Source organism: Bos indicus, chromosome 22 (genome assembly GCF_029378745.1).
Source record: "Bos indicus isolate NIAB-ARS_2022 breed Sahiwal x Tharparkar chromosome 22, NIAB-ARS_B.indTharparkar_mat_pri_1.0, whole genome shotgun sequence".
Lineage (NCBI taxonomy): Eukaryota > Metazoa > Chordata > Mammalia > Artiodactyla > Bovidae > Bos > Bos indicus.
The window spans coordinates 56419622-56563224 of NC_091781.1; the positions used below are offsets into that span (position 1 = coordinate 56419622).

The 143603-nt window shown below is 45.2% G+C and overlaps 3 protein-coding genes across 7 annotated transcripts; 2 read left to right on the forward strand and 1 right to left on the reverse strand.

Annotated features, from left to right (window-relative positions):
* Positions 1 to 5358: 5358 nt before the first annotated feature.
* Positions 5359 to 81269, forward strand: RAF1 (Raf-1 proto-oncogene, serine/threonine kinase). Of its 4 annotated transcripts, XM_070776922.1 has the most exons (19): positions 5359 to 5712; positions 46855 to 46980; positions 50962 to 51194; positions 61267 to 61379; positions 63241 to 63343; positions 63644 to 63801; positions 65886 to 65984; positions 68042 to 68195; positions 68788 to 68847; positions 71415 to 71442; positions 71551 to 71678; positions 72011 to 72128; positions 76197 to 76281; positions 76915 to 77091; positions 78167 to 78213; positions 79304 to 79422; positions 79763 to 79894; positions 80004 to 80138; positions 80301 to 81269. In XM_070776922.1, the coding sequence occupies exons 3-19, from the start codon at positions 50988 to 50990 to the stop codon at positions 80442 to 80444; spliced, it is 2007 nt and encodes a 668-aa protein (XP_070633023.1). In that variant the 5' UTR covers positions 5359 to 5712; positions 46855 to 46980; positions 50962 to 50987; the 3' UTR covers positions 80445 to 81269. The 4 variants fall into 4 exon arrangements, with proteins under 4 accessions (XP_070633023.1, XP_070633022.1, XP_019839917.2 ...); XM_070776921.1 differs by lacking the exon at positions 46855 to 46980; XM_070776923.1 differs by lacking the exons at positions 5359 to 5712; positions 46855 to 46980 and adding an exon at positions 25020 to 25041.
* Positions 81176 to 119291, reverse strand: MKRN2 (makorin ring finger protein 2). 2 transcript variants are annotated; one of them, XM_070776924.1, is made up of 8 exons: positions 119254 to 119291; positions 100168 to 100296; positions 99094 to 99275; positions 97769 to 98073; positions 96742 to 96956; positions 94146 to 94256; positions 82638 to 82782; positions 81176 to 82487 (listed from the first exon to the last, which is right to left on the reverse strand). In XM_070776924.1, exons 1-8 carry the CDS (start codon positions 119274 to 119276, stop codon positions 82350 to 82352), a joined length of 1248 nt encoding a protein of 415 aa, XP_070633025.1. In that variant the 5' UTR covers positions 119277 to 119291; the 3' UTR covers positions 81176 to 82349. The 2 variants fall into 2 exon arrangements, with proteins under 2 accessions (XP_070633025.1, XP_019839918.1); XM_019984359.2 differs by lacking the exon at positions 119254 to 119291 and adding an exon at positions 118708 to 118861.
* A 12933-nt stretch (positions 119292 to 132224) lies between these two features.
* MKRN2OS (MKRN2 opposite strand) lies at positions 132225 to 138634 on the forward strand. The gene is made up of 4 exons (XM_019985149.2): positions 132225 to 132534; positions 136106 to 136155; positions 136914 to 137076; positions 138276 to 138634. The coding sequence occupies exons 1-4, from the start codon at positions 132263 to 132265 to the stop codon at positions 138481 to 138483; spliced, it is 693 nt and encodes a 230-aa protein (XP_019840708.2). The 5' UTR covers positions 132225 to 132262; the 3' UTR covers positions 138484 to 138634.
* The last annotated feature ends 4969 nt before the right edge of the window (positions 138635 to 143603 follow it).

The following is a 143603-nucleotide window of genomic DNA, read 5'->3' on the forward strand; positions in this document are numbered from 1 at the left end:
TTGCGACACGCGAGATCTTCAGTTGCAGCATGAAAACTCTTAGTTGTGGCATATGGGATCTAGTCCCCAGCCAGGGATTGAACCCAGGCCCCCTGCATTGGGAGCAGGGAGTCTTAGCCCCTGGGCCACAAGGCAAGTCTCTCAGACTGACTTCCATGGAGATCGTTCCAGGTTATAAGCCCCAAGTCATTGCACAGGCCTTAATAGTTGCTGGTTTCCAAGATCACTGAACTAGGTTTTCCTGCCTGTGACTCCACAGCGTGCACTGTGGACCCCCCAGGAGGCAGCCCCGCACCCCTCGTTACAGGCTGCCCAATTTGGCTTGAGGGAGGTTTGGCCCTCCTTCACCGTTCTCTGCAGCGCTCTGCCCCAGGGAGGTCATCTCCCACCCCAGAGCTGCTTGCTAGTCCCCGAACACGTCACACCCCTATGCTTTGCCCGTACTGTTCCCACCTCCTGCCCTGCCCCGCCACCCTTCTCAGCCTGGAAAATTCTGACTCCTCCTTTAAGCCTCTGCTGAAAGGTTGCCTCTGCAGAGGCCTCCCTGACCCTCCCAGGCAGAAACGGTCAATCCCCCGCCTCCCCAGGGTGCCCTCCCACAGAAAGAGGCCAGCTCCTGCCCTTAGAGCATGCCGGGACCAGGTGGTGGGGTAACTGTTTACATGGCTCTGTCTCTCCAGCACGCAGCCCAGGCTGGGCCCACACTTCAGACTCATCTGGGACTAAAATTAAACTCACTGGAGAGGCAGGATGGCATGGAGAGGGCACGGGCGTGGGAGTCGGGCTGGCGTGACTCCATCCTCTGTCATCTCCCCACCGCGCCAGCCCCAGCTCCCCGCTTCCCTCCTTCTCTGAGCTCTGACCGCACCGGTCTGCACGTCTTCCCACTCATGGCCCTTCAAGTGCAGTTCCAACTGCCTGGGGCTCTCCTTTCTTCTCTGCCCAGCTTAACTAGCACCTCCCGAGTCTAAAGACACCTAGCCCCCCATTCCTTTGTTCTGTGGTCATTCCTTTCATGTATGTACTGCAATCCTGAGTCTCACGTTGATGTGTTGGTTTGCTTGTTCACTGCTTGTCTTCCCCGCTGTGACCCCAAAGTCCTTGAGGGTAGAGACCATGGTTTGTTGGCTCCTGGGACCCAGGGCTAACACGGGGCCTGGCACACAGTAGGCACAGCAGAAGTCTTCAGCAACTGGATGAGGAATAAACAGAAGAAATGGTCCAGACCCAGCCCCACCACGGCCCACTTTGCCCCTGTATTAACTACCCTCTCGGAGGGGCTCCTCATTCGAACAGCACGTTTCTCAAGTTGTGATGTGTTATATGTTTTTAAGAATTTTTTTTTTTTTGATGTGGACCACTTTTGAAGTCTTTATTGAATTTGTTATGATATTGCTTCTGTTTCATATTTTGGTTTTTTGGCTGACAGACATGTGGGATCTTAGCTCTGGGACCAGGGATAGATCGCAACCTCTCTGCATTGGAAGATGAAATCTTAACCACTGGACTGCCAGGGAAGTCCCTGTGATGTGTATCAAAGATTATGAAAACTGCCTAGTTACAATAGGTGCCATAAATGGTAGCTACTATTTGTGAAATTTTACTTTCTTTCATCTGAAAAATGCACCCTTTTTGGCCAGGTTTAAAGACCTTAGGTGGCTCAGATGGTAAAGAATCTGCCTGCGGTGAGGGAGATCCAGGTTCAATCCCTGGGCCAGAAATGTCCAGAATAGATAAATCCGTAGTGATAAATCCATATATTGGTGATTGTCAAGGGCTGAGTGAGGAGAGGATAGGAGGGGCAGAAACTGCTTAAAGGGTAAGGTCTTTACTTTGCAGTGATGGAAATGTTTTGGAAGTAGAAGTGGTGGTTGCATAACACAGAGAATGCACTAAGTGCCACTTTAAAATGAGCTTTAAATCATTCACTTTCAAATGGCTGATTTCACGTTATGTGTACTTCACCTCAATATTTTTTTTATAATTTAAGTTGATACATCATATTTTTGTTTTTATTTAGTCCAAGAAATTTTTTTTTTCTTGACTTGGGCTCTTAGTTCCCTGACCAGGGATCAAACCCGTGCCCACTGCAGTGGAAGCATGAATTCAAGCCCCTCAATAAATTATTTTTGGAACAATGAAGTAGCCACTTTAGCTGGTCAGCTGAGAGGTTTGAATGAGGTACAGGTTCCTTCAACTTTCATGCTGGGCAAATACCAGCTAGGGGTGGTCGAGGAAAGGAATGGCCTAGGGGTCAGCAAGTGCAGCTTTGGTGCCGTGCCCTACTCAGTAATGACAGGATGATAAGAGAAACTGTCATGATTACAGTTAACACTTCTACAGTGTTTGATGTGAGCCTGGCACTCTTCCAAGTGCTTTACACACTAGACTCACTGAATCCTTACAACTCTGAGCTGGGTACCATCACTTTTTCATTACAGATGACAAACTGAGGAACTGAGGTTTAAATGACTTGTCCAAGTCACAGGTGAGGAAGTGGCAGAGTTCAAATGTGAACCTTGGCGGTCAGCCTCAACTCCCAGGCTCTGTGCTAAGTGTTTCCCATGTTTTATCTCATTTAATCCTGTGAGTCACATATTGTTGACTCAGGCTGGGACCTGGGACCCTTCACTGCAATTCCTATACCTTATCCACCCTTTGATCAATTTCTATTGAATAAGGAGGCCAAGAACCTTCACAGGAAATGACGTTGTGAAATTCGCTCAGTAGTGTCCGACTCTTTGTGACCCCATGGACTATACAGTTCATGGAATTCTCCAGGCCAGAATACTGGAGTGGGTGCTATTTCCCTTCTCCAGGGGATCTTCCCAACCCAGGGATTGAACCTAGGTCTCCCACATTGCGGGCAGATTCTTTACCAGCTGAGCCACAGGGGAAGCCCAAGAATACTGGAGTGGGTAGCCTATCCCTTCTCCAGCGGATCTTCCCAACCCAGGAACCAAACCGGGGTCTCCTGCACTGCAGGTGGATTCTTTACCAACTGAGCTAACAGGGAAGCCCAAACATCATTATTATAGGAAATGTCATTATTCCAAATTAAAAAATATCCCCTCACGGTCCTCCCTATTCAATGTCTTCCAGTCTTTCCCCTGCATGGATTCCCTTTCCATACTTATGTGTATTTGTATACTTATGTCTTTGTTTTTACATATTACTTTATGTTTATATAGGGACTTCCCTGGTGGCTCAGATGATAAAGCGTCTGTCTACAATGCAGGAGACCCGGGTTCAATCCCTGGGTCAGGAAGATCCCCTGGAGAAGGAAATGGCAATCCACTCCAGTACTATTGCCTGGAAAATCCCATGGACAGAGGAGCCTGGTAGGCTCCAGTCCATGGGGTTGCAAAGAGTCAGATATAACTGAGCGACTTCACTTTCACTTTATATTTATATATAGGTCCATATACTCTTTTTTAAAAAATAGTTTTATTTATTTAGGCTCTTCTCTAGTTGCAGCAAGTGGAGGGGCTACTCTCTAGTTGAGGTGTGCGGGCCTCTCATTGCAGTGGCTCTTGCTGCTGTCGAGCGTGGCCCCAGGGCTTGCAGGCTTCACTAGCTGCAGTCCATGGGCCTGGTAGTTGTGGATCCCGGGTTCCAGAGCACAGGCTCAATAGTTAAGGCAGTTAAGGCACGTGAGCTTAGCTGCTTCTCGGCATGTGGGGTCTTCCCGGATCAGGAATGGAACCCCTGCCTCTTGTATTGGCAAGTGGATTCTTTTCCACTGAGCCACCGAGGAAGCTGAGTCCACATAGTCTTGTTATCTCTTCTTGCTTCATCTTCATTTCCCTTTATACCGTACATAGGACTAACTATATTTTCTTTGGCTTTCTCTTCACAAGACAGAGCTTTTGATTATTGCTGACTTCTCAATACGGAGAACAACGTGTGGTACTGACAGGCTTTCAATAAAAATTTAAAGTAAAAAATGTACATGGTATTGGGTAGCATTGTGTGCCTGTGTTAGAATGAATAGTCAGAAGGAGATCAGCCCTGGGATTTCTTTGGAAGGAACGATGCTAAAGCTGAAACTCCAGTACTTTGGCCACCTCATGTGAAGAGCTGACTCCCACTCTGATGCTGGGAGAGATTGGGGGCAGGAGGAGAAGGGGACGACAGAGGATGAGATGGCTGGATGGCATCACTGACTGGATGGACATGAGTCTGGGTGAACTCCGGGAGTTGGTGATAGACAGGGAGGCCTGGCGTGCTGCGATTCATGGGGTCACAAAGAGTCGGACACGACTCAGCGACTGAACTGAACTGAACTGAACTGAACATGTTCTACTTTTTAAAATGTAATGTCTTTGATGAAAAAAAAATCAGTACATAGAACTGATTCTTTTTAACAGATGGATACCCTGTACTGTGGAGATAGCACCCTTTATTTGAACAGTTTCCTTTTTAACTAAGTAACATTTTTTTCCAGTGTCATCTCTAATGCAAACAACATGGCAATGAACATTTTAGCGAGTGCTTTTTTGTGCTTGCTGCTGCTGCTGCTAAGTCCCTTCAGTCGTGTCCGACTCTGTGCGACCCCATAGACGGCAGCCCACCAGGCTCCCCCGTCCCTGGGATTCTCCAGGCGAGAACACTGGAGTGGGTGGCCATTCGTGTACCTATTCCTCTAGAATTAGTGTCCAGAAGTGGACTTGCTGGGGCGATGGGTATATGCATTAAAATATTCATGTGTTTGTTCCTGTTTAGTAGCTACATTGTGTCTCTTTTGCAACCCTATGGACTGTAGCCGCCAGGCTCCTCTGTCCATGGGGTTTCCCAAGCAAGAATACTGGAGTGGGTAGCCATTCCCTTCTTCAGCGGTCTTTCCGACCCGGGGATCCAACCTGGGTCTCCTGCACTGCAGGCAGACTCTTTCCCATCTTTCCCGTCTGAGCCACCAAAGAACTGAGACTCAAAAGATTACGGACTTTCCCACATGATGGGTAAATGACAGAGTCGCGATGTGTCACCTGATGCGTCGGACTCCAGGGAGGAGACGCCAAAGCTGGACATTGTTCTCTACACTGAGTCCTCGGGCTCATTTGGTTATCTCTGGACCTTGAGATGTCACCAGGCTGGCCTTCTTCTCCCTTTTAAGTCTCAGACTCCTTCGGGGCAGCTAAACTCTGACCCTCCTCGACAGCCACTCCGTTGGCCAGTCAGCACCCGCCCTAGAGCCTTCACGGCTCGGAAATGGCGACCAGCGCGATCTCTAGGCCACGCCCACTAGGAGGTGGGACCAGGGTTCAGGCCAGAGCGATGGATGCCCGAGCCAAGTTTGAAGTCGGCCCCTAGGCGGGCTCGCGCAGAAGCAGAGCTGGTGGCGGCGCAGGTCGGGAGGAGGAGCACCGAGTGTAGGGCTCGCCTGCCGGGGCCGCCCGAGAGTCTCTCAAGTGCGGGCGCTGGGGCCGCCATCTTAGATGGCGGGATTAAGGCGAGAACGAGAGTGAGACGGGAAGGCTTTCCTGCCGCTCTTGGGGCCCGGAGAGGGACAGGTGGCCGGGCTTTGGGGTGTGTGCCCTGAGGCCGCGGAGCGCGAGTGGGACAATGCGAGAGCTGCCCGGGGCCCCGTCCCCTGGGTTGGGGACGCGCCGAATGTGATCGCCTCCCGCTCCCTCACCCGCCGCGGGGAGGAGGAGCGGACCAGACGCCGCCGCCGGACGACTGGACGCGGAGGCGGCCGGGCTCCCTCAGGTAGGCTGCAGGGCCGGGCCCTGGGAGCGGGGCGGCGGGGCTGAGTGGGCCGGGTTCCCGGGCGGCCCGGCTAGGGCGTAGCTGACGGAACGGCCCCGCGGCGGTCGGGCGGAGGGCCGGGCCAGGCCGCTGTCACCCCGGGTGGCGCTGGGCGGGCGGGGGCCCCGGGGCTCGGTGTCATGGCCGGCGAGCCGAGTCCCCACATTCCCCACTCGAGATTTCCTTGTGTTTCGGGGAAACGTGCGGGCGCCACCCCAGTTCCCGTTGCACAGTCCTTGTATTTCGGCCACGGGAAAATCCGCCCAGACGCCTCGAATCCGTGTTGTCACTGAGGTGGACCACCGTCGTTTCTTTCTGGCCGCGGAGTGGGGGGACCCGGGCTTGCATCTTCTCTCAAGTGACACCCTTTTCGGGAAGGTGAGAGCAGTCGGGGACAAGAGGAGGAAATAGGTCGGTGTTCCACCACAAAGGAAGGGATCGGGGCCTCCCCTTGGGGCTCAGGATTCTGCGGGTTACTGATGATACCATTGGGATGCTTATACTGACGGTCGGCCCCAGGATGCTTGGGAAAAAAGATCCAGGGCTCCTTTGTGTGAAGTGAGAGCCGCCTGGACGCTTCAGCTGTGCAGCTGCAGAGGCTCTGCAGAGCTAGTCGATGCCCCGAGAGAGGCGTTTGGACAGGAGGAGAGGCGAGGCGACTGTGTTCATTCATTGTTCTCGCTCAGGGGCCCAGGGTGTGCCCCTTTCTCTGGTGGGAGGAAGGTTAGGGTCTGCTGTGCCTCCTCTAGGTGTGACGGGGTTCTGAAAAGTCTTAAGGAGGGAATGGATTCAGCCCGCGTTCATTATTTCTGCCTGCTTCGTCCTCTAGGGTCTGAGTGGAGGTACGCGGCCCCTCTGTTCGCTCCCAAGTGTGAAAACAATACGCTGTGATTAGGATGGGTTTACCCAGGGTCGTGGTAGTTTGGAACAACTCGTTTTGCCTGGGGCAGTTGAGGGAGCTCGTAGACTGGAGGGGACTTTTCGTGCTGAGCAAATGCTCTTCAGGTGGGGAGGGCGGAGCAGGCTAAGTTGAGGAAACAGCTGGTACAGAGGCCCCGAGATGTGCAGGAGTTGGGATGAATTTGGGGAGCAGCAAGCCGTCTGGGGTGCAGGAAGGAAGTGGTGAGAGATGAGGGTCTGAAACAAAGGTTGCCTAGCTTGCGAAGGATCTTTCTTTGTTGAAAATAGTGAGCTAGTTGGTTTAATTGGAGTTATTTTAGACGAGTGTTGTTAATTTTCTTGCTGATAATCGATTTTCCCCCTTCTCTTGATGATGTTAAAGCTGTTAGTAATTGCACAGATTTACTTTGTTAAGTTCCGTCAAGAACATTTTGATAAATGCTTTTTGTCAGATATTTTGCTTTGCACTGTGGTGAATGAACAGAATTCGTATTTCTCGGGGTTCTTGCAAAAGGTTCTTCTGAAGTTGTGCTTGCTCACAAAAGTGTTGTCTTTATAAGTGTAAGACAGTCTACTAATACTGCATTTTAAATGGTTGTTGACAACATAAATTGTGCTCCCCAATTGCTTAGAAATAGGCAGATTATATGAAACAGCTGAAAACTTGTAGAATGCAACTGAGGATTTTTAGTTTAGTAAATGTTTTATATAGTACACTGTTTGGATTGATTCTGTGGATTCCAGTTCTGTTTTAAAGTCTTTAGCTCTATGAACATAATTTTCCCCAAAGAGCTGTGTTGTTGTGGTTAATGTTTGTGCTAAAGTGACTATTATGATATTAACAGACTTCATCTAAAAGTTCCTGAATCTTTTTTGGGTTGTGATGCTTATATACCACTCAAGAACATTAAGATTAAAATTCTTTTGGCTTGTTTTCACCCTTATCACTTTAAGGGCTGTGCTGTTTAAAATGCAACACCAACATTTGGCCCAGTTGAACACAGGATACTTGGGAAAATTAACCTGTTACTATTTCTGTGTAAAAGTTTATTATCTTTTAGATACACAGTGTTTGTGATTATAAGTTGTAGTGAAAGTGCTTAGTTTTCTAAAACTCTTATTTAACAAGAATTAAAAGATGTGTATGCCTTCAAAGGAGAAGGCTTGAGTGAAATACAGGAGAACATATTTTATAGGTTTTGGTTTTGCAGGAGAAAACAGTGAGAAGCAGATTAAGCTCGTCACTTATGATGAAAAGTATCTAAAAGATGAAATAGAGAATGGTTAAACATTAAGTATTATATTACAACTGCTCGGAGACTAGTTGCTTTTAGTTTAGAACAGACCATTTGTGAAATCCAAAGAAGTTTGCTCTGAGAATTAAACAACAACTTCTTGGAAGTTAAATTTGACTTCTCCAGAAGCACTAGGCTACTTATTAAATGGAAAATATAATTAATAACTTCAAATTACTATTTCAAGTAACCTGTTTGTAGTAGGTGCATGATTCTATCACATTTTAATTCCAGATAAAGCTTTGTTAATAACCTGTTGCCTAAAAATAGAAAAATGTTACATGGGGAGTGCTTTTGTTTGCATGTTAACATAATAGCCCATACATAATAATCCTGGTCTTGGGAGGAGCTTGTTAGATGAACAGCATGCCTTAATGTTGACTTGCAGAAGAGAATTTTAACTAGTGCCTTTGAAAGGCGGTGGACTATGTGACAGTGGGGGGTTTATGAAACCATAAAGTCAAGCTTTGACTTAAAAGATCTTTTGTTTTTTTAAATCATGTGTGTTGTGAAAATCAGTTCTCCGAAAGAAATGACTGTAGTTGGAAACTTGTTCACCTTGACTAAATTAATTGGGACATCAAGGGACACTTGGGTTCATTTAGGATGAGGTTGTTTAGGGTTTTGGTTGTGTGTGTGTGTGTGTGTATCTTTGTGTGTGGATGTCTAAGAATTCTTATTTGCTAAACTGCCCAGGTTGCAAATGTGATACTAGTTATTTGTGTTATAATTCAGTTAGTATTTTTGGTACAGGGCTTAACTACCTTGCTGTAATCCTTAGAATACTAATGGCTGTTTTTTTTTTTGTTTTTTTGGTTTTTTTTTTGCCTTAAAGTTGTGAGTAAGAATTCCTTAATTACATATCATAGTTTTCATCTTTAATTTTATAGTGGTTGCGTCATTCTGTCCCTCCTTTTCTCCCGGGATACTTGTGAAGCTCACAATGACTTTAGTAGGTAACTTCAGATCTGTTCGCCTTTCTCCTAAAATTAGTCCTAGAATGTCAGTTTAACCAAGGAAAACGTCAAGTGGGTGTTGTTCCTTTGTTACTGGTTTTGGCCCAGGCTATCTCAAGTCTCTCTGGCAACTCACTCAAGAAGTGTGTTAATTGCTTCACATTCCAATCAGTGTAGATAGTTTTTCTTGAGGAACACTTGACACATAGTTTTATTTTTAGATCAGATTCTAAGGGATTTTACTGGGTGGGGATTAACAATCGTAAAACTGATTTGGAATTAAAACCTTTGTGATTTAGAAATTGTTTACATTTTTGATTAATGAATGGGAAGTCACAGGCAGTGAAAATGTTTTAGGGGAACCAGATATGTCTAATGGCTTCTGAGGATCCTGGTGGACTATATGGGTGACATCTTCTTTCTGCCTGTTGGGTTTCATGTACTGTCATCCAGTAGCAAGAGTAAATAATACATCTTTACTGTTTTAGTCAAGACTTATCTCCTGTTTATTTTCTTTCATCCTGCTCGGGAAGGGAAAGGTGGTCTGATTTCTTTGAAGCTACTTAATACTAGGCATCACATTTGGACAGAGTATTTACGTTCTTCATCCGTAAACATTTCTGATGGAAGAATCCGGCTAGTAATGGTTAACTATGTTACTGTGTCTTTAAAATTATGAGTTTTCATTCTTAATCTGGGTTTTATGGGGACATACTTTTTTTTTCTCTTTTCAAAATTAAAAAAAATTATAGTGTGATTGCTTTACAATGTTGTGTCACCTTCTGCTGTATAACAGTGGGAATCAGCTGTATGTATACGTATATCCCCTCCTCCTTAGGCCTCCCCCAGCCCCCTCCCCACATCTCTGGGTCATCACAGAGCACCCAGCTGAGCTCTGCGTTACACAGCAGCTTCCTCAGAGCTCTCTGTTCTACACGCGGTGGTGTATACATGTCAGTGCTTACTCTCCGAATTCACCCCATCCCATACTTTTCCATGTTAGATGGCTTTTAACATCTATCCTTTACCTAGGTTTCAGTTCAGTTCAGTCGCTCAGTCGTGTCCGACTCTCTGCGATCCCGTGAATTGCAGCACGCCAGGCCTCCGTGCCCATCACCAACTCCCGGAGTTCACTCAAACTCACGTCCATCGAGTCGGTGATACCATCCAGCCATCTCATCCTCTGTCGTCCCTTCTCCTCCTGCCCCCAATCCCTCCCAGCATCAGGGTCTTTTCCAGTGAGTCAATTCTTCACATGAGGTGGCCAAAGTATTGGAGTTTCAGCTTTAACATCAGTCCTTCCAATGAACACCCAGGACTGATCTCCTTTAGGATGGACTGGTTGGACCTCCTTGCAGTCCAAGGGACTCTGAAGAGTCTTCTCCAACACCACAGTTCAAAAGCATCAATTCTTTGGTGCTCAGCTTTCCTCACAGTCCCAACTCTCACATCCATACATGACCACTGGAAAAACCATAGCCTTGACTTAGACCAACCTTTGTTGGCAAAGTAATATCTCTGTTTTTGAATATGCTATCTAGGTTGGTCATAACTTTCCTTCCAAGGAGTAAGCGTCTTTTATTTCATGGCTGCAATCACCATCTGCAGGGATTTTGGAGCCCAGAAAAATAAAGTCTAACACTGTTTCCACTGTTTCCCCATCTATTTCCCAGGAAGTGATGGGACCAGATGCCATGATCTTAGTTTTTGAATGTTGAGCTTTAAGCCAACTTTTCCACTCTCCTCTTTCACTTTCATCAAGAGGCTTTTTAGTTCCTCTTCACTTTCTGCCATAAGGGTGGTGTCATCTGCATATCTGAGGTTATTGATATTTCTCCTGGCAATCTTGATTCCAGCTTGTGCTTCTTCCAGCCCAGCGTTCTCTTGATGTACTTTGCATATAAGTTAAATAAGCAGGGTGACAATATACAGCCTTGACGAACTCCTTTTCCTATTTGGAACCAGTCTGTTGTTCCATGTCCAATTCTAACTGTTGCATCCTGACTTTAGGGTAGATGAAATCCTGAGTTTTCCTTAGAAGAACATGACTTTTGTTCTCTGGCAAATCTGATTAGGAAGCTCAGTTTCTGGGAGAGGCATTTCCCTGGATCTAGATAGATTATTTTGAAAGGAGTTTCCATTTGCATTTTAAAAAGTTTGTTTATAGTAGAAAACTATATAGTAGAAAACTGACTCGATGGACGTGAACTCCGGGAGATGGTGATGGACAGGGAGGCCTGGCGTGCTGCAATTCATGGGGTCACAAAGAGTCAGACACGACTGAGCGACTGAACTGAACTGATAGTAGAAAAAACTGGAAAAACTTGAGATGTTCAATGATAAGTAAACTGAGGGACAGCCCACTATGGGGCACAGCGCTTTTCTTGAACTGTGGCGTATATGAAGCATTTATGACACAAGAAATGCTGTATCTGAATGATTGTAGTTCTGTTAAAACACAACATTTAGTACAATGGAATGGTATTCTGTAGTGAAAAGGAATTCATCTGAGCAAACTCCAGGAGATAGTCAAGAGCAGGGAAGCCTGGCATGCTACAGTTTGGGGCGGTCTCAGAGTTGGACATGACTCAGCAACAGAACAACAACAAAACTTACACATTCTCCAGTATGTATCAACCTTGCAAACATCGTGTTAAATAAAAGCAGTCAGTCAGAAAACCCCACATATTCTGTGATTCTTTTTGCATGAATTGCCCAGAACAGGCAAATCTGCAGAGGCAGAAAGTAGATTTGTGGTTGCCAGTGGCTGGAGGGAGAGGGGAATGGCAGTGAACAGTGATAGCGGTTTCTTTTTGAAGTATTGAAAATGTTCTGAAATTGATTGTGGAGCTAAATGTACCACTCTGTGAGTCTAATAAAAGCCATTGAGTTGTACACCTTAAGTGGGTGACTTGTATGGGATGTAAGTTATATCTCACGCTTTAAAAACAAAAACTCAGAGGCTACACATAGGAAGAAAGCACATGTAGATGTTACTAGTGGTTGTTAAACAGAAATTATTTATTATTACTTTATATTACTTTTCATTGTCTCTGAATATATTGTTTTATAATATAAAAAAATTAGGTTTTATTAATCTTTTATATAGATTATACACTCACATGCTCCAGCATTCAAAGGATACAGAAAGTTACACTGTTTAGAGTAACTCTACTTTCTCCTTTGTTTCCCATACCCAGCTTTCTTTCCTGGAGGGAAGTGCTTTATGAGGTTCTTAGGTATCTGCCTGTTTTGTGATGATACAAGAATATTCACGTGTCGGTGAGCTGCCCTTACTTCCTGCCAAATTGTCCAAGAGTCTCCTTTGCTTTTCAGACTAAGGATACAGTTCTTGCTTTTATATCTTGGTAGTGTGGATTTCTCTTACTATCTTCAGTGGAATTCAGAAGGCTTTTTTTTTTTTAAGCACCTGAGTGAGTGCAGCAGGCTAGTGGTGGAGGGTGAATTAGGCAAGTTCCTGCCTCAGTGACCTTATCTACTGAGAGAGTCACACGATTTCCTCACTTTTATCTGTTCCTCTTTTAAGAGCCATTTTGAACACCATCTTCTAAATACCATTTCCTCTCCTTTTTCTCATTATGTTTTCTTCCTTGAACCCTATCTTAAGACCCTTGCATTTATTTTTCTTACGGCCTTTATCATATAGTCATTTGTGAGTTTATCATCCCATTAGATCATAAATTCAAGTTAATGCTTTCTAGTCAGTGTGCAAGTCCTTCTTTGTTGACATTTGTGAAAAAATTTGAGAAATTGAGGGACCAGGTCTGTGTACTTCGGTGAAATTATTAAATCAAAACACTACATTTAATGCTAGACTTTATAATAAGACCTTTTATTTAAACTTCGATGGTTTGTGTATGTATTTTTTGGTACTGTACACTGTAGACTTGATATGTATTTATTGTGACATGTATTTTATTTAAATATTTGTTCACCTCTCATCTTTTCTCACAAGACTGTATCTTAATCACCTTTGAATACCCAGAGTTTAGCACAGTGTTGATGCCCCTGATTTCAGTTCAGGTCGTTGAGTGTAAGGTGCTAAATGATGTTGATTGAGCTGAATTTTTTATATAGATGTCTTACATCTCTGGCTAGACATAAGCTCCTTAGAACTGAGACATGTCTAATTTGTAAATCTCTAGTTCTTGAAACTTTGTCTTGATTATGTAGTAAACATTATTTGCATAAGTAGAGATTCACAGGTTCATCACCTGTGGATTGTTCCTACTGCCCATCACACACTAATGTTTACAATTAAGATTGTAAGGTGCTACTTCCTAAACTCATACTCGGAGCTTTGTAACATAGGATTTCTATGGAAGGAATCAACCTTGCTCAGCTTCCCCTTCTATTTTGCATTATCAGTAGAGTGCTCTGGGTGCTCAGTGCCAGCTCCCTGAGGACGTTTGTCTGCTTTAGTAGCTCTGATGCATTGGTTCAAGTGGCTCTTGCCACACTGGCTGTTCTCTTCTGCATTCATAGGCTTTCTACATGGAAGGTATAAATGATACTCTAATACCTTCCTTGGTCTTAGTCTGGCTTGGAATTAGAGAAATGTGAATGTGAGAATAACCATCATAAATACTCCGTGCCTAGTATTTATCTAGCTGTCTGACAATTCACAAATGGGCCCCTTAGGCTTTTTTGGAGGGAGTGGTGGTGGTAAACTATACGTAACATAAAATTTACTATTTTAACCACATTTGAGTGTATTATTCCGTGGCATTAAATGCATTCATAGTGTTGTGCAAACATGACTGCTAATCTGTTTCTAGAAATTTTTCATCATACCAGATAGAACCTTGTAACAATTATATTGATACAATAATTCCCAATTCCTCCCTACCTCCAGCCCCTGGTAAACTCTGCTTTCTCTCTGAGTTTGCTAGTCCAAGTATCTCATATAAAGGGAATCATCGTTAGTCAGTTGTGTCCCACTCTTTGCAGCCCCATGGACTGCAGCATGCCAGGCTTCCCTGTCCTTCACCATCTCCCCGAGCTTGCTCAAACTCATGTCCATGGAGTCGGTGATGCCATCCAACCATCTCACCCTTTGTCATGCCCTTCTCCTCCTGCCTTCAGTCTTGCCCAGCATCAGGGTCTTTTCCAGTGAGTCAGCTCTTTGCATCAGGTGGCCAGAATATCGGAGCTTCAGTTTCAGCATCAGCCCTTCCAGTGAATATTCAAGGTTGATCTCCTTTAGGATGGACTGGTTTGATCTCCTTGCAGTCCAAAGGACTCTCAAGAGTCTTCTCCAGCACCACAGTTCAAAAGCATCAATTCTTTGGCTCTCAGCCTTTTTATGGTCCGACTCTCACACCCATACATGACTACTGGAAAAACCATAGCTTTGACTTTTGGACCTTTGGGGAATCATACAATATTTATAATTTTGTATCTGGCTTATTTTACTTACTGTGTTTTCAGGATTCATCCATATTATACTGTGTGTCAAAATTTTATTCCTTTTCATGGTTGAATAATATTCCAGTGTCACACACAAAATATTTTATCCTTTCAACAGTTGATGGGCTCTTAGGTTCCACATTTTGGCTTTTATGAATAATGATGCTGTGAACATTGATTTGTAAGTGTCTGTTTGAGTCTCTGCTTTTGTTCCCAGGAGTGGAATTGCTGGAACTGATGGTAATTCTGTTTAACTTTTGAGGAATTGCCAAATTATTTTCCACAGCAGCTGCATCATTTTATATTCCCACCAGCAATGCATGAGAGTTCCAGTTTATCTGCATCCTTGCTAATACTTGTTATATTCTGCTTTTTTGATAATAACTGTCCTAATGGATGTGAAGTGGCTCTAGGCTTTTCTCTTAACTGCTAATTAGATTGACTGAGCAAACCAGAAGTTTAGGAAGTTGGCTGTATTTGCATCTATGGAATTTTTCCTCCTTTATAAATGTATTTGTATATAATGTTCTTCAAAGAGATAAATTAATTACACAATTAATGACTCCTTTTTTGGAAAAAAAAAGGGTTTTTATTAAGCTGGTACATGTAGTTGTTGCTTTTACCTTCCTTATACCTTTCATCCCCTTTTAATCTAAAATATATTCAGTTAACTTATAAATAATTATTTCAATTAATCTTGAGTGGTAAGATACACTAAGTGAAAAAAGTGGGGTACTAAAATATGTACATTAAAATTCTATTTTTTATAAAGAAAAACATTTACAGGCACCTATTAAAATGCCTCCCCTTCAATTTCAGATGCTACAGTGAAATCATCCTTCATTGTCTGCCTCTTCCTCTGCTCAGGCAGGAAGTGATTGTTCCATGCTCCACATTCTTATAGCTTTCTTAAGAAGTTACTCCTTTTTCCCCATCACCACACACACACAAAGCTGTCAGTTCTTGTTGTTGTAGGCCTGTTTGTCATCCTGAAAGCTCTTAGCACATGTCAGTCTTTGGTAAGTCATGGTTTTTTGTTTTTTTCTACTTTAACAAGGCAAGGGCTATTTTTCTGAACTTTATAGTCTTCAAAGCCACTGGCAGTTGAAATAGATTATTAGAAATTGTCAAATGATGTGCTCCTTACACTTTTCCACTCAGTTCTGTGCCACGTTGCAGTATACAGAGGCATTCTGGTTTTTTGGATTCTATGTATCAGTACTTTCATGTGGTAGGTAGTGATTCAATATCCATGAGAAAGTTTAGTATAAATAGTGTAATTACGTCATTTCTCCATTAATAGTTTATTCAGCTATTTAAACATTAATTTTGTGCAAGGTGCTGTACTGGCATGTGTGCTAAGTCACTTTAGTCATGTCTGACTCTCTGCGACCCTGTGGACTGTAGTCCACCAGGCTCCTCTGTCCATGGGGATTCTCCAGGAAAGAATACTGGAGTGGGTTGCCATGCCCTCCTCCAGGGGATTGTCCCAACCCAGGGATCGAACTTGCGTCTCCGTTGACTCCTGCATTGCAGGTGGATTCTTTACCACTGAGCCATCAGGGAAGCCCTACTGTACTGGATGACGGAGTATATAACAAAATGTAGGAAATACATACAGTTATTTTCCTTAAGGCGTTCAGACTTTGATGTGTAAATTACATGGGTTACATTTTCATATTTAGTTTTTTTTTTTTTTTTTTTTACTCCTGTGGCAAAGTAGCTGGGTATAACTTAGAGTTTTAATGAATTAATGGTCCAGTTTACAGTGGAAACCTCTGAACATGTCCTTGGTTTAAGAAAAATATTCTTGAAGAGTTGATTTAAAGTATTTTCTGGGAAACAAATGGTTTTACAGATATACCTTATTGTAATTCTTACAAGTTCTCAAGACAAGCAAGATGCTTACCTTTGTTGGTATCGTTGAAGACCAGGGGATTTTTCTGTATGAAAGCCATTGACTCCACAAGGAATCATTGGAAAAATGACTGAATCAGATGGTTACTTCTTGAAATAGCTTTGGCAACGTTGTAAACCTGGAGGAGTACTTATCTTGAGGGTAAATCTCAATGTCTGCCCAAGTGAGAGATGCCAGTGTGCAGAATAGTGGATTCACTTATTTTATATTTAATGTCTTTATTTTATTAAATTTTTTTCATGTCTTTATTTTTGAAGGAAGCTCATGCTATTCTTTTAAATCACTTGTTGATTATGCAGGACTTGCCAGTAAAATTTATGCCTTTTATGTGGAACAGAAATTATTGGTATGGTTAAGTCAGTGTTTCCAGGCATTAGCTTAGCAGGATGAGATGTCTGGGTGGTTTTTATTTCCTCTCCTTCCCCTTCCACTGTGTAGCTGTTTTTTATTTCATTATTACCCGACCATCAGAGTGATCACACTTAAACCATATTTTATTTGTGTGTTGCATATTTTTCTACTTGTGTTTAAGGATATACTTTATAAATAGCTCTGTTCATTTAAAAATGAACAGTTGCTGCTTAAATGAAGAAGCAATGACTGATTTGGAGATGAAAAGTAAAAAGAGTTAAAGAGTTTAGACAAAGTGACTTAAAATGAAAATAATGAAAAACTAAGAGTTAAAAATAAAATCGGCTCCATATGTCTTTCACTGTGGAACTGATGTTTTATTTTTTTAGGGAACCAGGGAACTGATGTTTTAATGTAATTGTTTGAACTAGCTGATGAACTTTTAAAAAATTAGTTATCCTTTAAAAAAGTTAGGTTCTTTTCTAAACTTGGGCAGCCCGGCTTGCTAACTATGAGAAGGGTAGAGTATCACATTTCTTCATGTGCATTTATGCTGGCCAGTCAGCTGATGAAGTTACCAGTTTGTGGTCAGAAATTGAGAAAGAGGGGTGAGGAAACTCAAAATATTGACACACACTCCACCTTGCAGCATCTGAGTTGCCCTTTGGACTGCTTGGGAAACTGTAGCTAGGCCATTTCCAAACCAGACTTATTATTGTTTCCTAGCTTGGATGAGATGATATTTTATTTTTAAGTGTTGGAGTGTGTCTGTTTCAGCAGAAACTTTTTATATGTGAGGGTGGGTTTTTTCCGGTGTTGTATGACCAATTGAATGAAAAAAAGGAAAAAAAAGAAAATAGAAAAACACTTACTCCTTAAAGGAGGCTTGGAGTAATCTTGAAAAATTGATTACCCAGTCCCTCAGATGGAACAGAGCTAGACTGAGCAAAGAAATAAGCTTAAAGGAAAAATGAAGAGTGAAGCTGCATTCTAAGTATATTAAAATGGGTAGGGAATTCCCTGGCAGCCTAGTGGTTAGTGTTCTGCGCTCTCCCTGCGGGGAACCTGGGTTCAAGCTGTGTGTTGTGGCAAAAAAAAACCCCAAAAACCCCAAAAAACAAAAACAAAGAAGAAATGAGTATTCAACTATGTTTTTGTCCTGCCAAAAAAGTATTTTAATAGTGCAGGCAGTTTCAGCCATCACTCACTCCTTATGGTACTGAGCGTATGTTCTTGGGAGATTTTGATTGCAGTTGAAGAAAGTGAATCTATTCTTTGTCATTCTCAATTCTCCCAAGCCTTATAATTCGACCATCTCATAATTGAGTGTGTTTTTTGGGTCTAAAGATACATTTTTAAAAAAAGCATCCTAAAGATAACAGCTTACCTTTATCTTAACTACTGCATGCTAGAGTTTACCTTAATTCGTTTAATCTTCCCATAAGCCTGATGATGTAGGTACATTGTAATCCTTACTTTAAAGAGGAAGAGGCACTGAGAAAGACGGAGTAAATACCCTAAATATAGGCCATCGACTTAAGGAGAGATGAATGGTATGGACCTAACAGAAGCAGAAGATATTAAGAGGAGATGGCAAGAATACACAGAAGAACTGTACAAAAATACCTTCACGACCCAGATAATCACGATGGTGTGATCACTGACCTAGAGCCAGACATCCTGGAATGTGAAGTCAAGTGGGCCTTAGAAAGCATCACTACGAACAAAGCTAGTGGAGATGATAGAATTCCAGTTGAGCTATTCCAAATCCTGAAAGATGATGCTGTGAAAGTGCTGCACTCAATATGCCAGCAAATTTGGAAAACTCAGCAGTGGCCACAGGACTGGACAAGGGCAGTTTTCATTCCAGTCCCAAAGAAAGGCAATGCCAAAGAATGCTCAAACTACCGCACAATTGCACTCATCTCACAGGCTAGCAAAGTAATGCTCAAAATTCTCCAAGCCAGGCTTCAGCAATATGTGAACCGTGAACTTCTGATGTTCAAGCTGGATTTAGAAAAGGCAGAGGAACCAGAGATCAAATTGCCAACATCCACTGGATCATAGAAAAAGCAAGAGAGTTCCAGAAAAGCATCTATTTCTGCTTTATTGACTATGCCAAAGCCTTTGACTGTGTGGATGACAATAAACTGTGGAAAATTCTGAAAGAGATGGGAATACCAGACCACCTGATCTGCCTCTTGAGAAATTTGTATGCAGGTCAGGAAGCAACAGTTAGAACTGGACATGGAACAACAGACTGGTTCCAAATAGGAAAAGGAGTTCATCAAGGCTGTATATTGTCACCTTGTTTATTTAACTTATATGCAGAGTACATCATGAGAAACGCTGGACTGGAAGAAGTGCAAGCTGGAGTCAAGATTGCCAGGAGAAATATCAATAACCTCAGATAGATAGTGACTGCAGCCATGAAATTAAAAGGCGCTTACTCCTTGGAAGGAAAGTTATGACCAACCTAGATAGCATATTCAAAAGCAGAGACAGTACTTTGCCAACAAAGGTCCATCTAGTCAAGGCTATGGTTTTTCCTGTGGTCATGTATGGATGTGAGAGTTGGACTGTGAAGAAGGCTGAGCGCCGAAGAATTGATGCTTTTGAACTGTGGTGTTGGAGAAGACTCTTGAGAGTCCCTTGGACTGCAAGAAGATCCAACCAGTCCATTCTGAAGGAGATCAGCCCTGGGATTTCTTTGGAAGGACTGATGCTGAAGCTGAAACTCCAATACTTTGGTCACCTCATGCGAAGAGTTGACTCATTAGAAAAGACTCTGATGCTGGGAGGGATTGGGGGCAGGAGGAGAAGGGGATGACAGAGGATGAGATGGCTGGATGGCATCACTGACTCGATGGACGTGAGTCTGAGTGAACTCCAGGAGTTGGTGATGGACAGGGAGGCCTGGCATGCTGCGATTCATGGGGTCGCAAAGAGTTGGACACGACTGAGTGACTGATCTGATCTGATGCAGATGACACCACCTTTATGGCAGAAAGTGAAGGGGAACTAAAAAGCCTCTTGATGAAAGTGAAAGTGGAGAATGAAAAAGTTGGCTTAAAGCTCAACATTCAGAAAACAAAGATCATGCATCCGGTCCCATCACTTCGTGGGAAATAGATGGGGAAACAGTGGAAACAGTGTCAGACTTTATTTTTCTGGGCTCCAAAATCACTGCAGATGGTGACTGCAGCCATGAAATTAAAAGACGCTTACTCCTTGGAAGGAAAGTTATGACCAACCTCGATAGCATATTCAAAAGCAGAGACATTACTTTGCCAACAAAGGTTCATCTAGTCAAGGCTATGGTTTTTCCCGTGGTCATGTATGGATGTGAGAGTTGGAGTGTGAAGAAGGCTGAGCGCCGAAGAATTGATGCTTTTAAACTGTGGTGTTGGAGAAGACTCTTGAGAGTCCCTTGGATTGCAAGGAGATCCAACCAGTCCATTCTGAAGGAGATCAGCCCTGGGATTTCTTTGTAAGGAATGATGCTAAAGCTGAAACTCCAGTATTTGGCCACCTCATGCGAAGAGCTGACTCATTGGAAAAGACTCTGATGCTGGGAGGGATTGGGGGCAGGAGGAGAAGGGGACGACAGGATGAGATGGCTGGATGGCATCACTGACTCGATGGACGTGAGTCTGAGTGAACTCCGGGAGTTGGTGATGGACAGGGAGGCCTGGTGTGCTGTGATTCATGGGGTCGCAAAGAGTTGGACACGACTGAGCGACTGATCTGATCTGATCTGAAAGGGGTTTCTAGGTTAGTTTTTGACTGCATCCTACACCTTTTCTGCACCTCAGAATGTAACCCCAAGATGTGATGAAAACTTAAGGTTTTTGTTAGGTTTCTGGGAATGCTGTTTTATAATTTCCTTTATGACTTAGAGTAGATCCATTTCCTTCTCATAGGCCTTGTATGATTAACCCCACCTTGTCCTTGTGTTACTTCTTGATCTAAACTAAGTTTATTGAGGGCTGGGATTGAGGCTACTCTAATTTGCCTTTCCAGGTACTTATTTTTCATAGGGCCCTCAGAGATACCCCCCCCCCCCCCCCCCCGCCCCACTTTTTTTTGACTGCACCGTGCAGGATCTTAGTTCCACACCAGGGATCAAACCCCCACCCTCTGCAGTGGAAACGAGGAGTCTTAATCACTGGACCACCAGGGGAGTCCCGAGATACCCCTGTTGAAGAGTTGTCTTTTCTAAACCTTTTTGACTTGAATAGAAATAATTAGTTCCATTACCTTTTTTCTATAAGATGATAATCATTGTGCTATGACTTTGTATGTGAAAACTTTTCTTCTAATCTTACGTATTTAATTTAGGGAATTAGCTTAAAATAGCACTTTAAGAAGTATTCTTTCTCTTCACCACTAATCAATATTTCATAAACGTCTAGGAACACTTAATCACTTGCATATGTATAAAGCAATTGTGGGCTCACCCTGAAGCCTTTAAAGTTTAGAGTGGTTGGGGGTACCCACCTAATTTTGCCAGTTCTTACGAGAATATTTAAGCTGCTTAGACACTATGTGATAGTAGTACTCTGAAAAGTGAGCTTAGTGCAGAGATTTCTAAAATGATGTATTGGTTTTTGTAATTTTAGAAGTTCATTATACAATTAAGTAATGAAAACTGAGTTGGCGCCAGGCTTTGGAGCAGTGTTCGTGTTGTGATCAGAGTGGCTGTCAGTGTCTCTAAGGTTAATGGACTCGGCTTCAGTGCTGCCATTTCCCCTACTTTGTGCTCTCAGCCTTTTTTCTAATTTTCTGATTTACCAGGAGGATATGGAGTTAGAATACTTTAATTAGTTAACTGGTTACAATTGACATGCACTTCACCTCTGCCCTCTATAGTTAATAGAGCTACTTTTAACTGTGTTTTACGTTTTAGAACAGTGAAACAGGGAATTTTACATTTCTTCTAAGGCTTGCCCTAAGTTGTACATAGCATTAGGTTTACTTCTCTTTGATGGTAAATCTTGTCTAATTTCTCCTACCATGGAGAAATATAAAAATAAGAAGCTTTTTGAGGAAATGATAAATCTAAGCAGAGAAGGAGGTATTTTCCAGAAAGTTACCTTGGTTGTTAATTGCAGGTAATTAGGCATGTGTTGATGTGTAGATAATTTAGAAATGTGTTTACAGATTCCAAGATATAGACTGATGGTAAAGCATCTAGAATTATTACTCCATGCAGGCTCTGGAGAGGATCTCTGGGAATAGAGAGACCATTTGCAGAGATCAAATGAACAAGATAGCATATTAGCTGTGTTATTCCCCCAACTGGGCTTCTCAGGTGGCTCAGTGATAAAGAATTCTGCCTGCCAGTACAGGAGATGTAAGAGAGGTGGGTTTGATCCCTGGGACTGGAAGATTCCCTGGAGGAGAAAATGTCAACCTGCTCTAGTATTCTTGCCTAGAAAATTCCATGGACAGAGGAGCCTCGTGGACTACAGTCCAAAATGGGGTCAAAAAGAGTCAGACACAACTTAGCGACTGAGCACATAGCACACATTAACAGAAGTAACGTGAGAGCTAAACAGTTGATCTGTATTTTGGAAGCTAGGTCTTAATTTTGGAACACAGTAACCGTAGTAGTGAAGAGTGTTAGGCTTTGAACTCAAAAACCCTGGCTGGAGGTTTATGGCTGTCTAGAATTCCTGACTGTTTCATCATGATAGTAGGGAACATTAACTGTGTCAGGCCAACACTTTGTGCTTCACATACATTGTTTAATTTTCACATTTTGTAAAACATGCTGAGTAGAGGGGAGTGAGCTCCAAGTCCATCTTAAGTCTAAATGTCGTGAGTAAAAGGCTGTTTAAAGCTGTGGGCATCTTAGTGTGTTCAGGTCATTTATTCTAGCAATAGTCTTTTCAAGCCCTTGCTACCCGTTTCTCCTCCTCATTTCTCTCCTTTTGAACCAAGGAGAAACTCACAGCAGCTGCAAAATATTACAACAGAATTTTAACTCTAGGGCAGTGCCCAGGTTATTTTGATGTATAGGAGTTCTTTTGTATTGACTAATATTCAGAATTAGTGAGTCATGGTTTGTAGTTTAGCAGTCTTCTAATTACATGGAGATTTTATTTTATCTAACTTTTGTTTGTTACCAACTTTGGGTAGAAAAATTTTGGAGTGAAGATAAAAAAAGAATGACTTAAAAACAGTTTATGAGGCCAGCGCTCTCACCCCTGAGCCACAGGCCGTTAGACACAGTGGAGACTGCCTTATGTTTGGCTTCACTGGCTAGTCACTTGCTGCAGATTGTTAAGAGTTAGCTTCTAAATAAGAGATCGTCTGTGTGCATTTTGAAATACTCACTCGGCCGCGCCAGGCCTTGGTTGAGGCAGGCAGGTCTGCGGTTGAGGCGCTCGAACCCTTAGTTGCGGCATGTGAGCTCTAGTTCCCCGACCAGGAATTGAACCCAGGCCTCCCTGAATTGGGAGTGTGGAGTACTAACCTCTGGACCACCCATGAAGTCCCAGGATTATATTTTTGATACTCTTTTATTCTGTATTATTTAATGGATAAGAAAGAAAGGCTATGTGAGAAAAAGCATTGGGAAAACAACTGCTCTAAGATAATGAATTTGAACTAAATCATTATTTAGAAAGGAAGTAAAAATCTCTTAAATATGAAGGACATTTAAATTGCTTATGTTATATAAAACATTTTTTCCCCATATACCGCATTACTTATAAACTATTTATTTCAAAGTAGTAATAGTAACAATGTTAAACAGTTATTTTTCTTTCTTAATGTGTTAAAATAGACCTGTAGTTTAGAGTCTGAGAACCTGAATTTTTTTGTTTGTTTTGCTTCCCTTATTGTCACTAAACCTTTTGAACTTCTTGTTTTCTTTGTCTACAGAAGAACTAGGAATAATACCTGATTTTAGCCTGTTTAATTTTAATAGTACTGTGAGATAGTGGAGAGGAATAAACTGTAAAGTTATGTAAAATTTTAAGTTCTCTTGATTGAAGTAAACTTTCTCCAATCAATCTCAACCACAGAATGCATTGCTATGTTCTTAGAAACTCGATATTAGGTAGCTTAAGAATGTCTTTAAAATCTAGTTTAACACCAAAGTGCTAGTTGCCTTAGGTATTTGTGTTCTACCACTTTAATATTTTTAAGTGAAATAAAAGAGAGTAATATTTGAATAAAAGCTCAAAAGTGAGGTTTTAAGACAGATTTCATATACTGATTCACTGAAGCATTTTCAAGAAAAATGCTGACCATCTGTCTCTGTGAGATATTTATACGTGTGTGTGTGTGTGTGTGTGTTTCCCTACTCAGGAAGCAAGAGTAAAATTTATTTGGTTGCTTGGCTTGGCTGAGGTAGGGAGAGGGTAAAACAGTCAACCTTAACCCCAAGTTGGCGCAACTGCTTCTTGACTCTTTTAGGCCGACGTCCTAGAACATTTTGGTTCTTGTACACTGAACTCCTGAAGAGCTTCCTGGATTAATCGGGGTTGTTTTGTTTTACTTACATGGTCCAAAGGTGTCTAACCCTTCAGGAGAGTAACTGACAAGACAATCGATGAGGAATGTTTGAGCGAGTGCTCTGCTGAGGTCTGTATCTCCAGACGTCGATAGGATAGTGTTTCCAGTCAAACGTTTATCCGTCCAATTAGGCCCTGAGTTAGATGATGGACCTTAAACATAGGACTCAAATCCCTGGAGGTACACACTGCGAACTGGCGGTTACGTTTTCACAGTTGTGCTCCCATCACATCTGGCTTGTCCCAGGCTGTTTATTGGTAAGCACTCTGTATGTGTGCTGCTCCCTAATAATCCTGCACCTGAAACGGTCTTGCTTTCTGAACACTTTTTTTATAGCACATGGTAAGCTAAAAAACAAAAAAACAGCAGGAATCTCCCAGAGTACTTAATTTATTACTGTTTTATTAATCTGGTGCTATTTATTCATTTTTAGAAATGCCTCTGAATGAAGCAGTTCTTTGGTTATTGCTCGAGCTGAGCCACAGGGTGAGAAGGCTGAAATGAATGTGTTGAGTTTAAAATGCCTGTATCATAACCTGTGTATTCTGCATTCTGAGTTTCAGAATAAAGTATCCCAGTGTCCTTTGTAATGTCACTTCTCAACAGCTTGTTAGGAATTGACTAGGAAATAACTTGATTTCTCTAAAAAATTTTAAGCAAGTCAGCTTTCACAGACACAGTATGGCCCCTGTATTTACTACCCTTTTACTTTGTTTGCATACCCAAGTGTTCCTTCCTGCTCTAACCGGCTTCTCAGTCACGTGCTGGTTTGTGTAGTTTGGGGCGTGAGGATTGTGGGAAGAGTGCTCAAAACTCTGCAGACTGGAAATGCAGCCTGCAGAGTTCTGTAAAGCCTTTTGCCTTAGCCGGGAGAATGTTGGTGACTTCTCTGCTAATGCCTAGGAGATGAGTGGTAGGTGCTGTGCTCTTATGGGCCGTTTGATTTGTTGTCCGAGGACAGAAGTGAACCTTGCTTTGCCAGTGTTTAGACTTTTATAAAGATAATCTTATTTCTTGAAAGCGTAAGATGAAAATCACTGGCACCCTGCTTCTGTTCCTTTTCTTCACTTTTCTGCTTGACTGTCCTGGTGCATGTTGTTCATGGAAACTCCCAGGAATGGATTCTTGATTGTTAAAAAAAAAAAAATGAATTTGCTATAAAAGTTGAGTTCCAAAAAAAAAAAGTTGAGCTTTTCTTAACATTCCTATATCTGAATTATTTTTAAAAGAGTTTGAGAAATCTATCATTTAATCATCTAATTAGCTGTGGTCTGTGAAACATGCTGACATTCAGCAGTTCCTTGTTTTTATTCACTGAGATACTGGTTTCATCATTTTACTAAAATGGAGACTTATTTTTAGAGGTTACAACATACGGCATTAGGCCCATAGCGAATATAGAGAAGGTAATGACTAGTAACTGATTCTAGAATCATTTGCAAACCTAATGTGAAAATGTATCAGTTTTCTCAAATTTTAGCTTTTGTATGTTCTGAAATTACTGAAAACTGTAAGAAAACTTTGATATTCTCTTTAATTTTGTTGATTAGTTTCATGGTTCACAACTTATGTGTATGAAGAACACTTTAGATTGACATCCAAAAATTTAAACTGGAACTGCCATTGTTTGGTTATGCCTAAGAAATCATTATTGTTTTGGGACATGTATCCCAAATATTTGTTAATTATTATATTTCTGTTAGGCTGAACCACCCCTCCTCCTGTCTGATAGCCTACTCTTTCTACTCATTCTTTTGCATTCTACATGATCTTAGGCATGTTTAAAAACACTTTTCTACATTTCTTTAGTAGGGACACTGTGGCTTAAAACCACTTTTTATTTTCAGCAGTGTATATTTAGGACAAATGGATGTGTGTGTAGTTGGAACATGTTTACAGTTTAGTTTGACAGAGCAGGTGAACAGGAATGGTGCTTGGTTTTATTTTTACAATAAAACAACTGTGAAGAAAAATGCCAAACAACAGTAGTAAATCAAACTTTGGAAATAGTTCAAGCATGGTAGAATTCCATAATGGCTTCAACTGGCTATTACCAGCTAGCTTTTGTCCGTTTGGCATCTGTCTGATAGAGCTGTTATAATTGTCAGCTGACTGCCACCAGTGGTTATACTGTGCCGATTCTACATTTGCAGAATTCCACAACTGTCAGTGTTGTAGTCCTGGAGTGTAGCCCCTCAGCATCGTGTGGTTCATAAATGACTGGACTGATGATTTCTAGTAGAACTCAGCACTCACTGGACCTAGATGCCAGCCTTTATTATTCATTCAGGAAGTGTCTTAATGGCCAGTTGTATGCTAGATATGGTGAAAGGTGATGGGGTTTTTAGGGTAAACTGAACGTGGCTTCTTGGAACATACTATCAAGGGTAGACAGTCACTGGGTAGCAGGTATCTAATATAATTTCAAAGTATTATAAAAATGGCATAAAGGATGGTGAAAACAGTAAAGCTCAGTAAAGAGGGAAAAATGATGGGGAGAGACAGGATACACTGAAACAGGATGGCCAAGGAGGTCCCCTTTGAGGAGCCACATTTGAGTGGAAACATGATTGACAAGCTAGCAACAAGAAGGTCAGTGTGACAGGAATAAATGAACTAAGAGAAAGGACAGGAGGTAAGGTGTCAAACATCATGTGAGGCCTTGTAGGTCATAGTTTTAAAGAATTTGGGTTTTATTTTGAGTGTAAGAGGGAACCAGTCACACTCAAAATAAGGACTTTAGCAGAGCAGTCATGTGACCAGATTTGTGCCTTAAGGTAGTAGGTAGAGAATAGTTTTGCAAGTTTTGAGAGTGGGCATAGAGACACCTGGTGTAATCTAGGCAAGACATGATGGTGCTTTAGGTTGGAATGGTTGGGTTGGGTTAAAGTGGTGGAGTTTGGAGGATCTGACAGCATGTGTTGGATGATTAAATGTGGTGGGTGAGGAAAATACTAAAGGAATCAAGGATCATATCTAGTTTACTCTGTTGTGTGGGTAAGCACTATTATTACCAATAATATCATGTAGTGATAGCTATTTTGAATTAAGTGCCCACAGTGTACCAGACAGTGAATTTTGTATTCTTTATAGTTTTTCATTTATTTCTCATAACCCCTCCACCTCTTAAAATATATTCTTATTTTACAGATGAAGAAATTAAGGCGCAGATGTTTTTTGCTCAGTTCCACACAGCCAAGAAGGTTATTCATCAGCAGATCTATGACTTCAAAGTGCTCGCTTAGTTTATTTGGTCATTCAACAAGTACTCTTCTAGGAATTAAGTATACAGAGGTTGTCAAAGCTCAGTCTTTATTTTCATGGAGTTTAATAATTTGAGTGTTAAAAATTTTACCATAAGAGTCTGTATAGTTTTGTGGACCAAGTGTTTAGGAGGACCTTGCTTAGCTGAATGTTGGATTTTTGGTACTCTTAATCTTCTGGAGTGTAGGTTCGACCTTGCAAATAAGCCTATACTGAAGCCTTTTTATTACTCAGTAGGTTAGGCCTTCTCTGGGCTTCCCTGGTGGCTCAGATGGTAAAGAATCTTCCTGCAATGCAGGAGACCCAGGTTCAGTCACTGGTTTGGAAAGATCCGTGGAGAAGGGAACGGCTACCCACTCCAACATTCTTGCCTGGAGAATTCCACGGACAGAGGAGTTGGTGAGCTACAGTTCATGGGGTCACAAAGAGTCAGACACAATTGAACGACTTTCACTCTCTGGCCTAGTAGACTAGGTTCTTTCTCTTCCTATTGTTCTGCTTAATATACAGGCTTGATTCCTCTCTTTCTCAAATCAGGTTGTCAAGAGCAAATGCTGAGGAGTAGGGAAATCAGCAGAAATACTGTCAAGTCAGAAGTGGTTCTGGCAGCTAGAGTGCAGGAAGAATCTGAGAAATAGAAGACACAGAACTCTGTTGTCTGTTACATTGATTGTCATTATTGTTTTGAAGCTTTTCCATCAAACTACCGCTAATATTAGATTAAATGCCTACTCTTTAAACCTGAAAGTTTTTTGAAGTCACATTTCATCTTAAATCTTTGGTCTTTGACTTTTACTTCATCATAGATACGTTATAAAAATATTTAAAACTGTGTGGGTGCTAGTCGCTCAGTCGTGTCCAGCTCTTTGCCACCCCATGAACTGTAGCTTGCCAGGCTCCTCTGTCCGTGGAATTCTCCAGGCAAGAAATGCTGGAGTGGGTAGCCATACCCTTCTCCAGGGGATCTTCCCAACCCAAGGGTCGAACCCTGATCTCCCACATTGCAGGCAGAATCTTTAACGTCTGAACCACCAGGGAAGCCCGTATTTAAAACTGTAATTACCTTATTAACCTCCCCAACTCAAATCTGAGTAAAATTATTGTTTTTGGAAAATCTGCTATATTTATATTCTGTAGATAACCAGAGGTTACTCATTACAGTAACTTACAAATCATTAAGAGAAGGTTGCCGTATAGTCTGTTTGGAAAGCTAGGGAAGGATATTCTGTATCAGAAAATTGTAGTATTTGTTAGATTTTCATGGCAGTAGAATCATTACAAGGTGTTAGAGCTGAAGGGTCAATATAGGTCATCTCTTCCAACTCTTTTTTTTTTTTTTGGGCAGAAGAGGCAGGTAACATAAGAGGTTATGTGGATTAAATGAAATAGCATTTGAATACTATATGCTTAGGACCTAGCTTGCAGTAGATGCTTAAAAGATGCTGGGGTTTTTTTTTTTTTTTTTTTAATCTGTCTAGTCTGTTCCTTTTATATTTTCTCATATTTTGCTTTCTGGAAATTCCATTTTCCTGGTCCTAGTGATAGATGTGTTCCACAGAAGCGATTGAACAAGAAAACGTGGTATTTTGTCCCCTGCCTGCTCAAGGATCTCCCCCTAAGATTTGCTGAAGAACAGAGTGACAAGGGCTTAAGAAGACCTGTGTCGCTTGCCTGATTTGTGCGAGCGTGTGTTTACAAATAGTGGCAATGTTTGAGAAGCTTGAAGTTAAAGGTATTATCTGAGTTTTGATTCTACCTTTAAGAGTATGCACAGTAGGTCAATTTAAGGATACATCTCTAAGCTCCTTCCTTTAACAAACCCTTGATCTTGGTGATTGTCATCTGAAAACTGGTGAAGTGGACACCTGTTGTTTGTTTCTGTTAACCCCCTTTCATTGTAACTGTACCCATATTTTTCTCTGAGGAACTGTCAGCCCTTATTCCCTATTACGTAGCCATTCAGTTTTAATGAGACTCATCTCATCTTTAGCTCTAGTGGAGAGCCTGATTTGCTTCAGTCAGTCTGTAAAGGCCAACCATTTGGACGTAATGATTTGTTCACAGTGACTCACTGGAGGCCAGTGAAATGTGAACTCATGTGTTACTCTGAAGAGCTTCCCTGGGAAATGCTGTTTACCTGAAGGCATTACCAGAAAGTTCGAAAAAGGAGAACTTGAATTTGTTCCTTTGTCAAGGCAACTGTATACATATCATTTACATTGCATTAAGTATTGTATTTGTATTACATTGCATTAATCTTGTTGTTGTTCAGTTGCTTCTAAGTAATCTAGAGACGATTTAAAGTTTGGAAGATGTGTGTAGTTTTTATGCAAATATTACACCATTTAATATAAGGTACTTGAGTGTCCTTGGACCTTGTTATCTGCAGGGGATCCTGGAACAAATCCCTTGCAGATACCTAAGGACGACTGTACCACATTTTATTTATTCATTCATCACAGGATGGCTATTTGTGCTGTTTCTACCTTTTGGCGGTTAGGCATAATGCTCCTGTGAACTTTCTGATGTCCTAAGGTTCTGATGGACTTCCCAAGTGGCTGAGTGGTAAAGAATCCTCCTGCCAAGCAGGAGACTCAGATCCTGGAGTAGGAAATGGCAACCCATTCCAGTATTCTTACCTGGAGAATCCCATGGAAAGGGGAGCCTGGCGGGCTACAGCTCATAGGGTTGCAGAGAATCATACATAACTGAGCGACTTCATAACAGCAGCAACATCAAAGGTTCTAGTAACCTGCAAGTCTGCCCTGAAGTCCTGTAGGTCCAGTCTGCAGTAGATAGAGAAGCCTGATGATTTTTGTTGCTCTGAGTGGATTTTTGGAAGGTAAAAGAATAGATTATTAGTTTTAGTTTGGAAATATTGCAAGTAACCTGAATATTTTATTTTTATGGTTGTTGGAATCTTGGTTCCTTGACCCGGGATTGAAAGTAGTGAAAGCATGAAGTCCTAACCACTGGCCCACCAGGGAATTCCCGGAGGCATTTTTCTTTTTTTTAATTGGTTTGGCCAAAAAGGTCATTTGGGTTTTCCTGTAAGATGTTATGGAAAAACCCCAGTGAACTTTTTGGCCACTCCAATTTGTGACATTTGGGGTTCACAGGAGTTCTGAGACTGCAAGTTAGAGGTAGGTCTGATTTAGTCCTTTGCACCTGCTTTTTAAGATGAAGCCATGAGGTCCAGGGAGATGCATGGGCTTTCCTAGAGCCTCCAAATTTACTATCAGTGACTTTAATGGTGTTTTGACATGCTATCTTTAAAAAAAAAACATGGTAGGTTTAGGCAACTATAAACATTATTTGTAAAAAATTTATTGTGGTAAAACATAACAAATTTACCACCATGTACCATACACATAATATGAATCTCTGCACAGTTCAGTGGCATTAAGTACCTTTACAGTATGTTGAAACCATCACCACCATCCATCTCCAGAACTTTTCCATCATCCCATACTGAAACGCTGTACCCTTAACCTCCCTGCCTGACTCCCCACTCCTGTCCCTGCGAACTACAATCCTACTTTTTTTATGAATTTGACTACTCTAGGTGTGCCATGTAAGTGGAGGCATAGGATATTTGTCGCTTTATGACTGGCTTAGTTCACTTAGCATAATGTCCTCAAGGTCCATCCATGCTGTAGCGTGTATCAAAGTCCTCTTGCTTTTTAAGGCTGAATGGTACTTCGTTGTATGTGTATAGCATATTTTGTTGTCATTTCACTGGTCAGTGAACACTTGGCTTGTGTCCACCTTTTGGCTGTTGGGAATAATACTGTGAACATGGGTATGCAAGTATTTTGAGTTCCTGCTTTCAATTCTGTTGGGTCTGCATCCAGATGTGGACTCGCTGGATCGTATAGTAACTGATTTTTTGAGGAAGTACCATACTGTTTTCTGTAAAGGCCACACACCATTTTACATTTCCCACCAGCAGTGCACAAGAGTTTCACTTTCTCTGTATCCTTGCCAACACTTCCCTCCCTCCCTTCCTTTCTCCCTTTTTCTTTCTCTCTTTTTGATAATAGTCATGTAAAGTGCTGTCTCATTATGTTTTTGATTTTTCTTTTCCTTAAAGATGAGTAATGTTGAGCACCTTTGCGTGTTCTTGACTGTTTCTGTGTCTTTTTTGGAAAAATGTTTATGCAGATTCTTGGCCCGTCTTGAAATTTGGTTGTCTTTTTATTATTGGGTTCTAAGAATTCGTTAGCCTGTATTCTATAGAATATTTATATTCTAGATGCAAATCCCTTATGAGTTACATGATTTGCAGGTTCCCCCCTTTTTTCAATTAATTAATTTATTTTTAATTGAAGGTTAAATGCTTTACAGAATTGCATTGGTTTCTGCCACACTTGGTTATCTTTTTATTTTCTTGATTGTGTTCTTTGAAGCAAGAAGTTTCGAATTTCGATGAAGTCCATTTTACGTTTTTCTTTTGTTGCTTGTGTCTTTAGTATTATATCTTAAAAACCACCGGCAGATTCAAGGTCATCCGGATTTCCTCTTTTGTTTTCTTTGAAGTGTTTTATAGTTTTAGCTCTTACATTATTTAGATCTTCATCTGTTGGTTTCATTTTTGCATATTCTCTGAAGTAGGGGTCCAGCTCCATTCTTTTGCATGTGGGTATCTGAATTGTCTGGTGCCCTCCTGATTTCTGTTCTGTTGCTCTAAATCGTTATGCCAGTACCACATTGATTACTGTAGCTTTGTGTAATAAGTTTTGAAATTGCTAAGTATGATTCCTCAAACTTTGTTTTTTTTCAAGATTGTTTTGGCTATTCTGGGTCCCTTGAATTTTCATATGTATTTTAGAGTCAGCTTGGCAATATCTACTAAGAAGCTGGCAAAGAAGCCTATTCTGTTAGAGATTGTGTTGAATCTGTAGGTCAGTTTGCAGAATATTGTTCTCTTAATAGAAACTTGCTTTGACTGCTTTGAACATACACGGACCAACATTCTTATAGCTCTTGAGTTTTTATGTTCTCAGTTCAAAGGATCATTCTTTATAGTCTCTCAGTTTCAAATCAAGTTTCCACTTGCTTGTTCCATTCAGTTGTAGTGGGGGCTCAAGGGGCGGGGTCATGAATATAAATAGATAAACGTCACTGCTTGGGGCTTATTCCTGTGAATGAAGGAAGGAAGTTCTCAAAAGAGGAATGTGGGGTTGAGAGACATCAGTGTTGTTCGCCACACTTTTCATTGATGGAGGCAGTGGGTATAGGCCAGACTGGAAAGGCTGTGGAACACTTGGAAAGTTGAGAAGTCCATGGTTTTGAGGCAGGAAGAACAGAAGCCAGCAAAGCAAGTGGAGGAGATAGAAGAAACCCCTGCAAGTGCAGGATAATGAAAGTCTCTTAGGAGGAAGAGAGGATCGTTAGGCTGAGAAACCCTCTAGATTCGATTACTAGGATTTTATTGTTCAGACTTGCTTAAAAGCCTGACAGATAAGTAAAGGCAGAGTACATGGTCTTTTTTTAAAGACTGTATTGCCTCTGCTAGACCAGCGTTTCACCCGTCTCAGTCACTGAAGTGCTATCTTCCTGGCTTTTACCAGAGCAGGGAACCACCTATAGTAGTGCTTGTTCAATATATTCTCTTAAAACAGCTCACTCGTTTGTTTGTTTGTTTTTTTTGGTGATGCCCGGAGGCTTGTGGGATCTTAAGTACCCCAACCAGGGATTGAATTTGTGCCTCCTATGGAGTCCTAACCACTGGACTGACTGCCTGGGCATTCCTGGAACTTTAAAAATAGTGAAGTAGTTTGAGGCTGTAGAGTACAGAGATAAGGGCCTGGTGCTAGCATCACCTGAAATTGCAGGGGCAAAGCATCAAGGATGCTGATGACTTACTCTCTTGCGTTGACTTCTTCTGCACAAAAATGGAGGGAACTATGTTATGTGCACTTTCAAAATACACAGTCAAAATGAATCCAAAAGGAGCTGCCGGGAGAATGGGATCCATATAGTACTGTATTCCTTTGCTACTATTTTAATATAATAAAACAACAGTATTAATTTTTAGAGTTTGTCAGTGGCTTTTTTTTCTTTAATGGAGATTAAGAAGTGTTAAAGAGGTATTAAAGATCCCAAACTGGTAATTCTTCTTTATCATAATCTTTATCTGATTGATTCAGTGTTATTTTATGTCATGTTCACAAATCCTCTAAAATCACCTTGTAAACCATGAATGATGAATGGCCTGTGCTTTGGGAAACCCTGTGTTGCTAGACCGACTATTCTGTTCATGTTGATCAACCACCCAGAATATATCAAGGTGCAGCCCAGCTCTCACTAGCTCCTGTGTAAGGAAGAGTGTACTGAAAGAAATGGCAACCCACTCCAGTGTTCTTGCCTGGAGAATCCCAGGGACGGGGAAGCCTGGTGGGCTGCCGTCTCTGGGGTCGCACAGAGTCGGACACGACTGAAGAGACTTAGCAGTAGCAGCAGCAGTACTGAAAGGGATATAGGATCATGTCATACATTGTACTGATGTTTTCTTAGCTCAGTCTCCCAAGGCAGTAGAAATAAAAGCAAAGATAAACGGATCAAACTTAAAAGCTTTGGTACAGCAAAGAAAGAAGAAAAAGTCACTCAGTCGTGTCCAACTGTTTGTGACCTCATGGACTGTATAGTCCATGGAATTCTCCAGGCCAGAATACTGGAGTGGGTAGCCTTTCCCTTCTCCAGGGGGATCTTCCCAACCCAGGGATCAAACTCAAGTCTCCTACTTTGTGGGCAGATTCTTTACCAGCTGAGCAACAAGGGAGCCCCAAGCCCCAAGAAAACTTGAATGGGTAGCCTTTCCCTTCTCCAGGGGATCTTCCCAACCCAGGGATCGAACCCAGGTCCTCCTGCATTGCAGGCGGACTCTTTACCAGCTGAGCCACAAGAGAAGCCCTTTGTACAGCAAAGAAAACCACAAATAAAATGAAAATACAGCCTATAGAAGGAGAGAAAGATTTGCAAATGATGAGACCAACAAGGGCTTATTTGCAAACTATACAAACATACAACTCAAGAATAAAAAACAACCCAATCAAAAAACGGGCATCAGATCAGATCAGTCGCTCAGTTGTGTCCGACTCTCTGCGACCCCATGAATCGCAGCACGCCAGGCCTCCCTGTCCATCATCAACTCCCGGAGTTCACTCAGACTCACGTCCATCGAGTCAGTGATGCCATCCAGCCATCTCATCCTCTTGTCGTCCCCTTCTCCTCTTGCCCCCAATCCCTCCCAGCATCAGAGTCTTTTCCAATGAGTCAACTCTTCGCATGAGGTGGCCTAAGTACTGGAGTTTCAGCTTTAGCATCATTCCTTCCAAAGAAATCCCAGGGCTGATCTCCTTCAGAGTGGACTGGTTGGATCTCCTTGCAGTCCAAGGGACTCTCAAGAGTCTTCTCCAGCACCACAGTTCAAAAGCATCAATTCTTCGGTGCTCAGCCTTCTTCACAGTCCAACTGTCACATCCATACATGACCACAGGAAAAACCATAGCCTTGACTAGACGAACCTTTGTTGGCAAAGTAATGTCTCTGCTTTTGAATATGGTATCTAGGTTGGTCATAACTTTCCTTCCAAGGAGTAAGCGTCTTTTAATTTCATGGCCGCAGTCACCATCTGTAGTGATTTTGGAGCCCAGAAAAATAAAGTCTGACACTGTTTCCACTGTTTCCCCATCTATTTCCCATGAAGTGTTGGGACTAGATGCTATGATCTTCGTTTTCTGAAATTTGAGCTTTAAGCCAACTTTTTCATTCTTCACTTTCACTTTCATCAAGAGGCTTTTTAGTTCCTCTTTACTTTCTGCCATAAGGGTGGTGTCATCTGCATATCTGAGGTTATTGATATTTCTCCCGGCAATCTTGATTCCAGCTTGTGTTTCTTCCAGTCCAGCGTTTCTCATGATGTACTCTGCATATAGGTTAAATAAACAGGGTGACAATATACAGCCTTTTCCTATTTGGAACCAGTCTGTTGTTCCATGTCCAGTTCTAACTGTTGCTTCTTGTCTCCAAAGAAGACAGACAGATGGCCTTCAGGCACATGAAAATATGCTCAACATCGCTAATTTTTAGAAAAAGGCAAATCAGAACTATAAGAAGATGTCACTCCACATCAGTCAGAATGCTCATCATTAAAAAAGTCTACAAGTAACATGTTGGAGAGGGTATGGAGAAAAGGGAACCTGCCTACAGTGTTTATGGGAATGTAAGTTGATGCAGCCAAAACAGTATGGAGGTTCCTCAAAAAACTAAAAATAGAGTTGCCATATGACCCATCAGGACTCCCCAAGTGGCTCAGTGGGTAAAAGAATCTGCCTGCTGTGCAGGAGACATAGGAGATACTCGGTTGGGAAGATCCCCTGGAGGAGGGCATGGTAACTCTCTCCAGTATTCTTGCCTGGAGAATCCCATGCCAGAGGAGCCTGGCAACCTCTGGTCCATGGTGTCACAGAGAGTCAGACATGACTGAAGTGAAGGCACGCACGCATGCACACGGGCCAGCAGTCCCAGTCCTGGGCAGATACGTGCACCCCTTTCTTCACAGCAGCACTATTCACAAAAGCCAAGACATGGAAACAGCCTAATGCCCGTTGACAGATGCGTGGCTGATGAAGACGTGCACACTGGAATACACGCAGCAGCAGAGAAGAATAATGCTGTTTGCAGCAATGTGGATGGTGTCAGATATTATCATACTGAGTGAAGTAAGTCAGAAAAAGACTACTGCTGCGTGATGTCACCCGTATGTGGACTCTAAAGTACGGTGCAAGTGAACTTACCCAACGGTGCAACGTTGCAAAACAGCAACTGGCTCACAGACACAGAACAGATCTGTGGTTGCCCCGGGGAGGGCTTGGGGAGGGATGGAGTGCAGGTGTGGGCTTGGCAGATGCAAGCTAATTGTACACAGGGTGGGCAGACAGGGTCCTATGATACAGCATGGGGAACTTTAGTATCTTGTGATAAACCGTAATGGAAATGAATATAAAAAAGAATATACGTATGTATAACTGAATCACTTTGTTGTACAGCAGACCTTAACTCAACATTGTAAATCAGCTATACTTCAGTTAAAAAAAATATGGAGAGTATAGGATCATGTAAAACTAAAAATGTGGGCTGTTTGCTTCCATCTCTTCTCTCCCCACCTTTCCTCCCTTACCCCTTTCCCCCTCCCCTCTCTCTCCTCTGTCCCTGAAGAAAAGGCCATCGTGCAGGTGAGTGTCGTTGGTGGCAGTTCACAGTGCTACGGAGGGTCACACAGTTATGGATTCTTGTCCCTGACGCACAGGTGTGAATCAGAGATTTCCGCCCACTGGCCTGGGGATTTTGTTTTTCTTCTTTCTTGTGTTAGATGCCCTTTTCCCTATATCTCATCTCTTTGTTGATTTATTCTTAATCATGTAACAAATCCCTTGAGACATGGATCTCAAGGGTAAAATATTTTTAGTACTGAATGTCAGAAAATACCTCTTTTCTACAGTAGTTTTGGTGATTATTCTAAATTGGAAATAATTTCTCTTTAGAATTTAGGAGTCTTTTCTTCATTATTTTTCTAGCTTCCAGTGTTGATAAGTTTGAAGCCATTCCAATTCCTGATCCCTTTTATTTTTTTTCTCTAGAAGTTTGTGGAATTTTCTGTTACCCCATTACTGTAAAATTTAGTGCAATGAGCATTTGATGGGGTCTGTTGTGATAATTTCAGTTAGTCTGATAGCTCAAGTCATGCAGGGGTGTATGTGTTTCCTATTGTGTTTTGGTCTTTATCATCCATGTTAAAGTGTCTGATAATTCTTGGCAGTCTTATTTCTAAAAGGATTGGATTAAATAGCTGATTGGAATCTTTCAATTGGTTAGGCTTGGGTTAGGCTTGTTGTCTTTGAGCTTCGTTGTATGGTAGGGGAGCTAATGTTGGGTGTTTTTTGAGCCTGGTTGCCCAGCTGTGGAAGAAGCTCTTTGGTCTCTGCTTTCAGGCATTCCAGTAGCGTGGTTTTCAGAATAGCACCCATGCTTTCAACTGTACCTGAAGCCTCCCAGTGTAGAGACCCTCTGTTGTACTTTTCCCAGGAATAAACACCTGAGCCACCTTATTAGAAGAGTCTAAGAGACCTCCTTGGGAATTAGGCTGTTGAGTGCTCCTTTTCTTCCATGGAGTATAAAAAACACAAAATGATCTTACTCAATACCCAGCCTGCTGATGGAAAGCTGACCTAATGTGAAATTCTTAAGAAAGTTACACCCATTGGTGTTGCCTTTATCAGTCTGTATCTTTACCCTCTCTAAACTGTCAGAAGTCTTTGTCACCTCTAAGATAATGAAATAGCACAACCCTCCTTTTCCGGGTTAGATCTACCCTAACCCCCTACCCCACCCCCGCCACCCTGTGGTAAAAAAGATCAGAGAAAATAGCCACCAGTTGCTTCAGAAAATAAGGTTATCTTAAAGACAAAAATTCATCCCAGACCAATTTTAAAATATTGTGAGAGTAGCAGCATTCATCCATAATTCTTACCTTTTGACCTAGTATCTCATACCTAGGTTATTAAGCAAAATACTTACATACCTGATGGTATTCTTTTCAGGTTCTCTGTTGGGACAAGTAAGGCACAGCATTGTTTTTATCATATGTTCTGATTTCAGAGACTTTTAGCTCTGAAAAAAAAATGTGACTTAAGAGTAGGTTAAGGATGAATTATATGCAGCACAATGGGGTATGATTAGACAAAGAATCATCAAACATTTAAAGTTGGAAGGGGAATAATGTAACAGTGTTTGGGTTGGGACTGCAGTGGTGCCTATGTACACGTATGGACAGGATTGAGGCCACAGTTAGCCCTAAAGACAGCATTGCTAAATAGTGAGAGTCGGTAGCTCAGCTCCCAGGACTCCCCACTTCACGGGATTTAGGAGAGCCCCTTCCTTCAGCCTGGTCTGTCTGTATACACGGCACACTGAGGCACAGGCTCGTTTTCCACCTCTCTCATTCTCCGTGCTGAGTGGCCTTGGTAAGGCAGAAGCAGCAGCAATATCAGCATCAGGCACAGCCGTTTACAAATATTGAACCATTTTCATGACAGCTCAGTGAGTTAATCCTTCAGCACAGACATCTTCTGAACTTCATAGTTGGATGTCTACTGCGCATGTAGTTTATTTACATGTAGCAACTGGACTAGTCCTTCTAAGACCTTAGGTTGTGTGTCTTCTCTGCTCAAAACTTTTCAGTGGCTTCCCATTTCCCTCAGTAAAAGACAGAGTCCTTCCAGTGGTGACCTGGGGTGACCGCATCGCCCCCTCGCCCGGCTGTACTCTCACTTCACTGAGCTCCATGATCTTTGCTAATTGTGCACGGGACACTCCTCCTGTAGGTTTTCACTGGCTGCTCCTTCTGCCTTGACTGTCCCCCCAGCAGCTTGCAAGTCAAACTCCTGACTTCCTCACTCAACTCCACCTCCTCGGTGAGACCGACTCTGACCTCACTATATAAATTGCAAGTCTCCCTTCCCCCAGCACTTATCACCAGCTATCATGTTATGTAATTTACTTTGTTTTTGTATGTGTCCTCTAGAAGATCCGCTTCTCCGGAGGGTCTTTGTCTCTAATTCACTGAGTTAACTCAGGCATCTAGAGTAAAACAGTGTCTGGTACATAATAGTTGCTCCATAATGTGACTGAGTGAAAAAATTGGTATAGGGGAAATTAAGTAATTTGGCAAAAGGCCACACAGCTAATAAAAGGTGGAAGTAGATTCTGAACTGACATCAATGTACCGTGCTTCTAATATTAGGAGATGGTATCCAAAAATGTTTTGTCAGGAGGAATAAGGTTATGGGTAACTTTCCTCTTTTATGCCCCTCCCCAAATTTAATTATATCATATTTTAAATAAAAGTGTAATAAAAACAACTGATCAGAGTGGAAGGAAGGAGCCAGTAGCAGGAAGCTAGAGCAGGCAGCCACAGGGTTGAGATCTGGCACCTCATCTGAGCAGCAGCCTGCCACACAAATGCACTGATCTTATCTGCCTGAAGAATAAAGAGTGATAGTGTGATAAAGCTCTGGCAAAACTTGTGAGTGCTTTTGACCTCAGATATTCTGTCAGTAATCTTGGCTCTCTATCTTACTGTGTAACCTTGTACAGTTTTATTTAACTTTCTTGGCCTTCAGTTTCCTTATCTCCAAAATCAGGATAATAGTATCTCTTATAGAGTTCTTGGGAGGCTTAAATGAGAGATTGTATTTAAAGAACTGATACTTACATAATGAAATGTGGAAAATTCAATATTACTCTGCGTGTTGTAGTCTGTACTCAGTAGTATTGTAATACTGAAATGTCAAGAACGCAGTAGCAATTAGCTAATGTTATTCTTGCTGTATAGTTGGTACAGAATTTTAAGAAATTCATTTTTGGTGAATATGTCTCGTTTCCTAGTCAGTTTTGGCAGGTGTCAAAATAGAGAACAAACCAACATTGTTACTGTTCAGATAACTAGTCTTTGTTAAGTATTTGTATTTTTCGTGGATCCTTGCTTGTGGTTATAATCTTATATTACATATTAAAAATAGCCCTTTCCCTTAATAATTTACATAAATCTAAATGTTTAATATGTTGTGGATTCTGTAACAACCATCTCATTGATTTGAAGTCTTCATTGAATAACTCCTGTGAGTCATGTGTTGTGCTAATAGTAAGTTCTGGGGAAACAAAGGGAAGCAGAGAGGCATGTGTGTGCTCTGTCCTCAAGGAGCTTATAGCCAAATAGGGATGCAGACATGTGAATAACTAGGGAAGGGCTATTAATAGCATGCATGTGAATAATAGCAATATAAAAACACAAGAGAGAGTGGTAAATTCTTTATGAATAGGAAGCAAAGAAAGGAGGTTTTATGGGAAGAGTGTTTACCTGAAGGACATCACAAAGAACCCAAAGCTCAGTAGAGGCATGTAGAATTTTTCTACATAGGGGCTGCCTTCAAAGACTTCCGGAAGCCTACTTTGTATCTTTTGAGGTTCTCATGCTTGCTATCCAGAAACTTGATCTCTGGAACTCTCCAGAAGTGAGGTTAAAAAAAAAAATTATGAGACTCTGAGTGAGGATAATCTTTCTCACGTCCACTTTGGAGAAGGATTTAAATTGGGAGTGGAATCTGCATTAAGTTCAGTGAAATAGATTTAACCCCACACTCTTATTTGGTATTTCCTTTAAAAGCAGAAAAGAATAGGAAACAGAAGATCTTACAGCAACAATGATCATTGTAAGGAGTGATAAATGAGACGACAAAGAGGAAGGGCAATTTTGAGAGAGAATGAAATATTACAACTTCAACATGGAGTAAACTAATTTAGTAAATGAGACTTCATAGGGGCTTCTCTGATGGTCCAGTGGTTAAGACTGGACTCACAATGCAACGCACCAAAGTTCGATTCCTGGTCAGGGAACTGAGATCTCACATGCTGCAACTGGGGGAAAAAACAGATTTGGCATGCTGGAAACTAAGACTTGGCACAACCAAACAGATAAATATATTTACATATATGTTTAAATGAGACTTCATCATGGGAGTACAAGTTCCATGCCTTACAAATGTCGCAGTAGCTCTCTTTGCTATTCTGTGGAACTCTGGATTCCATAGATACAGGTGGGTATCAGATCAGATCAGATCAGTCGCTCAGTCGTGTCCGACTGTTTGCGACCCCATGAATCGCAGCACGCCAGGCCTCCCTGTCCATCACCAACTCCCGGAGTTCACTCAGACTCACGTCCATCGAGTCAGTGATGCCATCCAGCCATCTCATCCTCTGTCTCCCCTTCTCCTGCCCCCAGTCCCTCCCAGCATAGGTGTGTATAGCTTTACTTTTGTCCTTTGCCTTTACACGTCTCATCTTTTCTCAGCTATTTATAAGGCCTCCTCAGACAACCATTTTGCCTTCGTGCATTTCTTTTTCTTGAGGATGGTCTTGATCACTGCCTCCTGTACAGTTTTACAAACCTCCATCCCATAGTTCTTCAGCACCTCTGTCAGATCTAATCCCTGGAGTCTGTTTGTCACCTCCACTGTATAATCATAAGGGATTTGATTTAGGTTATACCTGAATGACCTAGTGGATTTTCCCTACTTTCTTTAAGTCTGAATTTTGCAATGACAAGTTCTTGGTCTGAGCCACAGTCATCTCCTGGTCTTCTTTTTGCTGACTTTGCTCCATCTTAGATTGCAAAGAGTATAATCAGTCTGGTTTTGGTATTGACCATTTGGTGATGTCCATGTGTAGAGTCATCTTTTGTGTTGTTGTAAGAAGGTGTTTGCTAGAATCAGGGTGCTCTCTTGGCAAAACTGTTAACCTTTGCCCTGCTTCATTCTGTACTCCAAGGCCAAACTTGTTTTACTCCAGGTATCTCTTGACTTACTACTTTTGCATTCCAGTCCCCTATAATGAAAAGGACATCTTTATTTGGAGTTAGTTCTAGAAGGTCTTGTAGGTCTTCATAGAACCAATTGGTCAGCTTTAGCTTCTTCAGCATTAGTGGTTGGGGCATAGACTTAGATTACTGTGATACTGAATGGTTTGCCTTGGAAATGAACAGAGATCGTTCTGTCATTTATGAGAATGATAAATAAGGTCACAAAATAACTTAATGGAACCTGAGAAAAGAATGAAAGCTTAGTATACTGAGTTTCTTTGAGTCTGCTTGGCAGTGAAATACATGAAAACTGGAAGAATCACATGAATTAGCAGAAATGACTGTTTTAGTACATAACATAAGGTGGAATTAGCAGACACATGGAGAGAGTTCATTGGTAAAACTAAGAAAGACAATCTAAGACTACATGGATCCTTAAAAAAAATTGATCATTCAAGCACAAGAAGATATATTCTGAGTGGATAAATGCACTTGAGAACTAAGTGAATGCTCTGGTAGGGATTCTGAGCTTTATAATTACACCAGCAGTTTTCAGACTTAGTAGTGAAGGCAATGGCACCCCACGACAGTGTCCTTGCCTTGAAAATCCTATGGACGGAGGAGCCTGGTGGGCTGCAGTCCATGAGGTCGCTAAGTCGGACACGACTGAGCGACTTCACTTTCACTTTTCACTTTCATGCATTGGAGAAGGAAATGGCAACCCACTCCAGTGTTCTTGCCTGGAGAATCCCAGGGACAGGGGAGCCTGGTGGGCTGCCATCTATGGGGTCGCACAGAGTCGGACATGACTGAAGCGATGTAGCAGCAGCAGTGATCTATACTAAGGAATACATTTTATGATGTGTGTGTACCTGAGTCAGAGATTTCTCAAAGTAATACTTAACTCTGCTACATGGATACACTCTGCTCTACCTTACTTGAGAAAGCTGGTCATAACTCATGAAAATGATATTCTGAACACTTAGGGGTCACACTCCACAGTGTGAAAAAGTGCTGAGTTACAGTCTGGGAGAGAAAGAGACTTAAGTTTTGGAAGTCTTCCTTGAAGAAGCTGGCTGTTAAGGAGGTACTTATTCTGTCCTTGTTTGATGCATGCTGGATACTATTTTAATTACATAATAGTCCCCCCTTACCTGTGAAGGATACTTTCTTAAGTGTCCGCCCCCCACTCCCCCATGGGTGTCTGAAACTACAGGTGGTTCAGAACTCTTGTACTGTTTTATGCTGTACATACATATATACATATGATAAAATTTAATTTATAAATTAGGCCCAGTAAGAGATATTCGAATTGCCAGCATCACAACTCTTGGACTTTTGCCCTGCTGCGACAGCCCACCTGATAACCCAGAAGACCGCTAAAGGACTACAGAGCAGGTGGAACATGTAGTGTGGGTGTGCCGGGCAGAGGGATGGTTCACATCCTGGCAGGAGGGGGCGAATTGGTGTGAGATTTCATCACACTACTCAGAAATCAAAAAGCTTTGAAAGGCGTGCAGTTTAAAGCTTAGGAATTATTCATTCTGAACTTTTCTATTTAATATTTTCAGACGGGTAACTGAAACTGCAGCACGCTAAGCTTTCTAAGATGGGGCACTACTGTACCAACCAGGAGGGCCCAGAGAAGGCAGCTGAAATGGATCTCAAGATAGAATTTAGCAGATTATTCAGGGGTTTGGTCCTCGACTCTTCCTTGAGTCCCCTTGCTGCATAATTCAGGGCAATGTGCTTTCTAGTGTGGTTCTTTCGTTCGCTCCCGAACTCCCTGGTGGCTCCGATGGTAAAGAATCTGCCCGAAATGCAGGAGACCTGAGTTCAGTCCCTGAATTAGGAAAATCCCCTGGAGAAGGAAATGACTACCCAGTCCAGTATTCTTGTCTGGAGAATTCCATGGACAGAGGAGCCTGGAACAGAGGGCTGCAGTCCATGGAGTCAAGAGTTGGACATGATTTAGCAACTAAACCACTACCCATGAAACTCAGTACTATTAGAATTTCTAAACCACTTTTTAACTTAGATATAGGATAGATATCATTCTCTAACTTTCTAAAAGAATATTCATGCAGAGAATAAGTGAGGTCGAATGATTATGACAAGTGAACTATGATAGTGAAAGCAAACATTTTGAAATAGAAAGATTCGGCTTTAAAAAGAGTTTAGACTACAAAACCTTCAAATTCCAGTGTGATAGATGAAGCATGAAGTCAATAAAAGGCAGACTTTTTGGTGAACCTATGGAGGCTGTCAGCCTCAGAAATTATGCTAGAAGTAATAGATTTAGGGAAATTTGGATCAACTAATGATTAACAGATATAGACTAAGTGACTCAGGAAAGCTATGATACCTATTAATTAATGAATTGCCCCCCCCCCCCTTTAATCATAAAATGTCAACTCCTGTGGTGTCTTTCAGAGACTGGATTTGGGGGTAAGCCCATTTTGGCACATCTTTAATGGAAGAGTCATGGAGGAAGCAAAGTAGAGTAGGATCTAGGTTTGATTTCTGTGTTGTTCTGTAATGGGGATGACTGGAGGAGAAGGGGTATGAATGCAGAAGGAAGCAGCTTGAAACCAGTTGAGCCTAGCCTGTTCTAGAATGTTCTGTTCTAGAATAGGCTAGAATTCATGTTAAGTAAATTGTAGGCTTCCTAAAATTATAGCAGTTTGCTATCATAATGAGATTGTGAATATGTTGTGTCCTTTCTGGTAAAAGGTCGATGTTTAGCTTGTCGAATACAAATTCTTAGGCTGTCTCACTATATATATATATATATAAACACAGAAGTGTGTACAATCAGGGTCTTTTGACATAATAAAGCTACTACTTTGTATTTGTGAAGAGAGTTATCTAAAAAGTTATTTTTTAATCATGGGACAGAAAGGAGCTTTTAAAATTAGGTTCCATATAAACTTTTTGTTTCCAAAGTTATCTTCAAATGGCTTACTGAACAATCCTCTTTTACACAATACACTTTTATAAGTAAGGATTGGAAAGGTTGGATAAATACCAAGAAATACTTTATGAACATTTTAAACTTCTTTTTTTAAATGTTTGATTTACTTTTGATATTACACAGCACATATAGTCCTTTGAAGTATTTTTTAAAAGATGATGTCATTGGCCCCATCTTGAGAAGTGTGAAAGTGTTAACCACTCAGTCGTATCTGACTTTTTGCGACCCCATGAACTGTAGCCCACCAGGCTCCTCTGTCCATGGGATTTCCCAGGCAGGAATACTGAAGTGGGTTACCATGCCCTCCTCCAGGGGATCTTCTCGACGACCCAGCTAGTAAACCTGGGTCTCTTCCCTGGTGACTCAGACGATAAAGAATCTGCCTGCAATGCAGGAGATCTGGGTTCGATCCCTCGATGGGAAAGTTGCCCTGGAGAAGGGAATAGCAACTCACTCCAGTATTCTTGGCTGAAGAATCCTATGGACAGAGGAGCTTGGTGGGCTACAGTCCATGGGGTTGTACACGACTGAGCGACCAACACTGTCTGCATTGCAAGCAGATTCTTTGCCATTTGAGCCACCAGGGAAGCCCTGGACCCATCTTATGGATGAATAATTTACAATTTTAGCAATAATGTCCAGTAGTTTTTCTATTTAAATATGAAATACTCCGTAATTAAAGTTTGAAAATTTTCTTATTAATTTTCAGGAGTTCTTTGTATGTTAGGAATGATAATCCTCTTATTATATTCTTGTGTTGTAGGGAAGTATATATGTCTTGTTTTAAATTATTTCTTCTGATATAATGAATTTCTCTATTCATAAGAGAATGTGTTTGTTTTGAAACTTTTCTTGGGAACTGTGAAAGACCTTTTACTATCAGAAGTAGATTTCTACTTTGGACTGTCTAATTTTATGATATCTTTAGGAGGATATGTGTGGCTGTGTATATATATATTTTAACTTAGAGCATTTGGTCAACAGATCAGAGGGAGAGATCATAATATTATAAACTAGATTTATATTTACAGTGTGCATACTTTTACATTTGGGAGTAGTATCAATGGGGTTTCTGAATGTCTTCATTTAATATTGAAGTATGTTGGCTGCTATATGGTTTTTTAGAAGACTCTTTATTCTTATTTTTAGATGTGTATCCTTTCTCGTTAATCGATTACAGAATACTTTGGCTTACAGCTTCCTGTGATACAGAGGTCAGCACTGGGGCAACTGGTAGGGCCCTCAGCCTTTCTGGTCTTGTCTGCTTATCTCAGCGTGCCTTACAGTTAGGGTTCATCGTGTTCTGTGAGTGGCATGAAAAAGGCACTGCTTTAGCATGCTTCTTAGCCTGTAAGTGGTCTTGATATAGACATGGAAACTTCAAAGTTATGAATGATAAATAATCAAAAACTTGAGAATTAGAGTGGATTTGCTTTTGTCAGTTTTTACTAACAGTTATTGTAATGTGTTCCTACTAAGTACTAGCGTTATTTTCTAAGTGCCTACAGTAGGACACAGAATTGGTCATAAAATAACTATGATCTTGAATTTAGGCTGCAGTTAAATCAACGGCACCCCACTCCAGTACTCTTGCCTGGCAAATCCCATGGACGGAGGAACCTGGTGGGCTGCAGTCCATGGGGTCGCTAGAAGTCGGACACGACTGAGTGACTTCCCTTTCACTTTTCACTTTCATGCATTGGAGAAGGAATGGCAACCCACTCCAGTGTTCTTGCCTGGAGAATCCCAGGGACGGGGGAGCCTGGTGGGCTGCCGTCTATGGGGTCGCACAGAGTTGGACACGACTGAACTGACTTAGCAGTAGCAGTAAGTCTTGTAAGTGGGTTCTTTAGCCAATAGATTATAATGCAGAATGCAGTTTATTGCAGTTTGTCTTTTGCTGAATAATGGGTTTTTTTTTTTTTTTAAGATGTACTACCAGATGGAGATTTAATTTACATTTACTAGTTCTTGACAGGTCTTTTCTTTTAAAATATATTTTTTTGCAGCATTATTCTGGTTCCTAACTGAATTCATTTAATAAATATTTGAGTGCTTTTGTGATCCAGGTACTGTATCAAGGACTTAAGAATACAGTAGTGAACAAGACTGGCAGGAGGCACTGGCAAGATTGGCATGGAGCAGAAAAAGGGTGGGAGGCACTGACCAAAATCTGTGAACAGTTAACGTAAGTGGTAAGTGGCATGAAGAAAGACGGGGTTATTTGATGGGGGTAGGGCTGTGGAGTCTTACAGTTAGGGTGGAGAAAGCGTCTCTAAATGATATTTTAAGTAAAGCCCTTAATGCTCTGAAAAGGACAGCTTGGCTGTTTGTGGAGGCTTCGGCTTTCCAGGTGAAGGGAACAGAACGTTCAGAAGTACTGAGCTGTGCAGCTTGATGGGAGTTTAGCTTTTATTCTGAGCCACAGCTTTTCAGGCTACTGAGATGCTCAGATAAGTCTTTTCTGTTTAGTTGGGCAAAAAGGTCTAGGGAAAAGAAGCTGTAGATGTCCCTAAAAAGTGACCTCATGGTAATAGAATTAGGAATGTGTTGGAGCTTGGGTGGTGTCAGAAAGAAATGGGAGGCAGTGCGTCATGGTCCTGCCCCTTGAAGGCTGTAGGATCTTGTCCTGTCCCTCCCCCTTACACAGATAGGCTTCTCGTGTAGTAGTAAAATATAAAAAGCAAAACGTAGATATATATAAAGTAAAAATTTATATATACTAAATATATTTAGTTATTGGCTGAAATAGTTATTGGCACGTTGTTTATTACTCTAGATTTTTCACCTTTAAAAAATGATTTTAGATTTTTCTCCTTTCTAGATTAGTATGAAAGAGGTTCAGACTACATTTTCATTTTGCCTTGGGTTGCTTTTTCTATCTCTGCACATACAGAGCGACTTTGTCACATGGGAGTTCACATGAAGGTCTCTCTTGTTAAGTATCCATCTTTTCCCCAGGTTTTCAAGGAAAGAACAACCCTGTAGTGAAGATGCTTATCCATATCTCTTTTTTGTTTTTCGGCTGTGCCCTGCGACATGTGGGATCTTAGTTCCCCAGCCAGGGACTGAACCCGTGCCCCCGCATTGGCGGTGCAGAGTCTTAACCACGGAGCATCATTGAATTACCAAGTTAGTCTTTAAGAACATTTCAGATTTTTAATAGTTTTTTTGCTTTTAACAATCAGATCAGATCAGATCAGTTGCTCAGTTGTGTCCGACTCCTTGTGACCCCATGCATCACAGCACGCCAGGCCTCCCTGTCCATCACCAACTCCCAGAGTTCACTGAGACTCAACGTCCATCGAGTCAGTGATGCCATCCAGCCATCTCATCCTCTGTCGTCCCCTTCTCCTCTTGCCCCCAATTCCTCCCAGCATCAGAGTCTTTTCCAATGAGTCAACTCTTCGCATGAGGTGGCCAAAGTACTGGAGTTTCAGCTTTAGCATCATTCCTTCCAAAGAAATCCCAGGGCTGATCTCCTTCAGAATGGACCGGTTGGATCTCCTTGCAGTCCAAGGGACTCTTGAGTCTTCTCCAACACCACAGTTCAAAAGCATCAATTCTTCGGCACTCAGCCTTCTTCACAGTCCAACTCTCACATCCATACATGACCACAGGAAAAACCATAGCCTTGACTAGATGAACCTTTGTTGGCAAAGTAATGTCTCTGCTTTTGAATATGCTATCTAGGTTGGTCATAACTTTCCTTCCAAGGAGTAAGCCTCTTTTAATTTCATGGCTGCAGTCACCATCTTCAGTGATTTTGGAGCCCAGAAAAATAAAGTCTGACACTGTTTCCACTGTTTCCCCATCTATTTCCCATGAAGTGATGGGACCGGATGCCATGATCTTCGTTTTTCTGAATGTTGAGCTTTAAGCCAGCTTTTTCACTCTCCACTTTCACTTTCATCAAGAGGCTTTTGAGTTCCTCTTCACTCTCTGCCATAAGGGTGCTGTCATATGCATATCTGAGGTTATTGATATTTCTCCCGGCAATCTTGATTCCAGCTTGTGCTTCTTCCAGCCCAACGTTTCTCATGATGTACTCTGCATATAAGTTGAATAAGCAGGGTGACAATATACAGCCTTGATGAACTCCTTTTCCTATTTGGAACCAGTCTGTTGTTCCATGTCCAGTTCTAACTGTTGCTTCCTGACCTGCATACAAATTTCTCAAGAGGCAGATCAGGTGGTCTGGTATTCCCATCTCTTTCAGAATTTTCCACAGTTTATTGTGATCCACACAGTCAAAGGCTTTGGCATAGTCAATAAAGCAGAAATAGATGTTTTTCTGGAACTTTTCTTGCTTTTTCTGTGATCCAGCGGATGTTGGCAATTTGATCTCTGGTTCCTCTGCCTTTTCTAAAACCAGCTTGAACATCAGGAAGTTCATGGTTCACATATTGCTGAAGCCTGGCTTGGAGACTTTTGAGCATTACTGTACTAGCGTGTGAGATGAGTGCAATTGTGTGGTAGTTTGAGCATTCTTTGGCATTGCCTTTCTTTGGGATTGGAATGAACACTGACCTTTTCCAGTCCTGTGGCCACTGCTGAGTTTTCCAAATTTGCTGGCATATTGAGTGCAGCACTTTCACAGCATCATCTTTCAGAATTTGAAATAGCTCAACTGGAATTCCATCATTTCCACTAGCTTTGTTCGTAGTGATGCTTTCTAAGGCCCACTTGACTTCACAATATTCTCCAAAAAGTTTTGTCAAGACTTTATGAGAGTGATGCCAGATAGTGATGCTGTCTCTAAACTTCTCTAGTTTCCTCAGCTGTCAGCTCAGAATAGTTAGTATCTATCGTCCCTTCTGGATTCAGGCATGTGAGGTGAGAAAGAGCTTACCGCATAGTGGGTGTGCAGACAGAAGCTTCTGGTACAGAGCAAGATGTTTGGATTAAATGATCTTTAACTCTGGGCCATTTTAGCTCTGACTAAATGATTTCAAGTGTCAGTTCACGTATGACAGGGTAAGGACTCTGGAATCAGATAGAGCTGCCCAGTTCTGAATCCCATCTTTGCCAGGTAGAGTGAAATGGATGTCATTTCCACCTAGAGTATCCCCTAAGGATCAGGGTGGACAATATGAATGGGGTGTATGCAGCATATACTCATTCTCATGATAGGTAGTGGGCATCTAGTAAATGGTAACTACTGCTGACGATGCTGATAATAAGATAAAACAACTTTCTGAAGGAGGAAGGCTTGAGAAGGATGGGTTCCCTGTCGACCTCACTGTTCTGTAAAGGTGGAAGCACCTCTCACTTCTGCCGAGATTGATTGCCTTCAGGGTGGTATGGCTGTGGACCCCCTGTCACTTCTGCATGGTGGCTGACTCCCAGCCGGTGCCAGGGCATGGCACGGCCTCACTGCAGAGTATCTCCAACTTACTTTCATTGTGTGAATGTCTGTGGACTTCAACTGCGGTTTTCTTGTTGCCCTATTAAAACATTTGATTACTTTTTGTTAGGTTACTATCTCTGCATCTGTTTGTAAGCTTTGTTTCCACACTAAAATTGGACTCCAACGAATGTTATGTTGGAAAGTTCATGTACTTTATATGTAAACAGATACAGAATCTGGTTATTTTACTTATCAACCTGGATGTTCTTGGGCAGGTAGCATGGTTTTCCTCTGCCTCATTTGTTTAAAAATTAAAGCATGGTTGGAGGAAGGTATTTAAAATCTTTCTGGGTCCTTATTATAGATTAAATGAGATAATTTATATATAAAGTGTCTAACACACATCTTACAAAAACTGGTTTCTTTTTGTTCTTCAAAGGCAGAAAATGATGGCTTACACTTTTTTTTTTGTATTTCTCATAGTACTAATGTGTTACTAATATTCAAAGGTAGTTTGTGCTTAATATACAATAACAAAAGAAAAAGTGGAACTGAAAAAGCATTAGACTAGACCTAGGCTATGTTCCATGTTGGCTCTTACCTGGTTGTATAACCCTTGATGAGTCTTTTGATCTCTAGTCCCCATCTTGTTCATTTTTGAGTTGTCTGTCTATTATATACTATAATAGAAGTTTTCTGAATAATGTATTTAAGCAGAATATGTCACCTACAAAAAAACCCACATAGTACTGTTTTCACAGTTACTCTGTATATTGTATTGTTGAGCTAATTAATTTTACTCAAGAATTATTATTTTTTTTGTTAGCTTGAAGTGCTGCGTAAGCTGCATCAATGGAGCACATACAGGGCGCCTGGAAGACGATCAGCAACGGTTTCGGATTCAAAGACACGGTGTTTGACGGCACCAGCTGCATCTCCCCTACAATAGTTCAGCAATTTGGCTATCAGCGTCGGGCGTCAGATGATGGCAAACTTACGGACCCTTCTAAGACAAGCAACACTATCCGTGTGTTTTTGCCAAACAAGCAAAGAACAGTGGTACGTGAACATTCCTCTCCTAAAATGTAGCTGTCCATCACCTATAAAAACATTACAGATCATGTTGCCCATCTTATAGATAGCAAACATCTTCACTGTCACTAGAGTCTTGATTTTTAAATTTTATTTTAGTGTCTTGTAGTCGCACCTTTGTTTTGGATTGAGGTGTTGTTGATTTACACTGTTGTGTGAGTTTCAGGCATGCAGCACAGTGACTCCAGCATATATATATGCTTTAGATAACTTTCCGCTGTGCGTTATTACAAGATGTTGAATAGTTCTCCATGTTATACAGGAGATCCTTGTTTCTAATCTATTTAATGTATTGCAGTTTGTTTCTGTTAATTCCACACTCCTGACTTATCCCACCTTTCTTTCCCCTCTCCTTTGGTAATAAGCTTGGTTTCTATGACTGGTCTGTTTTGATTTTGTATGTAGATTCATCTGTCTTTAGATTACACATTTAAATGATAATTACATAATATTTGTTTTTTCTTTCTGACTGACTGCACTTAGTATGATAATCTTAAATGGCAGTAGTTCATTTTTCTTTATGGCTGAGTAATACATTGGTGGACACTGGGGTCGTTTCCATGTCTTGTGTATCGTAAATAGTGCTGTGAACACTGAGTGCATGTATGTTTTTGAATTAGTTTATGTCTTTTTTGGATATGTGCCCAGGAGTGGGATTGCTGCATCATATAGTAACTCTGGTTTTTGTTTTGTAAGGAACCTCTATCCTGTTTTTCCTCGTGTGTGTACAAATTTTCATTCCCACCAACAGTGTAAGAGGGTTCTACTTAGAGTCTTTGTTAATTGAGTTTCTAGTTGTAGATTTTATTGCTTTATATTCTCTTCACACCCCCTTGCTTTTTTCTTTCTAGCTCTTGGCCTTCCTTCGACTTAGTCTTGCCTAGACGGTCTTTTCTGACAATTCACCTAAACAAATAGTACATTTTAAAGAAAATATTTACTGAAATGTAGTTGATTTACAATATTGTGTCTCAGATATATAACACGGTGAATCGTTTATGCAGACACATAGATCCGGTGTTTTTAATACTCTCTTCCCGAATAGGCCGTTGTCGAGTACTGAGTAGAGCTCCCTGTGCTGCAGCAGGTCCTTACTAGTTACAGTTTTATATATAGTCGTGTGTATAGGTCAGTCCCAGTCTCCCAGTTTATTCCTCCTCCTCCCTACCCTCTGGTAACCATAGACTTGTTTTTTTTTTTTTAGACTTGTTTTTTATATCTAACTTTCTGCTTTGTAGATAAGCTCATTTGTACCCTGTTTTTAGATCCCATGTGAAGGTGATATCGTGATGTTAGTGTTTGTCTTGCTCTGTCTTCACTCAGTATAACAATCTCTAGGTCCGTCCATGTTGCTGCAGACGGAGCGTTTCATTCTTTCCTATGGCTGAGTAGTATTCCGTTGTATATATGTGTACCACATCTGTATCCATTCCTCTGTTGGTGGACATTTAGGTTCTTTCCATGACCTGGTTATTGTAAGTAGTGCTGCAGTGAATGTTGGGGTGTCTGTATCTTTAGAATTATAATTTTCTCCAGATATGTCCAGGAGTGGGATTGCTGAATCATAATGGTAGTTCTGTTTTTAGTTTTTTAAGGAACTTCCATTCTCTTCTTCTCAGTGGCTGTATCAATTTACGTTCTCCCTAGCAGTGTAGGAGGGTTCCCTTTTCTCCACACCCTCTGTGGCATTTATTATTTGTATTAGATTTTTTTGATGGTGGCCATTCTGACTGGTGTCAGGTGAATATAGTACATTCTTAATGGGGATGTATTTCAAAGGGCTCTTTTAGAAATCCCCTTAGACATTTCTGGCTAATTACAAACTTTGTTCAGTGTATTAAAGCAAACTGTTCATTTAAAAATTTTTGATACACAGTCAAGTATATAGAAGAAAATAAAATTACCTGGAAAAAAATTATTTTAGTACATTTCCTAGGTTCTGGGGCAAAGCTGGAGGTAGCCTGGAAACCAAGCTTTTTTCCACGGCCCTGGACTAGCCAGTTATTCCTGTGTAGCTTCTGACACAAAATCTCAACTTTTCTAAGAAATTACTGCTCAAAACCTTCTTCCTATTCTGGGAGGCGGTGGGGGAAACACCACCCGAAACCAGAAAGTGAAGCTGTGCTACTCGTGCTCGGTGTGTGACTGTCCTGCACCGATGCGGTGCGGGAGGACCTCTGTTCAGAACATCAGGCGTCATCCTTTCCCGCCCTCTGTTCTTTGTGTAGAATCGGTGCCTTGTGTTTATTCTGTGTTCCAAGGTTGGGAAGTGCAGTGCAGAGTTTTCTTTCTAACAGTTCCACTCTCTCCTCTTTACTAAAATTTCCTTTTACTTTTGTGAAACCTAAAGAGCCTGCCAGTTACGGTGTCATACATTAAGGTACATTTTTAAACTGAAGGCAAAACTCAAAGGCATTTAAAGTTTGAGTAAATTTATTTTTGTTCCCTTTCCTGGAAATGAAACTTTAATGACTGGCAAAATAAATAATAATAATAATCTCCTTATTTCAGCAGTAATCTTTTGTTTGCAAAGTGAGTTTTCTCATTAATTTTCTGACCTTAAGAAAGTGGGAAGTGTGACTGTGTCGGGCAGCTGAAGACCCTCTGGTGCTGCTTCCGGGTGTTGCTGCCCCTGTCTTCTCCACCCCTGTCTACCCATTTGCCTGCAGACTGGGGACCTTAGTTTTGCACAATAGTTTAAGTGTTTAGGCCTTTAAGACAACGAGGCCCAAATTTAAATCCCTGTATTGCCTTTTATAAGCTGTATCATGACAAGTTACATAATATTCTGAGCCTCTGTTCCTGACCTTCATGAAATGAGGCTGATGCTAGCTACAGTGACTAATTTCACAAGTAAAATGGTAGTTATGATAGTTTCTGGAGGAGGAAATGGCAACCCACTCCAGTATTCTTGCCTGGAGAATCCCAGGGACACAGGAGCCTGGTGGGCTGCCGTCTATGGGGTTGCACAGAGTCGGTCACAGCTGGAGCGACTTAGCGGCAGCAGGATGGTTTCTGAGAGTTTCCTACATCAGTGTGTCCTCGATAGCCTTCAGCTGAGTGCAGCTGGGGGCTGGGGACCACCGATTTGAAAAGCATGACACCTGCAGCAGCTTTTGAGAAGGTTCTATCAGAGAAAGCTCGTTTCTCTTGTTTCTTTGACCGGAGGTGGACTGTGTGCTTCTGATAGAAACACTCATACACTGAGAGAGCCAGGACCTGTGTCAAATACTGTGCAGTAGTACTCTGAAAACTGAAAAGTGATTTCGGTGACATTTAATCTTCATTAGAAGCCAGAGCTCCAAGAGCGAGACGGTTCTTTGCTGCTGCTAAGTCGCTTCAGTCATGTCCGACTCTGTGCGACCCCATAGACGGCAGCGCACCAGGCTCCCCCGTCCCTGGGATTCTCCAGGCAAGAACACTGGAGTGGGTTGCCATTTCCTCCTCCAATGCATGAAAGTGAAAAGTGAAAGTGAAGTCGCTCAGTCGTTCCCGACTCTTAGCGACCGCATGGACTGCAGCCTACCAGGCTCCTCTGTCCATGGATTTTCCAGGCAAGAGTACTGGAGTGGGGTGCCACGAGATGGTTCTTTAAATATCCTCTAATCCAGTGGGGTTCCCAAACGTGGCTGGTATCAGAGTACCCAGCTCCAGGGGTACCTTGAAGGAGGAAGGCGTCATGTGCTGGCCGGCTCGGCCAGTCAGCTGTTTCTAGTCATCCCCAGGTTGCTTCACTGCCGGAGCCCAGAATGACTGTTATATATAATCACTTAGTGGGCTCCAGAGATTAGTCAGACCGTAACTGATCACAGCACGTATCCATGGGGAGTCCAGAGAGAAGAGTGACAGGGTGTATGTGTGATAAGTAATTTTTAGAATAATTAGTAGTTGCTTGGTTTTTGAGTTTTTCTTGTCATTTGTTTTGTAAATGTGTCTCTTTGACTTACTGCTGCTGCTTTTTACTAGATGAGTGACTGGATCAGAGCTCAGGCTCTTTAATTACCACTGGAATCACGTCAGAAGCAGCTTAAGCTACAGATTCCTGAGCTTCAGTCAGGATGAACTGAATCAGATGAGTGTGTTAGAGGGGGCAGGCTGGGAAAATACATTTTCCCAGGCTCCTCGGATGACTCTAATACCAGCCACGTTTGGGAACCCCGCTGGATTAGAGGATATTTAAAGAACCGTCTCGCTCTTGGAGCTCTGGCTTCTAATGAAGATTAAATATCACCGATATCACTTTTCAGTTTTCAGAGTACTACTACACAGTATTTGACGCAGGTCCTGGCTCTCTTACTGCGTGAGTGTTTATTACTTTTCATTGTCTTCATTCTTGGTGTCTTCACAGTTCAGATCAGTCTCTCCCTTTACTGAGTTGTTTTGTTTCTGAAAAGCTGGAAGTCAGTGGGATATTTCTAAGGATATCACTGCTTCAAGAAGCCTTAAAAATAAACTTGTGAAACATTGAAGATGGACAGTTGAAAATATTCTAAACCTTTAAAATAAAAAATCACTTACCTCTCTCTGGAAAGGGGCTAGATTGGCCACTGTCAGCTGTCACATTTTCAGCAGAAGGACTCCACTGTGGGCAGTTTGCAAGCACTGCAAATCTCATTCTGCTCACCCTGCTGCCCATTCTGAGTGTAGTTGCCTTCCTTTTGATTAAGTTTATTGGCTTTAAAAACACTGTATAGGGCTCTTACTGAAATGCTTAAAATCTTGGTTGAAATGTTTATCTAGCTGCTGATATTAGCATGCTGGGTGCTCACACTTTCTGTTAGGCTCTGAAGTGCCTACTGAGCTCCTGAGGACCGGGTACATGGGGGTATGAAGGGGTCTATACTGCTGAGACTACTGGATGGGTATGCACACGTGTTTAAACCAGCAGTGCTGTTTGCCCTGACAGCGGGGCAGAGGCTTTATTTCCTCCACTACCTTCTTGCCCCCCTCTACTGTGCAGTGTATGTGAGACGGCTTTTTGGTTAGGAAGATGAACCATTTTGTTGAAAATAAGTTGAAATACAAATTTTTTTGATACAAAGAACTCATGTCATAGATTGGATTGGTTAATTTTCATTTCTGGTGGATATTTATGTTTGCATGAATATTTCATTGAGTCAAACAACTTCAGTCAATTCAGTTCAGTTGCTCAGCTGCAGCATGCCAGGCCTCCCTGTCCATCACCAGCTCCCAGAGTTTACCCAAACTCATGTCCATTGAGTTGGTGATGCCATCCAACCATCTCATCCTCTGTCGTGCCCTTCTCCTCCTGCCCTCAATCTTTCCCAGCATCAGGGTCTTTTCAAATGAGTCAGCTCTTTACATCAGGTGCCCAAAGTATTGGAGTTTCAGCTTCAACATCAGTCCTTCCAATGAACACCCAGGACTGATCTCCTTTAGGATGGACTGGTTGGATCTCCTTGCAATCCAAGGGACTCTCAAGAGTGTTCTCCAACACCACAGTTCAAAAGCATCAATTCTCCTGTGCTCAGCTTTCTTTATAGTCCAACTCTCACATCCATACATGACCATTGGAAAAACCATATCCTCGACTCGACAGACGTTTGTTGACAAAGTAATGTCTGCTTTTTAATATGCTGTCTAGATTGGTCATAACTTTCCTTCCAAGGAGTAAGCATCTTTTAATTTCATGGCTGCAGTCACCATCTGCAGTGATTTTGGAGCCCCCCAAAATAAAGTCAGTCACTGTTTCCACTGAGACCGGATGCCATGATCTTAGTTTTCTGAATGTTGAGCTTTAAGCCAACTTTTTCACTCTCCTCTTTCACTTTCATCAAAAGGCTCTTTAGTTCTTCTTAACTTGTAGATGGTGTCATCTACATATCTGAGGTTATTGATATTTCTCCCGGCAGTCTTGATTCCAGCCTGTGCTTCTTCCAGCCCACCGTTTCTTATGATGTGCTCTGCATCTAAGTTAAATAAGCAGGGTGACAGTATACAGCCTTGATGTAGTCCTTTTCCTATTTGGAATCAGTCTGTTGTTCCATGTCCAGTTCTAACTGTTGCTTCCTGACCTGCATACAGGTAGAAAGGGAAAGTTGATCATTTTCTCTCTCCCAACTACTCTCTCTTGGGGCTTCCCTGGTGGTTCAGTGTTAAAGAATCTGCTTGCCAATGCAGGAGACGTGGGTTTGATTTCTGGGACGGGGAGATCCTCTGGAGAAGGAAATGGCTACTCACTCCAGTATTCTTGCCTTGGAAATCCCTTGGGAAATTCCATGTAGCCTGGTGGGCTATGGTCCATAGAGTCAAAAAGAGTCAGACACATCTTAGTGACTAAACAACAAGAAACCACTTTCTCTTAGGGGTAAGAGCTATTTTTTCACATGCATATGACATATATAGACATATATAGGTTCCCCACCCTTTAAATAATCTTCTTGTCATTGTTCAGTTGCTAAGTCATGTGTGTCTCTTTGCAGCTCCATGGACTGCAGTACGCCAGGCTCCCCTGTGCTTCATTATATCCCGGAGCTTGCTCAGTCTTATGTCCATTGAGTTGGAGATGTTATCTAAACATTTCATCCTCTGTCACCCCCTTCGTCTTTTGCCTTCAATCTTTCCCAGCATCAGGGTCTTTTCCAGTGAGTTAGCTCTATGCATCAGATGGCCAAAGTACTGGAGCGTCAGTCTTTCCACCAAGTATTGGGAGTGGATTTCCTTTAGAATTGATTGGTTTGATCTCCTTGCAGCCAAGGGACCCTCAAGAGTCTTCTCCAGCACCACAGTTCAAAAGCATCAATTATTCGGCGCTCAGCCTTCTTCATGGTCCAACTCTCATACCTGTATGACTACTGGAAAAACCATAGCTTTGACTATTCGGACCTTTATTGGCAAAGTGATGTCTCAGCTTTTTAATGTGCTGTCTAGATTTGTCATAGCTTTCCTTCCAAGGAGCAAGCATCTTATAATGTCATGGCTGCAGTCACTGTCTGCAGTGATTTTGGAGCCCAAGAAAATAAAATCTGCCACTGTTTCTACCTTTTGTCCTTGTATTAGCAATGAAGTGATGAGACTGGATGCCATCATCTTTGTTTTTTGAATGTTGAGTTTCAAACCACCTTTTTCACTCCTCTTACATCCTCATCAAGAGACTCTAGTTCCTTTTCACTTTCTGCCATTAGTGTGGTATCATCTACATATCTGAGGTTATTGATATTTCTCCTGGCACTCTTGATTCCAGCTTGTGATTCATTCAGCCCAGCATCTCACATGATGTACTCTGCATGTAAGTTAAATAAGCAGGGTGACAATATACAGGCTTGATGTACTCCTTTCCCAATTTGGAACCAGTCTATTGTTCCATGTCCAGTTCTAACTGTTGCTTCTTGACCTGGATATAGTTTTCGCAGGAGACAGGTAAAGTGGTCTGGAATTCCCATCTCTTTAAGAATTTTCCATAGTTTGTTGTGATCCACCCAAAGGCTTTCACATAGCCAGTGAAGCAGAAGTAGGTGTTTTCCTGGGATTCCTGTGCTTTCTCTGTAATCCATCGAATGTTGTCATTTTGATCTCTGGTTCCTCTGCCTTTACTGAACTCAGCTTGTACATCTGAAAGTTCTTGGTTCACGTATTGCTGAAGCCTAACTTGAAGAATTTTGAGCATAACTTTGCTAGCATGTGAAATGAGTGCAGTTGTATGGTAGTTGGAACATTCTTGAACATTGTCCTTCTTTGGTATTGGAATGAAAACTGACCTTTTCTAGATGAAGACTGACCTTTTCCAGTCCTGTAGCCACTGCTGAGTTTTCCAAATTTGGTGGCATATTGAGTGCAGTTAGAACTGGACATGGAACAACAGACTGGTTCCAAATAGGAAAAGGAGTACGTCAAGGCTGTATATTGTCACCCTGCTTATTCAACTTATATGCAGAGTACATCATGAGAACGCTGGGCTGGAAGAAGCACAGCTGGAATCAAGATTGCCGGGAGAAATATCAATAACCTCAGATATGCAGATGACACCACCCTTATGGCAGAGAGTGAAGAGGGACTAAAAAGCCTCTTGAAGGTAAAAGAGGAGAGTGAAAAAGTTGGCTTAAAACTCAACATTCAGAAAACTAAGATCATGGCATCTAGTCCCAACACTTCATGGGAAATAGATGGGGAAACAGTGTCAGACTTTATATTTTGGGGCTCCAAAATCACTGCAGATGGTGACTGCAGCCATGAAATTAAAAGACGCTTACTCCTTGGAAGGAAAGTTATGACCAACCTAGATACCATATTCAAAAGCAGAGACATTACTTTGCCAACAAAGGTCCGTCTCGTCAAGGCTATGGTTTTTCCTGTGGTCATGCATGGATGTGAGAGTTGGACTGTGAAGAAAGCTGAGCACCGAAGAATTGATGCTTTTGAACTGTGGTGTTGGAGAAGACTCTTGAGAGTCCCTTGGATTGCAAGGAGATCCAACCAGTCCATTCTGAAGATCAGCCCTGGGATTTCTTTGGAAGGAATGATGCTAAAGCTGAAACTCCAGTACTTTGGCTACCTCATGCGAAGAGTTGACTCACTGGAAAAGACTCTGATGCTGGGAGGGATTGGGGGCAGGAGGAAAAGGGGACGACAGAGGATGAGGTGGCTGGATGGCATCACTGACTCGATGGACGTGAGTCTCAGTGAACTCCAGGAGTTGGTGCTGGACAGGGAGGCCTGGCGTGCTGCGATTCATAGGGTCGCAAAGAGTCGGACACGACTGAGCGACTGAACTGAACTGAACTGAGTGCAGCACATTAACAGCATCATGTTTTGGCTTGTATTTATTTATTTAAAAAATGTATTTATTTCTTAGTTCCCTGACCAGGGATTCAACCCTTGTGGCCCTTGTGGTGGAGGTGGAGAGTCCTGAGGTGGAGAGTCCTAACCACTGGACCACCAGGGAAGTCCTCCTTTTAGGATTTTAAATAGCTTAGCTGGAATTCCATCACCTCCACTAGCCTTGTTTGTAGTCGTGCTTTCCAAGGCTCACTTTACTTTACATTCCAGGATATCTGGCTTTAGGCGAGTGACTAGACCATCATGATTATGGGTCATTAAGACCTTTTTTTTTAAATAGTTCTGTGTATTCTGTCACTTCTTGATCTCATCTGCTTCTGTCAGGTCCTTACCCGTTCTGTCCTTTATCTTGCCAGTCCTTTCGTGAAATGTTCCCTTGATATCTCCAGTTTTCTTGAAGAGATTTCTAGTCTTTTCCAGTCTATTGTTTTCCTCTTTTTGCATTGTTCACTTAGGGCCTTTTTATCTCTCTTTGTTCTCTGAAACTGTGCATTCAGTTGGGTATATGTTTCCCTTTCTCCTCTGCATCTCTTCTTTTCTCAGCTATTTGTAAAGCTTCCTCGGACAGCCACTTAGCCTTCTTGCATTTCTTTTTCTTTGGAATGGTTTTGATTACTGCCTCGTGTACAGTGTTACGAGCTTCTGTCCATAGTTCTTCAGGCACTCTGTCAGATGTAATATTTTGAATCTAATACTACTCTTTGTGTTATTCTGAAAAATATTTTCCCCCAATTAAGATGGGGGGACCTGACCCCTTCTGACAGGTCATTAGAAGTAATATAGTAACAGCACAGCGTGGCACATGCTGATGTTCAGTGCTTTATCCCAGCTCTCGCCTGTCGCTGGGCATCCTGGTTGTTCCCCCTGTGTATGGATTTGCCATCACAGTTGGCTCTTGAACAACTTGAGGGTTATGGGTGCCCTCCCTGTGTGCAGTTGCGAACTCAGATATAATTTATAGTCAGCCCCTGGGTATGTTGCTGTGTATCTCCTGTTCCGTAGCCTTTGGATCAAACAACCACGACTCATGTAGTACTGTGGTATTTATTACTGAAAAAAGGCCACGTGTAAATGGACCTGTGCAGTTTAGAGCCGTGTTGTTCAGGGGTCAGCTGTCCAAGCAGTGCTGTCCTACATTCTCTCCTTACACCGTTACAGACCGATGCCTTTATTCTGTGCTTACTTTCCAAGGAGTATGCTTGCACAGCCTGTGTTTGTTCTAACGGGGGTCCTTCGTTTGTAGGTCAATGTGCGGAATGGAATGAGCTTGCATGACTGCCTCATGAAAGCTCTCAAGGTGAGGGGCCTGCAACCAGAGTGCTGTGCAGTGTTCAGACTTCTCCACGAACACAAGGGGTAAGAGCTTGAAAGTCAGCCAGGTCTGCCTTCATACTAGTAAGGATCTCCTAGCTTCAGATAATAACCGTTTCCATTAAACAAAAAACAAGTACTTGCTTCCTATTGAACAGTGAATATTTGAATATCTTGTTTATAAAGAGACAGCTTAGAAAAGTAAGATACCAAGACCTTGAACATTTTGCTTAAATATCACATTGGAAAATAAAATACATGTTAGGTGTTGGATACTGTTTCCACAGAAGGAAGCAGTAACGTCAGATGGTATGTTTCTTCAGAGCAAGGCTTTTGTATTTGCTGTAAGGCAGTTAACAGAACGGGTACTCAGAAAGTGTTTGCCTTATTATTTATAGTTAAAGAATGTTGTCTGTAAGAGAGAAACTTTTACAATTCACTCATTTTTATTCAGTTCTACTAAATCCCAGCAGTTTGATAGACACAGGGGTAAAAGATGCAGGAGAATTTGCTTCAGGGATGATCCATAGAATATCCTATTTCTAATGATGGTGGAAAGATAGAGACATCATCTCACAGTCTAGGAGTCATAATAATAAATACTCTGAAGCATCAGAGCTGTCTGTGACTATCCGTTACCTGTTATCGTCTCCCCAGAAATCTGGGATGATACCTTAACTTTCCCTTCTTTTTTTGCTTGCATGTTCTATTTTTCAAGGTACTCCCTAGTTTGAGAGAGGAGCCTAGGGAATGAGTCTGCTCAGAAGGGTGAGCATAAAGTCATCTGTTGATGATGCTCCTTTCAGCTTCGGAGGCTTTTTGCTGAAGTGCAAATCTTTGAAGCAGATGGCAGCTCTGTCTGGGTACAATTGCGGGTTGGTCCCCAGGCTCATGCATAGAGCTCCTTAGATATTGGGGTGCTGAGATGGTGGGGGGGGCTTGAGCCCCCCGGTCCAGGCACGTTTGTTTGGAGCCATCCTCAGTTCTCCCTTGGGTGGAGAGTACCTGAGGGCTGATCAGAAGACAGCACAACCCTCATCTTCGCCACTAGGGCGAAATGGAGTCATGTTGGGTTTCCTGTACCCAGTTCAGGGAATTATATTAAGGAATGGATTGTTTCCTGTTAGATAATCAGACAAATGGCTCTGAAGGCTTCTTGTAGGTAAAGGGAGAGGTTTGAATGGCGCTGTGTACGCAGTGTTCTCTTCCTGTCCTAGGGTCTTCTTCCTTCAGGAGATGGGCCGGATGGACTGCACAGGACACAGGAAAGGAGTTGGGCATTCATTTTTACTTACATATACCTGCGTTTATGTCTCGTGTAGGCACAGAAAGAATAGTTTCAGAGTAAATATTAAGACACTTAAGTCTTTCCTCAGTTTATATTTATAAACAGTTCTACAGAGTTGAGCCCATTATTAATAGAAAAAGTGCATTTCGTTTGTGATTCCTTTCTACTTATTTTCAAGAGTGAAATAGGCTAGTGAAGATTATATTTTGCTACTCTCACAATATTTTTAACCCGTTTTATAGGATTTTTATAGGATTCTAATGTTTAAAGATGTCCAATTTATTGCAGATTTCGTTATGAGATTGTTTTATTGCATTGTTTAAGGAAAACTTTATTCTAAGAGTACCCATTTGGAGTCTGACTGACCTAGATTCCAAATAGGTCTTTAAACTCTGTGTAGCCTTGAGCCAAATTACCTTCTTAGAGCCCCAGTTCTCTTGTTTTTAAGATGGAGGTAAGAATGCCTGCTTTATGGATTTGTTGTATGAATTAAATGTTAGTGTTGTATGGGGCTTATGTAGCATGAGCTAAATGGTATTTATTATTTACTGGTATTCAACTCTTTTACCTTGTTTAAATATTTCCCTTTTGTGTTATGCTTTTAAAAATCCTCTTTAGTAAAAAAGCACGGTTAGATTGGAATACTGATGCTGCCTCGTTGATCGGAGAGGAACTTCAAGTGGATTTCCTGGATCATGTTCCCCTCACAACACACAACTTTGTAAGTGGCGGATCTCTTCTCTCTTTGTGGTATGTTGGGTGCTTTGGCTGGCACAGTAGGAATTTCTCAGAGATAATAAGCATGTATGTTGTTGGATTGTTTAAAGCTGTGCTATTATTGTTTACAGTAAAGCAGTTTAGGTTTCACTAGATCACAGATGTACTTCAGTTTCTATGTATGAATTTTATTACAAATGTTGGAAGTATGATTCTCCATTGTAATAAAACCTCATGGGGGCCAAGGAGGAAATTATTTTGTCTTTTATTCAGCATAATTTACACACCTGTATTCTTGTTCCAGGCTCGGAAAACCTTCCTGAAGCTTGCCTTCTGTGACATCTGTCAGAAGTTCTTGCTAAATGGATTTAGATGTCAGACTTGTGGCTACAAGTTTCACGAGCATTGTAGCACCAAAGTACCCACTATGTGTGTGGACTGGAGTAATATCAGACAGCTCTTGTAAGGCATTGTTCTTTTTTCAAAGAATATAAGGAGATAGAGAGGTATAAACCCCCTTGGAGGGTGCATATTGTGTATTTGACTGACAGGTCTGGGTTTTAGACTTTCTAAGTGAATTATCATGATCTGGAAATGATCTACTTTAGAAATATGACAGTTCTGAAATCAGTAAGTTTTAGTGTCGCTTGTATACAACTTTCTAAAACAGCTGGGAGGACTGTCATCTAGAGATTGATATACTGTGATTCTGTAAGACAAAGAGCACGTTGACATGGAGAGCCCCCAGGGTTTACTGGGTTGCTAGGAGACACTCCTCTGTATTGTATTAAATAATGCTGACAAGACCTCTTCTGCAGAGAAGGAGTAGTAGGTATGGTTGGTGCTGTTTTCTTCACCTCAAACTAGGGAAAACAGTAGTCTTCAAATGATTTTACAGTAACCTTAAACACATATGTCCCTCTGACGACAAGCCAGTTACTCAAATATATTCCATATAGACAAACTAATTTTTTTAGTAAGGTTTAATAAAGAAGTATTCCAGAGCACCTCTTAAAACCTGTGAACACGGACAGGAAACGTTGGAGTTGCACTTTACCCCTTTTTGAGGGCACTAGAAAAATAGAGGCGTGTTATCATGAAGCCATCATGGGAGCACCTGTTTTGCTTTCGTGGTAGTCACATGTAGCTTTTGCAGAGAGAACTTCTCTCTTTTGCAGAGAGAACTTTGTAAGTAGCACAGACTTTGGAGTCCAGCAGACACTGGTCAGAATTTCACTGTTGCATTAACTAACTGTCATTACTTCTGAGCTTTGGCTCACTCATCTGTAGAAGAGGGCATCCCCTGGCTGCAGCATTCTTGTGAGCCTTATGTGAGAACGCATGAGCTTTCCAGTCACTGAGTGCTCATCTCATGGAGGGAAGATGCCCAGTTGATGTGAATATCACTTTTCCTCTATGTATGACTTTTGGTGCTGACGGTGATCTGTCCTTCATACCTCAGTCTTACCATTTGTGCAATTCTGAGACAGAATGTTTCCAGAAAAGCTATATGATTTAGGTTACAAAGTGCCCTACTATATATAGATTTTTTAAAAAACACTATTTCGATGTAGTTGGACATTAGGCCAGTATTTCCTAGAAATGCACACTAGAGACTCTGTGTTCATTGGCAGGTCAAGATTGTCCACGTTTTGTAGTCATTTAAGCCAGTCACTTAGGTTGGTAGTCCATTGGTGGACTTCCCAGGTGGCTCAGTGGTAAAGAATCCATCTGCAATGCAGGAGACCCTGGTTTGATCCCTGGAGAAGGGAATGGCTACCCACTCCAATATTGCATGGAGAATTCCATGGATAGAGGAGCCTGGCGGGCCACAGTCTGTAGGGTCGCAAAGAGTTGGACGTGATTTGAGCTACTTACAAAACTTACTCTGCTGCTAAGTCACTTCAGTCATGTCCGACTCTGTGCAACCCCATAGACTGCAGCCCACCAGGCTCCCCCGTCCCTGGGATTCTCTAGCCAAGAACACTGGAGTGGGTTGCCATTTCCTTCTCCAATGCAGGAAAGTGAAAAGTGAAAGTGAAGTTGCTCAGTTGTGCCCGACTCTTAGCGACCTCATGGACCGCAGCCTACCAGGCTTCTCCGTCCATGGGATTTTCCAGGCAAGAGTACTGGAGTGGGCTGCCATTTCCTTCTCCGATGAATGTGATTGGCTCTCATCATAACCGACATGCCCATCCACGTCCCCTCCAAACTGCCCACAGTAGAAAGGATAAGACTGAAACCCAGAGAGAGAAAGTGACCACCGCTCTGAGGGGCTCCTGAGTCTCCTCCCTGGCTTCAATTCTGAGGCCTGATTGTTGATCAGGGACTGCCGAGCTGCTATGTCTGAATCCTCTTCCCCTCCGGGATCCTGTGGCCCAGGAGACGTGAGCAATAAGAAATAGCTGGCCAGCAACTTACTCTGAGTAGCCTAAAATGGTCCAGGAAAGTGTGATGAGGAGAAGCTCAGTTTGGAAGGCCAAGTAGGCTGACTGTAAAATCACTACTGCAAGTCTGTAAACCAGTCTTTCTCTGATTTCATTTAGATTGTTCCCAAATTCCACTGTTGGTGATGGCGGGGTCCCAGCGCTGCCTTCTTTGACGATGCGTCGGATGCGAGAGTCTGTTTCCCGGATACCTCCTGGGTACTTTGCACCTACTGCTTTTATGGGAAGTTGTACTGGGGCAGATGGGATTGAAATTGTGAACACAGAGGACAGGAGTTCCCTTGGGTTCCTGTCTCTTTCCATGTACACTCTGTGCAGCCTCTGTGGAACTCAGCATTGGTGTTAGAGCAAAATGTGGAACTTTCTTTTTGTAGTCCTTTAGTTCTTAAATTCTGGAAAGTGAATACAATTAATTCTGGTATCCTGGTGTGTTCGTTATATCTCATTTGTGTGTTTTGTTTTTGTATTTTTTATTGGAATGTAATTGCTTTACAATGTTGTGTTACTTTCCCCTCTGCAGTGAAGTAAATCAGCTGTGTGTACACAGGTATCCCCTCCCTCTCCCATCCCATCCCTCTAGGCCATCATCTCACAGAGCTGAGCTCTCTGCGCTGTACAGTGGCGGCCCTCTAGCTGTCTGTCTTACACGGTAGTGTATATATGTCGGTCCTCATCTCCCAGTTCATCACACCCTCCCCTTCCCTCACTGTGTCTACAAGTCCGTTCTCTACGTCTGTGTCTCTAGGGCTGCCCTGCAAATAGATTCTTTGGAGCCGTGATTCTAGATTCCACATACATGCATCAATATTTGACATTTGTTTTTCTGACTTACTCTGTATGACAGACTCTAGATCCATCCACATCTCTACAAATGATCCTGTTTTTTTCCTTTTATGGCTGACTCATATTCTCATGTATATATGTACCACTTCTTCTTTATCCATTCATTACATTTTAAAGACTTTGAGATTTGCCTTTGTCAGTATGCAGTGAGCCTCAGGGAAAGGGTCCCAAAATGATATACGGTGATTCAATAAAAATAAGACCCTCGACTTTGAAATACTTATTATGGCCTTGCATTGCTAAAACCATGATGTTTAATAAACTGCTATCTTGAAAAAATCTAATTAGATTTTTAATATAAATAATCCATTTTAATGTGCCTGTAAGTTTGCACATAATCTGTCTTTATTCTGTTTTCCAACTTTAAAATAAGTTTTGTTGAGTTCACATGCCTCACTCAGTTTTACACATGAATTTGGAACCTAAAATAATTCTACATCTTTGCCCTAAATATCTGACTTTAATTTATATGTAGTCATATAATATTTAATGGCCTTTGTAAAACTAACATGGAAATGATTCAAGGCAGCATATCTTAGAATAAGGAATTTGTATTGAAATGATACTTGGATGTATTGTTCAATGACCTTTATTTTTCTTGATAATTTGAAAAGCATGTCTGACTGAAAAACTGTACTTGCTTCTGAATATTTAGATAGAAGAAGCCAGGCCTCTGAGGCCATTCATGTTGAATTGCCTGGAAAGGCAACTTTTCAAGGCCGAGGAACAATTTCTCTTGAAAAAGTCTTTCAGCCCTTGAATTCATGCATGGTGCTAACCTTGTCTGAACGAAACCCAGAGTAATCTTTTGAGCAAATGACAGTGTTACACTGAATGCATGTTCCCAGTTTGGCTGGTGGGAGAGTGGCATTGGGTAAAAGAAGCCAGGGATGAACGTCAGAGGTATGCAGATCTGAAAATCAAAGTCATTGTAATTGATTTTGTGAGCCGTTTATGGGGAGAGGATGCCCATGAGTAAAGTGCTGCCTGTGTGCAGGCACGCTGGGCAGGTCTAAGACGGTTAGACATCTTCCTTCAGGTTTTCTAATTTAGTCTCGAAGTGAACCTGGGAAAGTTCCAGCTAGCTTAATTGTAGAGGGTGGTGTTGAGATGGTCTAAAATTTTGGCGTATTCTGTAGACGTGATTTATTGAAGTACCATTTCTTTTTACGTGAATTCTGAGCATGTGTATTATTTCCTTTTTAAAAATTTGCATGCAGAGGCACCTCAACAGAAGAAAAATTTTTAATGGTGCATATTTAGATTGACAAAAGAAAGGAATACTTTTGTCGAAGGTCATAGTGTAAGTAGGGTTTGTCCCGAGTATGTTAATGAAGTAAGTAGTTGAAAGATCTTTCCATTCCAGAGGCCCGAGTGTCAGCCATGGACTTTTCTTTCTCTTTGTCGCCTAGTTCCCAGCACAGATATTCCACACCCCATGCTTTCACATTCAGCGCCTCCAGCCCCTCCTCTGAAGGCTCCCTCTCCCAGAGGCAGAGGTCGACGTCCACGCCCAACGTGCACATGGTCAGCGCCACCCTGCCTGTGGACAGCAGGATGATCGAGGTAACGGCCCGCGGGGGCAGGAGTCGCCGTCGGGCGGGCTGACAGTTGCGTCAGAGAGCTCTGGGTTTCTAACCTGGTAAGGAATGTTGCAGCAGTTTCTCAGGCCCCTGGACTTTCCGAATTCTTATTCACTGTATCCTCAGACTAGCTTAATAATCCTGTTGGTATATCATTCAAATGGAGAACTGAAATTTCCTGAAGAGATGTTAACATTTGAGCTCATTCTTTCCAGGTTAGATATGAAGAGAATTTCAGTGAACTAGTGGATAAGTTAGAATAAAGAGTCCTGTTTTTTTGGAGGGGGAGTGGGGAAAAGAAAATAATAGTGATAGAGGACTATGAACTCTCTGAAAGACTTTGTGATTTTATTTAGAAATAAAAGGGTGGAGTCCTAAGGTTTTAATAAGCAGATATTTAGGGATATATGAAAGTACCCAAAGCAAGTGTTTTCAAACTGCTTTTTCTTTGCTTTGCTTTATGGTATGTTCTGTTTGTTTGGTTTGCTTTCTGGTTCATCTTTATTAACAACTGAATACACTTAAAATACTTCGTTTGTTCTTTATTCTTCTTATTTCTCATTGCTTTGGACTAGAATAACAGCCTGAATGCTTCTCCCAGGGCGTGGTCCAGACGATTTTGTGTGAGGGGAAGAGTAGGTATTCTTCTTCATGCCTTTGCTTTCTTATAAACTAACAGGATTTCTTAGACTGTCAGACAGTAGACTGTCAAAAATGAAACAATCACTGCATTTTATGTTTCTTATCAGACTTGCTTTCATGTTTTCTTTTTTGGCAGCAGCATGTTTAGGAGTTAAAAAAAAATACCATATGTGGTATTGTTGATAGGTGAAATCAGTTTCTCAGGTGGGATTTTGAGTCTAAGGGTATTAAAAATTGTTCTTTAAAAATAATTTTCAACCAGAGACTAATGCTAGTTTATTTACTTCATATTGAATACCATCACTATCTGTTTGCATTTTGTTTAGAAACAAAATGTGTCAGTTTGGTTGGTATACCCTGAAAATCCTTTGATACGAGGTTTTTTTTTTTTTTTTAAATCAGAGACAGCTGTGCTGTCTGCATCCTGAATTGGTCCTTGAAAAACCTAAGGGCCACCTTCGACCTCAGACACAGCTCACCATACTCAGACCTCAAGTCATTTCTAATATACTTGTCCTTTGAGTGTGGGGTCTACATTGGTCGTTTAGGGGCACTTTGGTTATCACACGATTATTGTGAGGTGGTGTGTATGCAGACTATGAATCTTATTATTTTATTATGATGAGCCAGTTTTTACCAGTAATATACAAGTAATATAGCCAGTAATATACCAGTTTTCTTCTGATATATAATCTGTTCTTGTATAAACACTCTATTATAGTTAGAGGGAACATTAAAAGTGAAAATTCTTGAATTGTAGAAAAACTGGTGACTTCACTTTCACTTTTCACTTTCATGCATTGGAGAAGGCAATGGCAACCCACTCCAGTGTTCTTGCCTGGAGAATCCCAGGGACGGAGGAGCCTGGTGGGCTGCCGTCTATGGGGTCGCACAGTCGGACATGGCTGAAGCGACTTAGCAGCAGCAGCAGCAGAATAACTGGCACACCTGTTGTGCTTAATCCTGTCTGTACTTCAGAAGCAAAGCAAATTTTTTTTTTTTTTTTTTTTGCAAAGCAAATTTTTGACTCCTGTGTTTTAAAAATTTGATTCAGCATTTTTAAAGTACACTTTCTTGCTTTGTATAAACCATCTTAGTTCTCTTTAATATTTAGATTTCAAGATGACAAGTCAATCCAGCTGTAGAAATTAGCACAGGAAAAACAGGGAAGAAAATTACTATGGCATTAAGAAAAAATCCTAATGCATGGGGTATATAATTCTGGTCAATAAAAATACGTTGTGCCATGCTTTGACTGAAAACAATAGATTAGTTGAATAGTAAAACTACAGCCTCTAAATCTTCTACTGAAATTCAGGTTTTTTTGGGATAAAGGATTGTCCACCTGGCAGTCATCTTGTCATTCTTAAAAGCATGCAGATTCCTAGATTTCCCACCTTTTCTCCTAGACATTCTTAGATCAGTTCTACTGGTGGAGGGACTTGGGAATCTGTGTTCTTACATACATCTCCAGGTAATTCTGAAGACTGACCAGTTTGGGGAACCCTAGAACCAGGCTTTATTGGTAAACTCTGAAGATGGGGCTGCCAACGCTGGGGGTCTTGGCCTGTGATTTCTCTCATCTCTTGTAAAGATACCACAGAGCGCGAGCATTCTGGTAATAATTCTGTGAAAAAAGTATCTGTGGTTACACAAGCAAAACAGAGTAGGACTTCCAAGAAAAATGTCCTTTTCGAGGATATGGGGATGAAGTGGTTTTATGTTGTTGTCATTGATATACTCCAAGTGAGCATTTTATAAAATGAGGATGTAGGCCTCATGGGAGGGCCCTGTCGTCTACACTGTTCCAACTAAACGGTTTCTAATAAATTCTAAAGGTAACCTTTGAGCTCTCACCTGAGTAGAATGTGGCTCATTTCCGAGCTCACCCGCAAGGTCTGAGGAACATTGTGTGATGTGCTCCTGGCTGAGGCCCTCGGGTGGCTATCTTCAGTCGTTTCTGCCACCTGCTGGCTGTGTGGCCCTTCCCGTGTCCCTTTGCCTGTCTCCATATGTTGTCTTATGTGTAAAATGTAGGTTTCAGACTAGGGGATTTACGGTTCTCCCAGCTTTCCATGATTTCAGGCTTGGATAAAGTATGTAGACATGGTGCTTACCCTTCGCAAATCTAACTCCTGGGGGAGTAAGAATGAACTGGGCACTGAATCCCTTGCTGAAAAAGAGTACTTTTCTGAGCTTCAGTGGAGCAAGATCCCCAACCATTGGAAATCTCTCAGCTTGATAGTAACTTTGTTAGCCTTCCTTTAAAGAGTACTAGTCTGCTGTGTGCATTGCTTTCTTCAGAGCAAAAAGAATGTCATGTCCATCGTGTATGAGAAACTAGCATCAGTCCTCCTAATATGTAATAACAGTCCTGGAGATACTGGCCACAGACATTTGATAAATTGAATCAAAGAAAAGTTAGTGTATGTAACTAGACCTTTTGTGATTTAGAGATTTTATAATCTCTTTTGCTCTTGTAAATCCTTATCCTCCCTCTCCGTCCCCTAGAGAACGTCTTTTCTAGGGCAGAAATTGATGCTTTCCTTTTCTGTTTCAGGATGCAATTCGAAGTCACAGTGAATCAGGTACTTGCTTAAGTCATTTAGCAGACAGCAACGGGCTCTTTCTCTTTATGCTGTTGTATATTCTGTTGGCTTATCCATGAGTGGATCCTGTTTGTCTTGTCTCTTAAGGCTCCCCTTCAGCCTTGTCCAGCAGTCCCAACAATTTGAGCCCAACAGGCTGGTCACAGCCCAAAACCCCTGCGCCTGCACAGAGAGAGCGGGCGCCAGGCTCCAGCACCCAGGAGAAGAACAAAATTGTGAGTGCGCCACAGCACCCCCTGCATGTCTGGGTTCCATAAGAGAAGCCTAGTCAGAAAAGGGGATGCCGTTAATTTTAGGGGTGGGGAAGGCTAATTATACATGTCAGTGCTGTTTTTGGCACACTTGCCCTGGAAAACTTGCTGGTTTGTTGCAAGGCAGGGCACAACTAAAATGGTATTTTCTCAAATGGCAAAAACTAGACTTATAGTAATAGGTATTTTTAAAAGATCTGGGAATGGATGGATTGGGTTGATCCTTTCTTTGACACCCTCATTCAACAGAGTTTTAACCATTCATGGAATATATTCATGATCTGTGCTTGCTTTAGAGGCCTCGTGGACAGAGAGATTCGAGCTATTACTGGGAAATAGAAGCCAGTGAAGTGATGCTGTCCACTCGGATTGGATCAGGCTCCTTTGGGACTGTTTATAAGGGCAAGTGGCATGGTAAGTTTGGTACCCCCTTGCCCCCACCAACTACCAGGGTGAAATCCTGTTTCAGTCCAGAGAGGGCCAGGTGGGCTCACAGCAGCACTGTCCAAGGGTACCTGTTCTGTCTCAGTGACACTGCATACTGTTCTTTGTAAGACTCAACAATCTATAATTGGTACAAAAAAGTTTTCAGGATAACTTGAAATCGGTGAACAAGGGTTGAACACTATAGTCGAATGTCACAGTCTCTTCTTTCTTATAAATTGACTAGATAGTGTCAACCTGGGAGGGACACGCTTTGAAGCTCCTTAAATGTGTTTAAGAGTCTGTTAGGGTCATGCATTCCAGCAAGTTAAAACTGGCAAGGCTCTTAGAGATTTTACATGCAGAAAAGCAAGGTCTCAAGAAGGGGAACTGGCACACCCATGGTCAGACAGTCACACAGTAAAGCCTTGAGCCTCCTAAGGCAGATTTTCTTTGCTCTGCCCTGGAAATTGGTTGTGGGAACCTCTGTCAGACAGGAATGCACAGACTGTATTCTTGAATCTGTATGGAGTTGATGTTCTTATTTGAATGGAAACACTTTGTCACTTGGAAGAAACTTTGTATTTTAAGGTCTGTAGCCACAGCTTCTTTATTTTGGCAACACACTTAACATTTCTCTGTCAGGTTTTTATTGCCTCTGCCTTTAAAATGTCAGCAGATAGAGTATTTTCTTGAAAATGCTACATGTTCTCCAAAAGACATCTCTCCTAAATTCAGATTTTAATAAAACAAAAAGGCAAGCAAGCAGACCAACAAAGCCTCACAAAACCACACACAGAGTCTAGAGTGCCTGCATTTCTACCTTGGGTGCCACCATGTCTATCTTTACACATAAACGGACAAAGGCTGAGAGAAGTCATGAGCATAAAATGTGTTGGAGCATTAAGATTCAACTTGTTAACAACTGAGAAACACTTGCAGCGTTGCGAGTAGCTTATTAACATATGGGTTTTCCACTTATAACTAATCATCTGACAAGTCTCTGGTTCTTTGTAAGAACTGAGAAAGGACTGAATATTTGTAAATTACATGAAGGGGGATTCCTTTCCTTTTGAAAATTGCATCTAATATACTACTCTGGCCTGCCTCCCAGGTCACCGAGAAATTATGCTGTTGCTGAATATTTTGTAAATAGATGTCATAAATGTCTTGGTGATCCCTTAGAAAAGAAAAACACAATTTTGTGAGATAGAGTGCTTATATCTGAGACAGCAAGCCTGTACGTAATTGCAGGAAGTAGAGCAGAAAATACTTCTTTTAATGCTTCAATTAGGAGCATTTTATCATTTTTGTACATTTTAAAGCCTCTGCCAGAAGCCAGTACATGCAGTTTAAGTGTTGCCCCAATTTAAACCTCCTCCTATTGAGCATTTTTATTGGGGGTTCATAATTTTTAGAGCATTAGATTTGCCACAGTACTGCCTTTGAGATTGTAGATTTTCTCTCAGTTATGAGCTTGTAGATTACTGTAAGGAGGTATGTTGCACTAGTGTTACTTCCATAAAGACAACCGTTAGAATGTAGATAACATCTAATGCTTTTAGGATTCTAATTTTTCAGTTAAGAGTCTCAAAAGTCAGAGGAGTGAGGAGCTGTGGACTTTTAGGTCAGCCTCTCAGAAAGCAAGATGTGGTCTGCAAATGAAGACGAAGAAGGAGAGGGTCAAGGAAACCATGATTTCTAGAATGTTTTATGCTATGCCTGCTTCCTTCCCCCCCCTCCATGCTTTTCTGATTCCTGTATATAATATGTTTTATTAGATTCCTTGAAAATTACAGCTGTTTTGGTGATTTTTAAATGCTTTTTATTTTGCCCAGCTGCAGAACAAAAATAAAAAATAAGAAAAGGTCTTAAAGCAGCCAAGGTGGAAGGCCTCAGATCTGTGAACGGAGCCCACTGACTTCACATACAGAAGAGACTCTTTGGGCCCGAGAGCCGAGTCTCTTTTTGAGTGTGAATTTGGGGTCTCCTAATTGCAAAAATGCATTAAAAGTGATGAAGACAGCAGCTGAAGCTGTCAAACTGTTAGCAGCAGGGTCAATCTCTCAGGGCTAGAAGAGGCAGCAGATCCCAGACCAAGGACACTCAGGGGCTGCGTGTGAGGTCTGCAGCTGGTGGAGCCATACGTGGGGACCCCCAGCCCCGCCTCAGGCTGAGGCTCATCTTGACTGAGTCAGTACGAAGAGGAGGAATGGGGTTCACTCTGTTTCTGTTCTAGAAAGCAGGGCTGTGTATAGTAAGTTTTAGACAATCCCAGATGATTAAAACAGGGAAGTTAATTGACGTATAAAAAGGTAAAAAGAAAAAGAAAAAAAAAACCCACTTCAGATTCATCCTTGAATATTAAGGGCGTGCCCGATTAGGCTAGGCCCGCGGAGCGGTATCCCTGAGGGATGGCCAGCCTCGCCTGGCTCCCGCCCGCAAACTCCCCAGCCTGTCCCTCCGCCACCCCGGCCCTGCCTCTCAGCTGACTGCCGCGTTGAGCCGGTTCACCTTCACGAGATTCTGGCCTCTGTCCCTTCCAGGCCTCCCGTCACCTCTGCCTGTGCCGAGCCTGCGCCCGTGCTGCAGACTCCCCCCCTCCTGGACTGCAGGCGTCACAGCACACGCTAGCCTTTTCCTGGCATCTCTTTCCTCCCCCTCACCTCACTGTGTTCCTGGCGTTCCTCGTCCAAAACTGCCTCTTCCCTTGGCTGACGTCCCCTCTCCCTCCGAAGACCGCCACCCTCTCTGCTGACATACACGCTCCCCTCTTGTGTCACCGCCCTCGCCTGCATTCTGTCCTGGCTCAGGGGCTCCAGAATGGGCAGTTACCCAGAAGACTCTCGTCCCTCTGTCCGTCATCAGAGCTTGGGGTCGGGGCCGCACGGTGCACCAGCTCTGTCTGCCCGGGTAGAAGGCGGCTCTGAACACACAGTGCATCTCTGCCGTCCACAGGCAGCCTGGGCCCTCTGCAAATTCATGTGGCAGGAAATTGGTTAGGAACCAGGGTGGAAGCTGCTGTTAGGTGATTTCACTTTCAGATGATGCGGAGATGGTAGGGCAGCGATCTGTCATGAGAACCATCTCTCTACCATTTGGCGCCCTCAGAAGTGAAACGAGTGCCCCAGCAGAGGTGCTGGGGTGCTGCCGCGGGCATGGGCTCGGGATGTGGGGGACTTGGTTGCCTCCGAGGTGCCGCTGAGCTGGACTCCCCCTGTCTGATCGCTTGTCCTGAAAGCTGGCGTCCCCATAGGGCTTCAGGCAGTTTGTCATTGTTACTATTATAAGGACGACATAACTCTTCTGAAAGTGGCTTCTGAATCAGCCGTACCTATAAAGTAGAATTGCTCTGTGGATGTTTCTGAAGTTACAGGAAGAGTGATTGACAGTATTTTAGTTATAAGTACAGCTGTTGGACTGGGTTCTAACCCTGGCTCTGGCTTTTTTGGGCAGTACTACCTTGGCCAACTGACCGAACCTCTGTGCGTTCCTTGTAGGGTGAGGCCAGCAATGCTAACGTCAGAGGGCAGCTGTGAGGATGGAAGGAGGTGCTGACCCATGAAGGCAGGCACGTCAGGGTGCAGTGAGCGATCACAGGTCATCGATAGGACTAGTTTCTAATGGGATTGAAGGCAGAGGCACTTCATTACAATACAGATCTTTGAATCTGTGCAAGGAGCATCTGGGCTGTCACTGGCCCGCTTCTGGGCACCAGCCTCTGGCCCCGGAGACTCAGCATCTGCTGGGCGGCTCACACCCCGCTGCTGTCGTCCTCACGGGCCCAGGTTGTGACGGTCACCTCACCACCAGGGACGCCAGGCTTGACAGGAACAGCTGAAACCGAGCTGGTTCAAGGCCTGTGGGGCGGAATTTTAAGGATAGTAGTATAACCTATTTTTTTTCAGCCTCTTGAATAACTCAGAAATTGGCATAGTATTTGTTCTGTGTAGGGCTGTGATTTTTGAATAAGGGATTCACTATCTCTTCCTCAGACGAGTGTACATGAAAAATGAAGTTAAGATCATTCAGCTGCACTGACTGTAAACTCATTTGCAGGAGACGTTGCAGTAAAGATTCTGAAGGTCGTTGACCCCACCCCAGAGCAGTTCCAGGCCTTCAGGAATGAGGTGGCTGTCCTCCGGTGAGTGGAGAGTGGGCCTCTGCGGCTCTCTGGAGGGGCGGGCGGGACCTGCCTCTGGGGGCAAGCTCCCTTTCGAGTGGAAAGGAGTGGAACCTTCTTCCAGCTCCTGTGCTTGTTAGGCCTTGAGAAGAGCCGCTCTGATGACACCAGCCTTCCACCGCCCCCGCTTCTGGGCTCACCACCTCAACAGCTCAGATTCTGTTGCTGGGTTTTGGTTTGACATAGAGAGAAATAGGTTCTATTTTCATATTTATTTCCAAGAACTCTTTATAGCCAAATGGCCTTAATTTGGACTTCAAAACCATCAGCTTTTCAGTCTTTGTGGAGTCCCTATTTAGACTCAGGACTAGGCTGAATGGATGGGCTCCGCAGATGGAGTCCCTGTGACCCCTGTGGGGAGCTTGGTGGGTCTGTGCTGCTGGGAGGGGATGCCTTTTCTGCCGTCCAGGCCGGCACCCGGGCGGCCGCCCTGCTAGCCCAGAGCAGCGGCTGTGTGGGCGCAGTCTGCCGTGCTTGCTTTGTGAGCCCCGGGGTTGTCGGCACAGTGGCATCGGGGCACACCGGCTGCGCTCGGGGGCAGGATGCACCTCCCTGTTTGCAGAAGCGCAGAGCCTTTTGTTCCTCCCCCTCCAGCAAAACCCGGCACGTGAACATCCTGCTCTTCATGGGGTACATGACGAAGGACAACCTGGCGATAGTGACCCAGTGGTGCGAGGGCAGCAGCCTCTACAAACACCTGCACGTCCAGGAGACCAAGTTCCAGATGTTCCAGCTGATTGACATTGCCCGGCAGACGGCTCAGGGAATGGAGTGAGTGGATGGCTTGACGAGTAGGAGGTCTGGGGTCTGTGCACCTTGTCCCTAAATCACAACCAAGATTAGGGAAAGCTAAGTCTGTTAAGTGGATTCTGTGATATTTTTGCCCACTGGAAGTGAACCCGTGGGGTGGACTGAAAGAACGAGAAAGTTGTTCTTTGCCTGAGCTGTCTACCTGCTTGGGGCTCAGATTCAGGTTCCAGCTGCTGCCCTCAGAGTTCAGCCAGACATCCCAGAACACAGAGCAGGCCGGCGGCTTCTGGGGGGCACCACGCCTCGGAGGCGTAGCCGTCCAGTGTGGTTTATCCACCTGAGGGTTTATTAGATGTCACTTTTCCGATAATTTGTTTTCCTTTGAAGTTCCCTGAACTAAAGTTGTGCTTGGAAGTGGTTTATAAAATCTCCTGTTGTGCTTATAAAATTCATACAGAATTTGCATGGTATATGTTTTCAGAAATGACTAGTGACTCATTTTTTAGAGCTGAAATTCACCCCTAGAGTTGAGGTTTTTTTGTTTGTTCAGTATATTCAGAGTTGTGCAGCCATTACCACTATCTAATTTTAGAACATTTTCAAGATTAATTAGATGGAAGTCTTCTGTGTCTGGCTTCTTTCCCTTGGCACGTTTTTGAGGCGTTCATCTGCGTTGCAGCGTGTTAGTACTGCAGTCCTTTCTGTGGCTGGAGAACAGTCCGCTGTACAGATACGGTTTTACTTGTCAGCTGATGGACATCTGGGTTGTCAGAATTACCTTTTGAATAAAACTGATGCTAAAAGACGACCCTTCCTGTTTGTGCTGTGGCCTCACTTTCAGGTCTGAGTCCTAACGGGGACCACACTGAACCAGGGCAGGACCAGTACCCATACTGGGTGGCCAAAAAGTTCAGTTAGGCTTTTCTGTAAGATGCAAGTAAACAAATAACCGAACTAACATTTTGGCCAACCGCATAATGCCTCACCTAGGAGTCAGGCCTTCCAAGTGGTTTGCTTCTTTGATGTAATTTGAAGGAAGCTGCTTTTTACCAATGTCTCTCAAACTGGTTTTAATAGATTTATTTTCCCTTCACAGCTATTTGCATGCAAAGAACATCATCCACAGAGACATGAAATCCAATAGTATCCTTTGATGGTGGTTTCATCAGACTGCTCAGTTCTAAATTTAGAAGACTTTTAAAGTTTACTTCAGCAAAAGTGACTTTGGAAAGAGTTCCACGAAAGTTGAGATACTTGTTTTGGTTATGCTTGAAACAGGCCTAATTTAGAATGCTATTTATTGGTAAATTTAACTTGGGGGAATGGGCCTTTTGTCTCATGTTTATTTCTGGTTTGTGGACTATATCTGGTCAGAAAGTAGATGCAAGTCGAAAGTTATAAGATTTTTAAAATTATTACTTGAAATTGTCTTTCTTAAATGTACGTAAGTGGTTTCCTTAGAGACCGTTGGAATCAACCCTTTTCTGACTCTAATGTGCTTTTGCAGAAGGGGAATGAATAAAGGCGGTTCTTGTGCTGTGGGTGTGAAGTAGACAAGTGCACGCCTGCCTCCCGCCCCCAGCCTCTGAGGAGCAGGCTTTGCTTCTGGCCTGTGGGAGGCACAGCGGTTGTGTTGGGTTGGAATTTGGGATGTGACCTACTTGGGGCGTGTGTCTGAGGCAGGAAATAACCTGTTAGTGGTGGGTTTGGGGGCCAACACATCACACCAGGAGAGCAGACACCAGATTCTAAGGAGGTACGGATTACTGGGCATCAGCAGATCGCACACGTCGGCCTTAAACTGCCAGACTACTTTACCCGGGACAGAGGCAAGTTTGGTTCTGATTTTGAAGTCACTACGGTATCTGTTCTCATGGGAAATGTCTGAAGGCAGATCTGTTCTCATGGGAAATGTCTGAAGGCAGACAGCACTCAGGACTGAGGTGTTTCCCTTGGTCATGAGAGGGCGAGGCGCAGGCCGAGACAGTGTGCACAGGTTGCGGGGCCGTGCTCACAGTCTTGGGGTGTTGGGCCCTGCAGGCTGCAGGGAGCCCTGCTCCCTGTGAGCGTAGCGGGAGGGACAGGGTTGGCCGGGCCCCTCGCTCTGGTCCCCTCGGCAGCGCCGCAGGTCCAGTGCAGAGGAGGCCGAGAGGCGGTGCCAGGGGAACTTAGGGTGGCTTTTCAGGAGGAACGGGACCGTCCTTCTAAACTAGCGTCCTTAACGAGCATTGAGATATATTTCTCCATGAAGGCCTGACGGTGAAAATCGGTGATTTTGGATTGGCCACGGTGAAGTCACGCTGGAGTGGTTCTCAGCAGGTCGAGCAGCCCACCGGCTCCATCCTGTGGATGGTGAGGCGGCTCGGCACCCACGGCGGGTGGGGGACCAGGGGGCCGGGGGTGAACTCCCAGCCGAGCCCAGAGCACCTCCATGCCATGCCCTGTGCCGGCAGCTCCTGGGCACACAGGTTCCTGGAGGGAGCTGGCGGCACACAGCGCAGCGTGGAGTTGGGTGGTGGGGGTGCTGGGTTCACGTCGGGCTCTGAGCTCATGGATCCTGAGCGTGGGAGCCCTTGGGGGTGAGCAGCTGCAGGGCTTTCTGAGGACAGGACAGGCATGCTCAGCCCCGGGACAGCCAACCTGCCTCCTGGACGGCTGGGGCGCCCAGTAACAGATGCACTTGGTTCCGCAGGCCCCAGAGGTGATCCGGATGCAGGATAATAACCCGTTCAGCTTCCAGTCCGACGTCTACTCCTACGGCATCGTGCTGTATGAGCTCATGACGGGGGAGCTCCCTTACTCCCACATCAACAACCGCGACCAGGTGCGTCCCCAGCGCCCACCCGCTGGCTCTGGGAAGCCCGGGCCGCCGCCTGAGCGGCAGGGTTAGAGGCGCTCTGCTCACGGCCCGCCCTCCCCCGCTGCTTCCCCAGATCATCTTCATGGTGGGCCGCGGGTATGCCTCCCCAGACCTCAGCAAGCTATACAAGAACTGCCCCAAAGCCATGAAGAGGCTGGTAGCTGACTGCGTGAAGAAAGTGAAGGAAGAAAGGCCTCTTTTTCCCCAGGTAAGGCTGGCTCCAGGCGCTCCAGCGCATTAGAGCGGGTCTAATGACGCGGAGGCGGCTGGACACGCTGTGCGTGGGGTGGGAGTCTGTCTTGGGCCCGAGGGGAAGCTGCTGCAGGGACACCCGGCGCGCCCCCCGAGACCGCCCTGGCGCCTCTTTCAGATCCTGTCTTCCATCGAGCTGCTCCAGCATTCTCTGCCCAAGATCAACCGGAGTGCCTCGGAGCCCTCCCTGCACCGGGCGGCCCACACCGAGGACATCAACGCCTGCACGCTGACCACGTCCCCTCGGCTGCCTGTCTTCTAGCAGCCCCGCGCCTGCGCCCGGGCTGCCGGCGGGAAGGGCGGTCAGCAGGCACCACCGTCTGTTCCCTTTCTGTGGGGACAGAGCTGGTCTTCCGAGAAGCTGCTGCTAAGGACCTTCTACACCACTCAACAGGGCCTTAACTTCACGTTGCCTTTTCTGCCCTTTCTGCCCCGGGAGGAGGAAGCCATTCGCCAGCTGGTCTGTCCTGCTCCCCCGGTGGCCCCCGAGCTCACGAGCTGACCTCCTCCAGATGCACCCGTGGCTGCTGATGGCCACACGCTGGGCCCAGCTGTCAGCTGCAGGAGTGTCTTTGGAGCAACGACCACGCTCAGAGGGGAAATGAGGTGCCAGGCAAACCAGCCGTGACGTGGGACGTATGGACTAAGCCAGCTCCTAGGAGGGTCGCTGTCACAGAAGGCGTTCTCTGCAGACCCCTGGTGTGGCGCCAAACAGGCAGCTTTGCACATAACGCACCAGACGGCCCAGGGCTGTCGGGACTGTGGCGGCCTGGACGAGCCCGCTTTGGTACTAGGGACTTGACTAGGGGACACGTCCTTTTCCTGACGGGCTCCAGTGCTGGGCTTGGTTCCACCAGAGGCGCTGGGCCTCCCCGCCCGGGGAGCAGTCCTCAGCCTGCCGAGTCGTCTTCCAGGGGCAGCCCCCGTGGGGCGGGGCCTGGCCAGCCTTGTCTCTGCATCACATCACGTGTGCAAGGAAGCCAGGAATACCGGTTTTCTTGATAATTTGGATTTAATTTTGTTTTTATCGCGCCTGACAAAATACAGTTATTCAATTATGTTATTTTAATAAAATAAATTAAATGTAGGTTTAATGGCTGTTTCCTCCTCTTAAAAGTAATCCTGAGCTCACAGGATCGAATTCCGTTTGTTCAGCCTTCTGGAGCAGAACTCCAGAAGCAGGAAATGGGCCAGTCTCTGCCAGAGTGAACGGAATCCAACCTCTGTTCACCCTCCACTAAAGAGTTAACTGTAGGAATTATGCAGAAAAGCAGTCTAAACTCAGGTAGCGAGACTCCTTTACCCATACTTTAATACAGTTTATAAAATATCTGCTATCTACAGATGTCTATAAAAATAGGTAATTCAGGCTTGGAGTGAGTTCTGGGATTGACAATATTTTAAGCTCTTAAAATCACAATTGATGAGACACTTGTATTCAGTTTTCCTTAGGACCACTGCTGGGTTAGAACTAGAAACTGTTCTTAGGTACTGTTAAATTTGTATAAAACTTCAACTCAAACAAAGCCAGTTTACAGAGGAGAGTGCACAGGAGCCCTGGGTACAGGGACCCTCGGGTCACAAGCCAGCAGGTAAGAGCCAGGGGCGTGTCCGCAAGGTTGTTATCTGCCCAGTGGCCCCGAAACAAACCCTGAACGGGGGGCTGTATCTGCTCTGCCCCCTGCTGCTTCAGGAGCCCCCCCCTCAGAGGAGCATCCAGCTGCAACGCTCCTGCCCTGCCTGGGGCACTGGAGTGCCCTAAGCCAAGCTGTGAGCCAGGGAAGTATGGTGTGCGGCGCCCCGTGTTCTAAAAGCAAGGTGCAGATCCCGTGTTGAGCACACGCTGTTTGCGCACACTAGGCTCAAACAGGAGCCCTCTGAAGGGGGAGGCTCCTTTGGGGATCCGAGCACCTGCTTCTGGAGGGGCAGCTCCACGCTGGAGGGGCGACTACAATAGCAGCTAGAGAAGCAGGACCCCATCTACGTGTTAGGTTATTTTATATCCTTCACTCTTCCCACGGCTGTAATAACGGAGTGGCTGAGACCCAGAGGAGTACAGCCCCACTGACTCTGGCACCCGCCGCCCTGGGCCGCCGTGGACGGAGCTTGGCGCGCCCGGCGGCAGGAGGCTTGGCCGCAGAGCCCCCGAGGAGGGCGCGGCCGCTCTTCAGGTTTCGGAAGGCTCCACCCCGGACAGGTGCATGAAGAGGTCCCCGAGCTCCGTCACGTCCACGTCGTCAGTGCTGGGGGCATGCCGGCTCTCTCGGTTTTCGATAAAATCCCAGAGCCGCACAGAGTTAAGGAACTGCAAAGACAGCCAGCAGATGTGCTTGGTTACTGCTAACCGCAACGCGAAAGCGGAGTCTCTGAGACTCCATTGGCATCCCTGTGGCCAACGCCCCGGCAGAGGCCAGGAGTGGCCCCAGTGATACCCACAGGTGGGCAAAGTCCTTACCCGCACGGTGCCTTCGGAGCTGAGCTGTTTCCGCGGTTTCTCAGGCTCTGCCAGCCGCCCGTCAGGGTAAGCATGACGGTAAAGGCATTTGCTTCCAAATGGACAGGTCCCTCTGCCTTGCTCAAAGTATTTACAAGCTTTTTTCCTGAAAAGCAAAAGAGGATATGTCAAAACCTGGGTGCAGATGAACCACTCCTCTGCCATTCCTGCTGGAGCGGGGTCAGCCTCCCGTCCGAGGCACTGACGGGGAGGCTCAGAGATGCCGGAAGCCGATCTCCATGCTGGATGGTGGTGCACCGTGCTGCACAGCCTCCCGCGGAGTCTCACGCACACGGGGAGCCCCGTGCGGCCAAGATCCCGAAGCCGGGCGACTCGCCTCAGCCCAGGGTCCCAGCACTGGCTCCACCCCGGCAAGCTCCCCGTCCTCCCGGCCAGCAGTCATGTCAAGGTGAACACAGGAGCCTGGACCTCGGCTGCTGCCTTACGGGTCTCATTCCGATTTCCCTTGGTCCCACCCTCCAGAGCAGGGCTTCTTCACTCTGGGCCACAGACCCCCTGCTCAGACCAGTGTGTGCCTACAAAACGTAGTCGGAAAGTTAAAACTTTCCCCATCTGCAGCTTCTAGCTACAGATCTCTGTTAAAAACCCCTGCTCCTGAAACTCAAAACCAGACAGACAATCCACATTCCTTGCTGAAATGAAATCTGTGGGCCAAAGTTATCCGAAGCTGAAGAGATGCCCAAGAAGCCGGAAGGTGTCTGGAGAAGGTGGAGAGATGAAGCCTGACCCCAGATGACCAGATGCAGAAGGTGAGGCCAGCCGGAGCCCAGCTCCCCACAGCCGTCCTCCCACAGGTCTGACCCACACACAGGGGCCTCGGTCCCGTTCCCAAGCTTCTGAGCAGGTCCTCAAAGAACTGCCCAAGCCAGGGGTTCTTACCAGGGTCTCTGGGACACTGGCTTTTTAAAACGTGTCATGTTTGACTCTAGTCCCCACCCCAAAATGACTTTTCCCAGCCTTATCTGGCCACCAAGTCTACAGAGCACCTCCCCAGGCGACCCTCCTCTCGGTTCGCACACTACCAAAGCATTTGGGGCGCCCCTCTGGGGCGGCTCCTGGTGTGCTGTGTGAGGGGGGCAGAACCTGGGGGCCAGTGGGGACAGGACCGTGAGCAGAGTTCCCTGTCGCCCTCTTCCTGGAGACCCCGGTCAGGCTGAGGCCCTTCAGGACTTGTGTCTGTGTTGCTGTAAATGCCACATCTTCCCACGTTTCCTCTAACCCAAGGGACTGCTACCCAAACAAATCTGCTCCCCTGTCATTCCACCTGCTCCCACAAGCCCAACACAGGCTGCTCACGCGTCTGGGCTCGAGGCCTCTGCCCCATCCTGCTCTCCTGACGCTGCCAGGTGCCATGAGGACTGGGCCACCATAAAACCATGTGACTGTCCTTGCGTAACTTGCTATGCAATTTCTTACCAGCTCTCCCACACTGGCATTTACCTTGAAGGGGCTGGGCCTACAGCTCAGTAAAATCTGCAATGCACAGAAACACTCATCCACAGAAAGCGAGGCCAGGAAGCCCAACGGCTGTCCTGGGATGTTTTCAGGCGGCTGCAGCAGAGCTTTCTGCAGGCGGACCCCCCGCCTTGCTGCTCCTGCCCCCTGGTGGACACACAGGAGGTAAAAAAAACGATACGATCTCAAGCCTTCAGTGACTTAAAGGAGCTAGTTTTGCTCTTAGTACCATTTCTGCAGATAAAGTAGTACCTTCAGGTCTTTTAATCGTATCTGTGTTTCTTTTATCAAGTTTATGAAGAATGAACAAAAGCAGGGTTTTTCAAGGGATTATAGACACCTGGAAGAATGGGATGGTAAGAGGTTGAGTTACCTTTTAAGAATAGTGCTCAACCTAGAGCAGGCCCCAGTCAAATACCTTGGCAAGGGAGCTGAAACTCCAGTGGAAAAGCCATGTCTTTGTGGCCTGAAGAACCTAAAGACAAAGTTGGTGGAAATCCACTACTGGAGGTGAGGAAAGACGTGTCATTGGCTCTTTGTCATTCCCCACCATCCTGGGTGCTAACAATACAAAACATACAACATAAGAGTCAGTGAAAGGTGACCCATTCTTAACGACAAAAGTCACCAGAGGCTAACTTCAAGATGACAAGGATTTCAAAGCAGCTTCTTAATGGTGTTCAAGAAGATGAACAGAGAGAGGAAAAGATTGGGGGGGCGGAGGGGAGAAAAACTGAGTGGGCAATATAAAAAAGTTTATCACCTGCAGAAAAAAATATGTGATGAAACAATGGTCAAAATGTATTCTATCAGTTCCTAACAGTAACGCTTACATGTGACAATAAAACCCTCTAGCATCTTTGGTCTGTATCACAATATTTAGCCCTTAATTGGAAGATGGTCTGAGATTATTTTCTGTTTTATAGATTTCCCTAAGCCGAATTATACGGTCTCTGAGGATAAGATCTAACAGATAATAGTGTGAGTTCTTGCTGACTTAATAAGAGCACACTGATCTCCTGCAGTAATTCTGAGGCCAGATACTGGAAGCTGTTTAGTGTGTGCTGAAAAATATTCTAAAACTGATGCTAATGCAAACAAAACATATGCTTTATGTGCTTAAAAAGCCAGGTAAAAAATTCCAGACTACCTATTAGAGTTACTTGCACCATGGCCTTCCATTGGTTTGAATATGATTAGCTGAATATCATTTCAATATGATAAGTTTGTAAATTATCCAAATGCCTGGCTTCTAGTACAAGTCTGCCTACCTCTTGATACTGCCAGTGTTCCTCTGAACTTCAGGAGGCTTATCTGCAAGCAGAAAAGTACCTTACTTGGTTAAGTAAGTAATATCCCACATATAAACGCCCTTAGAGCACTATCCGCTGTGTCATCAAGTGTCCAGCAGACAGTTCTGTCTTCTTACCTTTAAAATGGAAGTTAAGCACTTTGGGATAATATAGGCTTACATTGTCCATACTATCAAAAGCTTCCCATTTCCATAAATTCCTTCACACGCTCTAGACATGTGAACACAATGGCCCCTTATTTCTGTTGGAGAAAGTTAAATACTCATTCTTCATATTTTGCTTTGCATTAGCAATTACATATTTTTAATGTAAGATAACTAGATATTACTTTACTGTTTTGTCTTACTATGTTAAAGACCTATTAGGTAGACTGGGCAACTCTGCTTAATTAGTTGATTAAAATAGTGCTACTAATATCTTAACAGAGAAGGCAATGGCACCCCACTCCAGTACTCTTGCCTGGAAAATCCCATGGACGGAGGGGCCTGGTGGACTGCAGTCCATGGGGTCGCTAAGAATCGGACACGACTGAGTGATTTCACCTTCCCTTTTCACTTTCGTGCATTAGAGAAGGAAAGGGCAACCCACTCCAGTGTTCTTGCCTGGAGAATCCCAGGGATGGGGGAGGCTGGTGGGCTGCCGTCTATGGGATCGCAGAGTCAGACACGACTGAAGAACTTAGCAGCAGCAATAAGATCCTAAAGTATGTGTTGGTTGGCTGGTTTAGTTGCTAAATGTGTCTTTACTCTTGCAACCCCATGGACTGTAGCCTGCCGGGCTCCTCTGTCCAGGGATTCTCCAGGCAAGAATATTGGTGTGGGTCACCATTTCTTCTCCAGGGGATCTTCCCGACCCAGGGATCAGAGCCCGGGTCTCCTGCACTGCAGGTGGGTTGTATACCAACTGAGGTACAAGGGAAGACCAATATTTAACATACTGAGAAAGAAAGATGGAAAAGACAGGGAAAACTTTTGAAAAGAAAACATTGTATAAAATACAGTGACACTTCAAAGAAGCAAGTCTCATAGACTGCTGATGTAAAGATAGTTCAGTGATTATCATAAAACTGGTAGCTTGAATGTAACCAACTGATGTTTTTCAATAAAGATGTCTCAAGAAACACCTCAAGGACATTAACTTTCCCACACAGGACTCCCATTAGTTCCTGGAGAAAAATACCCTAGGGACCTAGAGCGAAACGGAACACAGACAGTCCTGAGTCACCTCTTACTAATTCTTCAGCACCCTCGGTCATTCAGGATGGGCTCAGACCACAGACCCAGGAGGGCCACGCCTACAGCTCAAGCGAGCCAAGTGAACCCGAAGCTCAGAGCACCCTGTGGGCTGTAAGGAGTTCTGAAAAGTCCTCCCGTCGGCAAGGGTCCTGGTGGTGGATTTCCTTCCTCTTTCTAGAGTGATCCCTCCCTGCCACGACAGCTTAGCGTGCACTAGATAATATACACAGATACACTAGCATACACAGATCCCCAGAAAGACCTGGTGCACACACCCCAGTTTTGTGAGCAGTGAGGGGGAAGCAGGAATGAGACTCTACCCCGCGCTTTCCTCTGGCACAGCTCCTACCAGCCACCCAAGATGCAGACGTGCTGCCGCCCTGTGGACGTTTCCTGGCACAGCACCGTGACATCCCGGCTCACGGGCCCTTCTAAGTCACAAGGCCAGAGGGGCCAAGAGGGGCCCCTGCCACACAGCAGGGTCTGGGATAGGTCATCAAGAACAGCTGAAAATACAACTGCCTCTCAAGAAGCAAATTCAAGACATTCATTTCACAAAGAACAGTCCCCCCGACCTCTTTTCAAGCACGTGGAAAGGATGCCACCTCGCTGATTATTAGATAGGGCTAAATAAACATCACAGTGAGGTGTCTATCACCTCCTCACTGACAGTGGCCATCCTCAAATCTCTACGAACAGTACCTAGCACAGGGCAGAGAGCAAACGGACTCCTCCTGGGCTGTCTCTGGGAAGGTATGTTTGTAGGAGGCCCCATCGACAAGGGGCCAGAGTTTTCTAAAAGTTAAATATACACACACCAGGTGATCCGGCCACGACAAACCTGGCCTACAGGCGAAGGCGCGCCACGATTTCAGACGCGCCAGGCCCCACCCTCAGTGCTCCGTCACCAGCAACAGACGGCACAGGACACCCGTCACCAGATGAGGGGGTTCGGAAGACGGGGAACTTCACAGAATGGACTAGTTATTACTCAGCCACAGAGAAGGAGTGAAGTGATGCCAACAACCTGGATAGCCTCGGACTTGGCATACAGAGTGAAGACCTTAGACGCAGGCGTTCCAAAAAATGTATATGCTATTAGCTGGAGGTGGGATCTAGCACATGAGACAACTAAACCCACGTCAAAAGCAAAAACCGACTGGCAGGCCCACAGCACAGCCTGACAGCCGCCCGAGAAAACAAGATGCTGGTTGTTAAATGGGGGGGTCTGACTGGCATGAGCACACGCGTGCAGAGCAGACGGCCCAGAGAGGCCTGGTGCTCAGCACAGACGAGTCCAGACCTCACTCTAATAAACTAAGGCACGAAGTGAAACAAAATATGTATGTATACACGTGCATATACACGAAATATACATGTGTGTATATATAAGTGAGTCAAGCGGCTGGACACCCAGGAGAAACAGCACAGAAGAGGAAGCCTGTTCCACAGGAAAACACAAACCGAAGGTAAAAGCGAGGCCAGCGGCGTTCCCCTGAGGTCTCTGCCCCCGGGCTGTGTCCCAGCCCTGAAGCCTGGGCGGTCTTGGGTCCCAGCGCTGCACCTCCAGGGAGCTGCAGGAGCCGGGCAGGATGAGGCTGCACACGGCACCGCCGGGCCCTGCACGGTCTGCCCCGTAAGGCGGGGACCACACTGCAGAGCCAGGAGGGCCCGCCGACGGCTCAAGCAAGCCGGGCGGACCCAACATCGGCACACCCTCCGGTCGGCAAGGGCTCCAAAACGGCACCGCGTCTGCCAGCGTCCTGGTGCCAGCGTCCTGGTGCCGGACTTCCCATTCTCTACGAGGAGCCCCTCCCTGCCGGGACAGCACCCTCAGCCCAGCTGTCTCCCAGCGGTTGAGCTCTGCCTGCTGGGGCGTGAGGCTGAAGGGGAGGCGGGAAGGAGACGCAAGTCCTTGGCTGAGTCCTCTGGCACACCCCACCCTCCCCTAGGACCCAGCACCCGCACCTTCTCTAGTTCGTCACTGCCCTAGCAACCAGAACAGAAAACGCGGGAATGCTGCCGGCTTGCGTAAATCTCTGTACCAACAACTTAAAACATGGTGCGTTCGGGCCCTTTACGCAGATCTGGGGACTGTAAATGCCACCTGTCTTCGAGCCCAGTCCCTACGTTTTGTCTTCAGTCCCTGTGACCGCGTGCGTTGTGGCCCGCCTGCCTTCTCTGTGCATGGAATTTTGTACGCAAGAAGATTTGAGTGGGTTTCCATTTCCTTCTCCAGATCCCTGGACTGAAGTGGTGTTTGCTGCATTGGCAGGCGGGTTTTTTACCACTCAGCATTTTGTGCACACATGCTCAGTTGCCTCAGCCATGTAAGAATCTTCGATCGTAGGACTCCTGCCTGCCAGGTTCCTCTGTCCGTGGGATTCTCCAGGCAAGAATACTGGAGTGGGTTGCCATGCCCTCCTCCAGGGGATCTTCCCCACCCAGGGATTGAACCTGCGTCTCTTGTATCTCCTATATTGGCAGGTGTGATTTTTACTAATAGTGCCACCTGGGAACCCCCTGACCCACCAGGGAAACCCCAAAAGACCCGTTCCAGGACACAAGGAAACCCTGCCACTTGTGACATCCTGGATTGTCCCGGAGGGCATCATGCTAAGTGAAGACAGACAGGGAAGACACTGCAGGACCTCACACACACCTGGGGTTCTCGGCAAGAGTTACACAAATAGCAACGGAGTAGAAACATGGTAGCCAGGAACACAGTGCTGAAAAAGAGGGGAAGCTGGTGAACGGTTACAAACCCTCCCTGTGAGCACGTGTTTAATGTAAAACACAGCGACTGTGGCTGAGGACACTGCAGGCACTGTGGAAACCGCTATGGAGACGGCAGACTCCACGCGGACATCACCACGGTCAACGCGGAAATCAGACTGAGTGTCTTCTTTGCAGCCAAAGATGGAGAAGCTCTACAGTCAGCAGAAACAAGACTGGGAGCTGGCTGTGGCTCAGATCATGAACTCCTTATTGCCGAATTCAGACTTTAATTTGAAGAAAGTAGGGAAAACCACTAGACCATTCAGGTAATGACCTAAATCAAATCCCTTACAATTATACAGTAGAAGTGAGAAATAGATTCAAGGGATTAGACCAGATAGAGTGCCTGAAGAACTATGGATGGAGATTTGTGACACTGTACAGGAGGCAGTGATCAAGACCATCCCCAAGAAAAAGAAATGCAAAAGGCAAAATGGCTGTCTAAGTAAGCCGTACAAATAGCCGAGAAAAGAAGAGAAGCTAAAGGCAAAGGAGAAAAGGAAAGATATACCCATCTGAATGCAGAGTTTCAACGAATAGTAAGAAGAGGTAAGAAAGCCTTCCTCAGTGATCAGTACAAAGAAATAGAGGAAAACAACAGAATGGGAAAGACTGGAGAGCTCTTCAAGGAAACCAGAGATACCAAGGGACCATTTCATGCAAAGATGGGCTCAATAAAGGACAGATGGTATGGACCTAACAGAGGCAGAAGATATTAAGAAGAAGTGGTAAGAATATACAGAAGAACTGTACAAAAAAGGTCTTAATGACCCAGATAACCACGATGGTGGGGTAACTCACCTAGAGCCAGACATCCTGGAATGTGAAGTCAGGTAGGACTTAGGAAGCATCATTAAGAACAAAGCTAGTCGAGGTGTTGGAATTCCAGTTGAGCTATTTCAAACCCTAAAAGATGATGCTGTGAAAGTGCTGCACTCAATATGCCAGCAAATTTGGAAAACTCAGCAGTGGCCACAGGACTGGAAAAGCTCAGTTCTCATTCCAATCCCAAAGAAAGGCAGTGCCAAAGAATGCTCAAACTACCACACAATTGCACTCACCTCACACGCTACTAAGTTAACGCTCTAAATTCTCCAAGCAAGACTTCAGCAATACGTGAACTGTGAACTTCCAGATGTTCAAGCTGGTTTTAGAAAAGGCAGAGGAACCAGAGATCAAATTGCCAACATCTGCTGGATAGTAGAAAAAAAACAAAAGAATTCCAGACAACCATCTACTTCTGCTTCATTGACTACCCTAAAGTTTTTTACTGTGGAGATCACTACAAACTGTGGAAAATTCTTCAAGAGATGGCAATACCAGACCACCTGACCTGCCTCTTGAGAAATCTGTATGCAGGTCAAAAAGGAACAGCTAGAACTGGACACTGAACAACAGACTGGTTCCAGACTGGGCAAGGACAATGTCCAGGCTATATATTGTCACCCTGCTTATTTAACTTACAGGCAGAATACATCGTGAAAAATGCCAGCCTGGGTGAATCACAAGCTGGAACCCAGGTTGTCGGCAGAAATATCAGTAACTTGATATTATGCAGATGATACCACCCTAATGGCAGAAAGTGAAGAGGAACTAAAGAGTCTCTTGATGAGGGTAGAAAGAGGAGAGTGGAAAAACTGGCTTAAAACTCAACATCAAAAAACTAAGATAAAAAAAAAACAAACAAAAAAACTAAGATCATGTCTTCCAGTCCCATTACCTCAGGGCAAATAGATGGGGAAAAAATGGAAATTGTGACAGACTTTATTTTCCTCTCTCCAAAAATCACTCCAGATTGTGACTGTAATCAAGAAATTAAAAGACACTTGCTCCTTGACAGAAAACCTATAACAAACCTAGATAGACAGCCTATTAAAAAGCAGAGACATCACTTTGTCAACAAAGGTCTGTATACTCAGAGCTGTGATTTTTCCCGTAGGCAGGATAGATGTGGGAGTTGGACCATAAAGAAGGCCAAGCGCCAGAGAGCTGGTGCTTCTAACTGTGCTGGAGAAGACTCTCGAGGGTCCCGGGACAGCACAGAGATCCTACCGGTCAGTCCTAAAAGAGATCACCGTTTCCACAGTCACGGGAAGGACTGACGCTGAAGCTGAACCCCCAATGATCTGGCCACCTGATATGAAGAACTGACCCACTGGAAAAGACCCTGATGCTGGCAAAGACTGAAGGCAGGAGGAGACGACGACAGAGGATGAGGTCGTTGGATGGCATCACCGACTCAGTGGACGTGAACTTGAGCACGCTTCAGGTGGTGACAGCTGGAAGCCTGCCCGGCATGCTGCAGTACATGGGGTCGCGAAGAGCTGGAGACAACTCAGTGACTGAACAAGCTGCAGTGTCGATTATACCTCAGTCAAGCCGAGTTCTAAAACTGTACCACCACCTTGTTAGCCTTACGTATGTAAATATAATGCATGTGTATTACATCTGTACCACAAAGATGCTAATAGGGAGGTAACTGCATTTCATGTATGGCAATAGGAGTATTAACTGCCTGAAAAACTAGGAATACATTGTAATCCCAAGTAAAAAAAACAGTTAAGAAAAAAGAGAAGCTTAAAGATGTCAGTTAAAATGGAATTCTAAAAAAAATATTCAAAATAGCTCTCAGTTGTAAACAGTAGCGGTGTCCTTCAGCAGAGGAGGAGATCAGCGCTTCAGCAGGCAGGCCTGCTCTGGTGGCTTTGGTATGTGTGTGTTTCAGCATCACGGGTCACGGTCTGAGTGTGTGTGAGTTCCCGGCAACCCTCAGGCCCAGCGGGACGGGGTCAGCAGACAGGTGACGGAGTCAGGAGGTGGGCCCTCAGGAGGGGGAGCAGCGCTCCTGCAGGGGGCCCCGTGAGCTCCTTCACCCTCCCAGCACGTGAAGACGCGGCGAGGGGGTGCGGGCCCTCACCGGAACCTGACCGTGCCGGCACGCTGATCTCGGACTTCCCGGCCTCCAGAACTGCAACAGTGAGCACGCCTGTGGTTTTTAAGTCCCCTGGTCTGTGCCATTTCATTACAGCATCCGAAACAGGCTGAGAAACCACATACAGGGAGATGCACCGTGGGCACATCCTAGCCCCTGGTTCCGGGGACAGGGCCCTCCTCTGGAGAAACCACGTCTGCTGACGCAGCGAGAGATCTCGAGAGGGGCTTGTCCTGGGTTAATGGGAGGGTCTCACAGGAGAGCCTCACCGGGGCCAGAAGGGAGAGAAGAAGGGGAGAAGGCAGAGGTGGAGGGGTGCTGCCCCCCGAGGCCGGGAGAGGCCTGGAGCCCCCGGGGAGCCACGCCTGCCCACACCTGGTTTTGGGCTCCCGGCCTGCACACCGTGGGCGCCAGTGTCCGCTGTTCCTAGCCCCCAGTCTGGTCGTGTTCCAGCAGCCACGGGAGACAAAGCCCAGGGTTCTGCCAACCGTCACCGGTGCCCCCGCAACACGGTTCAGATTCCATCCTCACAACACAGCCCGCAGGAAGCACAGCCAGCCCTTCCGTCCAGACCAGACCACCACACAAACAGCGCACGAGTGCGGGGAGGACCGACCGTCCGGAGCTCTTCTCACGCCTGTCAGTGGCCGGTCACTCAGCGCTGCCTGTTGCCTCCTCTTTCCCAGTGCTTAAACCCTCAAGAGATTTGACAAAAACTGATAAAGAAGAAACTGGCCAACAAAGACAGACACGCAGCCAAGCAAATGGAGAGTGGCAACACTGAAGTGAGAGTGAAATCCGGCTTCTCAGCCCTCACCACATTCAGGGCCCCAGCAAATTCATCCTGATTCTCCCGCACAGACAGAGAATCCAGGTCTGTTCCAGAAACCTCCACGCCTCCCGTCACATCCCCCACCTGCTGTATCTCGCCTGGCTTGTTGTAACAGGCCGACTGGTCTCCCTGCTTCCCCTCTGTCTCCTCTTTATTTGCAGTGGTGCAGTCACAGGTCACGTCACTCCTCTGGTCAAAAGCCTATGACGACAGCCCACCTCAGCCAGAATAAAAGCGGGGTCTCCCCAGTGCCCCCAGCCCTACATGATGTGGCCCGCCCTCCCTTCTCAGCCCGCACAGCAGACGCGCTCCGGCTGCAGGCCTTCTCCGCAGGGACCACCCCTCCCTCGGACGGCCTCCTCAGCCACGTGGACACGGCCACTGCCTCCCCTTCTCAAGGCCTCTGCTTCCTTTGCCGAGGTGCTCCAGGCTCCACCACGGACACTGCGACCCCTCCCTTCCTGTCCCCATTCCCAGGCTTGTTTCTCTCCTTCGTCCCACCGGCTAACATCCTGTTTATCTCACTTGTTCACTTCATTCAGTGGAGCGAGAACGGTGCGCGGGCTGGGATGTCTGTCTTCTGTTTGAAGCCGTATCCCCAGCAACTAGAAAAAGTCTGTCATTCAGACCCTCACTGCCATTTGCTGAATCAACGATCAGGCACGACGGGCCTACCTCAGCATTACAAGCAGGATTTCAGGGGCATACTGCTCAGCTTAAGAACCGAAAGGCAAGCCCACTTCACCCCAGCCACGCTCATCTCCACGCCCCCAGAGCCCGGCCCGCCGCCTGAGAGAGAGCAGATGCCGAGCGGCCTCAGGCCCCCACGGTGGAGGCCCTACACGCTGCGCGACGGGACGAGCCGGGCCGCCACCAAACCACGCGTGCGCTCACGGCACTTACCCCATTCCCTGTTTGAAAGCTTCGATCAGCTCGTTCTTTTTGTTCTGATCTTCTACCCAGTACACACTTGGAATTACAAACTCTGATATCACGCGGCATTCTGGACAAGACCTGCAACGAGAAGCAGGTCAGGAAGGGAGAGACTCAGCCACAAACCCTGTGCCCACTCCCCACTAGATCCCGCACCCACTCCCCACTAGACCCCGTGCTCAAGTGTGTGACCAGCTGGTGTCTCTCACCCCTGAATTCTAAAAGGTACAAACACAATCCTCTAAGCCTAATTTACAGTTAAAACATGTTCAACAGTAAAAAGACAACCTAATTTTAAAATGGGGAAAGCACCGAGTAGGCACTTCTCCACAATGGCCAACAAGCACAGAAAACGCTGTTTAATACCATTCATTAGATATGGGGGAAACGCAAATTAAAACCATACTAAGGAATCACTTCATACTCGCTATGATGGCTAACATCAGAAATCAAGACAATTTCAAAATAACTGTTGGCAAGAACGTGGAGAAACTGGAATCCTCCTATGTTGCTGAAAGTGATAAGTTAAAGCGAAAGTCACTCAGTCGTGTCCGACTCTTTGTGACCCCATGGACTATACAGTCCATGGAATTCTTGAGGCCAGAATACTGGACTGGGTAGCCTTTCCCTTCTCCAGAGCGTCGTCCCAACCCAGGGATTGAACCCAGGTCTCCCACATTGCAGGCAGATTCTTTACCAGCTGAACCACAAGGGAAGCCCGAGAACACCGGGGTGGGTAGCCTGTCTCTTTTCCAGCGGATCTTCCCGACCCAGGGATTGAACCAGGGTCTCCTGCATTGCAGGCGATTCTTTATCAGCTGAGCTATCAGGGAAGCCCTGGGGATGCAGAATGGTTCACCCATTTTTTTTTTAACAGACTAAGAGCTTCGGGCTTTCTTTATCTGGCTGTGCTGGTCGTAGCTGCAGCACACGGAGCCCAGTGGCCCACAGGCCGGGAGCCGCGGGTGCCAGCTTGGCTGCTCCAAGGCATATGGGACCTCAGCTCCCTGAGGTGGGGCTGAACCCACGTCCCTTGCATTGCAAAGTGGGTTGCTCACCTCTGGACCACCAGGGGCGTCCCTGGTTCAGCCACTTTGGATAGCAGTCTGGCAGGTTCTCAAAACGTTAAACACAGAGTTTCCATATGCTCAGCAACTGCGCTCCTAAGTGTATACCCAGAAGTACTGAAAACAGCAGGCAAACAAATACACAAATATTCACAAGCACTCTAGCTGTAACAGCCAAAAATGAGAACAACCCGGACACTCATCAACTGGTGAACACATAAACAAAACGCGGCCTAGGCACAGAACGGAATACTACTCAGTCACTAAAGCGAACAGTATGTTGACTCATGTTACAACAGAGGTGAACTCTGAAAACACGCTGAGTTGAGAAGCCAAACAGAAAGGCCTGCTTATTGTAGGATTCCACTTCACGTGTCCAGAACAGGCAAATTCACAGAAATACTGATTTACTGATTGAAATCAACCTTGAATATTCATTGGAAGGACTGATGCGGAAGCTGATGCTCCAATACTTTGACCACCTGATGAATGGACTCATTGGAAAAGACCCTGATGCTGGGAAAGATTGAAGGCAGGAGAAGGGGACGACAGAAGATGAGATGGTTGGATGGCATCACTGACTCAAAGGACATGAGTCCGACCAAGTTCTGTGAGATAGTGAAGGGCAGGGAGGCCTGGCGTGCTGCAGTCATGGGGTCACAGACAGCCTGACTGAACAGCAGCAAAGCAGTCACCAGGGGCTGGAAGGAGGGAATAGGCAGTGACTCAAAGCAGAGTTTTTTCTTTTTAAGATGATGAAAACGTTCTAAAAATAGACTATACTGACAGCTGCACTACTCTGAATATAATAAAAGTCCTCTGAACTGTGTATTTTATCTCAATAAAGCTGTTATCTCACCACACAAATGTGTGACTTTAGACCAGTCACCTGACCTCACCATGAGTCACCATGTGAGTTTCCCAACACAAATCGAGGGTGATGATCACGGGGTCACTGAGAGAATGACGACGTGACGAGTGGAAATCTCTCGCGCTGCCCAACACGTGGCGGCTTCTCCCTGTGGGCGAGCTCTGCTCCCTCCCACTGAGGAGCTGAAGACTCCCATGTTCCGATGTGAGTTCTCGCTCAGTAGAGCTGGGACAAAGCCCTGTGCCAGCTCAGAGGACACTTCCAGTGTCAGATGCCATGTGAAATGTGCTACATGCGCTACTTCATTTAGGCTTCAAGTGACCCCTATTTGACAGATGAAAATAAAAACAGGCAACTGTCCTAAGGGCGGACCACCAGTTACGTGAGCACCAGAGTCCAGGGGGCCTTCTCACACAGGGGCGCCTGCTGAGGTCCCCCCGACACTGCAGATACCTGCAGGAACTGACACCCACATTTAAAAGGAGAAGGCATCTGGGCTCGGGGGGCTCTGTGACTTGCTCAAGGCCCTGCAGCCTGGAAGACGAGGGAAGGCTTCAGAGCGGACGGAAGAAGGTCCTGGGTCGAACCTCCTCCCAGTGCCTACAGCTCAGACCCCAGCCGCACTTACTTGATGATGGGGTTCTCGAACTGCTTGGCGCAGCGCCACTGGCGGATGCAGGACAGGCAGTACGTGTGGCTGCAGCTGGACAGGATCCCAAACCTGCGCTCCGAGGCCGACGCCTTCTCCAGGACCACCTCCATGCAGATGCTGCACACCTTGTCCTGGCTCGCCTGGAGGGCGAAGGCCTTCTCCATCTCGTGCTCGAACGCTGCCATGCAGACCTGACGCACGGAGTGGGGAGCCTGAGGTCCGGGAGAAGCTGGGCCCACGAGGCCAGCTCGGGCCGGGGCCCAAGGCTGCCAGGCAGGGCCTGCGTGCGGGACGGCGCGCTCTCAGGCCACCACTGGCTCGGCCCTCTGCCCTCCAGCACTGCTCCTGGGTCGCCTCCAATTTAAACCCGAGATCAGAGGCCCGAGAAGGCTGCAGGGCCAACGTGGGGTCACGGAGGTTGCCAGGACTGTCACCCTGGTGTCCTGGCCCCTTGGGCACTGCCCTTCCCCACACCAACACCAGACACGGTGAGCAATTCTTAAGCTAAAACATCGGGCTGACAGGCCAGGGTCGGAGGTCGTCAGCATCACCTCCTCCCAGGAGCAGCAGTCACCAGATGCACCCCTCCACTCTGGAAGCAGGTGAACACATCCCGGAGCAGCACCACGTGCCAGGCACCGGAGTCAACGCGAGGGATACGCAGCCCTAGGCCCTGGCACCGTGGACGCACACTGAGCACTGCATCCCTGGGAGGAGGGCAGCTCTCAGCGGTGCTCACCTCCACAAGCCCTGGAGACGGCGGAGGGTGCAGCCCACCCACAGCCTGTGCTGAGCAGAGGCCTCCAGAAGACGCTGGAGCCTCCGGCCCTGCACGGTCCCTCCCAGCAGCGGGCTCTTCACACTCTCCGGGGCCGGCCTGGCTGGCCAGGCCCAGGATGCAGGTATTACTGGCAGAAAGACGCGGACAGAGCTACCAAGGATTTCATCACCCAGTGCGCCCCCCACTCCTTCAGACGCGTTCACGTCAAGCCGGGCACTGTACCTTCTCATGAGCTTTCCTCTGCTCGGGGTCGAAGGGGTGCAGGACGCGTAGCCTACAGATCTCGCACACGTCCCCATGCAGGTAGACACACGCATCCCCAAAGCGGCACTCCCCGGCGGCCGCGTAGGGGCACAGCTGCTGCCCGCCGCCGTACGAGCTGCCAGCCTCCAGGTCGTCCAGGCCGCTCCGGATGGCGTCCAGGTAGGAGTGCGGCCTCAGCTCAGGGCCGCTCTGTGCGTCGCTGCAGCCCCCGGGGCTACTCCCCACGCCAGGGCAGGTCCTGTCTTCAGCCATGCCGGAGAGATCTGAAGAGAAAATGCCCAGCACACAGACTTGTGAACACCGGCCCCACCTTTCTAGGAAGCCATCAGTCAAAACCTGACAAATTAACCCTGACTTTGGGAGTTTCACCCTTGGGAACGTATGGAAAAAAAATAAAGGCCAGAGGGGAAAAAATGTTCAGAGTGATATTACTTAGGATTGTAATAAAAACCAAAAAGCCATAATTGGCAACACAGGGAAATAGCAAAGCAGACGGTGATACATTTATATAAAAGAATGTGAAAGTTGCTTTTTAAAAACGGCAAGTATGGAAATGTCAACACACGGACCAGTTACACTTGAAAAAAGAGAAAAAGTCAAATGGAATCCAGAATGATGTCAACAGGATTACAGAGACTTCCTTTTCACCAGTCACTTTACGGTGAGGAGACTAAAGATCCGGGGCAGGCTTCTGGCCCTTCAGCCACCATCCACCTCTCAGCCAGGAGCTGCCGCTGCCCCGGCACACACTCCTAACCTCCTCAGAGGGGGTATCTATGGGACGGACCTGTTGTTCGCTTAGTAGGGTATCTGCCTATCTTATGCTGAACAATTTCCAGAAGTAGAAACTCCTTCACCTGCTGAGAACCAGCCAATAAAAACAACTACAGTTTGTAGTCTCTGAACAGGCAGACCCTGTTCCAGGGCACAGACCACTCCTCAAGCCGTGACGGGCTGTTCTGTTTCTGAAAGTGCAACTGGTTCAGCGTGAGGACTAAGACTGTGAACCGACGGAGAAGGGAAACAGCGAAACACAAACTTCATCAAAATGTGGAGCTCTGCGACGAGCAGCCTGTGGCCTCTCAGAGCTAGGCCGGCACCCCACGAGGTGCCAGCAGCGGCCCTTCCCCACCTCGGGCACGAGGCCAGACGTGTGGCCCGAGCGCCCTGCAGCAGAGGAGGCTGTTCTCAGGGGGCTCTGGGTAGGTGCTGAGGGGCCCTGACAGGGAAGCCTAGAACGCGAGGGTGCTGTTCAAAGGGGAGACAGGGGTGCGCCTACTCACTTCGGTCTCTCAGTACCAACGTCCTTTTCTCACGCTTCCCAGGCTCGTGTAAGTTAGTCTTCACGATTGATGCAGTGAGCTCAGAAGCAGGGCGAGGGCTGTGGAAACCCGGGGAGGGCACCCCATGGGGCATGGTGCCCACGGCCCCACCAGCCGCAGCAGAGGGCCTCGTGTGATCATACCTGAGGAAGACACACGCAGAGGCATCAGGACCCCCACACGCACACGCCTCACCCGCCCCAGGCCGCAGCGGCTCCCCTTCTGCTCCATCTGCGCACGTGGACAGGGAGACAGTCTTCTCCTGTACTTTAATCGATAAAACTCTTACCAACTGGTAAGAACTGCCTGGCAATTCAGAGTGGGTGGTACACTGCTGTCTCTTACTTCCTCTGAGTGCCCTTGTGGAACTTGAGTGGGATGGACGTGCTGCCCAGACCACGCGGAGCCCAACCCGCCAGGAGATACTGGCTGTTCCCTGGACTCCTGGGGGTGCCCGCTGGCGGGAGCAGAGCAGGGCGGGCCAAGTGCCCGCGTCCAGGGAACACAGGGAGGGACAGAGGGCGCCCCCGGTCTAGGAGGCAGAGCAGCTGCTCTATGTGTGCACAGGGAAAAGGCACCTACAGACGGCGGTTTCAAATGAAGACTCCATGCGCATAATGTTTGCTGCACGGGCGCTCACACAAAAAGCTGGAAGCCACCTACGTCTCTAAAAGTAGCTAATATAGGAAGAGTTAAATGATGGTACATAAACATTATGGAAAGTTATAAAATTACAGTTAGTACGTAACAGTGGCAGCACTGGGAAGAGCTTATGACACGTTATTAAAAAAAGGCAAGACATAAAATCTTAGGTATACTGTGAATGCAAATTCATAGTTACAGACTCATAAGAACGGGCCTGAAAGTGACTTTGGAAAATTAAAATTGTTTTTAGGGCACTAAGTTTGAGGTTTCCGAATTGTTTTTGTACACTCCTTTTGAAGTTCTCCCCTCATCAAGACCCAAGGTCCAGATGAAGGATCTAAAGCCCGAGCGCCAGCTGAGGGTGGCGGCCGGCGCAGGCGCGGCTCTTGCCTGCAGCGCGCCCCGTAGGCGCAGCAGCCCTTCTGGTAGTATTTGCAGACGGTGGACGGCTTGCTGTTCGCCAAGTCGTGTGAGAACAGGCACTGGCTTCCTTCCCGACACACACCGTGCATAAAATACCTGGAGAGAAAGCAGAGGCACAGGGCTTTTAGAAGCACACTTCACTTTCCAAATCACCATAATCTTGAACCAAGTACACAAACACACACTCTCCATACACTGTGTGTTAAGTGGGCACTGCAGATACCCGTGTGTCCTTGACTCGAAGACACAGTGATTTTAGGCACACCACAGCTATTTCCATGGCAGTGTTTCAAGAAGAAAAATGATCCCACATATTTCTATCTTACAATACATCCTCTTGATCTAAGAAATGTTACCCGCGTAAAATGCGAGCCTCCTAACTAAGAAAGTACACGCTGAAGACCCACTCCGTTCTCACGGAGTTTAAGGGTCTGCTTGTACAGAAGCCAGAGATCTGGGCTCAGGCCCCAGTGGCGTCAGCTATCAGCACGTCGCAAACCAGCTTTGGGGGCCCTGCTGCTGCTGCTGCTGAGTCGCTTCAGTCGTGCCCGACTCTGTGCGACCCCAGAGACGGCAGCCACCTGGCTCCCCCGTCCCTGGGATTCTCCAGGCAAGAACACTGGAGTGGGCTGCCATTTCCTCCTCCAATGCATGAAAGTGAAAAGTGAAAGTGAAGTCGCTCAGTCGTGTCTGACTCTTCATGACCCCATGGACTGCAGCCCACCAGGCTCCTCCGTCCATGGGATTTTCCAGGCAAGAGTACTGGAGCAGGGTGCCAGTGCCTTCTCCGAAACTTACACCACCTACCCTACTAAACCATGCTAAGGACCACACAGAACAGCATAGCACCAGGACAGTCACCAGTAAGAACGTCCACTAAGCCATCCAATTCCAGCCCTGAAGGAGCCACAGGGAGGCTCTGTCCAGCCAGAGTAGAGGCCTCACTGAAGACTCAAGAGCGAACTGGAGCGGGAGGTGCTTTGACATTAAGGGCAAACACATTCTCAAATACAGAGATTTTAGATCTGCCCCAGTAATGTTTAGAAAAAGAGAGAAAAGCTTCAAAACGAGCTAAATGATAGCAAATAACTTACTGGCAGTTAAAACAAACTTTAACATTCTGTGAGGGAGAATAAAATCTAAATGCTCAAAAACACAACGTTTGGCATTCAATCGAAAATTACTGGATATACCAAAAAGCAGGAAAATGTGACCCCCAACCAGGAGGACAATCGGTCAGTAACAGGAATGGCCGGCAATAGACTCAGGAGACAAGGATTTAATTACAGCCATCACAGGTTGTGTTCAGTATGTTGGAGGCTTTAAGGGAAACACAAAGATAACATGAGAAGCGGACAATGTAACAGAGAAGCGAAGGGGACTTCCACAACAGATGAACCGAAGGCAACGGCACACACGACATGACGCTACAGCACGGCACCAGAGCACTGAGAAAGCCTCAGAAGGCCTGCAGACACGCGCAGACCACCCACACTGAAGGACAGAGGGGAAGAGAGGCTTTTGCTTCCAGCTAGGAGGAGCATGGAACTTGTCCTTCCACTATGAAAAACTAGGAAACAGAACAAAACATATCAAACAACTGCTTTCACACATGGACAAAAGGCAGCACCAGACTGGCCTTGAAGGCGAACAAAGGCACCAAGCCCGGCTTCCTGCCGCGAGGCATGTCTGGGCCTGGAGCAGGGAGGGTGACCCCAAGCAGAGCCCTGCGGTCTTGCTGAGATGAAGAGACAGAAACTGCACTTCAAGGAGGCAGAGGGAGGCTCTTTTAAAAGCCTATAAATAGAATTACACGTGTACAGTGACTGACTTTTGATAAAGGTGTCAAGGTAATTCAACAAATGATGTTGGACCCAGTATACACATGAAAAAACAAAAAACATCATGTCTGCTGATGCTCCCCAATGTGAGTGAAGGATACAACACCACGGCCACGTATCCTAGCCCAAAACCCTCAAACCCGAATCCAACAAAACTGTGGATCTACACATCACAGAATAAAATACCTAGGGATAAACCTACCTAAGGAGACAAAAGAAGTACTCCAAACACTGTAAGAACACATAAACAGATGGAAAGATATACCATGTTTGTGGACTGGAAGAATCAATGTTGTCAAAATGACTATACTACCCAAGGCAATCTACAGATTCAATGCAATCCCCATCAAATTTCCAATGGCATTTTTCACAGAAATAGAACAAAAATCTCAAAATCTGTATGTAGACACAAAAGACCCCAAATAGTCAAAGCAATCTTGAGAAAGAAAAACAGAGCTGGAGGAGTCAGGTGCCCGGACTTCAGTCTATACTACAAAGCTACAGTCATCAAAACAGTATGGCACTGGTACAAACCGAGAAATACACGTCAATAGACCAGGATGGAACACCCAGAAATAAGCCCAAACCAAGAAATACACGTCAATGGACCAGGACGGAACACCCAGAAATAAGCCCAAACCGAGAAATACACGCCAATGGACCAGGGCGGAACACCCAGAAATAAGCCCATGTGCCTACGGTCAACCCATCTATGACAAAGGAGTAAGACTACACAATGCTGGAAAAACAGTCTCTTCAACAAATGGTGCTGGGAAAACTGGGCAATCACATGCAAAAAAATGACAACAGATCATCTTTAACTCCGTATACAATAAGCTCAAACAGGATTAAAGACCTAAATGAGACCGGATACTATAAAACTCCTAGAGGAAAACACAGGCAGAATACTCTCTGCAACACATCACAGCAACATCTTTTTCTGATCCATCTCCCAGAATAATTGAAATAAAAACAAAAATAAACAAATGGGACCAACTCAAACTCAAAAGCTTTAGCACAGCAAAGGAAACTATCAACAAAACGAAAAGACAACTCACAGATTGGGAGAAATATTTGCAAATGATGTGACAGATAAGGGATTAGTCATGATCAGAATATATACAAACAGCTCATGATACTTAAGAGTATCAAAACAATCAACTCACTCAAAAAATGGGAAGAAGACCTAAATAGACATTTCTCCAAAGACACACAGATGGCCAGTAGGCACACAAAAAGATGTTCAGGATCACTAATCATTCAAGAAATGCAAGTCAAAACTACAATGAGATCTCACATCCACCAGAATGGCTATCATAAAAAAAATCCACAATCACTCACTGCTGGAGAGGGTATGAAGAGAAGGGAACCATCCTACCCTGTTGGTGGGAATGTAGACTGGTACAGCCATTATAGAGAACAGTACAGAGCTTCCTTAAAAAACTAAAAATAGAGCTACCGTATGACCCTGCAATCCCACTCCTGGGCGTGCACAGACGGATAAAAACATGATCCAAAAGGACACGAGCACCCCAGTGTTCACTGCAGCACTGTTCACAGCAGCCAAGACAGGGGAGCAACCTGAATGCCCATCGACAGGAGAACGGATAAAGAAAACACGGCACATACAACATGAGGGATGTGACTCAGCCATTAAAAAAGCATGCAATGACACAATTTACAGCAACCACGGATGGACCCAGAGAGTATCCTACCGAGTGAAGTCCGTCATACAGAGGAGAAGAAATACCATGTGACAGCCCTTACATGTGGAATCTAAAAGGAAATTATACAAGTGAACTTACAAAATAGAAACTCACAGACTTAGAAAATGAGCTTATGGTTGCTGAGGGGAAGGAAGAGTTAGGGAGTTTGGGATGGCCATGTACATACTGCTGTATCTTAAATAGATAACCAACAAGGACCTACTGTATAGTGCGTGGGAACTCTTCAATGCTATGTGACAGGCTGGATAGGAGCGGGGCTTGAGATCCAACCAGTCCATCCTAAAGGAGATCAGTCCTGGGTGTTCATTGGAAGGAATGATGCTAAAGCTGAAACTCCAATACTTTGGCCACCTCATGCGAAGAGCTGACTCATTGGAAAAGACTCTGATGCTGGGAGGGATTAGGGGGCAGGAGGAGAAGGGGACAACAGAGGATGAGATGGCTGGATGGCATCACCGACTCGATGGACGTGAGTCTGAGTGAACTCCGGGAGTTGGTGATGGACAGGGAGGCCTGGCGTGCTGCGGTTCACGGGGTCGCAAAGAGTCGGACACGACTGAGCAACTGAACTGAACTGGGGGAGAATGGATACATATATATGCATGACTGAGTCCCTTTCCTGTTCACCTGGAACTGTTACAACATTGTTAATTGGTTATACCAAAATACAAAATAAAAAATTCGAGAAAACCCCGAACTGCAGATCTTTGAGTTTATAGGAAATTCAGGAGGATTGGGAACAAACTAAAAGACTTCATGATGAAGCAACCAGATAAATACAAAAGAGGAGACAGCATGTGGGGCAGGTCTCTTTAACAAGCAAGTGTCATGGGAAGAGAGTAAGGGGAGAGGGCCTTGGTCTGGAAAACAGTTTGGCAGTTTCTTAAAACTTAAACATAAATTTACCACAGGACTCAGCGATTCCATTCCTAGGTGTTGACCCTGTCTACCCAAGAAAGATGAAAGCATGTTCAAACAAATACTTGGACAGGGACATTCGTAGCAACGTCATTCATAATAGGGTGAGAACTCTGACATTCCATCAAGTGGTGAAGGGATAAACCAACTGAAACATCCACATGGTGGGGTACTATCTGGCAACAGAAAGGACAATGATGCGCGCTACAAGGACGAAGGGCGAGCACATCAGAGCGCGTGAAATAAGGCAGATGTAGAAGACCGCATGTTGCATGGATTCACTTACATGTAGTGTTAAAAGGGGCACGTCTATAGGGACAGAATGGTCCTGATACAGACTACTGTGCAGCTTCTACAGGCTACACACAGACACAGTCCCTATGAATGCTATGAAAATTATACTTCAATAAAGCTGTCAAATTGCACTAGCTTAGCAGACAGAATATAAGGTATGCAATAACCAGTGCAATATTTGGTCCTGGATTATATTCTGGTTTGGACAAAGCAGCTCCAAAAAACACCTGTGGCCCTGGAGAAGGCAATGGCAACCTGCTCCAGTCTTCTTGCCCGGGAAATCCCAAGGACAGAAGAGCCTGGTGGGCTGCAGTCCATGTGGTCGCAGAGAGTCAGACCCGCCTTAGCGACTGAACAGCAACGAAGTGGAACAGAACAGTGAGTACACGTGAAATAAAGTGCTCAGTGAAAATGGGGAAAGCCTGCGGGACAAATGAGGGAACCTGAGCACAGACGGGCACAGACGAGACATCAGATAATTTACTGACATGGAAACTGAAGAGTGCTAACTGAGAAAAGCGTATCACTAAACAGAATACAGAGTAAAATGGTGCAGTCGGCACTGTGCGAAACAGTACAGCGACTCCTCAAAAATTAAAAACAGAACCGCCATACGACTCAGCAATTCCACTCCTGGGGATACACACAGATGAACTGGAAACAAGAACTCAAGTATTTGTACACCCCACATGATTCACAACAGACAAAAGGTGAAAACAACCCAAGTGTTCACCCAGGGACGAATGGAAACAACATGTGGTTTGCACAGGCAAGGAAGGAAAGCTGACAGCCGCTACCCGTGGAAGGCCTTCGAGGTGTTATGTAAGTGGTGACACCAGACACGAAAAGACAAGCAGCACAGAACCCACTCCCACGAGGTGCTCAGAACAGCCAGACTCACAGAGGGGAGCAGACGGCGGCTGCCAGGGGCTGGGGAGGCAGATGGAGAAGCTAAGTGTTTAAAGGGGACAGGTTCGGTTTGGGGGTTGGAAGAGTTCTGGAGGTGGATGGTGGAGATGAGCGCACGAGTGTGCATGTACCTACCACTGAACTGCACACTGAAATATGGTTAAGACGGCACATTGTTGTTATGTACATTTTACCACAAATTTTAAAACATACAGTATGCTCTCACACACACACACATATTCGCATTTCAAAATGCAGAAAGGTATTTCTGCCATGAATATACACTACTTCTGTAAGAGTAAATGATGGTTGTTTTAGTTTTTAAAAATTATAGAGTATTGAATACTGGGGAGAGTGTGTTTAAAAAAAACAAACATAAATGCTCAGTATAATACCTATCCAACCCCAAAGTTCACCTCTTATTCAGTTCAGTCCCTTAGTTGTGTCTGACTCTTTGTGACCCCATGAATCGCAGCACGCCAGGCCTCCCTGTCCATCACCAACTCCTGGAGTCCACCCAAACTCACATCCATCGAGTTGGTGATGCCATCCAACCATCTCATCCTGTCATCCCCTTCTCCTCCTGCCTTCAATCTTTCCCAGCATGAGGGTCTTTTCCAATGAGTCAGTTCTTCACATCAGATGGCCAAAGTTTTCGAGTTTCAGCTTCAGCATCAGTTCTTCCAATGAATATTCAGGACTGATTTCCTTTAGGATGGACTGGTTTGAGCTGACTCACTGGAAAAGACCCTGATGCTGGGAAAGATTGAACACAGAAGAAGGGCATGACAGAGGATGAGATGGTTGGATGGCATCACTGACTCACGGACATGAGTTTGAGCAAGTTCTGGTAGTTGGTGATGGACAGGAAGGCCTGGCGTGCTGGAGTCCATGGGGTTGCAAAGAGTCGAACGTGACTGAGCAACTGAACTGAACTGATCCTGGCCCCACGCATCAGAACAAGACCCAGTTTCCCCCTCAGTCAGTCTCTCCCATCAGGAAGCTTCCATAGGCCTCTTATCCTTATTCATCAGAGGGCAAAGAGAATGAAAACCACAATCACAGAAAACTAACCAAACTGATCACATGGACCACAGCCTTGTCTAACTCAGTGAAACTAAGCCATGCTGTGTAGGGCCACCCAAGATGGGTGGGTCATGGTGGAGAGGTCTGACAGAATGTGGTCCACTGGAGAAGGGAATGGCAAACCACTTCAGTATTCTTGCCTTGAACCCCATGAACAGTGTGAAAAGGTAAAATGATAGGATACTGAAAGAGGAACTCCCCAGGTCGGTAGGTGCCCAATATGCTACTGGAGATCAGTGGAGAAATAACTCCAGAAAGAATAAAGGGATGAAGCCAAAGCAAAAATAACGCCCAGCTGTGGATGTAACTGGTGATGGAAGTCAAGTCCGATGCTGTAAAGAGCAATATTGCATAGGAACCTAGAATGTCAGGTCCATGAATCAAGGCAAATTGGAAGTGGTCAAACAGGAGACGGCAAGACTGAGTATCGACATTTTAGCAATCAGTGAACTAAAATGGACTGGAACACATAAATTTAACTCAGATGACCATTATATCTACTACTGCGGGCAAGAATTCCTTAGAAAAATGGAGTAGCCCTCATAGTCAACAAAAGACTCTGAAATGCAGTACTTGGGTTCAACCTCAAAAATGACAGAATTATCTCTGCTCATTTCCAAGGCGAACTATTCAGTATCAGAGTCATCCAAGTCTATGCCCCAACCAGTAATGCTGAAGAAGCTGAAGTTGAATGGTTCTATGAAGACCTACAAGACCTTCTAGAACTAACACCCCAAAAAGATGTCCTTTTTATCATAGGGGACTGGAATGCAAAAGTAGAAAATCATGAGATATCTGGAGTAACAGGAAAATTTGGCCTTGGAGTACAAAACGAAGCAGGTCAAAGGCTAACAGAGTTTTGCCAAAAGAACACACTGGTCATAGCAAACACTCTCTTCCAACAACACAAGAGAAGACTCTACACGTGGACATCACCAGATGGTTAATACCAAAATCAGACTGACTATATTCTTTGCAGCCAAAGATGGAGAAGCTCTATACAGTCAGCAAAAACAAGACCAGGAGCTGACTGTGGCTCAGATCATGAACTCCAAATTCAGACTTGAATTGAAGAAAGTAGGGAAAACCACTAGGCCATTCAGGTATGACCTAAATCAAATCCCTTACGATTATACAGTGGAAGTGACAAATAGATTCAAGGGATTAGATCTGATAGAGTGCCTGAAGAACTATGGACAGAGGTTCGTGACACTGTACAGGAGGCAGTGATCAACACTATCCCCAAGAAAAAGAAATGCAAAAGGCAAAATGGTTGTCTGAGGAGGCCTTATAAACAGCTGTGAAAAGAAGAGAAGTGAAAAGCAAAAGGGAAAAGGAAAGCTATACCTGTCTGAATGCAGAGTTCCAAAGAATAGCAAGGAGAGATAAGAAAGCCTTTCTCAGTGATTAGTGCATAGAAATAGAGGAAAACAATAGAATGGGAAAGACTAGAGATCTCTTCAAGAAAATTAGATACCAAGGGAATATTTCATGCAAAGATGGGCTCAATAAAGGACAGAAATGGTAGGGACCTAACAGAAGCAGAAGATATTAAGGTGGCAAGAATACACAGAAGCACTATACAAAAATAGATTAACGTCCCAGATGACCACGATGGTGTGATCACACCTAGAGCCAGACATCCTGGGGTCCAAAGTCAAGTGGGCCTAGAAAGCATCACTATGAACAAAGCTAGTGGAGGTGATAGAATTCCAGATGAACTATTTCAAATCCTAAAAGATGATGCTGTGAAAGTGCTGCACTCAATATGCCAGCAAATTTGGACAACTCAGCAGTGCCCACAGGACTGGAAAAGATCAGTTCTCATTCCAATCGCAAAGAAGGGCAATGCCAAAGAATGCTCAAACTACCGCACAACTGCACTCATCTCACATGCTAGCAAAGTAATGCTCAAATTCTCCAAACCAGGCTTCAACAGTATGTGAAGCAAGAACTTCCAGATGTTCAAGCTGGATTTATAAAAGGCAGTGGAACCAGAGATCAAGTTGTCAACATCCACTGGATCATAGAAAAAGCAAGAGTTCCAGAAAAACATCTACTTCTTTATTGACTATGCCAAAGCCTTTGACTGTGTGAATCACAACAAACTGTGGAAAATTCTTCAAGAGATGGCAATACCAGACCACTTTACCTGTCTCCTGAGAAATGGAACCAAGGAATGGTTCCAAATTGGGAAAAGAGTACGTTAAAGCTGTATATTGTCACCCTGCTTATTTAACTGATATGCAGAGTACTTCATGTGAAATGCCAGGCTGGAATCAAGATTTTTTTTTCCCCCCAATGAAAAATTATTCAGTCTTTATTTATTTTTCCTTACAATATTGTATTGGTTTTGCCATACATTGACATGAATCCGCCACGGGTGTACATGTGTTCCCCATCCTGAACCACCCTCCCACCTCCCTCCCCATCTCATCCCTCTGGGTCATCCCAGTGTACCAGCCCTGAGCACCCTGGAATCAAGATTTAAAGGAGAGACAGCAATAACCTCAGATATGCAGATGACACCACCCTTATGAAAGAAAGTGAAGAAGAACTAAAGAGCCCCTTGATGAAAGTGAAAGAGGAGAGTGAAAAAGTTGGCTTAAGACTCAACGTTCAAAAAACTAATATCATGGCATCCAATCCCATCACTTCATGGCAAACAGGTGGGGAACAATGGAAACAGTGACAGACTTGATTTTCCTGGGCTCCAAAATCACTGCAGATGGTGATCACAGCCATGAAATTAAAAGACGCTTGCTCCTTGGAAGAAAAGCTATGACAAACCTAGACAGCACATTAAAAAGCAGAGACGCTGCTTTGCCAACAAAGGTCCATCTAGTCAAAGCTATGGTTTTTCCAGTAGTCGTGTATGGATGTGAGAGTTGGGCGATAAAGAAAGCTGAGTGCTGAAGAATTGATGCTTTTGAGCTGTGGTGTTGGAAAAGACTCTTGAGAGTCCCTTGGACTGCAAGGAGATCCAGTCCATCCTAAAGGAAATCAGTCCTGAATATTTATTGGAAGGACTGATGCTGAAGGTGAAACTCCAATACATTGGCCACCTGATGTGAAGAACTGACTCAATGGAAGACCCTGATGCTGGGAAAGATTGAAGGTAGGAGGAGAGGGGACGACAAAGGATGAGATGGTTGAATGGCATCACTGACTCGATGGACATGAGTTTGAGAAAGTTCCAGGAGTTGGTGATGGACAGGGAAGCCTGGACAGCAGTCCATGGGGTCACAAAGAGTTGGACACGACTGAGCAACTGAACTGAGGTGAATGAGAACCTAGTGTATAGCACTGGGGTGGGTGGGGTGGGGAGAAAGTGCAATCTGTTTGTAGGACATACATTCAGTTCAGTTGCTCAGTCGTGTCTGACTCTTCGCGACCCCATGAATCGCAGCACACCAGGCCTCCCTGTCCATCACCAACTCCCAGAGTTCACCCAAACTCATGTCCATCGAGTCAGTGATGCCATCCAGCCATCTCATCCTCTGTCATCGCCTTCTCCTCCTGCCCCCAATCCCTCCCAGCATCAGAGTCTTTTCCAGTGAGTCAACTCTTCGCATGAGGTGGCCAAAGTACTGGAGTTTCAGCTTTAGCATCATTCCTTCCAAAGAAATCCCAAGGCTGAGCTCCTTCAGAATGGACTGGTTGGATCTCCTTGCAGTCCAAGGGACTCTCAACAGTCTTCTCCAACACCACAGTTCAAAAGCATCAATTCTTCGGCGCTCAGTCTTCTTCACAGTCCAACTCTCACATCCATACATAGCCTTGACTAGACGGACGTTTGTTGGCAAAGTAATGTCTCTGCTTTTGAATATGCTATCTCGGTTGGTCATAACTTTCCTTCCAAGGAGTAAGCGTCTTTTAATTTCATGGCTGCAGTCACCATCTGCAGTGATTTTGGAGCCCAGAAAAATAAAGTCTGACACTGTTTCCACTGTTTCCCCATCTATTTCCCATGAAGTGATGGGACCGGATGCCATGATCTATGTTTTCTGAATGTTGAGCTTTAAGCCAACTTTTTCACTCTCCTTTTTCACTTTCATCAAGAGGCTTTTTAGTTCCTCTTCACTTTCTGCCATAAGGGTGGTGTCATCTGTGTTATCTGAGGTTATTGATATTTCTCCCGGCAATCTTGATTCCAGCTTGTGCTTCTTCCAGCCCAGCGTTTCTCATGATGTACTCTGCATATAAGTTAAATAAGCAGGGTGACAATATACAGCCTTGACGAACTCCTTTTCCTATCTGGAACCAGTCTGTTGTTCCATGTCCAGTTCTAACTGTTGCTTCCTGACCTGCATACAGATTTCTTAACCTTAGAAATGCGTCCCAATTTACAGTGCAGACAAATACTGTTTGATTCCCATGTATCCAAGTTACCGAGATTACCTAGTCAAATTCAGAGTCAGCAAGTAATGATAAATCGGTAGATGCTGGGGGGTGGGGAGGGGCGGGGCACGGGGAGTTAGTGTTTAATGAGGACAGAGTTTCCATTTAGGAAAGTGAAAAATATTCAAGAAATAGATGATGGCGAGAGTCACTAAACAGATGATGGTGGCTCGGTGGTCAAGAATCCACCTGCAATTCAAGAGCTGTGGATACTTGGTTTGATCCCTGGGGAGGGAAGATTCCTGGAGAAAATGGCAACCCACTCCAGTATTCCCGCCTGGAAAATGTCATGGACAGAGGAGCCTGGCGGGCTACAGACCACGGGGCCACAAAGTGTCAGACGCAACTGAGCACGCACGCATGCACAAACGTTGCACAACAGTGTGAAGGGACTTGGTGCCACTGACACGTACAGTTAAATGTGGTTAAAACAGTATGTTTTATATTGTGTGAATTTACCAACAACGACAACAAAAAAGGCGAGAAAGGGCACCAGAGAACAGGGGTTCATGCTGTGCCTCAGCCCTCCAGAGCCCGGGAGGCTGCTCAGCGGGGCGCCACGGTCTGAAGCCTCCCGCCCGCCCTGCTCTGCACACCCTTCCCCGTCTCTCCAGCTGTCCATCTCCCCACCAGCAGCCTGTTTACCAGGCCCACCGGGCAGTTCCTCTTCTCCCAGGAGTGTGAAAAGGGTGCTCTGCTCTGCGTGTCAGTGCCCACTGAGTCTGGGTACCACGTGCTCAGTCGCTCAGCTGTCACTCACATAAAAAGCGACACCTGGAAAGCCCCTGGGTAGCATGTGTCACCTCTAAACACCAACAGAATCAAGTTTCTGAGCCTACAAAGATGACTGGACCTGTGATGCAAGCGACGACACGGAGGCGGTGTCCTGTAGGGTCTCGTCTAGGTGGTCAGCTAGGCTCTTCTCAGGCGACATCCCTGGGGCTGCCACCAGACCAGAGACTTGTGTAGTAACTTGCTATAAGGCCGGATGTAGTTTTATGTAAAAAAAAGAAAAAAGGCTCTGAACCTGGCAAACTAGGGGTATTCTTGTTAGAAACATTAAAAAGATAAAGAAAGGGCCTAAATAAACCTTGGTATTCACAATACTGGCTTTCAGAGTGTGCAGCAGCATTGTGAATACAGCAAGCCTGAGCCCACCTAGAAGGCGGGCCCCTGCCTACAGCCCCTGGGGCCTGGCTGGTAGACGGCCCCCTGCACCGAGAGAGACAGTCTCTGAATGACGAGACGCTCGCTGCGCGTCTCCTGTGTAGCATCTGGTTGGTGCTGCGCATCTGCTTTCCCAGGAGTCTGGTCTGGGGACATGCTGGGCAGAGGGCGAGAGGCCTGGGCACAGTGTGCTGCATTTCCGCTGCAGCAGGAAAAAGGTGCTGTGACCCTTTATGGGAGGAAGCCTGCACTCAGGTTCCCCAGATGCCACTGGAGTCTGTCTCCCTTAGGATACAGCTGTGATCCCTCACCACTCACTGTGATCAACCTTCATCTTGAGTACAATGATACGTTGAGTTCATGGGTCATTCTAGCCAATCACCAGCTGTAATGGTGATTCTGGGATCCCCAACATGGAAGTGTATCACACTTCTCAACAGTTTGGTAACTCTTCTGGAGAAACGCTACTCAACATTGTGACGCAATTCCGGGACTCCTCTGGTGGCCCAGTGGTTAGGAATCCACCTTGTAATACAGGGGATGCAGATCCAACCCCTGGTCGGGGAACTGAGATCCTACATGCCGAGGAGCAACTAAAGCCCCGCATCTCAACTACCGAGCCCCTGTGCTCCGCAACTGAAGATCCTGCGTGCCACAACTAAGACCCAACTCAGCCAAACAAATAAATATAAAGGAAACAAACACTGATAGATTCCAACCATCCTCAAGTATGGTAATCTTTGAAGGTGTTAAAAAAAAAAAAAAAATCAGTGACAAGAGCCAAATCCAGTTATCAGAATTAAACTCCTGAAGAGTGGAATGCAGATGACACCACCCTTATGGCAGAAAGTGAAGAGGAACTAAAAAGCCTCTTGATGAAAGTGAAAGAGGGGAGTGAAAAAGTTGGCTTAAAGCTCAACATTCAGAAAACTAAGATCATGGCATCCGGTCCCATCACTTCATGGGAAATAGATGGGGAAACAGTGGAAACAGTGTCAGGCTTTATTTTTTGGGGCTCCAAAATCACTGCAGATGGTGACTGCAGCCATGAAATTAAAAGATGCTTACTCCTTGGAAGGAAAGTTATGACCAACCTAGATAGCATATTCGAAAGCAGAGACATTAGTTTGCCAACAAAGGTCCGTCTAGTCAAAGCTATGGTTTTGCCAGTGGTCATGTATGGATGTGAGAGTTAGACTGTGAAGAAAGCTGAGCGCCGAAGAATTGATGCTTTTGAACTGTGGTGCTGGAGAAGACTCTTGAGAGTCCCTTGGACTGCAAGGAGATCCAACCAGTCCATTCTGAAGGAGATCAGCCCTGAGTGTTCATTGGAAGGACTGATGCTGAAGCTGAAACTCCAATACTTTGGCCACCTCATGTGAAGAGTTGACTCACTGGAAAAGACTCTGATGCTGGGAGGGATTGGGGGCAGGAGGAGAAGGGGACGACAGAGGATGAGATGGCTGGATGGCATCACTGACTCGATGGATGTGAGTTTGGGTGAACTCCGGGAGTTGGTGATGGACAGGGAGGCCTGGTGTGCTGCGATTCATGGGGTCGCAAAGAGTCGCACACGACTGAGCCACTGAACTGAAAGAGTGGAAGAGAACAGGTTCCAGTTGGCTACAAAAACAGTTCCACACAAGTGAGATCTAACAAATGCTTCATTAATGATTTCTTTTGGAGAAACTAGACAAAATTTCCTCAAAGAACCAGGGCAAGACTGCCAGATACCATCTACCTAACCAGGCAAGAAGAGGAAAGATGCTCAGTGGTGGGCCTGCAGATGTCTTTTATATGGAGTAATTCTACCACCACCTCCCACAAGTCCTATTTAGAAAACACACCTTCCCAACTGCACTAATTATATTCCCCATCAAAAATTCGAAATATTTAACCATCACTCAAGTTCCCAGTTTTCTCACTTAGAAGCTGGTGACTCCATACAAGGCATTTCACCTCTGTGACTAAACTGAAATTTAGTTTCAAATGTAACTTCTAAGCCTCCACCATTGCCTCAAGCAAGGCAAGTGTGAAACAAGGAGTGGAGCCCGTCCAGTCCTGTTTCTGTAGCGTGTGTCAGCACTTCCACCACCCGGTGACAAACCCAAAGCTTCCCTGGGAGCGGCCCGCCAGCCCTCAGGGCATCTCTGTCAGCTGCTCACAGCGATTCCTCACCATCTGGGTTATACTAAGCCTAACCCCGGCCTCTTTCATGGGGTACGTATCCTGTAATGAGTTTCCAACTGCTCACCCTTCTGGATGGCCAAACCATCCCTCATACGTCTTGCTAGAGACCAGAAGCAGACCCGAGCTGGTGAGCACTGTGGGCTGTTGGTATGTGACGGGGGACGCGCACAGCTGAGACTCAGAGTAGGGAGGTTCTTTCCAGGGGACACGCCAAAGCCATCTGTTATCCTGGGTAACCTAAAGACGGTTTCAGGTGGTGCGGCTGTTATCTGTTGCAGAGGGTATCCGGTTCACTTCCAGCTACACAGCCGCCAGCAGCTGTGGCTGAAGGCTGAGCCACACAGAACCAAGCTGGCTCGGTGCAGGTCTTTCCACAGTGCCCGCCTCCAGCAGGACATTTGGCAAATCACTTCCAAGTACACGGGCAACTTGCATCCTCAGTGTCACCTTCCTTCACCTTTTCCCACGTATTCTCACAGGCTTAAATTTTACAGCTGTACTGCCTGTGACGACAGATCCATAAAGGGGGAAGGCAGACTTGGACTCCCCTGGTGGTCCGGTGGCTGAGACTCTGAGGGGGCCCAGGTTTGATCCCTGGTCAGGGAACTAGATCCAGCCATGCCACAGCGAAGAGTTCAAATGCCACAACTAAACTGCCTGCGTGCTGCAACTAAGACCCACGGCAGCCAAATAAATAAAACAAACTTTATAAAAAGGGGAAGGAACTTAGCTAATGGGAGGCATGGCGATAGGCTTGAAATAACTGATTAGTGGTAGGGATGAAATAAAGAACAATGTAGTGGTTAAAGGAAGACTGTGAAGTTAGCTTCCTATATGACCTCGAGTAAATAATTTAAATCTCCAGGCCTTTCCCATCTGTAATATAAATATAATTCACAGTACTTCATAGACTGCATGTCAGTGCTTAGCCTAAAACATCCTCAATGGTCTTAGGATTGTTTGTTATTATCTAATCTCTTAACCAACCCTACTGGTTGGGCATTGTTATTCAGTCACCCAGTCGTGTCTGAGTCTGCCACCCCATGGACTGCGGCATGCCAGGCCTCCCTGTCCCTTGCCATCTCTGAGTCTGCCCAGGTTCATGTCCGTTGCATCGATGATGCCATCTGGCCATCTTATCCTCTGACGCTCTCTTCTCCTTCTACCCTCGATCTTTCCCAGCACCAGGGGCTTTTAACCCTAACCCTAACCCTAAGCTGGGTGGGCATGGCCATCCCCATTTTACAGATGAGGAGACTGCAGCCCAGGTGAAGCCAGAATCAGAATCCAGAGCTGCCCTAGTTTGGAGCTCAAGCGCTTCCTATCACTCACGGGCCACAAGGTGCCCCATATTTTGTTGGTGCCTTTCAATGAGTCACAAGGTCCGGGCCTGACACTCTGGGTCTTAACAAAGGGGCTGCTATCACATGAGGAGGAGGACAAACAAACTGGTTACCAAGCAATAATAAAGGCTGCACTAGGCTTTTGAAAACAGATTGAAAACCTAGGGAGATGGTTTGGAAAAAAGAATCAGCAAAAAATTGAGATTCTGGACAGACTGACATTCTGGAGAGAGTGGAATGCTGAGGAATCAGGGGAGCTGACCGACAGCACAGAGGTGTGAGTGGCCATTCTTGCAGTCCAGGCAATAAATGAATGTCTTTGTCCTTAAGTCTGGGAATCCTACCATTTAGCTCATATTATAATAGAAGCAAAACAAACACTTTGTCCTGCTGACATGCAGCATAAACCAAAACCAGTTTGCACCTTGACATAAACCAAAAACAGCAGACCACCCAGTTTTAGATCTGGTCTTCCAAACAAATCAAACCTTGAACATTTCATGTAAGTTGTCAACGTCTGGAGATAAGATCTCCGCATATAAGGTTCTGAATGAGAAAAGCTTTCCATCACTACTGCACTAATGTGAACCTGGCACTCTTGGTACCACTGCCATTCTTCCTATGTAAATATGTCTTCTGTTTCTCCTTTGGCAAGGCAGACCCTGTGACGCCAGACTCTTTGACATCCCTTTGCAAGTAACCTTTCTTCTTTTTTAATGTGGACCATTTTGAAGTCTTTACTGAATTTGTTACAATATTGCTTCTGTTGCTTATGTTCTGATTTTTTTGGCCCTGAGGACTGTGAGATGTTAGCTCCCTAACCAGGGATCGAACTGGACCCCCCTACACTGGAAGGCAAAGTCTTAAGCACTGGACAGCTAGGCACAGCCCCACTGTATAGTTTTGGATGAGTTTTCCTTTTAGTATCAGCAAATTAAAAACTTTGAAAACTCCCGTAGTAAACAAACTGTAATTTAGCATTTCCCGAACTTATTTGGGGGCCAGAGCACCTACAAGAGCACAAACTCTGAGGCCACATATGTGCCACCTGGAAGCTGAATAACCTTGGAAGTCAGTTCACTGCTGAGGTTTGGCTGGTGATCCACGGAATGGTGTGTGTTGCTGGATGACAAGCAACATGGCTGATAGGGAACCTCAAAGAGCACCCAGGGCACCGCCAACAAACATCACTTTGTACACAACCGATCCTTTCTCAACCTTCCAACCCACTCTAGTTTCTCTGCACCAACTTCTGCAGGACACTCCTATCTGGGAAAACCAGAACCAAAGCTTGTAGGTCAAGCCATCTCCTAGGATAGAAAGAACAACCCCAAGGTGATCTTGATTTACATTTCTGTTCCTCCAGGTAGATGTGAATTTGGGGCAAGCTTCAAGTCGGAGCACAGCTTCTTCTCATCTGTCAAATGAGACACCACGCAGGTGGGAGATTCCATTACAAAGCGGCGCAGACATAAGCACCGTTATGCAGACGCGGCTTAGACAGGGTAACGGAATTTGGTATACAGACCACAATGATTAAAGATATTGTCCAACAGGGGGAAGTTTACAGAAATATACATAATCATAGGCACAGGTCCTCACAAAAGACCTTCTATTACAAATAACCTAGTGAAATTCTTTTCTATCCACACAAACTGCCAATTTCTGACGACGGCACAAAGGCCTTGGATAAACTGGTTGAACGGTTAATAGAGACTAATGCTAACAGGAAACTTCTCACATCACACTTTCCCAACTATTCATAGTAAGGAAGACAAGCAGCAACACAGATGATACACTCTTCATTACGTATAATAGAAACGTACGGCTGGGGGCTGGGTACCGCCGCCCATCGTGTCCCACACAAATTTAACTCAGACCAACTATTAAAAGTTGTACTTTCCAGGTCCAGTAAGAGCAGGACCCCCAAACCTTCAAGCCACATACCTGCCGAGGAACGCGGGTGTTACACACACCAAACTCCTTCTATTTAACGGGCGCAGTGGAGCCATCGGTTTTGAATTTTCTACAACTACCCATCCACCCGTTACTGCTCTCACTTACCCTCCGTCGGCCTGAGTTTCCTGCACTTCAAAACAGGAATGAAGCCTGCCTAGTAGTGTTACTGTGAAGGCTGCTGAGAACACAGGCCTTGGGGATACGCGGGACAAGAAAGAAACTTAGAGCAAATGCTATTTCCCACACAGCAGCTCCCAACTCGCTAACTGTGCACGGGAGTTCTCCAGACGCTTAGGAACCGAAGGCCGCTTCCGCGGGCCCTCACCGACGATGAGCGCCTACACCTGGGTGGTATCGCCATTTGTAAACAACCTCCTGCGCCCCCTGACTGCACAGCGGCGGCTTCGCTCCAGGTCTCAGGGGCCCACCTCTCAGCCCCCACGGCCCGGCCAGCGCCCCCTCCTTCCAGCCGCGCGGCGGCCGGCGCAGCGCCCGCGGGGCTCCGCCACGCACCGCCCGGTCCTGGGCATCGGCCCCGCCGCGCCGGCCCCGCCGGGGGACTCCGGAGCCCGAACCTCGGGAGAGCCGCTTCCCACCGCCCCACTGCGGCTCGTTTCCCTGGCACGGCGGTGAGGCGCGCGCGGGGAAGGACCCGCGGCGCCGCGCGCTGACCTGCAAGTGACCTGCTTGGTGCTCATGGCGGTCGGAACGGAGGGCCTTCGTGCGGCCGATGCCTCTAGCTCTCCCAGCCGCCGCCGTCTCCGCCTCGGCCTTGGCCCTGCCCATCCCGCGGGTCCGCGTCACGCCGGCGCACGCCGGCGTCTCCGTGCCGCACGCTGGTGGCGCCGGCAGGAAACCTCGCCACCGTCACAATTGGTTCCGCACCGGGGTGAGGCGGGGCCAACCGCCAATCGCTGCACTCCTAGTCCCGCCTCCCCAGGCCTCCCGGGCGGGCGCGGCTAGGCTCTCAGGCCCGCGGGTTTTACGCCCGGGGGCCCATTGTTAGTCCCTACGGGTCTCTCCCTTTTTTCTTCAGCATTCCTTAGCGACTTCTCGTGGCTTAGGATCACCTCAGCCCTTCCGCGGCCAAGCTCCCCCCTCTCCTGTGCGCAGTTCACTTCAGTCGCTCAGTCGTGTCCGACTCTCTGCGACCCCATGAATCGCAGCACACCAGGCCTCCCTGTCCATCATCAACTCCCGGAGTTCACTCAGACTCACGTCCATCGAGTCGGTGATGCCATCCAACCATCGCATCCTCTGTCGTCCCCTCCTCCTCCTGCCTTAAATCTTTCTCAGCATCAGGGTTTTTTCCAATGAGTCAGCTCTTCGCATCAGGTGGCCAAAATTAGAGTTTCAGCTTCAGCATCAGTCCCTCCAATGAATATTCAAGGTTTTATTTCCTTTAGGATGGACTGATTTGATCTCTTTGCTGTCAATGGGACACTCAAGAGTCTTTACTGCTGTAAAAATATTGTCTTCTGATGAATGAGCATAGAATATACTTCCAATTATGTAGCACTTTTGAAATTTCTTTAAGAAACTTAGGAAGAATATTGGAAAATTTGTCGTTTTCAGTGTAGAAGTCAACAACTTTTATTATGTTTATTCTCACGTACCTTGGTGAGTTTTTTGGACGCATTTTAAATGATATTTTTTAAATGTCCTAATTGTTTATTGCTTGCTCCATGCTACATTCATGTATCAGTTCCAGTGGTTTCTTTGTTTTTTGGATTTTTTACACATACACAATCATGCCATCAACAAATAATGATAGTTTCACTTTGTTTTCAGTCTTCACATCCTTTATTTCTACCTCATGCCTTATTGCACGGCTGAGAATCTTCAGGGCAACTGTGAACAGAAGCGGTAATAGTCGACACCTCTGTCTTGTTCTTGAGTTCAGGGAAAGTAATATTTCATCATTAATTAAAATGTTAGGCCCAGAGTTTTTAAGGCTACCCCTTATCAAATAAAGGCAGTTTCTTTATTATTCTAGCTTTCTTTAAGACTTTTTAATAATAAACATCTTGTTCTTTTAAAACAAATTTGTTTTTCTCCTCTCTGAGAAAACCACACAGTCTTCTCCTTTATTTGGTTAATGTATTGAATTATATCAATTGATTTTTCAGTGCTAAACCAACCTGAGATTCCTCAGATATACCTCACTTGGCCATGATACATTATTCTTCCTATAAATCATCAGATTTGATTTGCTAATATTGTGTTTAGGAATTTTGCACCTGATTCATAAGAGATATTATTCTGTAGTGCTCCCTTGATGTCCATGTCAGGTTTTGTACTTGAGATGTGCTGGCCTCATAATACAAGTTTGGAAGTCTTATCTCTTTTCTATTCTTTGGAAAAGTCTGATAATATAGGTATTAATTTTTCCTCAAATATTTGGAAGAATTCACCACTGAAGCCACCTCAGCCTGCAGTTTCTGGCATAAACAGATTTTTAATTAAAGATTTAACTGCTGTATTACATATGGGCTGGGCTTCCCAGATGGCTCAGTGATAAAGAATCCACCTTCCAATGCAGGAGATGGGGGTTTGATCCTGGGGTCAGGAAGATCCCCTGGAGTAAGAAATGGCTCTTCTTGCCTGGGAAATCCCATGGACAGAGGAGCCTGGAGGGCTAGAGGCAATGAGGTAGCAAAGAGTCAGACTCGACTGAGCATGCACGCACGCAGGCACATACAGGCCTATTCAGATTTTATCTTGTCAGGTTTGGAAAGCTTTTTTCCCCCAAGTAAAATAGTCCATTTCAATTAAAATTATTACATTTATTGTCATGGAGTTAATAATATCTTCTTTAAAAAACGATCTGTAACCTCCTTTCATTACTGACACTAATTGGTTATCTCCTTTCATTACTGATGGACTTCCCTGGTGGCTCAGATGGTAAAGCATCTGCCTACAAGGCAGGAGACCCAGGTTCAGTCCCTGGGTTGGGAAGATCTCCTGCCGAAGGAAATGACAACCCACTCCAGTATTTGTGCCTGGAAAATCCCATGAATGGAGGAGACTGTTAGGCTACAAGTCCATGGGGTCGAAAAGAATTGGACACGACTGAGCAACTTCACTTCATTACTGATATTATTTGGTATTTTATCTCTTTTTTAAAAAATTCATTTTACTAGAAATTTATCAATTTTGTTAATCTTTTCAAGGGAGAAGCTTTGGACTTTGTTCATTTTCCCCACTGTAGATGCTTTTTATATTTCACTGATTTCTGCTCGTATCTTTAGTACTTTTTTTCCCCTACGTTCTTTGAATTCATAATGCTGCTATTTCTGGCTTCTTCAGATGGAACTTCAGATCATCAATTCTCAAATGTTCTTCTTTTTTGAGTATTTAAAGCTATAATTTTCCCTCTAAGCACATTTTAACTGTGTTTCACAAGCTTTTAAGTCCTATTTTCATTATCATTTAGTTCAAATATTTTCTAATTTTCATTCTTTGACTCATAAGTTATTTAGAAGTGTTCTGCTTAATTTTCAAACAACTGAGACTTTCTAATTATCTTTTCCTCACTGATTTCTAGTGTAATCCCAGTGTGGAATTGTCTTTTCTCTTTTAGGTTTGGTCAACAGTTGATTTATACATTTTGAAGCTGTGTTTTAGGCTCAAATTTAATGCTTTATCTTTTTTGTGTGTTATACATTACTGAGAAATGTTCCTCTTCATGCTTAGCTGTACCTGTTAACCAGGGCAGAGTTATATCAGTGAAAAAAAAAAATGTGTTAGAAAGTGTCAAGAGACTCTTCTAATTTTAAAAGTAATTAGAAGAGGAACCTGGAGCTAAAGTGCCATTCTCATCACATATTCTAAGGACTGGACGCACAAGCTACTGAAACTGATTCAGGAAGGAGAAAATATGAATAGACCTCCATCAGGAGATTGAATTAGTGATCCAAAAGCTTCCCACAAACAAAGAAAATTCCAAAACCAGTAGCTTCACTATATCTGGGTGCTCAGTCATGTCTGACTGTTTGCGACCCCTGAGGACTGTAGGCTGCCAGGCTCCTCTGTCCATGGTATTTTCCAGGCAACAATACTGGAATGGGTTGCCATTTCATTCAGGAGAGGATCTTCCCAACACAGGAATTGAACCCTTGGCTCCTGCATTGGCAGGCGCATTCTTTACCACTAGCGCCACCTGGGGAGTCAAGTTCACTAGTGAATTCTATTGAACATTCGAAGAGGAATTAACACCAATCCTTTACAGAGTCTTACAAAGAGCGGAAGAGGATGGAATGCCTCCCATTCTATGAGGCCAGTATTACACCTTGATACAAAAAGCAAACACATCACGAGAAAACTACAGATCAATATACTTTTATATAAAGAAAAATATAAAAACTTTCCACAAATTACTAGCAGATGGAATGCAGCAACGTAGAAAAAGGATTATCTGCCACGACCATGTGAAAAGTATCCCTGGAGTGCAGGACTGATCCAACATACTGCTGCTGCTGCTGCTGAGTCGCATCAGTCGTGTCCGACTCTGCGCGACCCCACAGACGGCAGCCACCAGGCTCCCCGTCCCTGGGATTCTCCAGGCAAGAACACTGGAGTGGGCTGCCATTTCCTTCTCCAGTGCATGAAAGTGACAAGTGAAAGTGAAGTCGCTCAGTCGTGTCCTACTCTTAGCGACCCCATGGACTGCAGCCCACCAGGCTCCTCCATCCATGGGATTCTCCAGGCAGGAGTACTGGAGTGGGGTGCCATTGCCTTCTCCATAAATCAATGTAATTCGCCGTGTTAAAAGAAAAAATAATATGCTTATTTTAGTAGATGTGGAAAAAACATTTGACAAAATCTAATGCCTTTTCTTTGGCATCGCCCTTCTTTGGGATTGGAATGACAATTGACCGTTTCCAGTTTTGTGGGCACTGCTGAGTTTTCCAAATTTGCTGGCATAGTGAGTGCAGCACTTTCACAGCATCATCTTCCAGGATTTGAAATAGCTCAACTGGAATGCCATCACCTCCATTAGCTTTGAACATAGAGATGCTTCCTAAGGCCCACTTGACTTCACATTCCAGGATGTCTGGCTCTAGGTGAGTGATCACACCATCGTGATTATATAGGTCGTGAAGATCTTTTTTGCACAGTTCTGTGTATTCTTGCCACCTCTACTTAATATCTTCTGCTTCTGTTAGGTCCATACCATTTCTGTCCTGTATCGAGCCCATCTTTGCATGAAATGTTCCCTTGGTATCTCTAATTTTCTTGAAGAGATCTCCAGTCTTTCCCATTTTATTGTTCTCCTCTATTTCTTTGCACTGATCACTGAGGAAGGCTTTCTTATCTCTCCTTGCTATTCTCTGGAACTCTGCATTCAAATGGGTATATCTTTCCTTTTCACTTCTCTTCTTTTCACAGCTATTTGTAAGGCCTCCTCAGACAGCCATTTTGCTTTTTTGCATTTCTTTTTCTTGAGGATGGTCTTGATCCCTGTCTCCTGTACAATGTCACAAACCTCCGTCCATAGTTCAGGCACTCTGTCTATCAGATATAGTCCTTTAAATCTATTTCTCACTTTCACTGTATAATCATAAGGGATTTGATTTAGGTCATACCTGAATGGTCTAGTGGTTTTCCCTACTTTCTTCAATTTAAGTCTGAATTTGGCAATAAGGAATTCATGATCTGAGCCACAGTCAGCTCCTGGTCTTGTTTTTGCTGACTGTATAGAGCTTCTCCATTTTGGCTGCAAAGAATATAATCAATCTGATTTCGGTGTTGGCCATCTGGTGAGTCTTCTCTTGTGTTTTTGGAAGAAGGTGTTTGCTATGACCAGTGTGTTCTCTTGGCAAAACTCTATTAGCCTCTGCCCTGCTTCATTCCGTATTCCAAGGCCAAATTTGCCTGTTACTCCAGGTGTTTCTTGACTTCCTACTTTTGCATTCCAGTCCCCTATAATGAAAAGGACATCTTTTTTTTTTTTTTTTTTTTAAGGTGTCAGTTCTAAAAGGTCTTGTTGGTCTTCACAGAACCATTCAACTTCAACTTCTTCAGCATTACTGGTCAGGGGATAGACTTGGATTACCATGATATTGAATGGTTTTCCTCGGAAATGAACAGATCATTCTATCGTTTTTGAGATTGCATCCAAGTACTGAATTTCAGACTCTTGTTGAGTATGAGGGCTACTCCATTTCTTCTAAGGGATTCCTGCCCACAGTAGTAGATATAATGGTCGTCTGAGTTAAATTCACCCATTCCAGTCCATTTTAGTTCACTGATTCCTAGAATGTCAACGTTCACTCTTGCCATCTCCTGTTTGATGACTTCCAATTTGCCTTGATTCATGGACCTAACATTCCAGGTTCCTATGCAATATTGCTCTTTACAGCATCGGACCTTGCTTCTATCCCCAGTCACATCCACAACTGGGTGTTGTTTTTGCTTTGGCTCTGTCTCTTCATTTTTTCTGGAGTTATTTCTCCACTCTTCTCCAGAAGCATATTGGGCACCTATCAACCTGGGGAGTTCATCTTTCAGTGTCCTATCTTTTTGCCTTTTCATACTCTTCATGGGGTTCTCAAGGCAAGAATACTGAAGTGGTTTGCCATTCCCTTCTCCAGTGGACCACATTCTGTCAGACCTCTCCACCATGACCCGCCCGTCTTGGGTTGCCCCACACGGCATGGCTTAGTTTCATTGAGTTAGACAAGGCTGTGGTCCATGTAATCAGATTGGCTAGTCTCCTGTGATTGTGGTTTCAGCCTGTCTTCCCACTGATGGCCTCTCTCAGCACCTACTGTCTTACTTGGGTTTCTCTTACCTTGGACATGGGGTATCTCTTCTCGGCCGCTGCTCCTGACCTTGGACATGGGGTATCTCATCTGAGCTGCCGCTCCTGTGCTACGCAGTCACCGCTTCAGCAATACTTGAACCATGAACTTCCAGATGTTCAAGCTAGTTTTAGAAAAGGCAGAGGAACCAGAGATCAAATTGCCAACATCTGCTGGATCATCGAAAAAGCAAGAGAGTTCTAGAAAGATGTCTATTTCTGCTTTATTGACTATGCCAAAGACTTTGACTGTGTGGATCACAATAAACTGTGGAAAATTCTGAAAGAGATGGGAATACCAGACCACCTGACCTGCCTTTTGAGAAACCTGTATGCAGGTCAGGAAGCAACAGTTAGAACTGGACATGTAACAACAGACTGGATCCAGATAGGAAAAGGAGTATGTCAAGGCTGTATATTGTCACCCTGCTTATTTAACTTATATGCAGAGTACATCATGAGAAACGCTGGGCTGGAAGAAGCACAAGCTGGAATCAAGATTGCCAGGAGAAATATCAATAACCTCAGATATGCAGATGACACCACCCTTATGGCAGAAAGTGAATAGGAACTAAAGAGCATCTTGATTAAAGAGGAGAGTAAAAAGTTGGCTTAAAGCTCAACATTCAGGAAACGAAGATCATGGCATCTGGTCCCATCACTTCATGGCAAGTAGATGGGGAAACAGTGGCTGACTTTATTTTTGGGGCTCCAAAATCACTGCAGATGGTGATAGCAGCCATGAAATTAAAAGACGCTTACTCCTGGGAAGGAAAGTTATGACCAACCTAGGCAGCATATTAAAAAGCAGAGACATTACTTTGTCAACAAATGTCCATCTAGTCAAGGCTGTGGTTTTTCCAGTAGTCATGTATGGATATGACAGTTGGACTATAAAGAAAGCTATAGAGTGCCGAGGAATTGATGCTTTTGAACTGTGGTGTTGGAGAAGACTCTTGAGAGTCCCTTGGACTGCAAGGAGATCCAACCAGTCTATCCTAAAGGAGATCAGTCCTGAGTGTTCATTGGAAGGACTGATGCTGAAGCTGAAACTCCAATACTTTGGCCACCTGATGCACAGAGGTGACTCATTTGAAAAGACCCTGATGCTGGTAAAGATTGAAGGCAGGAGGAGAAGGGGACAAGATGGCTGGATGGCATCACCGACTCAATGGACATGGGTTTGGGTGGACTCCGGGAGTTGGTGATGGACAGGGAGGAATGGTGAGCTGCGGTTAATGGGGTCGCAAAGCATCGGACATGACTGAGCAACTGAACTGAACTGAACTGAATGCCTTTTCCTAATAAAAACACTCAAAACAACTAGGAAGAGAAAGGAACTTCCTCACCCTGATAAGGTCTTCTACCCAAACCCTACAGGTAACATCAGACTTAATGGTGAAAGACCAGCAGGTTTCCCTCTAACATCCAGAACAAGAAAAGGATACTCACTGGTAACACCTCTATTCAACAGTATGCTGGAGTTTCTCACCAGGGCAATTAGGCAAGAAAAAGAAATAAAGTTATTCCAATGGAAAAGAAGAAGTAAAACTATATTTATCTGCAAATGGTATGATTCTGTGTAAAACTCTTAGATGAAAGTACAGTCACAGATTTTCATGACACTGGATTAGGCAATGGATTCTTAAATGAAACACCGAAGGGTAAGAAATGAAAGAAAAAAATGGATAAATTTGACTTCATCAAAATTTTAAAAATTTGTACTTTAAATGATATCATCAAGAAAGTAAAAAGACAGCATTTAGAATTTATGTAGTATATCCAGAATATATAAAGAACAACAAAAGCACCAAAACAGATAAAATATATAAAGAACAATTATAAACTCAACAATTTATATACAGAAAAGGAAGATAGGCATGTGAAAGGATGTTCAGCATCATTAGTTGCTGCTGCTGCTGCTAAGTCACTTCAGTCGTGTCTGACTCTGTGCGACCCCACAGACGGCAGCACACCAGGCTCCCCTGTCCCTGGGATTCTCCAGGCAAGAACACTGGAGTGGGTGGCCATTTCCTTCTCCAATGCATGAAAGTGAAAGTGAAGTCGCTCAGTCGTGTCTGACTGCTAGCGACCTCATGGACTGTAGCCTACCAGGCTCCCCCGTCCACGGGATTTTCCAGGCAAGAGGACTGGAGTGGGTGCCATTGCCTTCTCCGCATTAGTCACTAGGGAAATGCAAATCAAAACCATGATGAGGGGCGTTCCCAGTGGTCCAGTGGCTAAGACTCTGCACTCCCAATGCAGGGACCCCGGTTCAATCCGTGGCCAGGGAACTAGATCCCACATGCCACAATTAAGAGTTCACATGCCTCAAATCTAAGGTCCCTTGTGTGGAAACTAAGACCCAGCACAGCCAAGTAAACAAACAAAAAATCCACAAGGAGATTCTACTTTGAGACCGCTAGAATAGTTAAAAAAATACAGACAGTAACAAGTGATGATGTGGAGACACTGAAAGTGAAAGTGAAGTCGTTCAGTCGTGTCTGACTCTTTGCGGCCCCATGGACTGTAGCCTACCAGGCTCCTCTGACCATGGGATTTTCCAGGCAATAGTACTGGAGTGGATTGCCATTTCCTGCTCCAGGGGATCTTCCCGACCCAGGGATCGAACCCGGGTCTCCTGCATTGTAGACAGACGCTTTACTGTCTGAACCACCAGGGAAGCCCTTTGGAGACACTGGAAGCCCCTAAAATTGCTAGTGGGAATGGAAAGTGACGCAGCCACTTTGAAGACAAGTTCGGCAGCTCCTCAAAATGTTAAATATAGTCAGTATGTGACCCAGAGATTCCACTCCTGGGTATGGGATCAAGGGAACTGATGACATATGCTCACACAGAAACTTGTACAGTAATATGAAACTTGTTTATAGCAGCATTATTCATGTAACCGCGAGGTGGAAACAACCGAAACGTCCATTAGCTGATGAAAGGAAATGTAAAATGTGGTACAGCTGCCCCATGGAATATTATTCAGCCATTAAAAGGGATGAACAACCAATGCGTGCTACAACATGGATGAACTTTGAAAACATTACGCTAAGCAAAGAAACTAGATACCGAAGACCACATATCAAATGATGCCATTTATATGCAATGTCCAGAATAGACAAATGCCTAGAGAAGAAAGACAGTGGTCCCCAGGGGCTGGTGGGAACAGAGAATGGGGAGTCACTGCTAACAGGTGCAGCTTTGAGGGAGGTGGTAAAAAACGCTCTAAACTTAGATCAGGTACAAGCCATGGAATTGTACACTTGAAATGGGTGCATTTTACATGTAAAATTTTATCTGAATTTTTTAAAAGAAAGGGGTATTGAAGACAAAGGGATCCAACATACAGAGAAGAGAACTTCATAAAGAAGAAACCAAAACGGAGGAAACAGAACAAATCCTCAAATTATAATTTATGAAACCTTCCCTGAAATAAGATACAAAACTACATAGTCAAAGGACGCAGCACAAAATATAACGGAAAAGCAGCAGACTCACAGATACAGAGAACAAACCAGCGGGGAGAGGGAAGTGGAGGGGCCGCAATACAAGGGCAGGGGATTAAGAGCAACCAACTATTAGGTATAAAATAAGCTTTACGAAGGACTTCCCTGGTGGCATGGTGGGTAAGATTCCACCTGCCGAGGCAGGGGACGTGGGTTTGATCCCTGGTCCAAGAAGACTGCACCGGCTGCAGAGCAACTACGCCTGCACGCCTCACCTACTGAGCCCACGCTTTAGGGCCTGCAGGCTGCACCTAACTGAAGCCCACATGCTTAGAGCTCATGCTCTGCAACAAGAGAAGCCACCGCATTCAGAAGCCTGTGCACGAGAGTAGGCCCTGCTCGCTGCAACTAGAGAAAGCCTTTGCAAAGCAATGAAGGCCCAGCACAGCCAAAAGTAAAATATTTTTTTTAAATAAAAAAGCTACAAGAATATACTGTACAATATGGGAATATAGCCAATATTTTATAATAATTTAAGTGGATTATAGCTTTTAAAAAGTAGTTTTGTAAGTTAAAAAAAAATACAAAGAACATACCACAAGCCTGAACTGTGCTCAGTCACATCCAACTCTTTGCAACCCCGTGGACTGTAGCCCACCAGACTCCTCTGTCTATGGGATTCTCCAGGCACGAATACTGGAGTAGGTTGCCATTTCCTCCTCCAAGATAAGCCTGAATAAGTCAATCCAAAAAGATAACATCATGACATATTATAGTAAATCTATTTATCTTTAAAAGAAAACTATATCCTTTGGGTATACTGGCAGAAAAGCACAGGACTTATATGAGAAAGAAAATAAGTTACTTTGTCATCAGACTTTTGACAGCAGTGCCTTATACCAGGAGAAAATGGAATAAGATATTAAAGAAAATGTAGCCAAGGATTTTATATCCAGCCAAATCGAACTTCAAGTATAAAGAACAGGGATGAATTATCCAAGAACTCACAATATTCTTCCTATGAGCTCTTCCTATGGAATCTTTTCTAGAATGAACTTCAGACAACCTTATAATTACTAGAGAGTGACGGACAGAGGAACGGTGTGCACGAAGAGAAGTTTGTGCATAAGACTAAGCCTCAGTGAGGGTCAGAAGGGAGACACAATTGTTTACCACGGCAGATGCTCTGACAGTGACGATACAGGACTGACCACGTGAGGACATGAGAGAAAGATGGGGAGACCATTGCAAAAATAAAAATAAAGCCTCTCGTCGTGAAGAGAGGTGGCAGAATTTACTACTGTTACTCCTGAGATGGCGTCAAGTGGGATTCTCAGTGTGGAGGAAAAGAGATCCACACGCAATGCAGAGCGGCTGAGTGAAAACGCAGTCCTGAGCTTGGACGGAAATGCATTTAGTCTTTGTTTGCATGTGAGTTTCTTACCCTGTGGTGTTTTACCCTGCTCTGTTTACTGAAAAGATCAAGAAATGACTAAGGGGAAAAAAAAAAGAATGCGAGTGTATTAAAAAATGTTTAAGGCAGAGGTCCCTCGTTTATTTTCACGGGGCTAAAAATACCTCTTGGCACTGATGTCATGAAGATGAGAATATTCTCAGTGGACAGCAGCGGTGGTTTCTATTAATAATGAACAATCTCAGACCCTTGTCACCTGAGCTAGGTGTCTAGCTATAACCTGTCTGCCTTCGCTGTAACAGGAGAAGGTTGGCTGGAATGATTTCTAAGGCCTTTTTTATTTCTGAGAGTCTGATGATCACTCCGTATTACTACACTGGATGTGTGCTTTCCTGCATTTCAGCATGCTGTAATTTATCTGAATGCAACGAGGAAGCGCTTTTCTGAAGCACTTTTACCGCCCACGATACCTTCTCTGGGGGTCTTCCCTCTTCTCTGAAACCACAGTCATCAGCAGGGGGCTGTCTAAGTGAAGTGTGTCACAATCAAACTTTGGGGTCCTCTGCAGGTATCTGATATGCTGGGCTGGACTTATACAACTGATACTGTAAAGAAGTTTCCAGGATGAGAGAAAAACATGAATTTCCAAACAGTATACAGTGAACAGATAATTAACAAGAACCTGCTGTGTAGGCAGGGAATTCTACTCGACACTCTGTAATGGCCTATATGGGGAAAGAATCTAAAAAAAGAAAGAGTGGACATATGTATCAATGTATGTATAACTGACTCATTTTGCTGTATACTTGAAACTAAGACAGTATTATAAATCAACTATAATAAAAATAAAAAAAACAGTATACAGTTATAACAACAATGGGGTTTGAAAAAAAGCATATGGAAATAGTCACTAGTTTTACCGTTTAGTTTTCTCCTGGGAATAGAACATGGTGGGTGCAAAAATGTTCTGAGAGACACTGGACATTGCCTTGCTTTCCATCTTTTTGTGCAGTTGCTTAAAGCTTTTAAAACTGCAGAGTAACAAACTGCAGAGAGTTAAATGTATAGTTTGATGAAATTTTACAAACTGAATACCGTCGGGTAATCAACACCTTCCCTGGTGGCTCATACAGTAAAGAACCCGCCTGCAATGGGGGAGACCTGGGCTCGATCCCTGAGTCGGGACGATCCCCTGCAGGATGGCATGGCAACCCCCTCTAGTATTCTTGCCTGGACAAACCTGTGGACAGAGGAAACTGCTGGGCTACAGTCCATGGGGGGGTCGCAAAGAGTCGGAGACAACTGCGTGACTAACACACAGTCGACACCTAGACAGCGAATCAGCCCAACCCCAGACCCCAGACCCGCCTTCATGCCCTCTCCCGGGCAGTATTCACCGCCTCGGGTAACCACTATCCCTACTCCTGTGCTGTCTGTTTTTTAATGAGCAAGATTCCTTCTACAATATAAAATATCACAAGAAAAATAACCTCAAAGTAAGTGAAAGTCACACAGTCATGTCCGACTCATTGCAACCCCACGGACTATACAGTCCATGAAATTCTCCAGGCCACAGTACTGGAGTGGGTAGCTGTTCCCTTTTCCAGGGATCTTTCCAACCCAGGAATTGAACTGGGGTCTCCTGAATTGCAGGTGGATTCTTCACCAGCTGAGCCACCAGGGAAGCCCAAGAATACTGGAGTGGGTAGCCTATCTCTTCTCCAGGGGATCTTCCCAACCCAGGAATTGAACCAGGGTCTCTTGCATTGCAGGCGGATTCTTTACCAGCTGAACTACCAGGGAAGCCCTAATAGTTAGACTTATTTAGTTGCTAAGTCATGTCAGATTCTTTTGTGATCCCTTAGACTGTAGCCCACCAGGCTCCTCTGTCCATGGGATTTCCCAGGCAAAAGTACTGGAGTGGGTTGCCATTTCTTTCTCCAAGGGATCTTCCCGACCCAGGGACTGAACCCTCATCTCCTGCATTGGAGGCGGATTCTTTACCACTGAGCCACTGGGGAATCCTTGAAAGTAAGGATCCCATGTATCTATTCAAGACCCAAATGAGATAACAACCTATTCTAGCAAACCAAAAGTAAAAGTGTGTCTCTAACTCCAAGAAGCTCACAGACATTGACAGCTCTAGTAGAAACAAATATTGTTCAGTCGCTCAGTCGTCTCCGACTCTTTGCGGACCCCACGAACTCAGCACGCCAGGCTTCCCTGTCCTTCACTACCTCCTGTAGTTTGCTCAAACTCATGTCCATTGAGAAACAAACACAGCACTGCCTATGCGAGGGGACGCTGGGGGAGGCCGAGGAAGCTTTCACAGATGAGTAGGGCTATGGAGGATAAAGAGGAGCTGGATGTCGACTGGGGGAAAACGTATCATGGCTAGAGAGACACTCTGTGAGCACAGATGAAGCTAGCTCTTTAAGACACTGGGGAGGCCTGGTTACAGGTTAACTCTAGCTGGCTTGGCCTGAAGCCGCCCCGCAGAATGACATCACAGCTCTCAGGTTACTCAGATGCAGACACTGACTGGCTGAGTTAATGAGGAGAAGGAAGTCCGGGGAGCTCGCCCCGCTTGCCCGGGACAGGGAAGCCATGCAGTGCCCAGAGGCCGGGAAGCCTATCATCAAGGTCAACCACTGTCAGAAGTACGTCTACAGCTTCGGGGTGCCGAGGCGCTGCCCCCTCTGCGGGCAGGATGTGGGCTCCAGGAGGCTGGAGGAAGCGCCCGTCAGCATCTCTGAGCCGTTTACCAACGGCCATCGAGAAAAGTGCTCCTTCCTCCTCAGGCCGACTCGAGGGACGTTTCTCAGGTACGCTGCTCGACATGCTGCCCTGGACTCTGCAAGGTCTCCCTTCGCTGTTTCGGTCACTTCAACTTTCTTTTTCTAACATGCACTCTACAGTGTGAGATCCGGTGGATCACCTATTCAGAGCTTTGGAGTTAAATGCTAAGACGCAGGCCTCTGTGTTTCCTAAGAGTAGAAGGGTGCATATGTTCCTGGGGGCTTCCCTGGTGGCTCAGTAGTAAAGAATCCACGTGTCGATGCAGGAGGTGAACAAAACATGGGTTCGATCCCTGGGTGGGGAAGATCCCCTGGAGGAGGAAATGTCAACCTGCTCCAGTATTCTTGCCTGGGAAATCCCATGGACAGAGGAGCCTGGCGGGCTACAGTCCATGGGGTTGCAGAGTCAGACATGACTAAGCAACTCAACAACAACCACATACTTTTCTGGTGTAAGTGCAAGAATATACAGAGGTCAAAGCTGCTGCTGCTAAGTCGCTTCAGTTGTGTCCGACTCTGTGCGACCCCACAGATGGCAGCCGAACAGGCTCCCCCGTCCCTGGGATTCTCTGGGCAAGAACACTGGAGTGGGTTGCCATTTCCTTCTCCAATGCTTGAAAGTGAAAAGTGAAAGTGAAGTCGCTCAGTCGTGTCCGACTCTCAGCGACCCCATGGACTGCAGCCCACCAGGCTCCTCCATCCATGGGATTCTCCAGGCAAGAGTTCTGGAGTGGGGTCCCATTGCCTTCTCCGGTTCATAGATTTCATACCAAGAGACTCACTGGGAAAATGACCCAGCAGCTAATCTCATCAAATCAATACCTTTACTTCGAGTTAGTCTGTAACATTTGTGACAAGCAGGTACTCAGCACAGAGCCTGAAGAATGGCCACTTACAGACCATTTTCCAGGGAGGTGCATTAAACTGAGACAAGCTGGTCTGCTTCAACTGGAGATGCCACCTGACTTTCAGAAACATTTCAGAAAAAAGGATGGTGGCTTCTCCGAGTCCTGAGTTGACGGGACTGAAACTGGCGCTGCTGCAAGCCAGGGCTCGAGAGGACACAGGTGCTGAGTGAGCTCTGGGAAGCGTGTCCTGCACTCCATCGCCGTCCAATGCCTGGACGGTCCTGCCTCCTGAAACACGCCCCTGCCTGAATCCCTCATGCTGGTTTGGGACTAGAAAATGGGACTTGAGTGCTTCTTTGCTCACCAGCGCCTTAATCAACCCCCTTCCTGTTCCTATGGGGATGAAATGAACTGACGTGTTTAGGAGGCACGGGTCAACATTAGAGGCAAAACAGACTGCACCCCGACCCTTCCTCGGGGAGGCTGCGGGGTTCAGAGGGGAGCGTGCAGGCTTTGACGGTTTTTGCTGTGCTTCAGAAGAGCTCTGGGACCCTCATCTGTTAAATGAGGACCCATCGACCTTGCAGAGTTGTGTGGGTCAGTGATAAGGCCTATCAAGCTGGCCCAGGTGTGGCAGGCGTGGTGTTGAACCAAACTGCTCCTTCCCATCCTATTTGTTCATACTCAGCTCGGAAGGTGACTGGTAGAAACTTCCTTTCCACCCTAACCAGAACCATGATGCTCAAACAGTGAACAGCTGCAGCGCTGCTCTCCAGAAATGACACAGCCCGGGACAGGCTCTCGGGCTGGCCCCTGGAAAGCACTCATTTCGTCTCTGATGCGCTAGTGACAGTGACAGGCCTGGCCTCCCTCGGCCGTGGCAGGGAGGAGGCGGTGGTGCTGACACCGGCCGTCTGCTGAGGCGTCTTCCTACCCGCTCAGGCACTCAGGCCAGGAACTGCAGAACCCAAGCAGTAGCCCCCTGCCCACCAGACCCTTGAATACCAAGTTCCAGACTATTTCCTTCCCTCTCATCCTATTTCTAAGCCCTCAGAACTGGCTCCCACAACCCACCTTGAGACAACTTCATCTACTTCAGCAAAGAGAACCAGCAGGGACTCGAGGAATTGCCGAGGCTGTGGTCTAACCAGATGAGGCTCCCCGAGGGCGGCCACATACGGTTGTGCAGGTTGTGGACTGCACAAAGGCACCTGGCCACTTGTACACTGAAACTCGGCCGGAGTCCCGCCCACCCTGGGCAGAACTGCATCTGCAAGAAGAAGGGTCACCTTTTCTTAATTTGTACGAAAGTGTCATATGGCATAAGGGTGCCCTGGCCCCGCCCCTCTCACATGGTTCTCTAACACTTTCCAGGCTATCAAAAACTTGCTAAACTAAAAATGTCCTCACTGGAAGCAAGTGAACTCTGTGAGGCAGGGACCCCATCTTATTTCCCGCTGTGTCCCTGGCCCTTCGCTACAAACGACTGGCCTGCAGTTGACACCTGTTACATGACTGAAGCGGCTGAAGGAAAGGGAGGAGGGAGGAAGTGGGATGGACCTCTGGGATTCAGGTGGGGAAATGGGGGGGCTGCAGACACGGGGAGCGTGCATCCAGGGCCAGTGCCGTGACCAGCCACTCAAGACTGTCTGCCTTTCCCAGCTTCATTCTCAATCTCTGAACTCGCAGGATCACAGAAAACTCACAGTGGCTGCAACAGGACAACGCTGGGTGTTGGGGTGGGCGGGGGGAGCTGCTCTGAAGAAGATGGAGCAGTCACCTGTGTCCTTGCGTGCGTGCTAAGTCGCTTCAGTCGTGTCCGACTCTGGGCAATCCCACGGACTGTAGCCCACCAGGCTCCCGTTCACAGGATTTCCCAGGCAAGAGTACTGGAGTGGGTTACCATTTCCTCCTCTAGGGGATCTTCCCCACCAGGGATCGAACCTGTGTCTCTTACGTCTAACCTGCGTTGGCAGGCGGGTTCTCTACCACCAGCACCGTGTCCTTGGGCCATTTTAAAGCCCAGGACTTCTTGCTTTAATGAGGAACCAGACATCCAGACCTGTGGTCTGAAGAAAGAGCTGTCATTTAAAAGTGACCTGGTTCATGTGACACCTCCATGTGGTGGCACTCAGTGGGCATTTTACCCCAACAACCAGCTTGCTAAGAGGCTTATGCTATTTCCATATTAAAGGTGGGAAAATCTCAAGGTCAGTGAGTGATGATCTGGGATCCTATATGGAGCTTAAATCACCTGGAGTTGTACATCTAATGTCAGGGTGGGGTAAAGAATCATTTCAGGAAAAGCGAGTGTGGCCACAGGCTTCAGGGAATGGGCAGTGTTCGTTTTAGAGGTAGATGCCCAGTGAGCTGCACTCACGACCCTCTCACCCGTGTGGTGAGGAACTGGTTCCCCCCAACACACAAGGAGGAAGGAACGAGGAACAGGGAGCTTCCTCGACAGCTGCCCACCCGGTGGACCCCTCTGCTGCGGAGCCGGGCGTTAGGTGGCTTCTTGCTCCAGCAGAGCGGGCCTTCCAGCACACTCACCTTCAGGACTGGGGGCCAAGAAAATCCAGCGGAGGCACGGGGCAGTGGCTCTCCTGGTGTTTCCACGCAGCTGGCCACTGGTGCTGAGTTCCAGTACCAGCCAAGAGCGGAGGCCCATTGCTCTCCGCCCACTTTAAATACCAACTCCAGCTGCCAAACGTGTGCATGTGAGACGACCGGAACGCACTTGTGTCTTTCAGGGAGTACGACGGAAGGTCTGATCTTCACGTGGGAATAACCAACACGGGCGGTAAGTGTGTTCTCACAGCTCAAAAAGTTCCCACGTGATACCTGGTTAGAAGAGAGCAGTGTCTCTAGACAAAAAGTATTGCAACCATATCACCAACAACCCTCAGTATCTGAACACTCACAAAGGAGTGTCTCCAAACATTCAAACCACCATCAACCTGTGAGTGTTTCTGCTAGAGTTTTAAGACAAGAAGAAACACATCCGGAGATGGAGCTGTCCAAGCCCTCCTCTTGCGTTAGGAGCAGACCCTCTGCTCTCAAAGCCGTACCCAGCCCACTGCCACTGGGTGCTCCCACTTCAGGGGCCAGGCAGGGACCCCAGCGATAGACTGGTGGGGAGGGGGCACAGCAGCTGAGCACGTGGTGGGGCCCGCAAAGGTCTGCTTTAAAAAAAAATCAAAGAATGCTGACACTGTGAACAGACAGTGAGGACTGGGTTTTGAACGCAATGACTGGTGTGAGCGTGCCAAGGTGCACCGGTCTTTGTCAAGAGAAGTCTGCTGCTCACTTACGGAAACCAGACAGACCCCTTTGTAAATAGAGCTTCCACAAGAATCTTTGGAGATGACAATCTCAGGCCATCTTACTGTCTCGTTTCTCTGGGGCGACCTCGGGTGCTGAGAGCAGGGGAGGCAGATGGTCCCCGGAGGAGGGGCGTGCCAGCGACCTCGGTTTCTGTTGGGTGCAGTCACCCCTGATGGTACTGGGGGCGGGGGCGTTTCCCCTGATGCCTCTGCGTGACTGTGGTTTTGGCCGCAGGAGTTGTGTATAACTACACGGTGCACGGTGTCCAGCGAGACGAGGTGGGCTGGGAGCAGAGTGTGAGCGTCCCGCTCCTGCGGCCAGGCCTGTTCGGACTGCTGGACCAGTGGGACAAGTACCTGGAGGACTTCTCCGCCACGGGGGCCTGGCTGCCTCACAGGTAGGACAGGGCCCTCACTCACCGCCAGGTGTGATCCCAGCTCCCCGAGGACGCTGAGCTGCCCCGGCTTTCATGTTGAGCCTGTACCGGGCAGGTGCATCTGTAACAGAACGAAGCAGGGGCTGAAGGACTGGGGTTTTCTGCAGAGGTGAGCCAGCACACCTTTACACATTAGAACCACAGCACTCTACGAGCTTTGGAAAGGACCAGAACTTAGTGCTGAAGTTATTTTACTTATTTTATTCGGTATTTTTAGATACTTGATGTTTAACAGGCTTCCCCAGTGGCTCAGTGGTAAAGAACCCGCCTGCCAATGCAGGAGACGCAGGAGATGCGGGTTCAGTCCCTGGCTCGGGAAGATCCCCTGGAGGAGGAAATGGCAACCCATTCCAGTATTCTTGCCTGGAAAATTCCATGAACAGAGGACCTTGGCGGGCTACAGTCCATAGGGGTTGCAGAGAATCAGACACAATTGAGCAACTGAACACACACAAGACATTTAATAATATACACAGCAAAACCCATAGTCTTATGTTCCCTTAAAAAAAATTTAAATGATGTTCAAAACATAAACCTATCTACAGCTCCCTGCATTTTAAACTTCAGCTATTTTGAAATTAACTTCTCGATTCCATGCCCCCTTGTCACTATAGAAGAGGTATACGGTAATGCTTGTAGACCTAAATTGTTCTGACGCTTTCCTTGAAATAAGTTTAGACACTGTTGTGTAGTTGATAAGTCGACTCTCTGCAACCCCATATCCATGGGATTTCCTAGGCAAGAATACTGGAGTGGATTTTGCCATTTCCATCTCCAGGGGATCTTCATGACGCAGGGATTGAACCAGCATTTCCTGCATTGGCAGGCGAATTCTTTACCACTGAGCCACCTGGGAAGCCCTTAAACACGGTGGGATATCATAAGACATGGAATTCCACTTCTAGAACATAGGTCTTCAGGGAAATTAAGCTCCCTCAATCGGCGCTTAGTGGTAACTGGACATTTCGGTGAGTCCTTTCTGCCCCGCAAGCAGAAATGGGCCCAGATGCCAAGTGTCCCTCAGAACCGCACTTCTGGATGACTTGCCATCAAGGGGGCCGGCTCACGTGGGGGCCCGGCTCGCAGAGGGATTAAGATGACGGAAGGCTTCGGGCGGCTCAGGGTAACCCTTGCCTTCTCGACACCCTCGCCCTTGTAAGGTATGAAGAGGATCACCACAACTGCTACAGCTACGCCCTCGCGTTCATTAACTGCGTCCTGGCCACAGAGGGCGAGGAGCAGCTGGACCGAGACGAGTTCACGGAGAAGTTCGTGGTCCCGAGGACGAGGAAGGCTTCCAAGTACATCACGCTCTACCGTGCGATAGAAGAGCGAGGCTTCTATGTCACCGACCCCCCTGGTCCCTAGACGGGCCCACGCCCGGAAAGCGGCTCGTGCTGAGCGTGCGGCGCTTGAGACCAGACGGGACAGGACAGGGCGTCTGGGGGCTCCTGCCTGGAACAGACGCTCGGTTTCTACATGCCTTAAACCGTGGTTAATAAAAAAAGTTACAGCTTTCCTTTCTGCCTGTTTCAGCCTCCTGCAGTGAAAGAATTTACGAAATGAATAAAAACAGCCCTGGGTTTTCAAAGTTGTAGACAGGGAGGGCAGAGGATGAGATGGCTGGATGGCATCACCGGCTTAATGGACATGAGTTTGGGTAAACTCTGGGAGTTGGTGATGGACAGGGAGGTCTGGCGTGCTGTGTCCATGGGGTCGCAGAGAGTTGGACACAATTGAGCAACTGAACTGAGGTGCTACTACCAAAATGCCTTCCCTAGTAGTTCAGGGTCCATGTTAAAGCATGAAGTGGCAGCATGTACTTTTTATGCACAGAGAGGTGAAAACTCTTCCTATAAAATTACTGGCGCTGAACAAAGTCACCTTTCAATGTGAATCCAGAAAGTGGGATTTATAGGATGCTGCCTCGGACCTTCACAGTTTTATTTAGTAATGAGTGCCTTCACCTCGCTGTTTTTATAGAAACAGCACATGGAACAGCCCATAGGGTTGCAGAGTCGGACGTGACTGAGGAGACTTAACACACGCAACTTTTTAATGATCAATAGTAGGGGGGAAAAAAAAAAGAAAAAAGGTCTCAGAATCTGAACTGGGAATCGGGCAGTCTTCTGAACCAGACTTTGCGTATCTATGCACACAAACGGGATTGGGAATTTCTCAGTCAGTCCGTTTTCCTCTCATCTCCTGGCCTGATGTGAGGAGCCGGGGGTGCTGGGGTTATCACAGCAACACACCTCCTCTGCCCACTGAAAGTGTGGAATTCAGACACAATGGAAGTCTGTCTTCTTTCTCTAACGCCTTTAGGAGGAGGAAGGGGACAACTGGGATGGGTAACCATGATGATTCTTAACAAGCACATTAGGACTTTTATACCCAAATGATCAGACTTGAGCCAGTGAGCAAAACATCTCAGAGTTCGTCTTTGGAGAACGCTTCCACAACTCTTTGTTTCTGACCAACCTGATAAGCTATCCACCTAATCTTATTCCCCAGTGTGGGCACCAAATGATGTCTGATTTCCAAAACCCAAACCCATCTTCAAAGTGCCAATAACTACTTAGTAATAAACATATTTGGGGTTTCCCTGATAGCTCTTGCCATCTCTTCTTCATATCTTCTGCTTCTGTTAGGTCCATACCATTTCTGTCCTTTATTGAGCCCATCTTTGCATGAAATGTTCCTTTGGTATCTCTGATTTTCTTGAAGAGATCTCTAGTCTTTCCCATTCTGTTGTTTTCCTCTATTTCTTTACATTGATCGCTGAAGAAGGCTTTCTTATCTCTTCTTGCTATTCTTTGGAACTCTGCATTCAGATGCTTATATCTTTCCTTTTCTCCTTTGCTTTTAGCTTCTCTTCTTTTCACAGCTATTTGTAAGGCCTCCCCAGACAGCCATTTTGCTTTTTTGCATTTCTTTTCCATGGGGATGGTCTTGATCCCTGTCTCCTGTACAATGTCACGAACCTCCGTCCATAGTTCATCAGGCACTCTATCTATCAGATCTAGGCCCTTAAATCTATTTCTCACTTCCACTGTATAATCATAAGGGATTTGATTTAGGTCATACCTGAATGGCCTAGTGGTTTTCCCTACTTTCTTCCATTTAAGTCTGAATTTGGCAATAAGGAGTTCATGATCTGAGCCACAGTCAGCTCCTGGTCTTGTTTTTGCTGACTGTATAGAGCTTCTCCATCTTTGGCTGCAAAGAATATAGTCAGTCTGATTTTTGTATTAACCATCTGGTGATGTCCATGTGTAGAGTCTTCTTTTGTGTTGTTGGAAGAGAGTGTTTGCTATGACTAGTGCATTTTCTTGGCAAAACTCTATTAGTCTTTGCCCTGCTTCATTCCGTATTCCAAGGCCAAATTTGTCTGTTACTCCAGGTGTTTCTTGACTTCCTACTTTTGCATTCCAGTACCCTATAATGAAAAGGACATCTTTTTTGGGTGTTAGTTCTAAAAGGTCTTGTAGGTCTTCGTAGAACCGTTCAACTTCAGCTTCTTCAGCATTACTGGTTGGGGCATAGACTTGGATTACTGTGATATTGAATGGTTTGCCTTGGAAATGAATAGAGATCATTCTGTCGCTTTTGAGATTGCATCCAAGTACTGCATTTTGGACTCTTGTTGACCATGATGGCTACTCCATTTCTTCTGAGGGATTCCTGCCTGCAGTAGTAGATATAATGGTCATCTGAGTTAAATTTACCCATTCCAGTCCATTTCAGTTCACTGATTGCTAGAATGTTGACATTCACTCTTGCCATCTCTTGTTTGACCACTTCCAATTTGCCTTGATTCATGGACCTGACATTCCAGGCTCCTATGCAATATTGCTCTTTACAGCATTGGACCTTGCTTCTATCACCAGTCACATCCACAGCTGGGTATTCTTTTTGCTTTGGCTCCATTGCTTCATTCTTTCCGGAGTTATTTCTCCACTGATCTCCAGGAGCATAGTGGGAACCTACTGACCTGGGGAGTTTCTCTTTCAGTATCCTATCATTTTGCCTTTTCATACTGTTCATGGGGTTCTCAAGGCAAGAATACTGAAGTGGTTTGCCATTCCCTTCTCCAGTGGACCACATTCTGTCAGATCTCTCCACCATGACCCGCCCATCTTGGGTTGCCCCACAGGCATGGCTTAGTTTCATTGAGTTAGACAAGGCTGTGGTCCTAGTGTGATTAGATTGACTAGTTTTCTGTGAGTATGGTTTCAGTGTGTTTGCCCTCTGATGCTCTCTTGCAACACCTACCGTCTTACTTGGGTTTCTCTTACCTTGGGCGTGGGGTATCTCTTCATGGCTGCTCCAGCAAAGCGCAGCCATTGCTCCTTACCTTGGACAAGGGGTATCTCCTCACCAACCTTGTCCTGAAGGATCCCGGACGAGCCCCCAAGATTAAGGTTGTTGTTGAATCACGTGAAGACACCGGGATTCTTGGCCCCCAGAGGAGAAGAATTCAATCCGGGGCCAGAGACAAGGCTTGATCACTCAGAGCTCCAAAATCACTGCAGATGGTGACTGCAGCCATGAAATTAAAAGACGCTTACTCCTTGGAAGGAAAGTTATGACCAACCTAGATAGCATATTCAAAAGCAGAGACGTTACTTTGCCAACAAAGGTTCGTCTAGTCAAGGCTACGGTTTTTCCTGTGGTCATGTATGGATATGAGAGTTGGACTGTGAAGAAGGCTGATTTCTTTGGACGGAATGATGCTAAAGCTGAAACTCCAGTACTTTGGCCACCCCATGTGAAGAGTTGACTCATTGGAAAAGACTCTGATGCTGGGAGGGATTGGGGGCAGGAGGAGAAGGGGACGACAGAGGATGAGATGGCTGGATGGCATCACCGACTCGATGGACGTGAGTGTGAGTGAACTCCAGGAGTTGGTGATGGACAGGGAGGCCTGGTGTGCTGCAATCCATGGGGTCACAAAGAGTCGGACACGACTGAGTGACTGATCTGATCTGATCTGATAGCTCTGCTGTAAAGAATCTGCCTGCAGTGCAGGAGACCTGGATTTGATCCCTGGGTTGGGACGATCCCCTGAAGAAGAGAAAGGCTACCCACTCCAGTATTCTGGCCTAGAGAATTCCATGGACTGTATAGTCCCTGGGGTCACAAAGAGTCGGACACGACTGAGTGACTTTCACTTTCAAACATATTAAAGTGCTACACTGAGTATGCCAGAAAATTTGGGAAAGTCAGCAGAGGCCAGAGGACTGGAAAAGGTCAGTTTTCATTCTAATACCAAAGAAGGGCAATGCCAAAGAATGTTCCAATTACCGTACAATGTCACACGCTAGCAAAGTAATGTTCAAAATCCTCCAAGTTAGGCTTCAGCAATATGTGAACCAAGAACTTCCAGATGTACAAGCTGGATTTAGAAAAGGCAGAGGAACCAGAAGTCAAATGATCAACATTCACTGGATCATGGAGAAAGCAAGGAAGTTAAAAAAAAATCTACATTTGCTTCATTGACTACGTTAAAGTCTTTGACTGTGTGGATGACAACAAACTGTGGGAAATGCTTAAACAGATGGGAATACTTTACCTGCCTCCTGAGAAACCTGTACGCAGGTAAAGAAGCAATGGTTAGAACCAGACATGGAACAATGGACTGGTTCAAAATTGGGAAAGGAGTACGTCAAGGCTGTCTATTGTCATTCTGCTTATTTAACTTATAGGCAGAGTACATCATGTGAAACACCGGGCTGGATGAATCACAAGTTGGAATCAAGATTGTCAGGAGAAATATCAACAACCTCAGATATGCAGATACCACTCTAATGGCAGAAAGTGAAGAGGAACTTAAGAAGCCTCTTGATGAAGGTAAAAGAGGAGAGTGAAAAAGCTGACTTGAAACTCAATATTTAAAAAACTAGGATCATGGCATCTGGTCCCATCACTTCATGGCAAACAGAAGGGGAAAAAGTGGGAGCAGGGGCAGATTTTATTTTTTTGGGCTCTAAACCCACCATGGACAGTGACTGCAGCCATGAAATTCAAAGGTGCTTGCTCTCTGGAAGAAAAGCTGTAACAAACCTAGACAGCATATTAAAAAGTAGAGACATTATTTGCCAACAAAGGTCCATCTTTGGACCACAGTCAAGGCTATGGTTTTTCCAGTGGTCATGTATGGATGTGAGAGTTGGACTACAAAGAAAGCTGAGCACTGATGAATTGATGCTTTTGAACTGTGGTGTTGGAGAACACTCTTGAAAGTCCCTTGGACTGCAAGGAGATCCAACCAGTCCATCCTAAAGGAGATCAGTCCTGAATATTCAATGGAAGGACTGATGCTGAAGCTCCAAAACTTTGGCCACTTGATGCAAAGTCCTGACTCACTGGAAAATACTCTGATGCTGGGAAAGGCTGAAAGCAAAAGGAGAGGGGCAGCAGAGGATGAGATGTTTAGATAGCATCACTGACCCAATGGGCACAAATTTGGGCAAACCCTAGGAGAC

Coding starts and splice junctions, on each gene's coding strand:
- RAF1 (XM_070776922.1), top strand. CDS start 50,988: ATGGAGCACATACAGGGCGCCTGGAAGACGATCAGCAACGGTTTCGGA. Junction 72,129..76,196: donor TTATAAGGGCAAGTGGCATG/GTAAGTTTGGTA, acceptor ACTCATTTGCAG/GAGACGTTGCAGTAAAGATT. Junction 77,092..78,166: donor CAGACGGCTCAGGGAATGGA/GTGAGTGGATGG, acceptor TTCCCTTCACAG/CTATTTGCATGCAAAGAACA.
- MKRN2 (XM_019984359.2), bottom strand. CDS start 118,733: ATGAGCACCAAGCAGGTCACTTGCAG. Junction 96,957..97,768: donor AGAGGAAAGCTCATGAGAAG/GTACAGTGCCCG, acceptor TCCGTGCGTCAG/GTCTGCATGGCAGCGTTCGA. Junction 82,488..82,637: donor GCTCCGAAGGCACCGTGCGG/GTAAGGACTTTG, acceptor CTGTCTTTGCAG/TTCCTTAACTCTGTGCGGCT.
- MKRN2OS (XM_019985149.2), top strand. CDS start 132,263: ATGAGGAGAAGGAAGTCCGGGGAGCTCGCCCCGCTTGCCCGGGACAGG. Junction 136,156..136,913: donor GGGAATAACCAACACGGGCG/GTAAGTGTGTTC, acceptor TTTTGGCCGCAG/GAGTTGTGTATAACTACACG. Junction 137,077..138,275: donor GGGGCCTGGCTGCCTCACAG/GTAGGACAGGGC, acceptor CGCCCTTGTAAG/GTATGAAGAGGATCACCACA.